At 42.0% G+C, this 121896-nt stretch overlaps 1 protein-coding gene across 1 annotated transcript; it reads left to right on the top strand.

The window, feature by feature from the left end:
* Positions 1-893: 893 nt before the first annotated feature.
* Positions 894-60647, top strand: MCOLN2 (mucolipin TRP cation channel 2; the record flags this gene model as incomplete). The annotated part of the gene is made up of 14 exons (XM_080692103.1): positions 894-970; positions 15607-15766; positions 23352-23525; positions 26371-26524; positions 33433-33517; positions 33622-33718; positions 37611-37710; positions 43444-43556; positions 44703-44852; positions 47493-47594; positions 47705-47827; positions 56102-56308; positions 57883-58004; positions 60611-60647. 14 exons carry the CDS (start codon positions 894-896, stop codon positions 60645-60647), a joined length of 1701 nt encoding a protein of 566 aa, XP_080548229.1.
* Positions 60648-121896: the final 61249 nt, after the last annotated feature.

Here is a 121896-nt window from a genome sequence, read left to right as displayed (position 1 = left end):
AGCTAAAGGTAGTACCAACACCCAGTTTGGTGCTCACTGCTTCCCGATCGCATTAAAATAGGAGCTGGGTGTGGTGGCGCACGCTTGTTATCCCCACGCCTGGGAGGCGGAGACAGGAGGACCGCGCAGGTTCGAAGCCAACCTCGCTCGTTTAAGAGACCCTGTTTCCAAATAAAAATATATTAAAAAATAGGTCTGGGAGTGTAGCCCGAAGTACAAGGGTTTCCAGGAACCCCAGTACCACCACCACCAAAAAAGAAAAAAAGAAAAAAGAAAAAAAAAAGAGAGAAAAAGAGAAACGACCAGCCGGGTGTGGTGGCGCACGCACCCTTGTAATCCCAGCATTTGGGAGGCTGAGGCAGGGGAATTCGGGTTCCCGGACAGCCTCAGCAACTTAGTGAGGTCCTTTGCAACTCAGCGAGACCGACCCTGTTTCAAAATAAAGACTAATTAATAGGGCTAGGGGTGCAGCTCCGAGGTAGAATGTACCTGGGTTCTATCCTCAGTACCGCAAAAAAAAAAAAAAAAAAAAAAAAGAAAAGAAAAGAAAAGAAAAAAAAGGGGGGGGGGGAACGAGTGAATGAATGTAGAAACTGGGAACGAACTCTTGAACCGGCGCAGGAAAGGACGAGCAACCGGGCAGGGGCGCAGAGGCGGCGGCAGAGGCAGGGCGTCGGGGCGCCGGGGCGGGTGCAGGGCGCGTGGGTCTGCGGGCAGCCGCGCTCCGGGGCTGGATCCCTTTATAAGGGCTTTTTCCCAGCCCGACCTCCAGGCGGACACCCGGAGCCGGGGCAGGCGTGGCCGGGCCGCGGCGCTGGGCTCTGGGGACCCGAGCAGGGACCCAGCAGGTGCAGCCGTCCCGCGCACCGAGCCTCTCCTGCGGTCCCGGTGCCATGCCTGGAGGAGCCGAGGCGCTGGACCTGCCAGTGTGGACCGGCGCCCGCGGCCTGTCCTGGGGGCCCCGCCACAGGTCAGCTAGGCCGGGCGCGCCACAGCCCTCTCCATCCCCGCCCCCGGGGCCCCGCCACCTCCCTGCTCCTCCCTGTTCTGCGCGCGCCCATACCTGGGCTCCGCACCTGCTCCGCTCCGCTCAGCCGTCAGGAGCTCAGGACTCCGGCTCGCTGGAGTCCTCCGAGAGCCCGGGCGGGGCTGGGGGTGGCGCGGGCCGGCGGGGGCGCTCTGCCACTGGCCGGGACCTCGGGGCACAGAGGAGCCGCTGTTCAGTCCCGCGAGCGGGGCAGGAGGGTAAGGCGAGCGGCGCATCTGGAAGGGCTCGACCTCGGGGGGCGCGATCCCCGAGAGGGCCAAGTGGGTGTGCTGTGAGTGCTTGTTCCTGCTCTTCCCTATCCAGAGAGCAGTGGAAAGTTTTGAAGGCGCAGGCAGGACCCCGCAGGCTTCGCATTTTCCCAGAAGGAGGATCGGTGAGTTCAGGTTAGCCAGCAGGTGAGGCAGAGGGCTGCGTCTTTCAGGATGCTGGGCGCTGGAGAAATTTGTCGAAGGCTTTACTTTTCTGACAGTAGAGCTTTCTTTCTACCTCGGGCATGTTTACATTAACTGCTTGCAGTTAGTTAAATGAGGCTTGGGCTTTGCCTTCCGGAACAAACAGGCCTTTTCTCAGGTTATAGTGTGGGAGGGTTATAGAGTGGTTAACCCGTCCCTCTGCCTGGTGGCGCGGCCAAGGGCCCCTGCTCGGTGGTCGAAGCTCTGACCACTCAGTAGCACAGCTGAGCTGAAGTGGGGAGGACGAACAGGCCTTGGCGCCGCTTCTCCACCTTCAGAAAACGAGGTGGGCTGCTCAACTTTTCAAAGCAGTACTGAGACTCTCCTGCTGGTGCTCTTAGTGTTATAAATGGATTCCAAGCGAGCAAAGAAATGGGGATTTACTGGACCTGTGGTGGCTGCCTAGATTAAATACTTAATTCATCTCTAGTAAGTGTAACACACACACACACACACACACACATCTTTGAAAGATTAATTTTGAATTAGAAGACATAATGTTGGTACAACTTTATTAACAACTTGATACCTGTGACCAATGTCATGTAATTTATACAAAATGACCAATGTCATATAATTCTCCCCCACCTCCCCTCTGAGGTCTCTATTTTTAATGGGCCAGAAGAGTAGAAGTTATACCCTACTTCTGTCTGTCTTACTCCTAAGTATACTGTCCTATAATATAAGGACCGAATGGACTACGGATTTATCTGCTGTCTTCTTCTTGTGCTCATAGATTCCAGTATTTTTCTCATCAAATTTCTTTCAGGGATGTTTTTACATATCCTGTATCTTCAAAAACATTGTTAGAATAAAAGACACATATTGGGGTGTACATGCAAATAGCTTTTGAAGGCTTTCAGATTTAAACTATAGTGTATGTAGATGTCAGTATTAGTGGAAAGCAGAATAGTGTGTGTCATTATAAATTGGGAATGAAAGAAAGGGTTAGAAATAGGTAGGAGAGGTTGCCTATGGATATCAGGATGCAAAACCGGACATTTTCTTTTTTTTTTTCTTTTTTTGTGGTACTGGGGATTGAACTCAGGGGCACCTTACCTATAGCTATACCCCCAGCCCTATTTCCTTTCTTTCTTTCTTTCTTTCTTTCTTTCTTTCTTTCTTTCTTTCTTTCTTTTTGCAGTACTGGGGACAGAACCCAGGGCCATTCTGACTCTGAGCTATACCCTTAGCCCTCTTTTTTATTCGTTATTTTGAAACAGGGTCTCAATGAGTAGCAAAGGGCCTCACTAAGTAGCTGAGGCTGGGCGTGAACTGCAATCCTCCTGTCTCACCCTCCCAAATGCTGGGATTATAAGCATGTGCCACTACTCCTGGCACCCAGCCCTATTTTTTATTATTTATTTTGAAGCAGGGTCTCACTAAGTTGTGAAGGCCCTCACTAAGTAGCTGAGGCTGGCCACAAACTTGTGATCCTCCCATCTCAGTCTCCCAAGTACTGGTATTACAAAATCCTGACATTTTCTGTAGAAGCGACCAACTACATAGTTCTCCCCAGCAGTGGAGTGTGGACTTCAGTGCCAAGAACTGTCTGCTATGGACTATCAGAACAGCACAAATTTGGGGCCATCTGATGGCTTTTTCCTGTCCAGTTAGAGAACTGAGATTTTAGCACATCTTCCTCAATGAGAGTCAGTCTCCCATTGTGGGAAACTTTTACAGGGCACACCCTTCTTCATTAGAAAAACTTTCATCCAAGAGGGTGTGTTGGTGCACGCTTGTAATCCCAGCATTCGGGAAGCTGAGACTGGAGGATCGCGGTTCACAGACAGCCTCAGCTACTTAGGGTCTCTACAACTTAGTGAGACCCTGTTTCAAAATAAAGAATAAAAATAGGGCAGGGGATGTAACTCGGAGGTCAAATGCCTCTGGGTTCCATCCCCAGACTGAAAAAGAAAGAAAGAAAGAAAGAAAGAAAGAAAGAAAGAAAGAAAGAAAGAAAGAAGAGAAGAAATGTTCCATCGAGCAGTTTCTGTGGCCAGGTCATTTGCAAATCAGGCGTATTTTCTGTGTTTTCTCTGACCATCAGAGACCACTGTGATGATGCCGGTTTTATTTGATCTACCATGCTGAAAAGTTAGTCAATCCTGATAAGGTGTTTGAAGTGGGCACATTGTTTTTGTCCGAGTAGTGTATTAAAATTTTTTTTTCTTACAAATAAAACACCAGATCGCAGAAAATATAAATCAGATGCTTCTCTTAATCAGCAATAACTAGGAGGAAAAGGGCAACAGGAAGAGGTTGAGCTATAGAAAGGGCCCTATAGTGAAGCAACTAATGTGACCAATCAGAGGCTATGTAATACTGGAGGACGGAGCCTCTTTAAAACGCAGGAGGTACATAAACAAATGTATCAAAGTAAATCACCAAAGAAGTGTGGGATGGAGGGAGGGGGAGGGAATGGGACGGGGGCTGGAGGAGGGCTAATTGGATGATGTGTGCTTGTATATCCTCTCAAGTCTTGTACTCCAATGTGATTGATATATGACTACAATGCACCAATTTAAAAAATAAATTAATTAAAAAAAGATTTATAGCATCTTTAGTATAAATAACACATGTCTGTGGTATTACCAGTACTTTCTTACCATGTGGAATGTATCTTTCTCATTTGAGAAGCACATTTTGAAATGGCATATAAAAAATAAGCTGAAAAAAAAACAAATAAAACACCAGATCTAAATATCCTAATGTAGCAAGTAAGAAGAGTTGGGAGGACGAATTTTGAACAGAGTGGTAGAGAATATGGACCTGAAAGCCATGGATGATCATATTTACAAGCTGAATTCTTGACCTAATTGCTCCTTCATTGGTGAAGTGAAACCCAGAGTAAGAACAGTTTTGAAAATTAGTGGAAACCCCCCACACACACACACACACACCCACGTGGCTTCTCGTGTCTGCAGTTTTTGGAATAAAGTCAGCAGCCAAAAAAAAAAAAAAAAAAAAAAAACAAAAAAAAAAACCTGAGGCTATAAAAGTTAAAAATGGACTCTCCTGTAACCGGGCTGTTTTCTTTCACTGAGGCCTAAAGTAAGTTAGTGCCACATGTCAGTTTTGAAGAACTAAATGGCTTTTTTTTTTTCCAGTACTGGGGATGGAACCTAGGAGCATTCTACCGATGTACTACACCACCAGCCCTATTTTTTATTTTTTATTTTAAAACAGGGTCTCACAGGCCGGGCGTGGTGGCACACGCTTGTAATCCCCGCGCTTGGGAGGCAGAGACAGGAGGATCAGGATCGCGCAGGTTCGAAGCCAGCCGTGCTGGCTTAAGAGACCCTGTTTCAAAAATACAAAGTAGGTCTGGGAGTGTAGCCTGGAGATAAAAGGGCTTCCAGGAACCCCAGTACCACCAAATAAATAAATAAATAAATAAAATAAAGCAGTGTCTCACAAAATTGCAGAGGCCTCACTAAGTAGCTGGGGCTGTCAGTGAACCGCGATCCTCCTGTCTCAGCCTCCCAAGTACTGAAATTACAAGCTCCTGCACCACCACGCCCAACTCTAAATGAGTCCTTAGGGACTTCTGGTATCACACATGAAGGGTTCTTTGAGAAAAACAATTGTATTTACGGATTTTTAAAATTAGACTGCAATATACTACTCAGTATCAAATGTTTTAAGTCATGAAGTTGTTTGCTTTGGCAACCATTTGGGGTTTTTCTTCCCATTTTTTCTCAGCCCTATCCTTTCTGATCTGTCTACTCTGTTTTGAGCTTTGGTCTCAGACCCTTTCTCCCTGGAAAGAAGAGACTGTGTCAGGGGCATGCTACCCATTTGACTTTCCCCACAGCTGGGTGAGCTGCTTTCTTTCTTCTCTTTTGAAAGTTGAAGTTTTTTTTCTTCTTCTTCTTCTCCTTGAATACATCTTGGCAGTTCCAGCCCAAAAACATCTGCCAGGCAGTACAACTGCTCAGGGCCTCAGCTAACTGGTAACTTGTCAGGCTGGAAATTCTGAAAATTTGTCCTTGGTGTAAAAATTGTAAAAGACTCACAGTTTAAATGGTGAGTTTTAGCCAGGCGTGGTGGCACACAGCTATAATCCCAGTACTTGGGAGACTGAAACAGAAAGATCACAAGTTCAAGGACAGCCTCAGCAACATAGTGAAACTCTCAGCAACCTAGCAAGACCTTGTTTCAAAACAAAAAATAAAAAGGGCTAGGAGTGTATCTCAGAGGTATAATGCCCCTGGGTTCAATCCCCAACACCACAAAAATAGACAAATAAATAAATGGTGAGTTTTGCTTTAAAAAATCATGTCACCAATGCCAACTAGAGGAATTTTTTAGAGATGAGATGTATCTAGGGAGTCACCCACATGATGTTGAGGTGGGCTTCTTCAAACTTAAGGTAAACTCAATGCCTTGAGGGGGAAAATTATTTATAACTTTTTTTTTTTTTTTTGGTGGTACTGGGGTTCCTGGAAGCCCTTCTACCTCCGGGATACATTCCCACGGGCTACACTCCCAGACCTATTTTTTAGCTTTTTTTATGTGGAAACAGGGTCTCTTAAGCCAGCAAGGCTGGCTCCGAACCAGCGCAATCCTCCTGTCTCCGCCTCCCAAGTGCAGGGTTTACAAGCGTGCGCCACCACGCCCGGCTATAACTTCTTTTACTTTGGGATAATTATCAGCATGACCCTATTAAATCAGGTACTCACTCAAAATGTTAGAGAAACACCAATATTAATTAGGAAATGCCACAACTCCGTGGTCTTCCCTGGCTTCAACTGCATCTGGAACACGGCTGAGGGGAGAAATGACATTTCCCTTGTAAACATCTTCCTTGTATACATCTCTGCCCCCCAAAGAGTGGGTTCTTCATTAAGTCTCAGCGAGGAGTGTGGCTTGTGCAGCTCAAGTTCTGCTTTCCTGGTAGTCTGAGGCAACTAAGTGGTTATCTGAGGGTGATTTTACAGGAACTTGGTGGCCTGGTTGTCTTTTGGGAAATTCCTGAAAATTTATCATGTTCATCTTTTATGGGAGGCTCTACTGGAAAATGAAAAGTCCCTCGGGTTTCCCTTCAGGGTGCATCCTAGTGTTTGTAGGACCTCATAATTTAATTTCTGAGAGCCAGTGTACTTCTTCCTCTCAACTTTCTTAGTTGAGGCCCAACTGCCCAGAGCCTCAACTAACTGGACATTTTTTTTTCTTCCTGTTAGGAGACAAGAAAATCATGAGGAAATTAGTTCATAATGTAAGAACTGGAGTGAAAAAAATCATGTGGGAGTTGTTAGGATTGACTCAGAGTCTTCCCATCTGCTGAGTGATCCCTGATCAGGATCATGGGCCTCACAGGGATGGTGTATAGGAACACTGAACTTAAGGCTCTGCATTTACTCCTCCCCACCTCCATACCACACATAGGAGAAGGAAATATCTGATTGCCTGATACATATTAGACTATTTTAAAATTGCCTAACTCATAATGATAACTCAAGAATCCACATGTTAAGCCGGGCTTGGTGGCGCACGCTTGTAATCCCTGCTCGTTGGAGGCGAAGACAGGAGGATCACAGGTTTGTAGTCAGCCTTGCTGGCTTAAGAGACCCTGTTTCCAAATTTAAAAAAAATATATAAAATAGGTCTGGGAGTGTAGCCTGGAGGTAGAAGGGCTTCCAGGAACCCCAGTACCCCCCCCCCCCAAAAAAAAGAAAGAATCCAAATGTTAATCACCAACAATTGCAGAAAACAAAGGAAACTTGATGAAGAAAATGAATACCATCTACAGAGGTTACCAGGATTTTTTTTTTTACTGGTGTCTGCACTTCTATACATTTAAAAATGTCTATATATAGAATAAATGTTGACATTTTATTGAAAAAATAAAATCTCACTGCATCTATTTTGTACCTTTAGAAATATTTAGTAATAGACATTTTCCAGTCAGTACGTTGTTACAAATAGGGCTGCACTAAGTGTTTTTGTAACCATCTTTTTGACAAGCTATTTTAAAATTTGTAGACTAAATCCAAGTTGATTTTTAGAGCACAGAAACTCTTATAGAATACTGTTCTTTAGCTGGGCATGGTGGCATACCCTTGTAATCCCAGTACTTAAGTGGTTGAGACTGGAGGATTGCAGGTTTGTGGTCAGCCTCAGCTACTTAGTGAGGCCCTCTGCAACTTATTGAGACTCTAAAATAAAGAATAAAAATAACAAATAAATTCAAAATAAAGAATAAAAACTTGAGCCAGGCATGGTGGCACATGCTCTAATCCCAGCATTTGGGAGGCTGAGACAGGAGGATTGCAGTTTGCAGACAGCCTCAGCTACTTAATGAGACCCTTTGCAACTCAGTGAGACCCTGTTTCAAAATAAGGAAGGACCAGGAATAAGCTTAAGAGAGGGTGTGAGAAGGAGTGGGCAGGAGCCTTTTAGGCAATGACTGGAAATGTAGGAGAGTCTATTCTGAGTGTAGGGGAAACTCCTTAAAGTGTTTTAAGCAGGGCAATCATGCAACTTATGAAACTGGTTCATATTACCTTTAAAATTAGTTTTAAAATATCCACTTTAACTGTGATATGGTGCACTGGGAAGCTGTTGCTGTGGCCAGGTTAGTGGTGATGTGCCGGGACATGATGTGGGTTAAAGAAAGACTTGAGAAATTAAATATGAGAATTGATGATAAGAAAGACCTTAGAACCTCAAGGAAGAGGCTGGATGGATGTCTGCTCAAGAGAGGTTGGCTGGAGATGCAAATGTGAAAGTTCTCACCAGGTGGATAGTATTTATAGGATTGGACAAGCCCTTCTGCAGGGGGGAGACTAGAAGAGCCACAGACTGTTCTGGCAGCTAAGGGTCAGATGGAGGAGGAACCAGCGAAGGAGACAGAGAGGCCTGTGAGGTAGGAAGAAGCCAAAGGAGAAGGGTGTTGCAGCAGCGGAGAGAAGTGGGTGTCAGGGAGGTGGTGTCAGCTGTATCAGGTGCTGCTGAGCCACCAGGCCCGAGAAGTGTTCACAGCTTCCACGGCAGGATGGCACCGAGCAGTTTTAGTGGAATAATAAAAGTGAAAATCCAGTGTTTGAAAATTTGAAGCACAAAAATAGCTTAAGGAAGAATGCTGGATTCATCCCATCAGATAGTATTACGTGTGTGTGTGTGTGTGTGTGTGTGTGTGTGTGTGTATTTTACCTTCTCATTTTGATAACAAGACCACATAGGAATCTCCCGAATTTATGGATTAGAATGGCTGTTTACCAAGTGTCATACGCTTTTACGTGAGAGAAATTATATTTGAACCTAACACTTTTTCCACATTCCTGACCATTTTATTGGCCATTACTCCTTAAGAAGTATTAACCCAGAAAGAATTGGCCAAAAGATTAGTCAAATTGGATTCTCACAGTTGCGGGCAGTTGCAAGCCCAGGGTGCCTGAATTGCCTCATTTGTAAAGCGAGGAGACAGCAACAGTAACAGGTAACCACTGAGGTGGAGGTTTTCTTTGTGTGTGTGTGTGTGGCATTGGGGATTGAACCCAGGGGTGTTCTACCTCTGAGCTACACCCTTTGGTTTTTTTATTTTGAAAAGGGGACTCGCTTAGTTGTTGAGGGTCTTGCTAAGTTGATGAGGCTGGTCTCAAACCTGTGAGCCTCCCAAGTATGGAAATTATAGGCATGCACCACCTTGCCTGGCTAAGATGGAGGTTTTCAAACTTGGCTGCGTTTTAGTGTCCTCCGGGGGAGTCCTTATCACTCTTATCAGGTGGGATGAGAATCATGCAAGTGCAAGCTGGAAGCAACAGCCGCCCGGTGGTTAGCCCAGGTCTTGACTGTATCCTCGCTGAAATGAGTGGGTGCTTTTTTCTGGGGCAAAGGTCATTTTGGTCCTGTTCTCATGAGGGTTTATGGTCCCAATAAGGTTAAGAATCACTGGTAACTTGCTTCCTTTGTTTATTCAAAGCTTCAGGCTTCCATTGGTTCTTTAGGTCATTCATTGGCTTGATAAAGCTAAAGTTGTGCTTGGGCGTACGAGAGCCATAAACCTCGCCAACATCAAGTGGTCGGAAGGTTTTCTTAACAACCGACGGTGGCTTTGATTGGCTCCCCTTCTGTCTTCTCTCCACAGTGCCAGTCTCAGGCTTCTTTCTATACCCTGTTTAATCTTCCATCCCGGCATCTCTAGCGTTCATCTAGCTCACTGCAGAAATTCGGATCACACATTTCCTATAGTTTAGTGAAACAAATAATCCGTAAGTGTTATTATTGGTCTATCGGATGCCATGCAGTTTCAGTTGGATAAATGTCAATGGATGGGTCAGTGTAATTTATACTTTCATTCATTTCTGTTCCCTAATGGTCTCTGTTGTAGTCACTTTTGATTCCCCTGACTTGTGATTTTTCTTTTTCTGTACCTGTTGGTGATTTTCTTCCTTCGTGATGGAATTTCTCCTGATGACTCAATTCTTGCTTATGCAGCTTATGTTAAGACAGCCCATACCAAACACCCAGGTAGTGCTCAGCATCCAGGGTGTGGAAATCCACGCGCCAAACAAATAGATGTTTAGATCCTACAGTGTCATCCTGTTTCTCTTCTGCTTTTTTGTTTTTCTGTATCTTCACTCTGTGCTATTATTTTTGCACAAGTTTACTTTTGTTTAGTAACAAGATATCCGTACACGTGTTTGTTTAATGTCATTCATCTTCTAGGGAACTAGGGCAAACCAACAAATCAGAAAGAGAAGGGCAATGAGGTGATCTCAAAAAAGTTTAGAAAATATAACTTACATTTTCCTTGAGATACTGTAGTTTTTTTTTTTGTTGTTGTTTTTTGGTGGTACTGGGGTTCCTGGAAGCCCTTCTACTTCTGGGCTACACTCCCAGACCTATTTTTATATTTTTATTTGGAAACAGGGTCTCCTAAACCAGCGCACGCGGCTGGCTTCAAACCTGCGCGATCCTCCTGTCTCTGCCTCCCAAGCGCGGGGATTACAAGCGTGCACCACCACGCCCGGCGAGATACTGTAGTTTTTAAGCCAAAACATTAATACACTTTCCTCCTCAGTTTAGAAGTCATCTTAAGCATAAGTCAGACATTAAAAACTAGGCATCTCATTTTATACATCTACTATTTATATCAACCAATTTTTTTATTACTAGCCTTATCAGTTGATTACATTCAACTAGTACTATCTTATATTTTTGCCAATTGACTCATATACTCTTAAGAGAACATTTTTTGAGGGGTAACTTTAAAATTCCTTTTTTAATCCTTTGCTGTTAGAAGTGTTGCAGTTGCTTATAAATAACTGAAGATGGGAAATGGGTCAGGGCTAAATGAGTGATGTGTGCATGTGTGCCTATGTTATCGTGTACTCCATTAAGATGTGTGACTACAATAACCAATACAAAATTAAAAACAACCGAAGAAACACTTCCAGGAGGATACAATAGCACAAATAATATAACATAATGAGTAATTTTGACATTCATTATTTGCTACTTTTAAATTTAATTTTAGTGATACTGTAGATTGAACCCAGGGCTTTCTACCTCTGAGCTTTCCCCCCTGCTCTATTTTATTTGTTATTTTGAAGCAGGGTTTCACTAACTAGCCAAGGCTGGCCTCAAACAATCTTCCTGTCTCAAATAATCCCTCCCAGATACTGGGATTGCAGGCATGTACCAGCAAGCCTGGCTTTCTGTTGTTGTTGTTATTTTGAAAATATTTTTGCTGCCTTTTTCTTCTTTGCTTGAATCTTCTTAATAAAGTTTCTTAAGGTAATGCTAACTAACATTAGGTATTGTTTCTTGAATACGGAATGGCTTTTGAAGGAACCCGCAGCTGGAATTATTTGAAGTCTGTTGAAGAAGTTGCATGCCATCAGACACTTTTCCTGTTCTTAGGTCCTCACTGTGTACCCCAACTATAGCTCTTAACACATTTATTACTCTTTATCAATTGACATCTTCCGTTCCCACAGAGCTTCTGGAAGGCAGGACATATGTCCAGCAGAGCCTGGCTTTCCAGCTGTTCACTGTGGATATGACCCCATGCCTGGATTTTCATGACTGCTTGGCAACAATAGCTTCTTCCGTCTGTCCAGTAGCTCTCTCACAGAGGCCAGTGTGCGTGCGTGTGTGTATGTGTGTGATTGTGTATGTGTGTGTACATGTGTGTGGAGGGGGGAGAAGAGGGCTCCACAGCCTTATTGTCAGGGCCCTAAGAATCCAGTAACACTTTTCATTTTGCTGTTTTCCCTTTATTAAATGAAAAGCATATTGTGAATTATCAGAATGAATCCTTTAGCAACACTGACCTACTAGTGTGATGGTGGTTAACTCTAAATTCAGTATTTCTCAAACATGTCCATTAGGCTTCTTACAGGCAGGTTCTTAGGGTCTGAAGCTCCTGTCTGAGGAAGTTGCTCTGGGCAAGGTTAGACGGTATCTTTTTATGGGGAAGGGTTCCTTCAGTGCTTCCAGTCAAGTGCCCCCAGGAGCCTAAGCCTTGTATTCTGATTGTGGTGGGTTTCCTCTTTGAACCCCACTTGCCAGGCATGAGATTTGGTGCCTGCAATACGTTTCCATGCTATGGGACAACCTTTGCTGATCTGTTTGATGATGGTGCATTCACAGTTTGTCTCTCCTGCTGGACACTGAGCATTTGAACTTCAAGGAACCTGCTTAGATCTGTGTCCAGAGCACCCAGCACAGCCCTGCCTCAGCAGAGTGAGCATGCTGTAGGTTGGCCAGATTGAATCAAGCAGGCTCAAGGCAAGCAGCTTGTGGTTTTCTTATTCTTTTGAAATGAGACTCATTGTGGTAATTGATATTAATTTATTGATTGATATTAGGGATTGTAGTCAGGGGCATTCTACCTCAGAGGCACACCCTCAGCTCTAAATTTATTATTTTTATTTCTATTTTATTTTTATTATTGTTTTGGCACATTTTGAGATTTAGCCCAGAGGCATTCTCTTTCCAAGCCATACCCCCAGCCCTATTTTATTTTATTTTGAAACAGGATCTCACTATGTTGCTGAGACTGGCCTTGATTCTACGATCCTCCTGTCTCAGCCTTTCAAGTACTGAGATTATAAGCATGTGCTATCACACCCAGCTTTTTTTTTTTTTTTTTCCTTTTGAAACAAGGTCTCACTAAGTTGCAGAGTCTGGCCTCAAACCTGCAACCTGCTTGTCTCAGCCTCCCAAGTACTGGGACTACAGGAATGTGCCATCACACCTGGCTTGAGTTTTCATTTCTAAAAGCATTTTGCCCAAAGTTTTTCTTGTAGATATTTTTAGCCATATGTTTGGCTTTAAATATTATAAGCATAGTTTTTTTTTCCCATGTATCTGATTCCAATAGACCTGGTTCAGAGGCAGGACCTCTGTTCCTGCCATTTCTAAGGAACAGTTTCATGTTACTTGTTTTTCTTCTGTGCTTGGTTATATATAATTGCACCCTGGTCATTGTATTTAACAAATTATTTGTTAAAGTGTCTCAAGGCCTAGGATCAACCTCTGGAAGGATCTTTATGTGTTTTCTGGGATATGAAGGGTGATTTTAATCTGGGACTACCAGATCTCAGCAGGCTCATAGTTGAAGTTCCCTGGTTCAGCTAGAATTGAGGCCCAAAGGCTGGTCTGTGGCCATTGTGCTGGTGCTGGAGAATTGCTTTGGTATTAATTTCCAAAATGTGAAAAGTAGTCAGAGCTTGGGTGCTGCACAGGCACTCTGGCAGGGAGAGTCATTCTAACTAACCTAGCCACTAATCTGGAAATAAGCAATCTAAGAAGTCAATTTACCTGGGCATGGTGGAACACACTTGTAATCCTCATGCTTGGGAGGCTGAGACAGGAGGATCGCGCAGGTTCGAAGCCAGCCTCAGCTGGCTTAAGAGATCCTGTTTCCAAATAAAATATAAAATAGGTCTGGGAGTGTAGCCCAGAGGTAGAAGGCCCCTGGGTTCCATCCCCAGTACCCCCCCCCCCCACACACACACACAAAAAGCCAATTTAGGAATAGAAAATCCCTAATGACTGAGCATAGGCTTAAAACAGTCATTCCCCTTTGTGGTTTTTCTAAGCTTATTAGTCAAAGTAGATAACATAGATCACAAGCCAATATAAAAATGTTAATTAAACATTTCTAGAAAAAAGATTCCCAAGAATAAGCCCTGAATACAAAAATTTCTCAATAAATGAGTAACTTAAATGATGACCCAGTCTACTATAATTTACCCATTAAACTTAGCATCAGGGCACTTACTGTGGTAGGAAATGAAAATCTAACTCAAACTGGCTTAAGCCCCAAGGGGCATTTATTGGCTTAAATTTAAAGTCTTGGGATGGATAGTGTCAGGCAGAGTTAGATCCAGGAATTCAGATATTGTCATTATATTAGTGTCTATCTGGTTGTCTGATTTTTTGTGCTAGCTACAGTCCCTAGAAAGCCCTCCTATGGCATCAGAAGGGCTTCTAGAAACTTGACTCGCAGACTGTGCTTGAAGTCTGTGGTCTCCAAACTTTGGTTATGTACCTAACAGCAAAGGTGTAGGACGTATTACCAATCATTTCTTTTTAAGTGATTATTTAATACTATTATATAATTTATATGATATATCCTATATATTGCATTATTTTGTTATATGTATATTATAGTAATTGTTATATATATTCATATATATTTGCATATATATAATATATACATACATACATATAAAATATATATACACATACATTAATTTTTAGTAAGAGCTTAGTGTTTTGGTTTTTAAAATAAAAACTATAACGCCGGGCGTGGTGGTGCACGCTTGTAATCCCCGCACTTGGGAGGCGGAGACAGGAGGATCATGCAGGTTTGAAGCCAGCTGTGCTGGCTTAAGAAACTCTGTTTAAAAAAAAAAAATAGGTCTGGGAGTGTAGCCTGGATATAGAAAGGCTTCCAGGAACCCCAGTACCACCAAAAACAAAAACCAAAAAAAACTATAATAGAAGGACTAATATTTTCTTTACTTCCAATGGAGAGAACGGGGAGTACTTAATTGGAAGATCATATTTATCCCATTATTCTAATCACAGTCCTGTGACCACATCTCACTGGTTGTTTTTGGCCTCTCAAATCATGAGTCCAGAATCCTTGATAAAGCATAAACAAGGTTTTACTTATCAGGTGATTAGGCATGGAGAAATGCTATTTTAACTTCTGAAGTTATTTATATTCTGGAACCTTAGAATCACTGATATTTTATTCAAAAGAGGGACATCATGCTTTCTATACACAGTTGCAGAACAAAGTGTCTCTATTTCATAACCATTTAATTCCATTAGCCTATACTAAATTTTTGTAATTTCATACCTGGAGTGTCATGAGTGTGCCACCTGGTTTTTGTTCATTCACACACTCAGACACATTCACACTTTTATACATTTATGCTTTACAGTCACATTCACACATTTCCCTCATACACATAAAATGCATGTGTGCACTTTTTTGTAACACTCCAGTGACAAAACAGGGCGTATGTTAAGATGCAGAAACTGATAACTCTCTTTATCCTTCCCTTCCTTTCCTCCTCCTCCTCCTCCTCCTCCTCCTCCTCCTCCTCCTCCTCCTCCTCCTCCTCCTCCTCCTCCTCCTCCTCCTCCTTCTTCTTCTTCTTCTTCTTCTTCTTCTTCTTCTTCTCTCTCCCTCTTCCCCTCCCTTCCTCTCTCTCTCTCCTTTCTTTCATACTGGGATCAAACTCAGGAGTATTCTACTCCGGAGCTATACCCCAGGCCCACTTATTTATTTACTTTGTTTTGAAACAAGGTCTCACCAGGTTGCTGAGGGCCTCTTTAAGTTGCTGAGGCTGCTGTCAAACCTGTGATCCCCCTGTCTCAGCCTCCCAAGTGCTGGGATTACAGGCATGAGCCACCATACCTGGAGAATGGCCATTTTGGACAGGGTGGGTGGCTCTGTGGAAAGGCAGGGGATAGAAGACCTGGATTCATTTCAGATTTCTAGAGGGAGTTGGCTGGCGGGAAAGCACAGCCTTTGTACACACAGGAAAAGCACATGGAGGGGAAGTGTCCCTCTGGGGGGCTTTCTGAGGGACAGGCAGTCATGAATATTTAAAAGTAAATCTTTTGTGGCAGAAATGCAATGGCACACGTGGATCCTGAGGTACAGGAAGAATGCCTGAGGGAGGACCTGAAGTTTTACTTCATGAACCCCTGCGAAAAATACCGGGTCAGACACCAGATTCCCTGGAAGCTGGGTTTGCAGATCCTGAAGATAGTTATGGTCACCACACAGGTAATTTATACTATGACTTTTTTCCTGGCTGCAAGATGAAATCTTTCTCATATGCTCTGTACTTGACTTTTGTTCTGTAAAGTCCACACTCAAATTCATGACTGTAAAATTTTATTGACTCTGGAGGTAGGTGGCAGGCTATTCAGTTTAGAAGACAGCCTTGTTTTAGTAAGAGAGCATGAGGTTGTTTCTCATAGGTTCTGCAAATATTACATAAATATAGACCTGCATCCAGGGGAATTCCTCTACTGTGTGAGGCCTGTCAGCTGCCAAGGATATCAGTTCAAAGCCATTTGTGGTTTTTTTAACTCCTTCATTTTTATTCAAATATACTTTATTCAAATATACTTTTGAAATCTTTCTTTCTCTCTTTCTTTCTTTCTTTCTTTCTTTCTTTCTTTCTCCTTTCTCTCTTTCTTCTTTCTTTTCTGTACTGGGGATGGAACCCAGGGGCATCTATCTCTGAGCTACACCCAGAGTCCTATTTTTTTTCTTTATTTTGAAACAGGGTCTCACTGAGTTGCAAAGGGCCTAAGTAGCTGAGGCTGGCTTTGAACCTGTGCAATCTTCCTGTCTCAGCCTCCCAAATGCTGGGATTACAAGCGTGCATCACCACGCCCGGCTTGCAATTTTTCTTTTTTTGTCCTCAGACTTACAGAATGCTAAATTTCCCTTTGTGTCAGTAGCAACAGGCTGTCAGTGAACACTAACCTTCAGTGACTATCAAGAGTGCACAAATCTACATTTGAACTTTGGTCTTTTTGTTCATCCTGTTGAAGAGTTTATCACCAGCATCAATATAGCCATCACAATGGCCACCTACCCATGGAGCCTGTGATCCTGAACTAGTCTGGGGGAAGCCTCTCTACAGATTACTACATTTGAAACATGTTCCTTTCTAAAAACAGTCCTTGGGCTATGTGTGTAGCTCAGTGGTAGAGTGTCTGTCTTGTGTGTATTGAGCCCTGGGTTTGATCCCCAGTGTGGAAACAAACAAATAAACAACAAAACAAAACCCAAATAGTACTGATTTCAGATGTTTGGTTTATTTGGCAAATAATCTTTTGGCTTGTCATCAATATAAAAGTACGTAAAGATATTATTTCTGGAACATAAGATAGTATGTCCATATGTCTATAGGAACGACAGGGGTTCCTGCTGAAGCTGAAGTTTCATCTTTATTCTGTGTCTACAAAGCGATCTTTTCATCACGTGATGCACATTTCCAGTTACTCCAGCTTTAGGGAAAGCACATAACTTCAGAAAAAATGAGGCTGCGATGCAGGGATACTGTTAAAAGTATATCCTTATTAGCTTTTTTTCATTCTTGGTTTTGAAGTTTTAAATTTTGGCAACCTATAAAGTAGGTGCACTGTTCATATTTCTTGGAAGGAGATGAAATAACGTTCTCTTCTGTCATTTGGCTAATTTTAATTGTTTCATAATTTCTTATCTTGCCAAACCAGTTTCCATTTTTAATTTCTGATCCAGTATTTTTAATGACAGTTCTACTTCCAAAGGCACAGAATGTCATTGCTGTTTTTGACTTACCTGCTTTGCCCGATACCTACTAAATCTCCTTGGATTTTCCTTCAAAACTGCATCTAGTTATGCTTTCCCATACTTCTTGCAAGCAAAGACTCTTATCCCCAGTATGAAGTTCATATCTTCATATAAAATTTCTCCTTACCTGCTAGACACCGAGCTGGAAAGACAGTGTGACTCTACCGCCAACACTCAGCGTGGGGCTTGCTATGTGCCACACACAGTATACAACCCTGTGAGACAGGTTTAGTGATAACCCACCTTTTATGGACGAGGAATCAGGGGAAAAAGAATTAAGGCATTTGCCCATGGCTGTTCAGTTAGTTGGTAATGGAGCCAGGATTTGAGCCCCAGAAGGTCTTTTTTTTCCCCTCCAGTGCTGAGAATTGACCCAGGGGCATTCTATCTCTGAGCTTCACCCAGGCCTATTTTATTTTTTACTCTAAAACAGGGTCTCACTAAGTTGTTGAGGGTCTCACTAAGTTGCTGAGACTGGCCTTGAACCTGTGATCCAGCTGGCTCAGCCTCCCACATACTGGAATTAACAGGAGTGAACCACCACACCTGGCTTGGAGTCTATAATCTTATTCTCATACGGTGTCTATTCTGGATGTAGATTATGTCCTCAGAGTTCCCAGCGAGGGATCCAGATGAGCACACTAGGCGGCTTCTAGCCTCTGTCTTTCTTCCCCGCACATGTGCAGTCGCTCAACACTGACGCAGCATCGATTTTCCTTTGAAGACACTTTGCTGTGTCACTCTCCTGTTCAAAAGCTTCTGCAGAACTCTTCTTCCAAATGCAGAAGAAATCTTTGTAGATTTAAATGGAAATATCTTCAGAGTCCCCTTCAACTTTCCTTCCCAACAAGTTTCCAGCTACTATTTCTTACCTTAATGCCAGCCCGTCAGACCCAACTGATGATTCCCACACCCTCTCTGTGTCCAGAGTGGTTCCTTCCCCTGCTCGCCTTGCAGGTGCTGGTGGAAGTCCTGTTTCTTCATCAGCCTTTTCTGACCACCAAATATGTGCTCTTTCTCTATACTCGTTGCTGTCTGCATCACTAATTTTACTTTAGTAATAAAGTATTTCTGAGAACAAATAGTACATTTTTTGTGTCAACATGCCTGCCTCCCAGCATAAAATTAGGAGAGATTAAATTTTTGTTCCCCTGAAGGATCATTCTATTAAGTTTTGCTGCTTGAGTATATCTAATTGGAACAGATTTCTTAAATACCTTAGCTTCTGTCAAATCTCACTTTTTCTTTCTCCTCTTTTTCTATCTCTCTCTTTTAGTGCCACCTCTTTCAGTCTGGCATTGCATCAGAGTGGATGGGAAGGAAACTTGTTTAAAACACATTTCTACTCTGTGTCCTGCAGTGATTTATGGTCCTGGGGGAGGCGTCTGCATTCCTTGGCTAGTTCTGCTCTTCCCCTCCCGTATTCCTGGCACGTGGCTAGAGTGGTATCCTGTTTTTACTTGGTACAGAATTCTTTCTCCTATGTTGATTCCAGAAGAAAGGCCTTAATTCACAATCTTGCCCAGGCCACAGTTAGGGAGTAATTATTTTTCTGTCTTGTTTAATATTCTCAGCAAGTCTTAAGACCTAAATAGTAGGATGAGACTGTCTTTTTGCTGTTAAAATAAAGTCATTTGGTCAACACCATCTTCCTGGACACTTGCTTCATAGGGAAGGTTCGGTTCAGCCTTAGCTAGGAAGAGACTTTGCAGTTCACTCCTCAGGGTTTGTCCCCATCCCCTCCCCTGAGAGATGTGGAAAATCTCAGCCCTTTTCTGATGGTGGGCCGTGCGTGAAGATTCTGGCTCGTTCTGTGAACAGTAGAATGGAGGAAGCCGTCTGTTCTTAATGCCAGGTAGGGTGGTTCCAAGCAGAAATCAGAACTCTACATTCTCTTCTTCTCAAAGTTCAGTTGGTGGTTTTAAGTTTAAATAAAGTGGTGGTTTCAAAATATCAGAAATTTGTATGCCATTTTTGGTATCTTTTTCCATCTCCTATTCAGAAATTTGTGTTCCTTCAGTCTTCTTATAGAGGTGGGAGGGATGGGCCTAATATCTCTACATCAAGAGTAAAATTGGCAGCACTTCCATTTATGAGGTAAGGCGGTAGCCAAGAGAAAAAAAGGTGTTAAGCAGATCCAGTTTCTGATCTTCACTTAAACTTTATAGATGTTTCAGCTTTGATAAATTACTTGACTTCAGATTGCATGTGTATAAAATAGGATTGTATTTATCAGCTGATTCTGTGTTGACTTTGACATGGTGAAGAGAACTATTTGATTTTCTGAGCATATGGTAGTAGGGAAAAACAAAAAAACAAACAAACAAAAAACAGAGCCGGGCGTGGTGGCACATGCCTATAATCCCAGTATTTGGGAGGCTGAGACAAGAGGATTACAGGTTGGAGGACAGCCTCAGCAAGTAGTGAGACCTCATATGCCCAGTGAGACCTTGTTTCCAAATAAGAAATAAAATCAGGTTGGGGTTATAATGTTAAAAATAGAATGCTTCTGGTTTCCATCCCCAGTATCACAAAAAAAGAAAAAAAAGAAAAAAAAAGAAAAGTAACAAACAAAAAGCCCCCAAAACCCTGGTGCTTGGAGCTCAGGGAGAAGAGTTGTTCAGCACCATGCCCTGTTGACCTAGCCCACACTGAGCCCGTCTTGCCAGAGAGGAAGCACTCATGTGAAAGCTGATTGAAGAACTTAATTCACTGGTGCTACTGGTAAGGTGGGCAGGATTGGAGGGTGCAGTGTCCTCTTCAGAAGCTTTGAAACAATCCTCTGTGTTGGTTCTCTGATTGACTTTTTTAGCTTTCAAACAGTAATTTGACCTTTTTAGCTATCTGCTATAGGCACCGTTGACAGATGTCGCATGCTTGAACGAACTTTTAACCTTACGTTGCTTGCTTTCAGCACAGGTTGGATGACGGGATGTCTTAGCTGATGCTTTCCTTAGAAGAGCTGGGTTTTTAGCAATTGCTCAATCCTTTGGCGTGGCATTTGAGGAATGTGACACGGTGCGATTGAAATGTTAGAGTATCACCTGTGTACCATCTCAAGCAACAGTTGTCTTTGATGATTCTGAAATGCTGGCACTTAAATTCTTTCTTTTAAGAAATATCTCAAAGACAGGTCTCTTACAGAAGGCAATTGTTTATATAATATAGTAAAGATTACTTCAGGTTTAGACTTAGCTTCTATTCTAGTTAAGTGGCTTGGGGAAATTCAGTGAGGCTAAATATCCACTTCCACTTATGTAAAATGGGGATAATGGCAGTCACATTTTTATAATGTAGTAATGGTGGTAAACAATGCATGTCAAGCAGTGGCTGGCATATAAAAATTGCTATTGTCTTTAATGATTCAGTTGTTACAAATGGATGTAATAAGTAAATGTAAAAGCTATAAAAAGCAAACCACTAATAAAACCCTCTTATGCCAGTTTGAAAATTAACATTCATTTCATCTGAATTGTTCCTGATTAATGTCTTATATGGTATTGGGTAGATGTATCATACTGAATGATGGCATGGCAGCAGGTGACTGAGCTGTCAAGAGCCATCTAATTAAACCTCTTCATTCCACTCATTCTCCAAATGCTTCATTGACTTGGCTGGGAGAGGACTTGGGGAAGCTCTTTGCTTTCTGGAGCAGCTAGGGAGATGGGGAACAGCATGTGGCGATGGCTTGTTGGGAATGGGGGCAAGTACACCTGTAATCCCAGCTACTCAGGATGTTGAGGCAAGAGGATTGCAAGTTTGATACCAACCTGGGCAATTTAGAAAGACCCTGTCTCAACATAAAAATAAAAAGTGCTGGTGATGTAACTCAGTGGTAGGGCACCCCTACCTGGGTTGAATCTCCAGTACTGCATAATAATAATAATAATAATAATAATAATAATAATAAATACAACAGCAATAACAACAACATAATAATAATAAATAAAAATAAGATAAAAAGAAGGCCAGTAGGGTTGTTAGCCGTAAGTATAGTAGTTTGTTCCATTAGTAGGGACAGAAGGAATTTCACCTGTACTGGATGAAAAAAAATTTTTTTGTGGTGCTGGGGATTGTACCCAGGGGCATTCTACCTCCTATCTATACCCCTAGCCCTACTTTTTATTCTTTATTTTGAAACCGGGTCTCTAAGTTGTGGAAGGCCTCACTAAGTAGCTGAGGCTAGCTGCGAACCACCATCCTCCTGTCTAAGTCTCCCAAGTCCTGGGATTCCAAGCGTGCGCCACCATGCCTGGCTTACTCTATGAAGTTTTGATAGTTGCATCAGCTAAAATAAATTGACAAAAGAGCAACAAAAAACACACACACACATTGAGTACATGCTTGGGAGCATCACAAGAGTGAAAAGTGAGTACTCTATAACCCGATGAGATCTGAAAGCTGATGTGCCCTTCTTCACAGGGGAGAAGGAGATGGGGCCGGTAGCGAACTCTGAGCAAGAGGAAGCATGGTGGCTAACTGGTTGTCAGCCTGACTGGATCGAGGAGGCTGAGACAATTGGCAAAACACACTTCTGGGCGTGTGTGAAGGTGTTCCAGAGAGGATTAGTGTGTGGGGCGGCGAGCAGAGTGGGGAAGACCTGTCCAGAATGTGGGCAGCACACCCAATAGGCTGGGGTCTGGATGGAACAAAACCGTGGAAGAAGGAGGGAAGCTCATATTCTGTTCTTGCCATGGTTTTCCTGCCTCTGTTACCCACATACGTCAGCCTCCAGGTTCATCAGCTTTGAATAGGGATTGACGCCAGTGGCTCCCGGGCCGGGGAGCATTCAGGCTTTTGGCCTCAGATGGGGCTGCTTGGCCTCTCTTCTGAGCTTCCCACTTCTTGGACTGAGTCGCTACCCACTTCCCGGGCTCTCCAGCCTGCAGACAGCCACTGTGGGAGTACTCAGCCTCTGATCGTGTGAGCCCATCTAATAAATTCCCTCTTACTCTATTTATTTGGAAAACTCTGACCAATAGAGTAGGTAAATGACTTTTATGGGACGATAAATGGGCATGAAGATCAGACCAAAGCTGGGACAAATTTCCTCTGGGCTCTGTGTGGTATCAATTCTACCCTCTTTGCTGTGAGTTAGCCTTCCCTGTTTGTTAACCTTTTCCTGATAGGGAAAGGGTTCATGGCCATTAGGTTCCTTCTGGAGGGACTTCTCTTTGTTTTTATTACTTATTTATTTATTGTTATTTTTTATTTTATTTTTTGTGGTGTTATGGATTGAACCCAGTGGCATTCTACTCTGAGCTACAACCCCCAGCCTGAATTTTTATATTTATTTATTTATTTATTTATTTGTTTATTTAGTGGTGGTACTGGGGCTCCTGGAATCCTTCTACCTCTGGGCTACACTCCCAGACCTATTTTATACTTTTTTTTTTAATTTGGAAAAAGGGTCTCTTAAGCCAGAGAGGCTGGCTTCGAACCTGCGCGATCCTCCTGTCTCCGCCTCCCAAGCATGGGGGTTACAAGCGATGCCACCACGCCCGGCTGGCTTTACTTTTTATTTTGAAACAGGGTCTCACTAAGTTGTGGAGGGTCTCATTAAGTAGCTGAGGCTGGCCACAAACTCAGAACCTCCTGTCTCAGCCTCCCAAGTACTAGGATTACCAGTATGCACTACCACACGTGGCAGAACTTCTCTTGGTAAGGGAATTTCAGAGCAAGTCCCTACCTGTGCTTCAGGAGAGTCAGAGAGGGGAGCAAAGGTCAGAGATCTTGGCTCTCTGGTGCCGTTGTAGTTTAAGGGACTCAGTGTCAAAGCCCCATGCATTGGGATTTTGTCTTTTTTTTGAACCTCAACACAATTTTATTCTACTTAAAACTTCTGATGTAGCTCAGCAAGGTTCTTTTTTGGGACTTGTATTTTGACATTGTTATTTGAATCAAATAGGGAATTACAGTTTTTCTTCTGCTATTTTGAGGTGAGAGTTGATGTAATAAGAAGGCATTTTCTTTCCCTGGTGAGTGGTATACTTCATATTTCTATTTGATTTTCCTTTTCTAGCTTATTCATTTTGGTTTGGGTAACCAGCTGGTGGTTGCTTTCAAAGAAGATAACACTGTTGCTTTTAAGCACTTATTTTTGAAAGGCTATTCTGGGGTGGATGAAGATGACTACAGTTTCAGTCTATACACTCAAGAGGACACCTACGACAGCATCTTTTTTGCTATTAATCAGGTAAGCACTCTTTTGAAAATGACCTGTACTTTAAGAATATATTGAAGCTGGGCGTGGTGGCGCACGCTTGTAATCCCCATGCTTGGGAGGCGGAGACAGGAGGATCACGCAGGTTCGAAGCCAGCTGCGCGCGCTGGCTTAGGAGACCCTGTTTCCAAATTTTAAAAAAATGTAAAAATAGGTCTGGGAGTATAGCCCGGAGGTAGAGGGCTTCCAGGAACCCCAGTACCATCAAAAAAAAAAAAAAAAAAAAAGAATATATTGAAGCCAGGTATGGTAGCACCGATCTGTAATACTAGTACTTGAAAAGCTGAGACAGGAGGATCGTAAATTCAAGGCCAGCTCAGCAACCTAGGAAGACTATTTCAGGGCTGGAGGTATAGCTTATAGGTAGAATGCCTCTGGGTTTAATCCCTAGTACAAAAAAAGGAATATATTGATATGTGGCCTATTATTTTAGGAAGCAAAAATTTATATATATATATATATACACACATACATATATACATACATATACACACACACACACACACACACACACACACAGAGCGGGGGGGAGGCATATTTTCTCCTAATGCAAATTTTGTATAATCTACTAAAATGTGTATTACAATTTCGGGGACTATATAACAGTTTGCCCATTTTGAACTTTTGCTAAGATTCATCTTTTAATCTATTCCTTCATACCCACTGCTTTTGTGAAATTTTTAATATATTCCCTCATACTCACTACTTTTGTAAAAAGATAAAAATAGAAGGTTTGATAAACTCAATCTAAGATCTCATTATTTTGATAGTACTGGAAATTGAACCCAAGTACACTCTACCTCTGAGCTACACCCTTAGCTCTTTTTAATTTTTTTCTGAACTTTAAAACAGGGTCTTGCTATGTCACCTCGAGCCTATGATTCTTTCAAGTATTGGGATTATAGGCATATGTCATCACACCCCAGTTGGTGATCTCAATTTTGATGCCTTAGCATGAATAATCCTGGCTGAATCTTAAGAACGTGGAACGAACCAGGTGTGGTGGTACACACTTGTAATCCCAGCATTTGGGAGGCTGAGACAGGAGGATTGTGGTTCACCGACAGCCTCAGCTACTTAGTGAGGCCCTCTGCAATTTAGTGAGACCTTGTTTCAAAATAAAGAATAAAAAATAGAGCCAGATATGGTGGTGAACACTTGTAATCCCAGCATTAGGGAGGCTAAAACCAGAGGATGGCGGTTCATGGACAGCCTCAGCTACTTAGTGAGGCCCTCCCCAACTTAGTGAGACCCTTTTTCAAAAATAAGAATAAAAAATAGGGCAGGAGGTATAGCTCAGAGGTCGAATACCCCTGTGTTCCATCCCTAGACAAAAAAAAAAAAAAAAAAAAAGAAAAGAAAAGAAAAAGATTTAAAAAAAATTAAAAATAGGGGTAGAGGTATAGCTTAGAAGTAGAATGCCACTGGGTTCCGTCCCCAATACTGAAAAATAAAAAAATGTGGAGTATAACATAGTTGTATTTAGACAGGCATGAGACAGCAGATTGGTGGGTATAAAGAAAGCATTGAGGCGAGAAACAATTCTCACGTTCTTCTTTCATTCATTTAGTAAACACGTGAGTCCTTAATATGTAGCAAGTACTATTTTAGGCTTTGGAGATGTAGCAGCAAATAAGACAAAAAAATCCCTTCCCATTTTAGAGGGGAGAGCTAGACAATGAAAGAAAGCAAAATTCACAGTACTGAATTCTGGCTCCCTAAAAACACTACTCCCAAATGTGTGGCCAAGCAAAGTGAGTGCCTTGGGGACAGCCATAAAGAAGACACCACCTGGACCAGGCTCATTAGCGCCATGGATAGGTGGAGGGACTTTGATTAGCATTGAGTAAGGATCATGAGGGTCGGATTGGTGGACACAGCCAGGTGGGGATTGGAGGAGCAGTCTCAGAGTCTTGGAGTTGTTAGATTAAATCTTTAAACTGTTACCCACTTATATGAGTTTTTTATATGTTCCTGAAATGAACAATGCAGTAAACTTTATGTTTCTGGGTAAAAATTTCCTAGAGTCATAGAGTCATATTAATGAAGATGAGAACTGGTGAAGCCCCATCAGTACAGAAAGCAAAATAGTAAAGTTGTATTCATGTAAGCCAGTGTTAGTTGTATTACGGTAAGCTGTGGTATGGGGGTGCTTGGGTCCTCAGTGGTACATCTTAAAGTGTTAATTGTTAGAGAAAAAAGCAAGGAAGGAGATGTGGGAGATGTATCTGGACACAGGATAAATGTTTGCCATTTTTCTTATTTTAAAAAATATTTATTTTTAATTCCTAGATATAATTAATTACATGTTTATGGGGTACGGTGTGAGGTTTTGACCTATGTCTGCAATTTTTGCTGGCTTGGTGAGGAAGTGCCTCACTGAAGTGAAGACATTTGAATGAAGCTCTGTAGGAGTGTAAGAGTGGACTGTGCAGGTCCATAGCTAAGGTTCCAGGAGGTGGGGGACAGCCACAGCCAGAGCAGAAGTGTGTCTGGCCAGTCCAGGAACTGCTGAAGGCCAGCGTGGCTTTGGAGGTGGAGCTCAGGGGCCAGGATGGGTGATGAGGTCTGAGAGGTCAGGTAGGACCTTTGCCCTGGCTCTGGGGTAGGTAGAAGCATCCTCACCTTGGTCCACATGTTTACTTGAGTTTAGAGTTCTGGGAGGCAGTGTGTATTCTTCTGCAACAATCTAAGAAAATGACTTTGAGAGATTTTAAACTGGAAAGTGCTACCAGGGGCATGATATAAACAGTAGACCCAACTTTTTAAAAGCTCATATGTGTTTTTAACTGTCATTTAACTATTGTTTTAAAAACAGTATCATCACCTAAAGGACATTTCCCTGGCGACCCTTGATTATGGAGAGAATGAGGACAACAGAGTTGGCTTAAAAATCTGCAAGCAGCATTACAAGAGAGGGCCCATGTTTTCTTCTAACGAGACCCTGAATATTGACAGCGACATCGAGATGGGTAATGCAGTGATAATCTCATGCCTTTGTATGCCTTTGTGAGAGCAAAGAGGTCCCACGTGTGAGCAGCTCACAAGGAGCAGCCTTGCCTTTGCCAGAGCAGACCTATGCCAGGCTGCCATGTTCACATTTGCCTACAAAGGGCTTTGGCTCTGGAAGCTGTGGCCCTGGTGATGAGACAGGATGGCATTTGTAGCTGTCTTTGATGTTACTCAGAATTGGTTTTGGGATAAGTGCATGGGTGTTCTTATATATTTAGTTTTTTTCTCCTATGAAGGTGTTATTAGACTTTAAAAATGGGTCGGTCTGAAATAATGTATATAAAAATGCTTCATGCACTTGTTTTTATTTTTTGTAAAATAAATTATCTTCAAAGGCAAATTGAGATTAGTAACTAGTTTTCCCCCGTTAGGAGATCATGTGGCAAAAAGTTAACAACCAATCACATAGAATTGTCGAGAGCCATTTATGTTAAGAATGTAGAACACCATGAGTGAATGCAAAGTGTTTAGCACGTTGTGGGTTTTGTCTCCATTCAACCAACCCCTGGGGGATGGCTGCCATGCCCAAGGCACTCTTTGTGGCCTGTACAGGGTTGGAAGGATTAATCCAGTATGGCTCTCTGTGGGCAAACTTTTCTAGGGTCGCGGTCCTACAGACAGCTTAAATTTGCAATGGTTTTTTTTTTTTTATTAAATGTGAGAGTTCTTCTGTGCTTTTATCCATATTTCCCACAATCTGATTATAAGACACCTTGGTAATATAAGAGGAAAACACTCCCACAACACAGTGGTTTTACTTCTGTTCCTCAGGCTACCTGTTGAAATCTCATGTAAGTGTGTCTGCTCCAAAAGAAGCAGTGGCTGCCGCATCCTCCAGCTACAGGTGCTGTCTGGCTCCCAGGCTGCTGTTGGAGACCTTCTGGAGGAGGGTTGCTCAGCTCTGTAGCCGGCAACATTGAAATGTTAGTGGTCGTCTTGCCTCAGAAGTGCCTGCTTACCTGAGACCTATTTGGTAGTCCACCAACAGAGGCTAATCTTGTTCACTCGTAATCTTTTCCCTGGGCGCTCAGCCACGTCCCTCCCTGTAGATGATTTCTGTAACTGAGATGGGAGAACTAGACAGGTGGGACTGAAAGCTTGTCCTCTCATCCTCTGCTTCAAGTAAGCCACTTGTCACTGGCCCAGTTCTAAACATGAAATTAGCTTTATATACATCTTATACATATAGCCAGAAGGCAATTTTATATAGTATTTTCAGTGCATCTGCATTTTGACTGTTACTTGTAACATGAGGTCAAGTGTGTGTATTTTCTACTTGTAGCATCAAGTTGGTGCTCAGAAAGTTTCAGAATTTGTTTTCTTTTTTTCTTTCCCCATGTTTTCAAACTGAGTCATGATGACTAACTCATCATTTTCCCTTCAGTTTGAAGAACATCCAATCTTTGCTTCTTTCCAAGAAGATTCTTATTTCATTGGCCAGAGTGTTGTACTCTGTGAGATTCATTTGTGAGATGAGGCTTTTATTCTAGATAGTTTCTTCATTTGGTTCTTTGATATTTTATGTCGTGTATTTGCCATTCTTTAAAAATAAATCTCAGTTGGGCGTGGTGGCACAGGCTTGTAATCCCAGTACCTGGGAGGTTGAGACAGGAGGATCACAGATTCACAGCTATCCTCAGCTACTTAATAAGGCCCTCCACAACTTAGTGAGACCCTGTCTCAAAATAAAGAATAAAACATAGGTCGGGGTGGTATAGCTCAGAGGTATAATGCCCTGGTTCAATCTCCAGTACCAAGATCATCATCACCATCATCATCATAATCACCATCATCATCACCATCATCAGCATCTCAGTTTTGCTCTCATCCAGTGCTTAACTGCAGTGAAAGTTAGCCAGATTTCAGAGAGCTCTGAATTTGTATTGAGATAATATGTAGCTCTATATTAGTCACAGAGTGATATAAAATCTGAACAACCAGACTTTTATAAGGCAATTTTTACAAAGGGTGTACAATTAACTGAAAGTTCTGCTCTATTTTTCTAAATCTAAGAGGCCATCAATTTAAAGGGAAAAAAAACTATTTTAGAGATGTTTAAAGCAAAACAATATACATCTTAGAGCAAATAAAATACAGGAGAAAAAGACCTAGGACCAAGCCTGGCACATAGATCTTGAACATGTTATTTCTTTTAAAATGTAGTCATTCAGCTTAATTAATGAACTAACATTACTGCATCTTAGGCTAGGAATGTTAAGAAGTAGAAGGACCTTAAATGTCATCAGGTTTGCCTTCTTTTTACTGTTGAGAAAACTGCTGTTTATTCACTTGAAGCAGCTAAGCCAAGGTCCTGTAATGATTTAGTGGCAATAGGTCCTCACTATGCAGATACCAGCAGTGTGGAAAACCCTGCACTGGTGAGAAATGCTGCATCTCAGGTCCCTGCCCTGAGCTACTCAATCCAAATGAGGATCTTGACAAGATGCCAGCAACTCTTGCACACTACTCTCTTTCCTCCCCCCGCCCCCTCTCTCTCTCGTACTGGAGATTGAACCCAGGGGCATTCTACATCCAAGTTATTATCCCCCAGCCCTTTTTATTTTTTGAAACAGGGTCTTGCTAAGTTGCTGAGGCTATCCTTGAACCTGCGATCCTTCTGTCTCAGCCTCCCAAGTACTAGGATTACAGGAGAGTGCCACCACGCCCTGCCACATTTTGTGTTTGAAGTGCTGGTTCAGGGCTCCAACTAAAGATTTTTATGTCACACACAGACCTCCTTCTCTACCAACTTCCCCACACTTCCCACTGTCCATCACAACCTCTTGCTTTCGATGGTGACTTCCCTACACAGCGTAGAGACCTTTGAACACCGGCATCATTCCCTCACTAGAGCTGCCAAGGCACCGCCCTCACCTTTCCTGCCTGGATTCTGTTATCCATCATTCATCCCTAGCCTCCTCCATCCTGTGCCTTCCGCCCAGGGGCTAGCGCTTCCTGGAGAGGGTTGCCGGGGCAGCACACCCTCATCTTCTGGCTGCCACATCTCTGAAGTTTCCCTCCACTCCCCTCTTCTTCTCATAAAGGAGCCTAGAGGGGCGGCCACAGTTTAATGCATTACCTAATGCCGGAGCCAGCCGGCAAGAGTACGGGTTCTGAAGTGAGGCGTGAGGATGGAGAATTTTAAATTCTAACATGGGGGAGCTGCCAGCCTACTATCTCTACTGGTCAACCCCTGTTTGTGGGTCAATATTTCCTATGGGTCGATGACTATGCCTGGGTCAGTATTCTCTATTGCGCCAACACTCCTGGCCAACCCAACTTCTGGGTCAATCTCATCTTTATTGTGTCGACTCTGGGTTTGTTTTTCCAGAGGTATTTATACACAGCTACAGGTCAATCAACATTCTCGTGCTATCACCACCAGAATACAATAAAGACCAATACAAAACACACACATTACAGATAGGCCTACCAGTACCCTCGTGTCATCACCACCCGATCCTCTCTCAGACCTCTTTGAACTTTCCATAACCCCAAACCTTGTTGTCTCTGGGCGAAGGACAATCAGCTGAGTCAGAGACACCAATCTAGGGGAAGGCCTTAATGGCTCCCAACAACCTAACTCTCCTCTCAGCCTCTGAGAAGTCATGTCCTTTCTCCCAGGCTCCCAGACTTCTACCTCTCACCTGCGCTTTCCCTGAGATGACTGCTTCTGTATTCAGTGGGCTTCCTGACAACTCCACTGAGGTGTCTGGTAGAGATTTCAAACCTGTATTCAAAACAGAGTATTTCAGACCTCCCCATCTCCCCACACACCCCTGGCCCAATCTGTTTTCAAGGCTACCCTGTTCTTAGAAAGAAATAGCAACATTGTCCTATAATATTCCAAGTTGCTCAAGTCCCATACTTGAAGCTGTGGATTTCTCAGTTCCCACTGCCACACTGCACTAAACCTTTTGCATACACTAGTCTCTGCTTCTGGTCTTACCTCTACTGTCCCCTGCACAGCTCCCACAGAAACTAGATTTCTATTTTATTTTATTATTTATTTATTTATTTGCTGTACTCAGAATTGAGCCCAGGGACATTCTACTTCTGAGCTACACTCTCTGCCCTATTTTTTATTTTTCATTTTGAAATAGGGTCTCATTAATTTGTAGAAGGTCTTGCTAACTAGCTGAGGCTGGCTATAAACCTGTGTTTGTTTTTCCTGTCTTAGCTTCCCAAGAACTAGGATTACAAGCATACGCTATCATGCCTGGCCTCAAAGTACTATTTTAAAAAATGTTAATTGACTCCTGTCATTATCTGGCTCTGAAATTATGCATGCTTCTCTTTCCATTGAGAGCAAAATCTCCAAGTGCCTATGGGAAATGGCCACCTACCTGTCCTCCAAGCTCCTCAGAGCCCTGGCCCTTGGTCTCTGTCCTCATATCCTTTCTGTTCATGGAACAAGCCAGGCTCTTCCTTGCCTGGACCCCTTTCTGCTTGCTTTTTTCTTTTTTATATGCAGAGCCCTTCCCCTGAAGCTATGCATAGGTGGGTGTTTTTCTTTCAGTAAAAGGGTTTCAGTTTAAACACCTTTAGCACCTTGAGATCACCTTCCCTTGACCAGGGCTGTCCCACCTAGTTATTTTCAATCACTCTTCACTGTCTTCTCTCTTTTTAAAATTTTTATTGGTACATTGTAGTCATACATCTTAATGGGGTACAAGATGGTGAAGGCATACCTGCGCATATCACCCAATTAGCCCTAACCCAATTCCCGCCCCATTCCCTCCATGTCTTTACTTCTGACACTGTGGAATTATCCTGCAGTCTTCTAAAATACAAGCTCAGAGATCAGCCTCAGTGGAGTTTAAGACCTGGAACCAAGAGCAGATGAATTTAAATTTTGGACAGTGATACTGACTAGTTGTGTGACCTTCGGGAAGTTTCTTTCTTCCTTTCTTCCTTTTTCTCTGGTATTAGATGTTGAACCCAGGGGAATTATACTTCCAAGTTACACTCCCAGTCCTATTTTATTTTTATTTGGAAACAGGGTCTCGCTAAGTTGCTGAGGTTGGGTCTCAACCTGTGATATTCCTGTCTTGGTCTTCCAAGTATTGGAATTATAGGCATGTGCCACCACATCTAGTCTTAAGGAAGTTCCTTGACCTCTCTGTACCTTGGCTTCTTCATCTGTAAAATGGCAGCAACGGTGCCTATGTACCAAGGTTGTTTTGAGTATTAAAGGATTCATTAAGCGAGAGCGCATAGAAAGCCCCAGCAGCACAGGGCCTATACTGTGCTATGTTATGTTGTCTGTTCAGCTCTGTGTCCCTGTTTTTGTTCTAGAGCCTAATTTTTATTAAGTGTGTTTACCATACAGGAACATATTTTGAGTGTCAGTGATGGGTTGGGCGGTGAGTGCAATGTGGGTCTGCTCTTGCTCTCAAAGAACTTGCCCTCCGGTTGAAGGGTTAATTACGCAAATGAGAGCCGGGCGTGGTGGCGCAGGCTTGTGATCACAGCATTTGGGAGGCTGAGACAGGAGGATCGCGGTCGCAGACAGCCTCAGCTACTTAGTGAGGCCCTTTGCAACTCAGTGAGACCCTGTTTCAAAATAAGAATAAAAAATAGGGCTGGGGGTGTAGCTCGGAGGTAGAATGCCCCTGGGTTCCATCCCCAGCATGACCAAACAAAACTAAAAAAAAAAAAAAAAAAAAAAAAAGAGGAACTCAGATTATGGGATGACAATCTGAAAGAATGAGCCAGTGAGTATATCTAGACCTCAGAGGATCTACTGGGTGCCAGTCACCTCACTAGGCCGTGACTCTCCATGTCGAAGACATAGCCTGGGGGAGCTGGCTGGCAGGTGGCTTTCAATGCAGTTCTGTTACGTGGTCTCTGTGACCGTGGCAGGTGGTCATGTCTACACTGCTGGTTTTCCTGCCCAGCAAAGCAGGCTTTTGGACTACACAGTAATGAGACTAATTTTTAGGGGAGGCTCTTTTTTATGACTCATAATTGTTTTTACTTGCATGCAACCCGAATTCCTTACATTTCTTTGTTTTTTCTTTCAAAAAAGTGTCAGATTTTACAGAGAAGTCACAAAGCAGCACAGGTATATACTATACACTCTTCATCTAGATTTTCCAAACTAATGTTTTAATGGGATAAAACATTTATCATTCTTCCTGTACATAACTATTTTTAACCTCTAAATACTTGCGTGTGCATTCCCCCCAAACAAGAACTTTCTCCTATATAAGTATCATACAGCATTCAAAGCGATGGATTAGCTACTGATGCCGTACTGTCATCTCATCAGTTGTCCTAATATTAATTTTGTCTTTCTCCTTCTTTCTTTTTCTTGTACTGGGGAAATTTTTTTTTTTTTTTTTTGGTGGTACTGGGGTTCCTGGATGCCCCTCTACCTCCGGGCTACACTCCCAGACCTATTTTTTTTATACATTTTTATTTGGAAACAGGGTCTCTTAAGCCAGAGCAAGCGGCTGGCTTCGAACCTGCGCGATCCTCCTGTCTCCGCCTCCCAAGCGCGGGGATTACAAGCGTGCGCCACCACGCCCGGCTGTACTGGGGAATTTTATCGAGAGGCACCTGAGCTACACCTTCAGCCCTTTTTATTTTTTAAATTCTGAAACAGGGTCTCGCTAAGTCATCATCTGCTGCCTGCTATTCTGTGATCCTCCTGTTTGAGCCTCCCAGATACTGGGGTGTTAACTTGGTCACTGGGTTAGTTGGTGTCTCCCAGGTTTTCCGCGCAAAGTTTACCTTTTTACCAGTGCTGCCTGTTGACATTAGTAAATATTTTCTGGGGAGATATTTTGAAGCTTTCTGAGTATCCTGCTCCTCACCACAGTTTGACCACTGGTTTGAGCGTCTGATTCTTCCATTTCTGCAGACTGTGTTTACCTAGACCTGCAGGCACTCTCCAAGAACTCTGAGGACTGGAAGGAGTCCTCTTTCTTCAGGCTGGAGTTTTATCGGTAAGTATGCTTTGGAGTCTCGTTTCCCAGGAGATGAATGTGGGGGAAGGAGAGTGGGATAGTATGACTGTGGCAATTTATACCTTTTAATGTATTTGACTTAGGCTCTTACAAGTTGAAATCTCCTTTCGCCTTAAAGGCATTGACCTACAGACAATTCATTCCCGTGAATTACCAGACTGCTACGTCTTTCAGAATACAGTAAGTATCTTTCTTTTATGGAACCACTTTCTGTTTTTCTCCTACTCTTTTGGTACATGCAAAGTAAAAATCACACCAGCTTAGAGATGTTAGATGCAGTTGTGTTTAAAATGGTGTCAGCGGGAGTTTCTGGTGTCATTGTTCCTGAAGCTTTTACTTCTGAAAAAGCTGCTAGCCCTTTCCAACATATTCAAACCAGATTTCTGAGTTAAAAGGAGGAGTTTGAAAAATGGACTCCTATTCTCCTAATAAGTGTTTCTGACAAGTATTTTAAGTATCTGTAGTTTATTTTTTTGTTCTTTTTTTTTTTTTTTTTGCGGTCTGGGGATGGAACCCGGGGCATTTGACCTCCGAGCTACACCCCCTGCCCTATTTTTTATTCTTTATTTTGAAACAGGGTCTCACTAAGTTACAGAGGGCCTCACTAAGTAGCTGAGGCTGTCAGCGAACCATGATTCTCTGGTCTCAGCCTCCCAAATGCTGGGATTACAAGCATGTGGCACCAGGCCTGGCCTGTAGTGGTTTTTTTTTTGTTGTTGTTGTTTTAATCATCAAGCGTCCAAGGAAGGTCTTTGCAAATGTAGAAGCAAATTTTTCAAATTTTGGAGCAGAAGCTGCCGCCTTGACCTGAAGACTGGTCTACAGAGGAGCAGCTGTAGCCCCTATGTTTTGGGAGCAGCTGTCCCAGCTTCTGTGAAGTGTGCTCACCTTTGTGGAAAGAGTAAGCTGCCTTCTTGAGATTTCTCTTTCTTCTCTCTTATTTTCCTTTCCTTTTCTGTTTTCTTTTTCTTTCCATTTGGGTTTATTAAGGGATCAAACTGAAGGCTTAGTTGAAAGTTACATACACAATCTTTTAGCAATTCAGAAGTGTTTTATTTAAGGTGATTAATAAATACTTATGATTAATAAAGTATTAATAAATACTTAACACATCAAGCATTATGCTATGCCCTAGAGGCACAACGGTCCTTAGGAAGCTTACAGTCTAATGGAAGAAATGGATCCCTCCCCCCAAAAATCAGTAAAAAAAGCAATTATGCATTGTGTCTAATTCCATTTTCTGCTGCTATAACAGAATACTGCAGATTAGGTAACTTGTAAGCACTAGAAGATAATTGGGCTGACAGTTCAGGAGACTGAGAAGTCAGGGTTTCCGGGGCTGTGTCTAATGAGGGCTTCCTGCTGTGTAACCTGGTGGGAGGCATCACCCTGTGAGAGAGCAGGTGATCTCTTTCTCTCTCAAGATCACTCTGGAGATGGCTCAGCACTCCTGAGGTAATCACATCCATCTGTTCATCGGGACAGGACCCTCTTGATCTAACTGTAAAGTTGAAATTGAGTTGGGGTTCGCAAAGGAGGCAAAAATCCAGCTAAAAATTGTGAAGCCAGGCCCCTTTAATTAATTGTTGTTCCTAGATGAGGTTTGCAGACCAATATTGGCGCGGGTGGGGGGGGCTATTGGTCAGCAGAGTCGCACCCAAGAGAGGAAGTGAGGGTATTTATGTAGCCAGGGTTTGGGGGCGGGGGTTGCAAGGTGGGAGAATGCCGGTCCTCTTGCCATATCTGGAGTCTGCCCCACCTCTGCTTTTGGCTTCCGGGGCTCCACCTCCCTTACCAGCTGCAGGGTCCCTTAATGGGAGGGGAAAGGGACCCGCCCTATCATCCCAGCCTTTTGGTGATATTTGTCAATGACTGAGTCAATAACTATATTCTGCTGTCAGAGGGGACATCTCCTTGGCCAGGAGAGGTTAGGTCATTTGGAAGTGGGCAGGTGGGAGTATGGTAGCAGTGGGAGCTGATTGAAAGTTATCCTGGACAGCTCGGTAATGCCCGTCTGAATGAACTTTAGCAGACAAGGGGCTTGTGGTCAGTCCAACATTTTGTGGAGGGGGGCAAATAGGTCTCCTGCACAATGAATTTCCAGACATAAACAGATGGGGCTGCTGAAATAAAAGCATTAAAGAGAATTGTGTCAAGAAAAATGGAGTTGAGTGGGCCCTAACACTGCACAGGAGCATTTGTCATGAGGCTGTTGTAACGGAGCCCTTTTTAGCCAAGAAAGGTGGTGCCAGTTGGGGTCCCCCAGCAGTTTGGCTGCAGTAGGTGTGGTGAGGATCCCTATGAAAGCGTTCAGTCCACTGTGGTTGGAGATGTTTTGGCTGAAGCAACTTGAGGAAGACTTGGTCTCCCAGCTTAAGGGCCATGGCTGCCAGATGTGAAGCTGCTTCTTTGGTCTCAGGTTGGGGAAGATACCGGTCAGCATGTTCCCAGAGGAGGTGCCTGAGAAAAGACAAGTAATGGAGATAGGAAGCCAAGGGGGGGGGGATCCGAAGGGCCCCGACCTATCACTAACCACCTCCTCTTGGCCCCTGGTCCCCATCACTGTTGCTCTGGGGAGGGATCACATGTCTAACACCCGAACTATTCAAGTCACAGCATGTGATAAGGAAAGATGTCCAAGAAGGTCACAGCTAACCTCCCAGGAGCCTGTGGAGGCAGAAGGGGATTAGTGAGGAGTGAGGCCCACGAGACAAGATCCCTGATGGCTTTGCGCTGATTTGGGCAGCAATGTGAGGGAAACCAACTGTACTTTCATTTCTGGTTTGTTGTGGATTTCTATCTACTCAAGATTCCCAGGGCACCAGGGAAGTATATTAGAGGCTCCTCTAGGGAAGTGGAGGCTCTGTGACAGTGTGTGTGGAGGCTTCTCATAGCTGCTGGGTAGAGAGACGGGCTGGTGTGTTGAGCTCCAGAGTGCCTGGCTTGGTCGGGGTGATGCTCTTGAGTCACACAGAGTCACACAGAGCTCGGCTTATGTTCAGGACAGTCGGTGCCTGTGGATTTGATCGCCTACACCAGCTCTCCAAGCCCTTGGCTTGTAAAGTCTTTAGATTTCTTTCTTTCTTTCCTTTTTCATTACTGAGGATGGAACCCAGGGGCATTCTACCTCTGAGCTATACCCTCAGCCCTATGTTTTTATTCTTTATTTTGAAACAGGGTCTCATTGAGTTGCAAAGGGCCTCACTAAGTAGCTGAGGCTGTTTGAGAACCATGATCCTCCCGTCTCAGCCTCCAAATGCTGGGATTACAAGTGTGTGTCACCATGCCTAGCTTTAGATTTCTTAATGTGTTTACCCTAAGAACTTCTCAGTCCTTTTCAGAACTTCTCAGCAGAAGATTATTATGCATAAAATTTAAATTATTTCAGTGACTTAAGTGTTATAATGTAGAAGAAGAAGTACACTAGGCTATCTTAAGATCAGCTTGCAGCCCTAGAATAATTACGTTGTTTCTTTAAGCAAAAAGAAAAAAAAAATCCAGCCTCCTGAGGCCTAGAATTTTATACCCAAAGGACCAAATCCAAGCAAGTGCTTTTAAATGCTCTTACAGTATGTTAATTAAGGTCATTGTGTTTTCTTGTCAAAGATTGGTGACCTCATTTCAGTTCCTGGGGTTAGTTGGCCATTTTGCTGTAGGATTTCTCTGAATCAGAGTGAAAACCTTAGATTTAATAGGGCTTTAGACTGTAGTTTTTTTTTTTTTTTTTTGTGGTACTGGGGTTCCTGGAAGCCCTTCTACCTCTGGGCTACACTCCCAGACCTATTTTTACATTTTTATTTGGAAACAGGGTCTCCTAAGCCAGCGCGCGCGGCTGGCTTCGAACCTGCGCGATCCTCCTTGTCTCTGCCTCCCAAGCGCAGGGATTACAAGCGTGCGCCACCTCGCCCGGCCTATGTAGTTTTTAATTAATAGAAAGTTGTGAAGAAATCACGTGATGAGGACATTTCGGTTCTCTTCAGATCAGCACACTGGACGCCACTGGTTTTCTAAAGCAGAATTGACCTAACAAGTTACAGCTGGGCTGTAACCTCTCACTTCCTTGTGTCTGCAGATCACTTTTGACAATAAAGCGCACAGCGGCAAAATCAAAGTCTATTTTGATAGCGACGCCAACATTGAAGAGTGTAAAGGCTTGCACATCTCCGGGTCTGGTAAGTATACTACTTGCCTACTCCTCATGGGTTATGGGGTGATTTTTGACACCTTATTTTGGGATTTGGCATATGTCAATGGTTGATTTGGATGGTGATAGGAAGAAAGGGTTCCAGAAAAACATACTTTGAACATTAGAGTCTGTAAAGTCTGTCTCACAGCTTTGCACTTTTGTTCAATTCAGCAAATGTTTATCACACACCTGTTAGAAGAAGTGGTCAGGATCTAGGCGCTGGAGCCGGCAAATTTCTTAACTGCTCTGCCTCAGTATCTCTCTCTGCAAAATGAGACAAATGACAATACCTTCTAGGATGCTGACTGTTAATGAGTTGGTGTGTAAAGCAAAGCACTGAGAACAGGAGTTTGCGCCTCTGAATTTCTGGGCCCCGTAAGAAAAAATAAAAAATAAAAAGAATGCTGTAGTGAGGGAGACTGCCAGATAAAATCTCTAATGTGTTAAAGAATGAGGATATATGGTAGCTGTACAACAGATATGATGAGAAAGAAAGCAAAGGATACATTTGATTGGGGCAGAGGGGGAAATAAAGCCTATAAATGATTCTTGGAGATGTATGTTTTGATCTGAGCCTTGGATAGTAAAGAAGGATCAAGACCTTGGATCCCATCCTGTCCTCCGAGCCCCTTACAAACATGTGGCCATCTACTCAGCCATTCCATGGAAATGACCTCTTCTTCCGTGGGTCTGAAGTGGGCTGTTTGAACCCTGGTCTGTTTGCTTGGGTGGTGGTGGTGGGGGGGGGTATGATGTCATCGATGTCTGATCAGCATCTTTTGAATGGCAAGCTTTGTTTAATTGAACTTCCCCTTTCATTAAATTACCAGAATGAAGGAGAATGTGAAATACCCATGGTTTCTATTTTAGTTTTGTTTTAAACAGTTTGATCTGTGGCTTGCTTTTTTTGGTTGTATAATATAGCCCATTTTTTTTTTTTAAGTTTTGGTTTCAGCTGGGCGTGGTGGTGCATGCTTGCAGTCCCAGCATTTGGGAGGCTGAGAGCGGAGGATCGAGGTTCGCAGCCAGCCTCAGCTACTTAGTGTGAGGCCCTTTGCAACTCAGTGAGACCCTGTTTCAAAATAAAGAATAAAAAACAGGGCTGGGGGTGTAGCTCAGAGGTAGAATCCCCCTGGTTTCCATCCCCAGTACAGCCAAAAAAAAAAAAAAAAAAAAAAAAGTTTTGGTTTAAATAGTTCCTGTGATCAGAATGGAGTTTGTTTTTTTCTGGCTTTCTTTTAAAAAGTGGTTCCCATCACTAGCAGATGCCGCTTTTACTTATAGACTCAGATCAGATGCATATATTTAATATATAAAATGTGATTTGGAATAGTCAGTCTGAATATATAAAATGAAGGAATGAGCTGGTTGGTCAATTGTGTTGGCAAAACAATGATTCCCGCTTAGAACCCCGTGTTTCCACGCCTGTGCTCAGGGGTGGAGCTCTGGCTCCCTCTGGTGGTGAATAAGAGAAGCACACACCTCAGACCTCTCAGTAAGAATGCAAAAATATTACAAGGGTTTTTCCTCTCGCTGTGTCTGAAGAAACCATTCCTCTTCACCAAGAGAATACAAATTTAAAGTAAAATGAGAGGTGTGGATAGCCTTAAAAAGCTGAAGTTTAGAGAGCAGTTCAAGAAGTGGATTTTCTTCTTTTTATATGAAACTGGCTATTGGAATTGCTAGGGGTGGGGTGGGGTGGGGGAGCCGAACCAGGCAAGGGCGACATCTGGTGGGTTCCTCTTGCTATTTCCAAAATGTCCAGAGGTCCCTTATCCTGAGCTTCTCTCCCTAAGACCATCAACCTCATTATCTCAAAGCAAAGTGTGAGGACATGCCCCTTTCAGCATGCCTTTTATGATTTCGATACCCATCTCCACGTGTGCTGCTAATAGTCATCTAACTTGATTTTTATACCTAGAGCAATTTGGAGATGAGGGGCTTGGGGAGAGATTAGTGGGCAGCTTCTCCATTGATGGAGGATGTACGTGGTATTACAGGGAAGGGCATGATAGGTTATCACAAGGGTAGGTGGCCCTGGATCCGAGGACCATAGGCAGACCACGGTAGGATATGGGGCTTCTCAGTTCTATAGAAGGTGGTGTTAGTGTGGGGCATCCCTGGTCAGGTTGGCAGGCCATCTTTCTGGACTAGCATTTTTCCAGGCCTAGATTTGGAAAATGTCCCTGTAGGGCAAGATGAAAGCATCTACTATGTTTATAAAATACCATTCTTAGCACGACAAGCTAGTCTTTTGAATTATTCAAGGAAAAACAGAAAACTGTACTGGATTATCGATAGAGGGGCTGGTTTGTCTTTCTATGTCTGTTTCCCTATCTGTAGATGAACCTCAATACAAGCAGTCTTTGGGACTTTTGTTGTAGGTATAAGACAGAAAGGACGACACTAGATGCTTCCCTCGCATTTTGTAAGATCTTCCAGTCCCATCTTCCTAAGAACAGCCCCGTTTCCTCTGTCCCATTTCATCAGCCTCTGGGTGGGGCAGGTCTTGTATTTTGGTGGAGCTACCTTATCTACCCATTAGATGGTGTTTCAAGATAACTCAAATTTCCTGAGAACAAAATGGCCAAAGGCCAAAGAAAGGACTCGGTGTGAGGCAGGACCCTACCAGGCACTTGGCACAGGCTGGTGGGTGCAGCGGGTACAGCTGTCCTGCTCTGTAGCAGAGACATCTGGAGCTCAGCAGGGTTCCCTTGTTTGCTGTGTGAGTTGCATTTACCAGCAGTCTTACCCCGTGCTGCAGGAGCCGTGTGTGTCCAGACACCTGTCAGTGTCTCACACACCCTGTGCCACTAAACCTGAGGACACTCTGCTCCTCTCTTAAATACCTTCTCTGCTGAGGTGTCGCTGTGCAACCCTCCAACCTAGACTCTGAAGGTCACCTGTACCCAGTACCCTTCTACCCTGTTCTTTCTTTTCTGTTTAGTTCCTGAGCTCATCTGCTCTTCAAATCCTCACACATGGCTGTTCCCTGCCCAGCCTTCCTAGTCTTCTAGGTCTCTCAGAGTGGCTGTCCACACCCATGGCTTTAGCTGCCACCAAATTGTCCTCCCCTGGCTCAATTGTCTGGAAGGAACTCAGTTTTTTTTAAAACTAGGGATTTAACCCAGGGACATTCAGCCTCCAAGCTACATCCTTAGCACTTTTTTTTTTTTAAATAGTGTCTCATTAATTTTCTGAGGGTCTTGTTAAATTGCTGAGACTGGCCATAAACTTGCAGTCCTCCTAACTTAGCCTCCCAAGTACTGGGATTAGAGGTGTGGGCCACTACAGCCAGCTCCAAGCTCAGGTTTTCCAAGTCAGAAAGCTAGGGACCCTTTCTGGGTGTCCTTATTCCGGAGGTCCAGCTGGAGACCAGCTTTGACTCTCCTCCACCTCCCGCCACTCTCTGCCTTCTCTTCTCCCTCAGCCACTGTCCCAGCTCAGACCTTTGTAGGTTCTGATTTAAATGATTTGGTGTCTTCTCCTGCTCTGCTTAAAGGCCTTCGCCTCTCTGTGAGCCCCCCAAAGCATGCTAAGCATTCTACCTCTGAGCTATACCCCTAGCCCTATTTTTTTAATTTTTATTTTGAAACAGTCTCACTAAGTTGATGAGAGTCTCATTACTTGCTGAGGCTGTCCTCAAACCTGGGATACTCCTGTCTTCAACTCCCGAAGACTTTGAAGCATAAGATAGTGAGCACTGTGAGCATCTTCTGGATGAACTTGTGTGATCCTCACAATACCCTGTAAGGTAGGCACTATGGTGATGATGATTATACCCACTTCTCAGATGCGGAAACTGAGGCTCAGGGGTTAGGCTACTTCCCTGAGCCTCCACAGCTCCTGAGCGCAGGGCCAAGAGCGCTCCAGAGAACATGTCTTTCCATTTTTGTTCTGTCTCTGCTCAGTGCTTTGCTCTCTGTGAGCATGGCTGTCATGTCTCAAAACGTAAAAGGAGCTGTGTGTTCTATGTGTGCGCTATGTCTACCATATTGCTAGATGGGGCGAGGAGGGTGGCTGATAGAGATGAGAATTTAGAGGATTTTTTTTTTCCTGAGATGGGGAATTTTTTATCTGACCCTGTGTGGGAAGCCATTAAGGTTTTCCCCTAAAAGAATATTTCTGACTCAGCTGACTGTCCTTCGCCCAGAGTCAATAAGGTTTGGGGTCATAGAAGGTTCAAAGTAAAAGGTCTGAGAGAAGATCAGGTGGTGATGGCACGAGGGTACTGATTAGCCTACCTGTAATGTATGTGTTTTGGATTGGTCTCTATTGTATTCCGGTGGTGATAGCACGGGGATGTTGATTGACCTGAAACTCTATAAATACCCCAGGAGTGGAGAGGCAGAGAGAGAGAGAGAGAGAGAGAGAGAGAGAGAGAGAGAGAGAGAGAGAGAGAGAGAGAGAGAGAGAGAGAGAGAGAGAGAGAGAGAAAGAGAAAGAAGAAGAAGAAGAGAGAGAAGAGAGAGAAGAGAAGAGGAGAGAGAGAGAGAGAGGATATTGACCCAGAAGTAGGCGTCGACCAGTAGAGATATGGACCCAGAAGCAGGGGTCGGCCAGTAGAGATAGTAGGCTGGTGGCCCCCCCACGGTAGAATTAAAAAAAATTCTTGGAATCAAATTCTTAAGAGTTTAATTCTTTATCCTCAAACCTCTCTTTGGAACCCGTACTTTTGCCAGCTGGCTCCGGCAACCCTGAGAGAGAGAGAGAGAGAGAGAGAGAGAGAGAGAGAGAGAGAGAGAGTGTGTGTGTGTGTGTGTGTATGGTCATGTGTGTATGGGCATGTGTGTGGGGGGGCTGTTCCAGGCAAAGGAGCAGTGTGTGCTTAGTCCTGAGCTGAGAGCAGGGAGAGAGGAAGGCCAGAGTGGCTGTGGGGTGGGGAGGCAGGAGCTGTGTGGCAGGGCCATGGTTGGAGTGTGGAGCGCTCTTGTGAAGTCCGAGAGAAGCTGAGGTTACAGTTTTATCTTCCCTGGAACATTCTTCCAGCCCCTTTGTACTCCATAGCAAAAACCTGGTCACTACTCTTCCTTATTTCCAATAAGTTTTTTTTCTCTACATGCAGAAAAAAATGATCAAGTTGGCACTCTCCTGTGGGAAACAACAGGGGGATGGAGAAGCAGAAATGAGGCCTCTAGGTGGAGGCATTTTAATTGTTCTCTCATTTATAGCAACCAGATGTGTGTGCTTTTATGTGAAATAGGCCAGCGTGTCTCTAGTTTCATCTGTTCCAAATGGTGCCTACATGGATCACCTTCTGTTGAATTCTCTTCTACAGTAAATATTTATAAATAAGCCAGGTGTGGTGGCGCACGCTTGTAATCCCCGCACTTGGGAGGCTGAGACAGGATGATTGCACAGGTTCGAAGCCAGCTTCAGCTCCTCAGTGAGGTTCTCAGCAACTTAGTGAGACCCTGTTTCCAAATAAAATATAAAATAGGTCTAGGAGTATAGCCTGGAGGTATAAAGCCCCTGGGTTCCACCCCCAGTACCACCCCAAAAATTATAAATACATTTTAATGCATTTATCAATGGTTCATATATTTTTAAATGTGCCACTCCACATTAGGGGGTGTTTTACCTGGTTTATTGACTTCTGAATGAATGTAGTCTGATATTTACCATACTGTGTCAACAGCAGACTGTCAGACTTCCATTTTGTAGGACATTATTCTCCAGTAAGATGCGTTGAACGTTTGTGTTCTCTTTCGTTCTTCAGTTCAGAAAACCACTCACTACGTCCTGGTGTTTGATGTGTTTGTCATTGTGACTTGCCTGGCATCTCTGATCCTGTGCACGAGATCCATCGTTCTTGCTCTGAGGTTACGGAAGGTAAGCGTGTGTGGGTGCTTTCTCTCTCCCCTTTCGTCTGTCTGCACTCTCGGTTTGCCCAAACTGTGGACACTGATGTGGGGTTATCCTGTGCTTTCTGGGCCTCCTGACTCAACGAGATCCCTTCCAGTGATGGCCACCATGAGGTGCTAGTCAGCCTGAGGTGGGCGAGTGTGGAGAGGCTCTGAATGTATGTGAGAGGGGGAATAATTATCCTGCTTAAACCTGAGCTATGGAGTACACAGTGGTGAGCTCTCTGGTTTGGGATGTTTCCAGAATAAATGAGATCCTTTTAATTTCAGGCGTGATCTTACGAATGGAGTAATAGCCTGTGTGTGTTTCATCTTTTGTCTTCAAACCCAAGTTCATTTTGACAGGAAGGCGTGCTAAATGGGTTATAATGAAATATAAAATACTTTCTTCTATTTTTTAAACAGTTTAAAAATTCTCCCCTGAGTTTCATTTTACCTTTGTACCCTCGGGCTCTTCTGAATCTCTACTCCAGCACCCACCAGTCTTATTCTGGCTTGTGGCAGGTGTGTAAGTTCCTCCTGGGGCCAGAGGAAATAGGATGTCATTGGAACACCATTGGTGGAGTGGGGAAACCGTCTCTGTTCTATTTCCCTTGATCTCAACTTTTATCATCTTGCTTTGTAAACATCCCCCTCCCTGGTCTGCCCTCTTAATATCCTGAGTCCAAGGTCCAGGCCCGCCTCTGCCTGGGTGAGGGGGCCCACACTGGGGCCATGTACTCTGCAGCTGGCCTTCCTAGGCTCAGGTTCCGGGTTAGGTTCCCTCTGAATGACAGAGTTAATAGTACTTAGTCCAGAAGGCTGTTACAGCTTAAATGAACTCATAAGATGCAAAGTATTTGGAGCATACTGTGTGTTAGCTCTTTCGATGAGCATCTATTAGAATCAGAGCCCATGTATATAATGTTTGAGCTAACTTAGCAGGCACTTAGGTGCTTCCTCAGTGCTGGGGCAGACGATGGGCAAGGTGTGTGCCATCCCCCCTCCCGGAAATGGCTCTCTCAAGCTGGAGTACTGCCACGCTATCATCCAGGCAATGTGCTGTATGATCCATCCTCCTCTTCCAGAGGACAATGTGCTTTGTAAGAAATACTCTTTAAAATGTTTGCTGCAGAGATTTCTAAACTTCTTCCTGGAGAAGTACAAGCGGCATGTGTGTGACTCTGATCTGTGGAAGTTCATCAACAGATGGTATGTCCTGGTGATTATCAGCGACCTCATGACGATAATCGGATCCATCTTAAAAATGGAAATCAAAGCAAAGGTGAATGCGACCCCTTTAAATTCTTGTGTTCTTTATATTCCTCTAGATGACCTCGGGCATTTTAAGATAAAGTCTTTACAGAGACTATTTTGAGTCTCCCTTCGCTCACACCCATACCAGAAAGGCCTCCTCTCCTTTCTCCTGACTCCTGATGACTCCACTCCAAAAACAGTTGGCAGGATTTTCAGAATCATAACTGAAGTTGGAGAAGACTTTTCTCTTTTTTAAAGGAGCAGCTGATCCATCAACCAATCACTTCCCTTTCATGTGCATCGAGAGCTGGCGGTGCCAGTTGATCCCTGACCACCAGCAGTGGTGGGGGGCAGCAGTACTGAGGGTCTGCTAAGGCCTGGTTGGCGCAGACATAGTTGATTTAATCTCGTCACTCAGTCCTGACTCCCCTCCACTCATCTCTTCTGCCCTGACGCTCTGTCATGGTCAGTCTTGCCGGCCTGACCGCCTCTCTCCCTCCTGGCTGCTGCTGGCTCCTTGGGCTGTTCTCCTCCTCTGGCCTGGGCTCTCACAGTGGACTCCTTTCTGGCTTTGGGTTTTTAGCATTATATCCCCCAGATCCACCCACTCAGCCGTCAGAGTAATTTTCCCCAAAGCATCGTCTCACAGTCACCATCCTTTCTGCTGCCCAGGATCTATTTCAGGATGAGGAGGCCTCCCCTCAGCGTGGTCCTAGGGTCTTCCTCTCCAGCTCTGGCTCTGCCTCCTGCTGCACCCTGGATCTCCTACGTCCAGGCCAACTTACCGGCTCTCAGCCTAGTGCTTCTTCTCAGCCTCCGTCCATTTGCCTGCGGAGCTTCCTCCATCCTGTTCTGTGGGTGCAGCTCTGCTGGCTTTGTGCCCAAGGACTGTCTCGTCTTTCCTGGCACTCAGCAGAGTGTATTAGAACTGTGAAATCTAGACCTGGAGTTCCTTAAGAGCAGGAAATGCGTGAGAGAATCATACTGGAGCTTGCTTTCACAAGCCACTGGATTGCATTTTATTTTATTATTATTTTTTTGTGTATGTTACTGGGGATTGAACCCAGGGGCATTCTATCTCCACGTTATACCCCCAGGCCTAATTTTACTTTTTATTTGGAAACAGAGTCTTGCTAATTCTTTGAGAGCCTCACTAAATTATTGAGGCTGGCTTCCAACCTGGGATCCTCCTGTCTCAGCTTCCAAACAACTGGGATTACAGGCATGCGCCACCGCATATTTTTTGGTATTTAACAAATACCATTAATGTCTAAGCCAGCCGGGCGTGGTGGCGCACGCTTGTAATCCCAGCATTCGGGAGGCTGAGACCGGAGGATCGTGGTTCGCGGACAGCCTCAGCTACTTAGTGAGGCCTCTGAAACTCAGTGAGACCCGGTTTCAAAATAAAGAATAAAAAATAGGGCAGGGGGTGTAGCTCGGAGGTCAAATGTCCCTGGGTTCCATCCCCAGACCTGAAAAAAAAAAAAATTTGTCTAAGCCAGTGGTAAGTGAGATTTCCACTTTAGGATATTATCTGGGAAAAATCAGTTCTAGAAGGAAATAAGAAACATTTGGAACTTTGTTCTCTATTTTTCTTTTCAAAAACTGGTAGTAGAGCCAGGTGTGGTGGCGCACACTTGTAATCCCTGCACTTGGGAGGCTGAGAGAGGAGGATCCCACAGGTTCGAAGCCAGCCTCAGCTACTTAGTGAGGCTTTCAGGAACTTAGTGAGACCCTGTTTCCAAATAAAATATAAAAAATAGGTATGGGAGTATAGCCCAGAGGTAGAAAAGCCCCTGGGTTCCATCCCCAGTACCACAAAAAAAAAAAAAAAAAAAAAAAGAAAAATTCCACAGGCCATTTTTTGCCGGGCGTGGTGGCACATGCTTGTAATCCCTGCGCTTGGGAGGCTGAGACAGGAGGATCACACAGGTTTGAAGCCAGCCTCACCTACTTAGTGAGGCTCTCAGAAACTTAGTGAGACCTTATTTCCAAATAAAGTATAAAATAGTTCTGGGAGGCCGGGTGTGTTGGCACACGCTTGTAATCCCTGCGTTTGGGAGGTGGAGACAGGAGGATAGTGCATGTTCAAAGCCAGCCACTCTGGCTTAAGAGACCCTGTTTCCAAATAAAAATATAAAATAGGTCTGGGAGTGTAGCCTGGAAGTAGAAGGGCTTCCAGGAACCCCAGTACCACACACACACACACACAAAAAAAAAAAGTTCTGGGAGTATAGCCTGGAGGTAGAAAAGCCCCTGGGTTCCACCTCCACCCCCCCCACCCCCCCCACCCCCCCACCCCCGCCTCCTCCACACACACACACAAGAAAGCTGGGTGTGGTGGCGCACGCTTGTAATCCCAGCATTTGGGAGGCTGTGATAGGAGGATCACGGTTCGCGGACAGTCTCAGCTACTACTTAGTGAGGCCCTTTGCAACTCAGTGAGACCCTGTTTCAAAATAAAGAGTAAAACGTAGTGCTGGGTGTGTAGCTCAGAGGTTGAATGCCCCTGGGTTCCATCCCCAGTACTGCAAAACAAAACAAAAGAAAACTGGTAGCAGCACCTATAGGGAGACAGTCCATTCTTTCCAATTCATTTAAAGTAAGGTCAGTAAGCCAGGTGAAGTCGAATATTTTACTCATCTGACTTTTTTTTCTTATTCCTTAGAATCTCACAAATTATGACCTGTGCAGCATTTTGCTTGGAATGTCTACACTCTTTGTCTGGGTTGGAGTCATCAGATACCTGGGTTATTTCCAAGCATATAACGTAAGCATTTGGCCCTGGGAAGACCTCTGCAATGAAGACTCATTACTGTTTTGGTTTCTAGGAGCTGCTCTTCATTTCTCCTGTCCTATTAAAGTCTTTCTTTTTTCCAGGTACTTATTTTAACGATGCAAGCCTCACTGCCAAAAGTCCTCCGGTTCTGTGCTTGTGCTGGCATGATTTACCTGGGTTACACCTTCTGTGGCTGGATCGTCTTAGGACCGTATCACGAGAAGGTGCGTAGCGCTAATTCTTCCTTCTGCACTTGGGGCCCTATATAATGGGTTCCCAGCACTTACCTTCTTCCCACTCATGCGCGTGTCCTTCATGCCAGTAAACATATCTTTGTCTTGTTTTTTGTTTGTTTGTTTGTTTGTTTGCTTTTCAGGATATTGAAGTGACTTTAGAGTATTGAAACCAGAACTGCCAGAGACCACAAAGCACAGAGTTGTCTGGCACTGGCTTTAGGAGTCACATTGTCGCCTAGTTTGTCGTCAAATGAGAATAGTCTGGTCACAAGATCATTATAATAAAAATAAAAATTAAGTGAGGAAGATTATTACAAACTCTTTCTAACTTAAAGCATAGGGGTTTCATGTACCTTAATCAAGGAGAATGGAGGTTGGCGAAGTCCTGCCTGGAGTGGCCGTTTCGTTTCTTATCAAAATGGAAACACATCTTGTCTTCGCAGGTGCCTTTGATCACAGCACCGTCTCTGTGTTTTATTAAAGATCATAATCTGAGTTTCACACTAGTACTAAGTTTCAGTCTGTATCATAATCTAAGGCACGCTAAAGTTATGCTGAGATGTTCTTGTTTTAAAATGACAAATTTGATTGGTAGGTACAGCAGGAAATGGGTTAGGGTTTGTTTTCAAATCACAAAATTAAAAGGAGTTTTTGCATTGGAAATGTTTCTTCCATGGGTATGTGATTATTGAAACAACAGAAATAATAAAAATAACAGATGCTAACGCTTGCTGCTTGCCTGTTAGACACTATATGGAGATCGCTTGCTGTGTTCTCTAAGAAAAATAAGGTAAAGAAAAAATGCCAAAAATGCAAGGCTTTTTTTGGGGGGGGGTCTGGGGATGGAACCCAGGGGCATTCGACCTCTGAGCTACACCCCCTGCCCTATTTTTTATTCTTTATTTTGAAACAGGGTCTCACTGAGTTCCAGAGGGCCTCACTAAGTAGCTGAGGTTGTCGGCGAACCGCGATCCTCCGGTCTCAGTTTCCTGAATGCTGGGATTACAAGCGTGTGTCACCACACCCGGTGAAAATGCAAGCTAAAAAAAAAAAAAATCCAAGTTTTTTTTAACAGTTCAACCTTGAGTTTTGACCTTGATTGTCATACTAACCAAATTATCTAGTGATCAATCTGGCTTGCAAACTGTTCACAAAGACTAGGTTATCCAAGAAGCTCAAATCTTCATGTTCCACCAAAATGAAACCTACTAACTTGACACACTTAGGTTTTCTTCACTAAATGTCATGCCTTGTTTTCTTGAGACACTATATAATAGAGTTACAACCCCGAGGTTAGTAGTAAATATTGATAATGTTATTGTTTTTCCAATTACATGACACTGCTTTGAAGGTGACTAATAAGTAAAAACTCTTCTTTGATATATCTCTGATCTGCACAACTCACTGTCTTCTTGCCCAGGAAAATTTACATTTTTTTTTCTTATTTTTCTCAAACTCTGAAAGCGTTTCCTTCTCTTTGTCACTAGAGGGCAGTGTTGCACTGTGTGGAATAGACTGAGCCCAAGGACTTGGCTTAATTTATTGGCGGCAGGATCTCTGGACAAGTGGTCCTATCTCCTTTGCTACCTTCCTCCTGTTCTCTCCACCTCATCCTTATTCTGAAGGTGCTCAGTAAATGTTTGTATTTTACTAAGTGGCTACCATTCTCAAGTGCTGTTTGGTTTGGTATTCAAGTTCTTTATTTCCCTTACTGTTAACCCTCCTGGATCAGTCAGCTTTTTGTTGCTATGATAAAATGCCTGAGATAATAACTTTTGAGGAGTAAAGGATTTTTTTTTTTTGGTTCATGGTTTCGAGGTTTCATTTCTTGGTCTCACCACAGTGGGGCCCAGGGCCTCAGCGTATTCATGGCAGGACTGAACAGCAGAGGGGCCTATTCACCTCATCAAGGAAGAAGAGGGAGGAAGGGGAAAAAAGAGGGAGGAGGGGCTAGGGTCTAACCTACTTCCTCCCTGAGGCTCCACACTCCAACGCACTACAGGCTGGAGACCAAGCTTTTGAGCACGTAGGTCTTTAAGTCCCTTCCCTGTGAGAAAGTATCAGTATACTTTTTCCGAAAATAGAAACCTTAATAAGTTTTTCTGAGGTTACCCAAAGAATAAATGGCAGAGCTGGGACTTAAACCCTGCGTTGTCTGACTTTAACATGCATGCTTTGAACCAATACCCTATAGGGTTTTTCTTGGTATTATCCAAAATAGGCCACTGCCAAAGAGCATTTAGTGTGACCTAGAGAACAAGATAGTACTTTTAGGTCAACTGTGAGAGAAACGCCACATAATCCGTCTCTCTTCTGATGAGAAAATGGGGTCACTTACTTTGTGTGCCTGACTACATTTCCACATGTCCAATTTTGTCCTTTCATAGGACCTAGGGGAAACATTTTATAAGCCAGCACTGTCCAATAAAAATGAAATGTAAATGACAAATCAGAGCCTTGTGTATACTTTAAACATTTTAGTAGCCACATTAAAAAATAAACAGATGAAATTGATTTTAATTATAATTCACTGAACGAGGATAGCCTAAATATCATTTCAGCATATAAGCCATGTAAAATAATGACATATTTTCGTGCTAAGTTTTTGAAATCTGGGATCTCGTATATTTTCACTGAGCATCTCAATTAAGATTAACTACATATTGGGTACTCAAGAATTCTGAGTGGCGGGTGGCTATCATTTGGACCTTGCACCTCTTTACATAGCTCTCACGTAATGTCAGTTTCTCTTTATCCACCTGGGAAGACAGAGGGATCAGGGATATCACAAAGGTTTCCTAGCAGGTCTGTTTATGGAATTGCTGTCCTAATGCTAGCGAGGCTGATGACTGGGGGAAATACATAGTCCAGTTAATTCAATGAATGCGCAAAGCAGCAAAGTAAAAGTATTCCAGTCTGTTCTGGAATTCTGTGCTTTTCTCCTCTATACTGCTGCTGCTTTGAATCTTAAGTTAAAAATTTTTACCATCCTTCCATTATCACCACTTCCAAATTAATCCAAGCTATCAGAATTTTTAGGTTCTTCCATTGTCTGTTGAATCAGACAACCTCAGTGTGACCCGAAAATCTGAGCATTACAGAAGCATTTTCTAGTATTTTAAGAATCACAGCAACTGAGAGTGTAAAAGCTAATTCTGTCTTTAAAACAAACAAGCAAGCAGACAAACAACAACTCTAGAGAGGAAGTGTCAGGAAAATTATAATCTGAGGCTACGGTTTGATTGGTAGCTGGAGTCCTGTGACACTTGAGCTCCCTTCTTCCTGTCAGACATCTAATTTCAGTGGTTCAACTGAGAGGGAGCAAAGGTACAAAAAGTGTCCTGCTGATGTTCGCTTCTAGCACTAATGGACTTTGGCCCCGTGCCTTTTCAAGTCGTCTGGGCACAGAGGGCTAGAGACTGTTGATGTTCTTCCAGACCTCATCGTGAATTATTAAACATTACTCTAATGTGGCTTTTACATTTCAAGAGGACTTGCCCCCCTTACTGTGAGGGATAAATAATAGTCTTACATTGTTCCTAATTTTCAAATGAGAAGACCAAATTATTGAAAAATTGTTGGACATTGCTGATGCCATGAATGACCTGTGCAGACCCTCTGTCACATCTTCGTGCCCCCAAAGCCTCTGATTTTAGCCAAGCACCTCTTTTATTCCAAAGAACTGTTAGCCAGATAAAATGTATCATCTAAATGTTGCATGAGATTCTCACCACCAGCTCTTGGAGAAAATTATATATTATTCTCTGACATATGCTATTGCAGGTTATGTTTGCATCCAAATGAAAGTTGTTTTTGGCTCAATCTCAATGTTATTTTTTGTGAAATGAATGTTGAAGTTCTCACCATGGCCCATAGAACCTAAGGGGACTTTGTATGGAAAACCCATTTAATATTTAATTGAATGTCAACTGTGCACTGAACATTGTCAGGTTCTTCTAGATTGAGTTCTTGGAAGGCGGGGATGATGGCTAACTCCTTTTTACATTCCCAGTGTCCAGCCTGCTCATAGAATGTGGTAGGCGCTTAACAAATTTGTTCAAGAGAGATAGCAACACTTGTTTTCCAGAGTCTTACAATCTCTCAAGGACCAAAGTGGTGCTCCATAAATGTGACCCTTTTAATTTCAAACACATTAGGACTTATCTTGGGTATGTTTTAAGCTTATTTCTATGGAATTGGACTCTGGCTCATAGTCAGTTTTTATAGTACAAAAGGTGGTGCACCAATCTCTTAATCTATTGGGTCTCTGTTTTAAATTTTTGTATGTTAAAATAATTTTTATGTATATACTGGAGGAAAAGGTTTAATAGTTATGAATAATATTAATTTGAGACAGATATTGTGTCATGCTGAAAATGACTTACTACATAGGAAACCAAAAGAATGAATTTGGGGGGATGTCTGTGCTCTGGAGTTCCATCCCCAAATTCTAGCTATTTTCTCATCAAATTCTAGTTATTTTCAGTTCTGAAGCCTGATGTGCACACTTAATATTAAAGGTTCATGAAACTTAAGGAACTGACCAGTTTTTAAAAGAAACTCTGAGAAATCTGATTGATGTCAGAGTTGTAGTGACATCCATAGAAACCAGCTTTAACGCCATTGTCTGAAGGCTGGTGAAGAAGAGAAAGATTTTATGCTGGGAACTGCAGTACTGTTAAATAATCTGCATATTGTCTCAGCTGGAGGCTCCCTCCAGGTCTATGGAGAGTGACTTCAGCCCAGCTCAGCAGAGTTGTGTGGCTTAGCAAAGCCTGGGTGTGATCCTTGTTTGGGGTGTGTTTGTGTGCCCTCTTTTTTGGCTGCAAACTTCCAAGTCTAACCATGCAACAAAAAGTATAAGACATGCTGTTTGCTGTCTAACTGGAGTATAGAGAAATGTGCATAAAAGCAGAGAATTCTCTTCATGGCTTACTCTGTAGTTATTGCTGATACAGAGAAGAGAGAAGGGTCCAGGGCAGATTGTCTTAAAGTAGACTTCAAATTAGCCCCTGGATGTTGATTCAACTGGATATAGCAGAGGAAGAAAAACATACAGAATGGAGAGAATAATCCCCTGAGGGAAAGACATAGAAAAGGGCCTGGTGCTGTGGGCACAGGTGGCACAGGCTATTAAAAGTGGTGACAAGGAGAAGCAGTGAAGGTATATGAAATGACTTTATCCTAATTTTCTATGTTGGGTTTTCACCTTGCCTTCAGACTTTGTATACTCTTAAACAGAAGCGACCTGATAGCCACCTTCTGTGAAGTTTAAGTTTCGTTGCAGCTTAGACTGGAGAGTGAAGAAGCTGGAGTGAAAGAGACATCCCTGGAACTTTCTGTAATAATCCAGATGTAAGCTGGGCATGGTCACACATGCTTGTAATCACAGCATTTGGGAGGCTGAGACAGGAGGTTTGCTGTTCGAAGACAGCCTCAGCTAATACTTAGTGAGGCCCTTTGCAACTCAGTGAGTCCCTGTTTCAAAATAAAGAATACGGAAAAAATAGGGTTGGAGGTATAGCTCAGAGGTAGAATGCCCCTGGGTTCCATCCCAAGTACAGCAAAAACAAAACCCAAAACAGATGTAAACAATGTAAGAATGGAGCAGAAAGGGTGAATCAGAGAAACATGTCAGGGAACAGATAGGTGTCTTAGAAGATTGCGGGGAGGGGAGAATCTATCAACTCAACACATAGTTATAAGTAGCTGCTGCTGCTGATGATGATGATTATTTTGCGGTACTGGGGATGGAACCCCGGGGCATTCTATCTCTGAGCTACATCCCCAGCCCTATTTTTTAGTTTGTTTTTTTTTTTTTTTTTTTTTAAACAGGGTTTCACTGAGTTGTAAAGGGCCTAAGTAGCTGAGGCTGTCCGCGAACCTGGTTCAGCTGATTTTTTTTGTGTGTGTGTGTGGGTCTGGGGATGGAACCCAGAGACATTCGACCTCTGAGCTACACCCCCTGCCCTATTTTTTATTCTTTATTTTTTATTTTTATTTTTTGGTGGTACTGGGGTTCCTGGAAACCCTTCTACCTCTGGGCTACACTCCCAGACCTATTTTACATATTTTTTTTTTATTTGGAAACAGGGCCTCTTAAACCAGCACAGCTGGCTTCGAACCTGCGCAATCCTCCTGTCTCCTCCTCCCAAGGGTGGGGATTACAAACGTGCACCACCACGCCCGGCTTATTCTTTATTTTGAAAACCAGGTCTCACTGAGTTGCAAAGGGGCCTCACTAAGTAGCTGAGGCTGTCCGTGAACTGCGATCCTCCGGTCTCAGCCTCCCAAATCCTGGGATTACAAGCGTGCACCACCACGCCCGGCTTTAGCTGATTATTATTATTATTATTATTTTTGGTGGTTCTGGGGTTCCTGGAAGCCCTTCTACCTCAGGGCTACACTCCCAGACCTATTTTTATATTTTCATTTTTGGAAACAGGGTCTCCTAAACCAGCGCGCGCGGCTGGCTTCGAACCTGCGCGATCCTCCTGTCTCCGCCTCCCAAGCGCGGGGATTACAAGCGTGCACCACCACGCCCGGCTTAGCTGATTATTTTTAATCAAACATTTCTTTGGTAGGAAAAATGTAACCAATGATAGAAATAGGGAGGTTTGGGAGGAACATCCCTTTTCCTAGATAGGGTGTTGGGAGATGATTTTGTTGAATGTGAAGTAAGAGCACAACTCCAGAACACAAACATCCCCAACATTCATCAAGCACCTGAGTACTCCAAAGCCACTCTGACCTAATGGACATTCAGGCTCCCAGACCTGAGGACAGAATTTGGCTCAAAACTCTTACCAGAACTTGTTTCATCTGTTTCTGAAAACTATATTGCCTTTTGCCTGTGAGGTCATGATTACTCGTTAGATACAGGTTTTTCACAGTCATCTAATATTTAACCCTCTGGCTCTAAGACATAAGTTCATTGAGCACTGCTGTTTGCTATTAAGTAGGGCTGGCAGTGGTTTGTCAGTTACTTAGAGTCAGGACAGCTGACTGTATTCCTTGGCATTCCCTATTAGCCTTGGATTGGCTCCTGAGCTCCGAGTGTACACCTTCAACGAAACCACCCGCTGTCAGCATTGCTGCCCGGCACCTCAGACTCCCCTTATCTGAAACTGAGCCCACTGCGGTCCCTTCCTTTAGTCCTGTGCCAGACCTGTCTTTGCCCTGATCTCGCCCCTGATCTTGGTCAGGGCTCTCCTGTCTTGCTTGGATTGCTGCTGCCTCTGACTGGCATCCTGCAAGGGACACTTCACATTCTAGATCTTTTGAGTAGTGCTGTTGGTTATTTTGAGAAATGCAGATGTGATCATGTCAGTCCTGTGATTATAATTTCCTTTGCACGTTTCTAAGCTGAATTGAGCCTGAAGGATGTAGAAGGTGCAATGGGCCCAGTATAGTGTGACACAGCCTCCACTGCTGAGGCTCGGCACCGCCCTTCCCACCCTCTCAAGGGAACTACTCAGACTTTGCTCCAGTTCCAAGGGCTGCTCACTTTGAATGGCCCACCCCAGCTCTGCCATAGGGCCTTGCTATGTATCTTGGCTTTGGCCCATCTGCTTGGTAGGGTGGCATTGGCCATGATCATTCTTCCTTCAACACTTCCTGTCTCTGACAGCTTTCAGTTTTTAATATGCTAAATTTACCTGGATCCATGGTAGGAAAGGCTGTGGGGAAACCATTCACTTACCATAAGCTTTTGATCCTTTGTAGTGTTCCAGCTACTTCCACTTGCTGCTGGTTTTACAATACAACTACCATAGTTCTTTCAGAAAGCAGTTGAGCAGATTATGTAGCCTTAATATGAATAGCTTAGGTCCACTAACAGGAAAAAGTATTATGCATAGAAACATTTATTTTTCATAATAGAATACATGAACTATCCTGTAGCAGGGAAATAGTAAAATTTGGCATGTTAAAAAAAAAAAAAACTGGCCTGTCAGACAACATAAGAAGATGTTTATTTTAGGTAGAAAAAAATCAGAGTCCAAATGTATGAAATGATATGACGACAGATATCTAAAAAATGCATGGGAAAAAGCTGATGGAAATGTCAAGAGATTACTCTTTGAGCATGCCAAGGGGGCTTGGAATAATATTTTCCTATTTCTTGTGATATTCTGGCTGTCTTAAAATGAGTAAGCTACTTCTACTAATGACAAAAACAACTTTAAGAAAACAAGCTAATGACACATGTTTTCTCTGTAGGATACTTTGTCTCCAAAGGTAATTTCTGTTTTCCACCCACAGTTTGAAAATCTGAATATAGTTGCTGAGTGCCTGTTTTCTCTGGTCAACGGTGATGACATGTTTGCAACCTTTGCTCAAATCCAGCAGAAGAGCATCTTAGTGTGGCTGTTCAGCCGTCTATACTTATATTCCTTTATTAGCCTTTTCATATATATGATCCTCAGCCTTTTTATTGCACTTATTACAGATTCTTATGACACCATTAAGGTAAGTAATCACCAATACTCATTGCCAAAAAAAAATCCACTGCAAATTTTGTATAAATTGGAACATAGGAAAATATTGTATTTTTTACTTAAAAAATACTAGAATTGTTTGATTTTGAGGTTCTATAGAAAATAAATCTTTTAGATGCTGGGACCTGATTTTAATATGCATTTAGGACACTGCCACTGTTGTCCAGATTGGGTGGGTGGGTTTGGAGGTGTGACAGGGAAGAGGAGATGGAGAAGGGGAGTCCCGTAGCTGGGCTGCTGCTCTCACACTGCTCATGCACCTGCTGGTGTGTGACCTGAAATTTCCATTTGGTTGGTAAATCTCAGAAATGAGAGGTGTCTGTTACCTTGATGACTGTCCAGATATGGCACACCTTGCACTGGGTGATATGGCCATTTGCTTTGTTCAGGCTTCCTTTAAATTATGAAAGCAGGCCGGGCGTGGTGGCACACGCTTATAATCCTCGTGCTTGGGAGGCGGAGATAGGAAGATCATGCAGGTTCAAAGCCAGGCTCACTGACTGTTTCCAAATAAAACCCTGTTTCCAAATAAAAATATAAAAATAGGTCTGGGAGTATAGCCCGGAGGTGGAAGGGTTTCCAGGAACGATACCACCAAAAAAAAAAAAAAAAGCAAAAATTATTTGGCCTAAATCACCTGATGTGTTCTAGATCCATTCAAAGTGGACCATTTAATTGGTTTGTAACTTGAAGGAAGTTTGCTTGCTCAGATGCTGGTACCTCCACAACAAATGGTTGTGCTTGGAAAACCTTACTCTGCGGCTGGTGCCTGAGCAACAGAACCTTTGGGTACTGTCCTCTACTCATCTCCTTCCCGAACTGAGAAGGAAGCCAGGCCACTGTCTCAGTGGGGAGATGAGTGTCCAGGTGGGAATGATGGTTGACCTGTAGCAGCAGGATGTGGGCCTTACCATGAAGGAGGTTCACGTCTTTGACGTGGCACTGTCCCTGTGTGTGTGCAAGCCTCTTGAGGCAGGTGACTTCACTAAGTGTGAGGGGAGGGCTTCTAGTGTCTGCTTGAAAAAAATCTACTGCCTTCTGTCCCACTCAGCAATCAAGTTCCATGCAAGCAGACTCCTTTCCAGGCACATTCTACATTGGCTCTGTGTGTGTGTGTGTGTGTGTGTGTGTGTGTGTGTGTGTGTGTGTGTGTGTGAGAGAGAGAGAGAGAGAGAGAGAGAGAGAGAGAGAGAGAGAGAGAAAGACTTGTTCTTGCCTTTAGTAGTCCAGCTTTAGACTTTTGACTATTTCCTTCATTTCCTTTTGCAACACACTCCTCCCCCACTCCTCTGGCTTTCTCTCTTCTCTTTCTGGAGTTTTCCTTTTGGATTATTCTTTGTTCCCACAGTAGCCCTGCCTTGGCTGTTCTAGCACTGACAGATTAATTCATCATTGTTAATATCACTTCTTACATCTGAGCTATCACGGTGGGAGGCTTGTATTTTAGCAGAGGGGAGCTTGGTTTGTTGACCAAGGATTAATTTCTCATGCTCTATACAGAAGGTAACCACATTGTGTGCTTTTTTAAAAAAAAAAAAAAAAAAGAAATACCAGCAGAATGGGTTTCCTGAAACGGACCTGCAGGAGTTCCTGAAGAAAAGTAGACGCAAAGAGGAATACCAGAAAGAGCCCCCCACCTTCCTGTCCTGTGCATGCTGTCTGAGAAGGTCAGTGTTGTGATCAGCCTCCGTGTTCTCAAGATGAGCTGCTCCATTGACCTAAGAGTTAAGAGTCATTCCAAGGCTGACACTTCTCTGAAATCAGCTTTCTGTGGGAAATAATTCATCTTTCTTTTTTTCCTCCTACCAAGACTGGCTTTCAAAATGAATTCTTTCTTATAAAACAGGATTATGTAGAAAGCTATGTGATATGACAGCAATCTCTTGGAGATGTCATGAGACTCTTATGAGAAGTGTGACTATGTCCCTAAAGTCAAGGGGATGAACTCTCAAGTGGTTAAAACAAGGAGTCTGAACTCCTTTATAAAAAGTAATTCCGTGTGTGTGTGTGTATGTTTGTGTGTTATTGAGAACTGAATCCACTGAGCTACCCCCTGGGCCCTTTTTAGCTTTTATTTTGAAACGGGGTCTCACTGAGTTGCTAAGGTGCTCACTAAGTTGCTGGGGCTGGCCCTGAACCTGTGATCCTCTTGTCTCAGTCTCCCAACTGCTGGGTTTACAGGTATGTGCCACCATGCCCAGCTAAGAGGTCCAAACTCTTACTTTTGGAGGTGAAACTCTGGAAATCTTAAAGGCTATTTCCCTCCCCACAGTGTGTAGTACAATAACCTTCTTGAGCAGAGCAGAAAGCCTGCTTGGGCCAAAGCCACCCCCAGCCTTGGTTGGAAATGGATACCAGTAGCTCGTCTTTGGCTGTCTGTACTTTGCTTTCTGTTTGGACATTTAGGAAGACAGCACAGAGCTCAGTGATGAAAGGTACCACACAATGGTCTGGGGTCTAGACTGTGGTGCCAGACAAAGACAGTTTTCTTAGATGTGACAGTGGGTGCTTTCATCAGAAGCCAGGGGTGGGAGCCTACCCTACCCATGTTTTTTTTTTTTCTTTTTTTTCTTTCGTTTTTTTTTTTTTTTGAGAAGGAGTTTCTAAATCAAATTCCTAAGAAAGATGGGAAAACATAATTGCTACTTAAAACTACAGGATGTATTTTCCTGTTAATCAATTCATACTGCATCTTGGGATTTGAAATGATATGATTGAGCATATCCAAAGAATGTCTGGTAAATATGAAATGAGGTCTTCTGAGAAGAGTTAAGTCTTCAAAATCACATTTCATCCTCTCAGAGCATTAACTTGTTGCTGCGAAAGATGGGATAAAGGGGAACTGATTTTCTTAATAGGCAGCTGCCTCTTAAGAGTCACCCTGGGTACAAAAAGCAACTCTCAGAGTTGCTTTACTATTATGTAATTAAATGTAAGGGGGACAAGTTAGCTGAAAACTAGTTGTGAATTCTGGAAAGCAACTGATGGGTCATTGAGGCTCAAAGTTTGGACTTTGGTTTGTACCACAGAGAACCTGGGAGGCTGTTCAAGTTTTCCCCCTTAAGGAATAATGAAGGGTTTAAGGGGTGGACCAGAAGCCTCGTTGGTAAGATTGGGTCCTGAGTAATGAGAAGAACAACACAGTTTCCCTGAGGTATGCTAAAGGATTTTTGGAAGATGCATGCATGGCGCACAGGAGGATATGCCCATCATAGGAATGAAGGAGTTAAAGGAAACAAGAGGCTCCACCATGGAAACCAACAGCAGAACGAGGGTGATAAGAGTTTTGATAAAAGAGGATATCAAACCTAAAAACAGAAGTGGTTGTTACCATTTTTGGCCAAAAAACAGCCATGAGTGAATTTACCAGGACCTTCAGACCAGAGCCTGGATCCCAGGGGGTTGAGTGGACCCTGCAGAGAATACAGAATGTGGAGGTCACAGGGCCTTATGGGAGGAAATGCATTTAAGGATGGCAGTGAGAACAATCGAAAGCGTCTACTGGGTCAGAAACTATACCTTCATGTGCCTAAAGGCCAGAAACAAGAAAGGAATAAAATTGAGTCAGGCTATGGATGGAGAGTAAATATGGAGAAGAACCTCAGTGATACCATGTAGGGGGCGATGGCACTGCCAAGGTTGGTGTCTGGTCTCCCTGTCTGGTGAGTATGACAGACAACATCCATCTGTCACAGCTCTGCCTCCCGCAGGACATGGATGTGGTCACTCTTTTTCAACAAAGCGCTTCGGCACCCCCTACCCATGGATCCTCGTCTGAGTGGTTGACAGAGCCCCTAGTCCAATCACCAGAACACTCGGGGTCTTGCTTTGGACCCTGCCGTGAATCAAGTGGGTCCTGTGACCTCTCCTGAGCTTCGGGATTCCTCTGCTCATCAGGGTGAACCAGATGGCCTCTGAAACCTCTCCTGACTAATGTGATGTGGTTCTTTGGAGGAAGACATTGTTCAGGCAGATGTGAATTCAACTTTCCTCTTCTCAACTGCAAGGCAGGAAGGAAACTGACCCTTCGAGCCATCGATAAGGCTTTGTTAGAAGAGAGGAAGGAGGATACTGAGATGGGCAGCTGCTTGGTTTGTTTCAAAAGCACTACTTAAAATTCAAGTCATATAAATTGCCCTTCTTGGGTTTTTCCCCCTTACATGCTCCACTCGCATAACCTATGTGGGTCTAGAATGTAGGGTTTTCCTATTTCTTTGTACAGATTTTTAAATCATTGCTCTCTTTTCTCTTCCTCCTCCCCTTTCTGTCACAGGAAAGAAAGTGATGACCACATGATACTTATTAACTAAAGTCTTGCTGCTAAAGACAACTGAGTTTTAGACCTTATGCAGCAGTAATGCAGAGGGACCCCAAATGGCTTGGACCAGAAGTTCCAAAAGGATTGTCTTATTTAATTGTGGATTGAGAAAGAGGACTGACCATCAGCTGGCTGACCATGACTGAAGTTTCAAAGTTTGCTTTTGATAAATTTCGAGGATGAAGAATAGACTTCAGGCCACTACTTGGGCATCAATGCAATTGAGCAGTGATAATAAAATTCTCTCTTAGTCTGTTAATTTATGACATGATGATGTTTGGATGCCGCAGGTTTTAGAGTATATAAAACAATGATATTGAAAGCCATGTATTTAAAAATTTATGTTTATTGTCAGATAAGAGTTTGTTTTAAAAGTGATTCTTGGGTTGAGAGACTTGATAATTCGTGGTCTGCACAGTACTGTAGTTAGTTGCAATACCAACTAACCTTCCAATAAGCAATATCAACTAATACCTTCCAAGCAAGGAAAATATAGTATATTTTTCCTTAAATAAATTTATTTTTATCACACCATATTGCACTGTTACTATTTATTACATACTGTATCAACACCTAACTTGTAAAAAATTTAGATCATATCTTGACTTATTCAAATATAAGTTAGCTTTTGTGCCAGTGTGACCAAAATACTTGATGGGGAACAACTCAGAGGAGGAAAGGTTTATTTGGCTCACAGTTCCAGAGGTTCAGTCCATGGTTGGCTGACTCCAAGGCAGGAATATCATGGTGACCAGGTCTGATGAAGAACAGCTGCTCAGAGGGAAGCAGGGATGGAGCGGGGAGAGTGAGCCAGTGAGCAAGTAACAGAGAAAGAAGTGGTCTTTAAGGCCATGCCCCCAGGGGCCTCCTCCAGCCATGCTCCACCTCCCTGCAACTGCCACCCAATAAATTCATTGAAGTTGTCAACCCATCAGTGGATGAATCCACCGAGGAGGTGAGAGCCCTCAGGGTTCAGTGATCTCACCTCTGTATATTTCTGCATTGCCAATGTGTGAGTTTTTCTGGGTGACTTTTCCATAGCCAAACCATAACCTAACCATACCTGGTCTACAAAAGGGCTTTCTCACTTGATGAAAAGCAGCAAAAGGGCTAATATATAGATGAGATTCAATAAATATTTATGATGATGACTTGAGAGATTAAGATCTCTTCATGCATAGATTTATTTCATACTTGAGTTATCTCAGGGGTTAACTATGAAGCTTCTTGGTGAAGTGTATAATTTGAATTAAACAGGATGCTCGTCCTCCGGCTGTCCCTGCTTTTCCCTGTCCTCTACCAGGACCTCTTCTACAAGCCACTCCCTGATTTTCCTTTTGTCCCCCTCCTCTCTCCTTTCCCCCATGTGTCCCTCCTCTTTCCTTTCTTTATCATGTGTCCACAAAATCTAGGCAGGGAGAATGATGCAGTTAATACCACTAATGTTTGTAAGGGAGTAAGTGACTCACGTCTGCACACAGAATACTTTGCTAAAGTTATTGTTTTATTTAATTTTTTGATGAAAATGTCAAGGGTTTTGTTTGATTTTTCAAGACCATTAAACTGGTGGTTCTCAGCTCATTTGCCTGACTCCATAATCAGGTATGTGATTAGAACACTTCTTAACTTCTGAGACTGTCCCCATGTATTTGGCTTTGTCTCTGAACAGAATGGCCTCTCCCTTGGTTTGCAACTGGGACTGCCATTTGAATAGAAGATTAATGATGGTGCTCCCTGCTCATGTTAGTCTTTTGTTGGCTTTCATGTTTCCTTTTATTTCTTTTCCCTCCATCTGGACAAAGTACTTTCAGGATGACAAATCTCTTTCAAGGTTACCCTGCATCCATGGAAACATTGTTATCTCTCTTTTTAGCAATATTAAACAATTGTGGCTTTACTGGACTATATTATCTGATTTTGCTGAACAATGATTTCTCATACCTCTGCTTCTTCTGGGCCTCCACTTGGGAGTTCACTGTAAAAGTTGGGAGACATTTCTTTTCTGCCTCCTGGTTTCATTCTGTAATCTCCATCCCTTGTAGACTTTACCTCCTTGGCTTGCAGTGATACAGTCAGGGCCAGGTACAACATCTAGCTCACTGACTTGGGTGTTAGAAAAGAACATGGGCCTGGGAGCTAACAAGACAGATTTGAGTTGAAATTCCAGCTTAGCCTACAGCTTTGGGACCCTGGAAAAGTCACGTTATGCCTCTAAGTGGTGCTGATAAATCTCAACAAACTGAGGTTGGCATTTAAGTCACATAAGTCATGCAAAACCTGCCATTTGATGTAAAACCTAAGCTATTCTTCTCTGACTCTCTGCTGTGTTTGTTAAGTAGGTTCCCATGATCCGTGGAATAATGCAGACATTAAGAAAACTGCATCTGTAACTCATCAAACTGGGCTCTCCCCCTCCTTTTCCCAACTGAGTCTCTTGAACAGATCACTCCGTGCCTCAATTTCCCCATCTATAATAAAATTATGAGAATTACCTGAGTTAAATGTAAAGGGCACAAAACAGGGCATGGCTCTTAAGTGCTCAATGACTAATAACACACTCTCTCTCTCTCTCTCTCTCTCTCTCTATATATATATATATATATATATATATATAATTTTTTTTTTGGTGGTACTGAGGGTGGAACGCAGGGGCTCTCTACCTCTGTGCTATACTCCCAGACCTATTTTTATATTTATTTGGAAACAGGGTCTCACTAAGTTGCTGAGAGCCTCACTAAGTAGCTGAGGCTGGCTTCGAACCTGTGCAATTCTCCTGTCTCCACCTCCCAAGCACGGGGATTACAAGTGTGCACCACCATGCCTGGTGACTAATAACTCTTAAAAATACATTTCTTACATGGGTGTGATGGAATTTGCCTGTAATCCCAATACTTGGGAGGCTGAGACAGAAGGATCATGGGTTCCAGGGCAGCCTCAGCAACTCAGTGAGGCCCTCCACAACTTAGTGAGAATTTGTTTCAAAACAAATAAATAAAATAGGGTGGGGGATATATCTCAGAGATAAAATACCCCCGTGTTCAATCCCTCATACCGTAAAACAAAACAAAACAAAACAAAAAATAAAAAAGATTTTTCTTTCATGGTCTACTAATGTACAAATCTATTCTTTTAGATCATCCAAGATCTTTACTTTTGTAATGAGCTCAGCACATATGTTTAGTGTACTTTGTTTGGGTTAGAACTTTAAGTGTGCTATTCCAGCTTGGTCCTGGAGGCAATTATCAGTTCAGTCCTAAAGAGCTCACACTTAGCTGAGGAGGAGCAGCCTAAATGTCCCACTACTAAGGGCACCGCTGTCCTGTTGGAAGGGTAAAGGTCCTGGAGGTTACCTGTTGTCACAAAGAGACAGGGGAGCCTACTGCTTTCGCCAGACTTGCCAGAACATGGGAAAAACAGGTCAGCTTGCTTCTCAGCCTGCCTTGAATCAAGGTGCTGAGTGCAAAGGTCAGGGTTGGTATTTAGGAAAAGCTCTTCATAGGATGCCAGTCACTGCTCCTGCCGAGGGCCTGCCTAGCAATGGTAGAGGGGTGCATGGACCAGTGGAAGCCCAGGCTCAGAATCCTGGGTTTATGAGCACCGCAGTAGCCTCGTCTTTTGATCTAGAGGCAAATAGCCAGTCGCCCTCTACTGCTTGAGGACCTTCATATCAGAACAGCCTGTCACTGGCACTGATGTTCAGGGGCTTCAATAAATTGTGACCATGGTCTTGGCCACAGAGTTCTTTGCTGATAATATACAGTGCTCTGATGCTTGCAGATACAATTCCGTGCAGCCTTGCAATTCACCTGTAGCAGCTGCACATTGTGCTAACATTGGATGAACAGACTTCATTTCACTGTGAATCAGTTCCATCTTTAGTTTCATATGACCCTGGCCAAATTTTGGTTTGCTTCAGCTGGCTTTATATTTGAACATTTCAACTCTATATTCTAATGACACTGAGTCTTTTTTTAAGCACAAAGGATTATTTTTTTAATTGGCGTATTGTAGTCATACATCTTAATGGAGTACAAGATGGTAGGGGCATATGTGCACACATCACTCATTTAGCCCTTCCCCAATTCTCCTCTCATCCCCCCCCTTCCTCCTTCTCATGTTTGGTCTAGTGATTGATATGTTTGTGAATGTACATCATGTTCATTAGGGAACTTCCCTCTTCTCCCTTCCCATCACCCCAAGTGAGCCTCCTTATTTGGTCATCTATGGTTTCTCCTCCTTTAGCTAGAGTTCCTCCTATGACCTTTTTCCTCCCTAGATTCTACATATTAGAAATAGCATTCAAATTTTTACTTCTTTGTGACTGACTAATCTCATTTAGCATGATATCCTCCAGTTCCATCCATTTCGTTGTAAATGATATAATTTTGTTTTTTATGGCTGAGATAAATTCCATTGTATACATATCCCATAGTTTTATAATCCATTCATCTGTTGATGGACATCTTTGCTAGTTCCATAGTTTGGCAATTGTGAATTGTGTGGCTATGAACAGGTAGGAGGAGGCATCACAATACCTGACTTCAAACTATACTGCAAAGCCATAGTAATAAAAACAGTATGGTGCTGGCACAAAAACAGATACACAGACCAGTGAAGCAGAATGGAAGACTCAGAAACAAATTCACACACATTATGGGCCAATTGATTTTTGACAAAGGGGCTAAAAACATACACTTGAAAAAAGATAGCCTCTTCAACAAGTGATGTTGGCAAAACGGGTTAATCATATGCAGAGAAATAGAAATAAACCCCACTTTCTCACCTTGCACAAGAGTCAATTCAAGATGGATCAAAGACTTGGAAATTAGACTAGAGACCTTGAGGCTCCTTGAAGAGGGCATAGGTCCAACACTGCAACACATAGGCACAGATAAACACTTTCTCAACAAGACCCCAAAGGCACAAGAAACTAAAAGGTGGAGCAATACATGGGATTGCATTAAACTGAAGAGCTTCTGTGAAGCCAAGAAAACTATCAAGAACCTCAACAGAGAGCCAACAGAATGGGAGAAAAATTTTGCCAACTATTCCTCCGATAGAGGACTAATATCTAGAATATACAGAGAAATTAAGAAACTCAGCAGTAGGAAAACAATTAACCAAATCAAAAATGGGCACATGAACTAAACAGAAACTTCACAAAAGAAGAAATTCAAATAGCCAGTAAGTGTATGAAAAAATACTCAACATCATTAGCAACCTGAGAGATACAAATCGAAACTACCCTGAGATTTCACCTAACTTCAACTAGAATGGCAATCATTCAAAACACAGACAACAACAAATACTCGTGAGGACATGGAGAAGTGGAACTCTAATAACATTTTCTTTACCAAATATCTAGAATCTCTTGCTATTTGCAAAGCATGCATGAAGTAGCTTTCTCCTGGCTGGCTGAAGAGACCTCACAGCTCAGTCCTACACAAGGCATTCTGATTGAAGGCAATTTGGAAAGGACAGTGTGCCATCGGTGCGGGAGCAGGGAGCTGGTGGTGTGATGCGTCTGAGCATGTGCAGGGCAGTGTTGCTTTCCCTTTCCCCACTTCATTTCCAGGCTTTCATTACTGATGACAGGCAGGGCTGGTGTTGTGACTACATGACCTGTGCATTCTCATAAGAGCCTCACTTGTTGCCACAGTCCTGAAATTCTTGGTGTTTTGGAAAAAGTACTACTCGCATCCTTTCTTTGTGGGCCCCACAATTCATGAAGCTAATTATGAAGATGTAACTGTGTATCTTTGGGATGAAGACATGACCTGTTAAGGAAAGGCTAGGAATTCAGTCTTGCATTCTTTAATTTAATAAAAAGGGAAGAGTGACCTTGAGTTGAAATTGCTGTTTTTTTTTAAAATAGACTTTATTTTTTTCTCAGAGCAGTTTTAGGTTTATAGCAAATTGAGAGAAAAGTACAGAGTTCCCATATCTCCCTTACCCCACATGTGGACAGCCTTTCCTTTATCAACATCCTTCACCAGAATGATACAGTTGTTACGACTCCATCAACACACCTTCAGTGACATATCATCACCCAAAGTCCATAGTTTCCCTCAGAGGTCACTTATGGTGCTGTATAAGCTAAAGGTTTGGACAAATGTATAAAACCATGTATTCACCTATAGTATAATACAGAATAGTTTTATTGCCCTAAAAATCCCCTGCTCTTTCTGTTTATTTCCTCCTTTCTTCTTGCCCCAACTCATGGAAACCACTCATCTTTTTACTGTTTTTATAGTTTTCCTTTTTCTGAGCACCATAGAATTGGAATCTTGCTGTATATTGCCCTGTAAGATTTGCTTCTTTCACTTACTCATATACATTTAAATTTCCTCCATGGGTTGTTATGGAGTTGCTTGTCCACAGGCACTTGGGTACAGTTTGGGTACCATTTCATGACTTCACAAATATGTGGCTGAGTTGCTGTTTCTTATCTCACCAAGATGTAGATTAAACTTCAGCAGTTGTTGATGTTGGTCAATTTCCACATCGTCAATTTCCGCACAGGACAGCTGCTGTGATGCTTTGCCCCATCCCTACCTTCCTTCATCGAAGATCTTCATTTTCTGGACCTCTGCTTAATATGTCCCCCTTGTCAATCAGCTGAGGGTGGTTTGGCTCCTAATCTCAAGCATGTTTGCCTGATTGCCACATGACCTCAGTCCTTGCACATGAAGTCCTCTGAGACCCATCTACACACTGGACCTAAGAACATTCTTTCCAAGCTCTTTTCAGTCATCTGCTTTCAGAACAAAGGGCCTATCTGTGACTTGGAACCAGTAGGATGGTTAAACATGCTGTGTCTTGGAGAAAAGAGCATAACAAGTGCTGGGAAGACTTAAACCCATACTCAGATGTTCAGTTTGTTAAGGAAAATAATACAACTTGTAGCTGTTCCACTAAGGGCTCATTTACAGAAAATGCTGCTACAAACCAATGCATGAAGCTGATAGCAAATGTTTGTTTCTCTTGCCATCTGTCTCTGCCAGAGAAACAGGGAATGAATGAGAGTATACGAATGTTCCACCCACCTTACATAACAAGGACAGCAGAACTCTGACTTCTCAAAGACCCCTGGGAGCTATTGGCAGTGGTGAATGGAGGAGACAATTTATTAGCATGATGTATGTTTCTTAGTTTCTAATGATACATAAATTATCCCATGAGCCATGATACATATGGTTTAAAGAGAATTTTAAATGAAAGCAATTTTTTTTTCTAGCAACACTAATTGCCTAGCAGCAGTAAATGACTAATCCCCCGCTGCCTCTGGGCTGTGGTCATTACTCTCTCCTTGAGGTTGAGCAGATGTCCCCCAAGAGGAATGTTGGCTCTGACAAAGTGAATTTATAGCCTCACTTGTGAGTCCACCATGCCAGGTCTACAGAGGGAAGGTATTGCTGGTACCGTTCAGACCCAGAAGCCTGCGTCTGTGCCATTCTGCATGCATCATCTGCGATGACAGAACAGTGAATTTTGTCTTAGCTCTTCTTTGCCTTTGGGGAGAAATCAGAGTGCTGCTATCAATACTTAGTCTTCTGCAGCTGTGGGGTTTAAAGGTGGCCTTAACTAAGAAGCATGGCAGTTTCCTAGGTGCCACACAGGTGAAGAGATCAGCATCATCAGTTTTGGAAAACATTAGCTAACTACATGATAAAAGCTCTTCGTAGCCATTAATTCAATACATATTTGTTAATTTCTAGGACTGTGCTAGATACTAAGGATGCCAGGAATGAGTGACAAGATCCCTGCCGTAAATAAGTTGGTGTCTAGTGAGAGACTCAACTGTATAAAAAGCAAGGATAATACAAGGTCAGCCCAAGGTGCTCTATGAGTGCAGCAATCCAGGGGTTGCTCCTGGATTCCTGAAATATAAGCCGAGGCCCCTTAAGGAGACTAGATAAGGTTAGAACTGAGACTTGGATGTCTTGTATTTAACCAGATGGCTATGGTGTTGCATGATTGAAGGTCTTATGGATAAAGAGAGACTAATGGCAAAGGTTTTGACATCTGGGAGAGAACGTGGCCATTTAGGAAAACCAGGCTTTGGAATGGTCAGAATATAGCTTAGATATTGGGAAAGTGTCAGAAGATAGGAAAGGCTGGGGAAGTGGTAAGGTAAGCTGTAAGGGCTGTGTATTCCCTGGCAGGGCTTCAGACCTGGGAGCTAGGTGACCAGAAGAGACAGGACTGTGGAGGATGGACTGGGGTGGAATGAGATCAGCAGGGAAATTAGTTACAATGCGAGAGAGAGAGAGAGAGAGAGAGAGAGAGAGAGAGAGAGAGATTGACTATTACCCCATCATTAAATACAATAACAAACACAATTTGACCAAAAATTATCTCTAAAGATTGCATTTATACATTTTATCCATTGCTATACCTTGTTTTCTTTCTTAAAAGACGTTTATGCCAAATACCCTGCCGTTTTCTTGAGGCTTCATGCTTTTAGATTATACACTGGGAGGGGAGTCTTCTCTCATAAATTCTATTATTGTGAAATATATGTGATAGGATGAGTGGATTGAATTCCCACTTCTATCACATGGATATTACCATAGATTTAGGCACAGAAGCTTATCTAAGACTTTTGTTTCTGCATCTCTCCTCCCCACCCATCTTGACCCTTACTCATACATTCTAAAGTCCTATGACCTCAGCCAGCAGTGGCTTTGTGTCTATACAGGTAACAGGACTTGTTGATGTAATCATTAACAGGGTCAGCCTGACCTCCACAGTCTGAAGCTTAAAATGACACAGGACTTTATGAAGACCCCTGCCTGCCCCAGCTCTTAACAGTGGTTACCATCAAGATTTGGGCGAGGTACCACCAAGTACAAGAACTCAGTGTGGCTGCCTAGGAGAGGGTGTTTTGAGCAAATGCTAGTAAGTGCTTTCCTTTAGCCTTCCCTATGTGAGGCATGTGTGAGGGATGTGGGTAAAGGAGAGAGAAAAGGAGAGCTGGTGGAGGGACTCTCAGAAAGAATTGCTTTGTGTTTGCCCCATGATTGCCTTGAATTGCAAGGTGGGGATCAATACAGTCATATCAGAGGAATGTTCCTGGGCTAATGTAGCCTGAGCCTGAGGGGACAGGGCAGAGAGGGCAACTTGACCCGAAACTCAGAAATGAGGCAAAGACAGAGTTGCACAAATACCTGGGTGCACCTGGTGCTAATCTGCCTGCTGCTATCAGCCCTCTGCAGAAATGGTGTAATGGCTTGGAATGCCCCCAAGACCTTATGGAGAGCAGGCAGCCATGTTGTAGGCTTTGTTGCTGAGAAGGGGTTCCTGGTGATATGGCCTTGGGGATTATGTATGGTTCCACTTCTCTTGCTCTCTCTAGCTTCTGGACTCCATAATGTGATAACAGATCCTCCTTCTCTCCCTCTCTCAGCTTCCCATCACCATGCCCTGAGCTCCGCAGATCCAACCTGTCATGAACTGAACCTCTGAAATCTCCAGAACTGTGAGCAGATAAATTTTTCTTCCTCTAAGTTGTATGGTCAGTTGCTTTGAATTACAGCAGAGACAATGCTAACTAAAACAGATGGATAGCAGTGTGTGTCCAGACCAACCCCAGAGATACTTCCTTCCAGCTCAACTAGCCTCCAAGTAACACACCCTATGAGGACCAGAGGTGGCAAAGGCCTAAGCTCCCTTAGTATGTGGAAAACATGGAGGGCAAGGAGTGAGAAAAATTCCATGAGGACTTTCCTTATCTCTCCATGTAGGAGACCCAGGGACAGGCAGGGTGTTGGTGGTTAGAGAGAACTCTTACAACCTTGCAAGGTGACCTTAGAGCAAGGAACCATCGTTTCCCTGGGTAATAATGAGCCTGGAACAGACTGCTGGAGGTTCAGCCACTGCAGAATGCTCATGGGGCAAAGCTATGGCCTTAAGGCAATTTACACTAGAGCACTGACCCTGGACAGCCAGCAAGACACAAGGAGAGGAAGCTATCTCTGTCTGTAATCAGTCCTGAAGAATAAGACCTCTTTGTCCTGGTCTGAACTAGGGAGACTGCTTCCCATATATTTTCTCTTATAGGTAAAGTTCCTGGAACAGCTTTTAAGGAATCAGAGTAAAGATTGAGGGAAGGCTTTGGTAGATCCATGATGATTCCTCTCCTAGATTTTTTTTTTTTCGGGTCTGGGGATGGAACCCAGAGGCATTCGACCACCGAGCCACAATCCTTGCCATATTTTTTATTCTTTATTTTGAAACAGGATCTCACTAAGTTGCAGAGAGCCTCATTAAGTAGCTGAGGGTGAAAAAGTGGGATTAACATCCAATTTTATGCATATGGTTAACCACTTTTGCCAACACCATTTGTTGAAGAGGCTATCTTTTTTCCAGTGTATGTTTTTGGCCCCTTTGTCAAAAATCAATTGGCTGAAAGTGTGTGGGCTTGTTTCTGGGTCTTCTATTCTGCTCCATTGGTCTATATATCTGTTCTTTTGCCAGTACCATGCTGTTTTTATTACAATGGCTTTGTAGTATAGTTTAAAGTCAGGTATTGTGATTCCTCCTGCGTGGTTTTTGTTACTGAGAACTACCTTGGCTATTCTGGGCTTTTTGTTATTCCAGATGAATTTAAGGACTGATTTTTCTATGTCTGTGAGGAATGATCTTGGTAGTTTAATGGGCATTGCATTAAATCTGATGGATCAAAGACTTGGAAATTAAACCAGAGACTTTGAAGCTCCTTGAAGAGGGCATAGGTCCAACACTACAACACATAGGCACAGACAAACATTTCCTCAATAAGACCCCAAAGGCACAACAAATTAAAAGGAGAATCAATACATGGGATTGCATGAAACTGAAGAGCTTCTGTTCAGCAAAGGAAACTATCAAGAACCTCAATCGAGAGCCAACAGAATGGGAGAAGATTTTTGCCACCTACCCCTCCGATAGAGGACTAATATCTAGAATATACAGAGAACTCAAGAAACTCAACACTAAGAAAACAAAGCATCCAATAACAAAATGGGCAAATGAACTAAATAGACACTTCACAAAAGAAGAAATTCAAATGGCCAATAAATGCATGAAAAAATGCTCAACATCACTGGCAATCAGAGAGATGCAAATCAAAACTACCCTGAGATTTCACCTAACTCCAACTAGAATGGCAATCATTCAAAACACAAACAACAACAGATGCTGGCGAGGATGTGGAGAAGTGGGAACTCTAAGACATTGTTGATGGGATTGCAAATTAGTGCAACCACTTTGGAAAACAGTATGGAGAATCCTCAGAAGAATGGGAACACACCTACCATTTGATCCAGCAATACCACTGTTGGGTATCTACCCAAAAGAAAAGAAACCAAACTACCAAACTAATGCATGTGTATCTATGTTCATAGCTGCACAATTCACCATAGCCAAACTATGGAACCAGCCAAGATGTCCATCAACAGATGAATGGATTACAAAACTGTGGGATATGTACACAATGGAATTTTACTCAGCCATTAAAAAAAACTCAATTACGTCATTTCCAGGGAAATGGATGGAACTGGAGGGCATTATGCTAAGTGAGATTAGTCAGTCACAAAAAATAAGAAATCAGATGCTTTCCCTAATATGTGAGAGTTAGGGAGAAAAGAGGAGCAAACAAGATAACCTAAAGGAAGAGGAAGGAGGGGGAAGAGAAAAATCTCTAAAGCACACAATGTACTTAAACATATCGAAGTCAATCACTAAGCCAAGCAAGGAAGGGAGGGACGGGGAGGGAATGGGGTGGTATTTGGGTAGGGGTTAAATCAGCGATGAGTACATGTTTGTACACACAAGTTTTTTACCCCAATAAGTTGTATGAATATAATGCACCAAAAAAAAAAAAAAAGTAGCTGAGGGTGTCCATGAACCATGATCCTCCAGTCTCGGCCTCTTGAATGCTGGGATTATAAGCATGCGCCACTATGCCTGGCTTCTCTCCTAGATTTTATTTCCCTTGCATAAGTGGTTTCCCAGTCCCTCTAAAAAAGATGAGCATAAGGAGAAGAGATGTCAAGCAATGAAGGAGGTTTGGGGGCGGGATGGCTAGTTGAGTGATGGCAGGACAGGGTTTTCTCCAGCCTAGGGAGGCCCTGACCTTTAGCCTTCATGCAAAATATGTTGCCAAAGTTGCCACATTTTATATAATTTAGTCAAAAGGATTGGCATTTGTTTTCTGCATTAAAAACGAATCAACTGAATGGGATAAAACCTACAGAAATATATATATTCTTGTACTGACCTTTTCAAAGAACAATCCATATTCCATAGGCAGCTTAGAAGATAAGACATTGAGAGAGAGATGGGTATAAGACAAATGAGCCAGCGTCATTGACCAGGATCACCAGTAACGTGTCTTAAAAATGATCACTACTCAGTCACGTAGCCAAATAAATGCCAGCTAGATTGTAGTTTTAAGTAAAAATTAAGCCTATCAAAGAACTAGGGAAAATATAGATGAATATTGATCTGGCCCAGAAGTCAAGAAGAGAGTTCTGAGTCTAAAGCTACAAAAAGAATATTTTATAAAATAGATTTCACTATGTAAAACAAAAATAATTCAGAAAATTAAAAGTGTAAACAGAAATTTAAAAGTCCACTGGGGACTTCCGGGAAGATGGCGACCAAGAAAAGTGGGGCTTAAGAGCCCCGCTAACAACCAATCTCCATTACCACAAAATCAGCGCCTTTCATAGCCAGAAAACACCATCACCAGAGAAACAAAAAAATCACCAGGCTCCAGAGAGAAAGCGGACTGAGAACAGAGCTCAGAGCCACAGAGGAGATACACCGGCTTCACGCCCAAGGCCGCGGCAGCAGCGCCATACTGCTGGCGGCAGCGGCGACTTCACCGGACGGCTACAGCAAGCCGAGGTGAGCCGCTGCGGAACAGCCAGGCGGGATTTCTCGCTGCAGGTAAAATCTAAAGCTCCCAGTGGCTGAGCTCAGCACACGCTGCAGGGATTCAGAGTGGAAATCAAAACCAAGAAGAAATACGCCAGCCTCACGGCCGAGGGCGTAGCAGTGGCGCCATATTGCCACCGGCGGCAGCAGCAGAGAATTCACTGAATCCAGTACAGCTACATCTGCGTACTCAAGAACAGTGAGTCAAATTGTGGGCCACAGAGGAGAAATCCCAGTACTGTACTCCCTGGGACTTGACCCAGTGGGGGAGGGGTGGTGGCAGAGATATCACACCATAGGAGAACGTGCAACCTGGCACCCCCCACAGTCTAAAGCAGCCTCTATCGACTCTCTGGGTCGGAGACTCTGTGATACAACCCAGTAAAGGAGTAGTGGGGTCTGAGATACTACTGACTCGAGATCCAGAACACCTTAAGTGAAGAAATAGTGACCCAAGGGAAGAACCCAGAGAAGGCACAAACTTCCGAAATCATGGGAAAGAGGAATAATACTGGAGCAATGAATGCCCACAACCCCACAACATCAGAACCCGATAAAACAGAAAATCAGAGATTTCTAGAAGATCAAATCAGGAAAATAACTGTAGAAATAATAGAGGTGCTTCGAAAAGAACTCAGAGAGAGCCAAAAAGAGATAAAGGATGCAATTAATGAATTAAAGGCCTCAATTCAAAGCACAAACAACCGATTAGACCACATGGAGAACAGAATCTCGCTCTTAGAAGACGATAATTCCAAAAATGAACGCATAGTTTCTAATCTAGGAAAAAATATCCGACAGCAGGAATCTGATATTGAAGAAATATGGGCCCATCTTAAGAGAGCTAACCTAAGAATAATTGGAATAGAGGAGGGAAAAGAAAGTGAAACCAAAGGGATCAACAATCTCTTCAAGGAAGTAATAGCAGAAAATTTTCCAAACATAGAGCAAGAGGTTGATACACAGGTCCAGGAAACTTATAGAACTCCCTTTAGACAGGATCAGAGTAGAGGATCCCCACGCCACATAATTGTCAAAATGACCAGTGTGGAAGCCAAGCAGAGAATCTTAAAGGCAACAAAAACAAAGGGCCAAGTGACATTCAGAGGCAAACCAATTAGAATCACTCCAGACTTCCCAAACCAAGTCATGAGAGCCAGAAGAGCTTGGAGTAACATATTCCAAACTCTGAAAGAAAACAACTTCCAGCCAAAAATTTCCTACCCAGCAAAGCTTTCTATCAAATTAGATGGAGAAATAAGAAGCTTCCATGACAAGCAGAAACTGAAGGAATTTATGTCTTCAAAACCAGCGCTAGAGAAAATACTCAAAGAGATTAACTACAAAGAAGAAATAGGTAACACACACCAGAACCAGAGAAACAAGAGTTTCCATACAACAGACAACTAAGACTGGTTATCTGTGGAGATTCATTATTTATGTTAGTCTTTTACCTATCTCTAAATGGTATTGTTTGCCTTTATTGTTGTTAATTTTTAGGATTTCTAGTTGGAATATTAATATACCTTCAGATATAGCATTTGGAAATATTTTATCCTATTCTATTAGTAACTGTTAACTCTGTTTACATTGTCTTTGGATATACAATATATTTTTTTATTTTTTTAGGGAGTTTGTATACTCTTCTGTTGCCTGTGCCATTGAAATCATATCCAAGAAATCACTGCCAACTTCAATGTTGTAAGGTTTTATGACCCAGATTTTCTCCTAAAAGTTTATAGTCTTAAGATTTATATCTAGGTCTTTTATCTATTTTGAGTTAATATTTGTATATGGGATTAGGTAAGGGTCCAACTTTATTCTTTTCCATGTAATTATTATGTTTCAACAATATTTAGTTAAAAGATTATTATTTCCACCACCAAATGTTCATGGAAACCTTGTCAAAAATAACTTGACAATATAGGGAAGAATTTAGCTCTAGGCTTTTATTTAACTCCAATGGTTTATATATCTGCCTTTAGAATAGTACTACACTGTTTCAATTATTGTAGCTTTATATGGTTTGAAATCAGAAAATATATATATCTTCTAGCTTTGTTCTTTTTCAAGATCGTTTTGGGTATCTAGAGTCCATTTTCCATATTAGGATAGATTTTTTTTTCTGAAAAATAAATATATAAATATATGATAGTTTCACCTAAAAAATAGAAAAAATATATTCTCTGGCAAGACAGAAAGCAAAAAGAAATATTGAAATGTTATCTTTAAGTCATCAAAAGCTTGGTATCAGACAAATGAAACTGTTATGTGAGATTATCATTTTTAATTTTGGATAAATTGCTATAATACTAGATGTCAACCACTAAGCCAAGCATGGGAGGGAGGGATGGGGAGAGAATGGGGTGGGGTTCGGGTGGGGGCTGACTGGGCAATGTGTGCATGTATGTCTACAAAAGTTTGTATCCCACTAATCCCACTATGATGTATGAATACAGTGCACCAATAAAAAAAAAGTCCACTGGGGAAAATAGCATGCATGACTGGCTTGGTATCCTTACTCTACAGGGAACTTTACTAATTCCTAGAACCTGCAAGCACTGTGCTTTCTGTTTCACGTGCCTACCAAGTGTCCTGGTGAGTAGCATAGGTAGTCAACAAACTTTCTCTCTCTCTCTCTCTCTCTCTCTCTCTCTCTCTCTCTCTCTCTCTCTCTCTCTCTCCTCTCTCTCTCTCCCTCCCTCCCCCCATCTCTATCTCTCTCTTCTCCTCCTCCTCCTCCTTTTTGGTGATACTGGGATTTGGAACCAGGAGCATCCTACAACTGAACTATACACCTAGTCCTATTTTACTTTTTATTTTGATCAGGGTCTTGCTAAGTTGCGGAGGAGCTTGCTTAGTTGCTGAGGCTGCCCTAAACCTGTGATCTCCTGTCTCAGCCTCCCAAGTACTGCGCCACCATGCCTGGCTAAATAATATGTTTTTAAAAACCTATATTTGGTTGAGTGGTTGAATGCTTTCCATCCACACATGTTATTACAACTCATCTATACAAACTGACAAGTTATGTGTCGGGATTTTCATTTTACCATAGAGAAAACTGAGCACAGAGTAGGTAAAAAGACTAGCTTCAACCCCAGGGCCTCTGACTTCAAAGCCTTCTCCCTTCTCTTTTTGCTGCCTGCCTTTAACTAAATACATGCTTATTTATTGGAACCGAACAGAGGAAAGCATGTTTATCTTACTTAATGAGAAATAATACCTCTATTTTCAAATAACACTTTGTTAAGAAACATGCTTTAAACTCAAATAGTGCTAGTACTAATGAAAAATAGTTTTTACCTTTATGGGGGAGTTGAAGTGCCCAGAAAAGCATCCAGTTCTGACGCTAAATTGTTCAGTGATATATACATTTTTAAGCTGCTCCAGGTCTTAGAATCTTTATCTGTAATACACAGATAATAAAGTCAAGAGTACAGAGAAACTGAGTAATTTGTCCAAGGTTACACAGTGGTAACTGCTAGTGGGGAAGCAGACCCACACAGCCCATCTTAGAGCTGTGTGGTTCACAGATTGATGTAATGACTATGAGAAAGGAGATGTAAGCCAGCTTTGGAAAAGACCAACTGGACATATTGGGTGAATGGAGATAAAACTCTAAAATACCAAGAAGTCTGGTGTGTGTGTGTGTGTGTGTGTGTGTGTGTGTGTGTGTGTGTGTTTGTGTGTGTGTGTGTGTGTGAGAGAGAGAGAGAGAGAGAGAGAGAGAAGAGAGAGAGAGAGAAAGAATTTGAAGTTGGGTGTGTTTGATCACACCTGTAACCTGAATACTTGGGAGGCTGAGACAGAGGATCATAGGTTCAAGGTCACCCTTGGGAACTTAGTGAGACCTTATTTCAAAATAGTAAATAAAATAGGGCTTGAGGTGTAGTTCAGAGATAAAATACCCCTGAGTTTAATCCCCAGCACCAAAACAAAACAAAAAAACACAAACAAAAGTAGAGTTTGAAAGAGACATCTCAAATATTTAGGTATGTTTTTCTTAACCTAGTGTCTATTTTTAAATTTCTGTATCTTAAAATGTATGCTGGTAGATAGAGCGTCTTCTCCCTCCCACCCTCTACAGTAAACCAAAGTGGCAGTACTGATTAATGGATCAGAGTCAGTATGCCCATAATTAGGATCTTATCTAATTAGCTCCTTAAAATAATTTGCCTTCACTGGGGTGGAGTTTCTGGCATGTACCATAATGAATCATCATATAGTTAAGATGGAAAAAAGATAGCCACCCCATAAAACCTGGACTCAGCAACTCTTTCATCTCAGTGGCGGGAAGCCAGGAGAGGTGATGTTAATAACATGTTTTAATATTTCTCATGTTCATTTTTTTTCTTTGCAGTATCTGGGATTGGAACTTGGGGCATTCTACCTCTGAGCTCACCCCCAGCCCTATTTTATTCTTTATTTTGAAACAGGATCTCACTACGTTGGGCTAGGCCTCACTAAGTAGTTGAGGCTGGCCACAGACTTGTGATCTTCCTATCTCAGCATCCCAAGCCCTGGGATTACAAGCATGTGCCACCACACCAGGCTCTCTCTCAGATTCTTTTCATGTCTTGGTCCTTGATCACTGGCGAAGTCAGCTGTTGGACATGCATCTGTTATGTACATTTTTAAAGATTCTTCACATCTTTCTCTATTTTCGGAACCCTTATATGTTAGGAAAGGGGCATACGTTTCATCAGGCATAAAGGGGGTGACTTAATAATGCAACATGTATTCCTTGAGCTCAGGAGTAATTGCTTGTCTAGTCATCACACAATGGTCAAATTCAAGAACTTTCACATTGCTACATGCTTTCATCAGATCTGCAGTCTGTAGTCCCATTCCATCGATGTCCCAGGTGTTCTCTTTGTAGCCTTCTTTGACCCTTCAAGAGAGGATCCAATCCAGGATGACTATCGAATTCAGCTGTCATAGCTACTTAGTCTCTTTTATTTGGGATGATTTTTTACTCCTCCCCTTTATCTTTCATGACACTGAGATTTTTGAATAACTGGTCATTATTTTGTTTATAACTCCTTAATCTGGATTTGTTGATGTTTCCTTATTAGATTCAGGTTATGCATTTCTGGTAGGAAAACACAGAAACACAGTGGTGAGCATACCCTTCTCAGGTACAGGAGATTAGTTTGCCCCTGACTGGTGATATTTATTTTCATCACTTGGTTAACGTGCTGTCAGGTTGCTTCCCTGGTGTGGTGGTCATAAAACTCCGCAGCACAGATCTCCTGTTGCGAGGGGAGTAATTGATGGATTGCCCTGGCTGCTGTGCTCAGAAGCTATCTTCGTGGGGACCAGCTTCCCGCTGGCTCCTTCCAGTCAATCAGCCACTGACTGTATTAGGATTGCAATTCATGTCTTTTTAAATTAATTAATTTTTGTTTATTTTTCCCAGACTCATGATCTCGACCTCAAGAATGCAGTTACCAAAATAAGAGTGCGGGATAAAATGTGTGGGGTCTGACAAGAGACTCCAGTCTTGCTTACCAGAGCTACCAAGCCCAATTCAAAGGAAAAGACATTTCTTTACATTAAGCATAGGAAATAATTCTTCTTATTTTTGGATATTCTTGAGTCACTAATTGTATACATGTCCAGTGACAGGTAAATTATGAGAAATGTTTTACTGGGCCGTGATTTGCTTATATTTGTGTACTTATGGAAATGTCAAGAGTTTTACATGTAAAGGTTAGACAAAGCACACAGTAAAACATGATTGAGACTTTATGGGCAGAAGAAGAAATGGTAAGCAAAGTTTTTTATACTAACAATCCATCATAGGAGTGTAATTCACAATAATAATAATATCTTCCATTTGTGTACCAGCAGACTGTTCGCAAAGGGCTTTCACATATATTATTTAGTTTTACCCTCACAATAACCCCGTGCTAGGTAAAGCTTGAGTTAGTGTCCCTATTTTATATGTGGGGAAATTATATTCTTTCACATACAGAAAAATGAATATTTGAAATGTCCATGGATTGTAAGAAGCGTTAGCTGGGACCTGGCATGAGGCATTCTGTTTCTGAAACTACCTACTGTTATGCCTGGAAAATTTCATTTCTTTTGTATTATTTAATATTTAATATAATTGCTAATACACTGGAGTCAGTGTTCCCAACCTGCAGAGATCCCTCACCTAAATCTATAATTCCTTTTGCTGCTTTTTGCAATCAAGTTTTAATAAATAAAGTAAGTACTGCATATGAATTCTTTTCTTTTGACATTGCTGAAAATTTTAAGCAGCTTTAAACCTTTTAGATTACCATGGGGTTAATTTAAGAAGAGAGAGAAAGAAACTGAACTTAGCAATTTTAGATATGATTTATATTGGAGATGGGATGGAAATGGGTTTCCTCCCCACTAGGAATACTTCTTCTAAAGGATGGATTGGAGGTTGTGAGATAATGGTTTTATAGACAAAAATCTTGTTTTTCATCAGAGTAACTTCTTGGAGAATCACTTTCTTATGTATTGAGTGAGTTATTTTATCCCCAATATCACCTTTTGCCTTACGGTCACTTTTTGATAGTGATAGAGTTACACAGGCTTTGTTTGGTTATATTTGCTTATCTACATTTCTTATCATAATTGGAATATATCTTATTCAAGCAGCATGCAACTGGATTTGTTGGTTTAACTGAAGCATCTTTATTTTATCCCTGTGTTGTATCTTGTGTACATTTATTGTGATTACTGATCAATTTCGACTTATTTCTATAACCCTAATTTGTATTTTCTGAAAACCATGCTTCCCCTCCCTCTTGTTTATCCTCTCTCTTTTGCGTTAGCTAAATTAATGGAGTTTTTCTTTATCTTCTTCGACTTCCTTTCTTTTAGCATTTACCAAACATTTTGACATTTTTGACGTTGACTTAGAAAAAACTGAAGTTAATCAAAATCTCTGTACTCTTTACTTATATAATAACCTTAGACTTTTTGCCTCATTCTTCATTTACTTTTTTATATTTTATCTTGTCCAGTATTTTATTTCTCCTTCCCTCTCATCAATTGTTATTTTATCGTATTGTCTGGTACAGATGATGCTTATTCAAATATACTAATTTTTGTCGGGCGTGGTGGCACATACATGTAATCCCAGCTTTTGGGAAGTTGAAACAGGAGGATTGTGGTTCATGGCCAGCCTCAGCTACTTAGTGAGGTAGAATGCCCCTGGGTTCCATCCCCAGTACCGCAAATATATGTATATATATGTATATATATGTATCTGTATGTATACATACAGATACATACATACACTTCGAATTTAGTATGCACACACACATACACTCATTTTCTACTACTTATTGCAGAAAAAATTCTTTTTGCAGAACACTTCTTTCTGGGTTCAATTTCCCTCTTTCATTAGTAGCTCTTTTATTGAGTTTTAGTCTTCATCTAACAAAAATCTTTAACCCACAGTTTTCAATAATTCTTTAGCTGGAAATCAAATTCTAGATGATTGCCCAATAGTTTTTGTGAATGTCTTGGAGATGCTATTCCATTTTCGACTGGACTCAACTGTTAAGAAGTCTGTATCAGCCTAGGTAATTTGTCTTTTCTCACTGGTTGCTGATTTTAAGGTTTGTTCATTTTTAATACTTCAGTTTGTGAGTGTGTTTACTAAATTAGATTGTTTGAAGTAGTTGTACTTCTTGAGTCTGAAAATTCATGTCTTTCCTTATTTCTAAAAATACTTAATCTTAGTTTTTGAAAAATATTATTTTCTTCCTCCCTTTCTCTGTTGTCTTGTTTTCTGGGATGACTAGAAACATGTTGGACCTTCTGGTTCCCTTTCCCGCATCTCATCTCTTTGTCATGTTTTCTACTTTCCTTTCTCTTTCTTCTACATTCTAATGACTTTCTTTAACGTAGCTTTTAGTTCCTTAACTCTGTCTTCAGTTATTATTATTATTATTATTATTATTATTATTATTATTATTTTGGTGGTACTGGGGGTGGAACCCAGAGGCTTTCTACCTCCAGGCTATACTCCAGACATTTTTATATTTTATTTAGAAACAGGGTCTCACTAAGTTGCTGAGAGCCTCACTAAGTAGCTGAGGCTGGCTTCAAAACCTATGTGATCCTCCTGTCTCAGCCTCCCAAGCGCGGGGATTACAAGCGTGCGCCACCACGCCCGGCTTTGTCTTCAGTTATTTTTAAACTTTTAAGGGGTTCATTGAGTATTTTTTTATTTCAATGACTCAAGTTTTTTACTTCTACAAGTTAGTTTTGGTTCTTTTTTTAATATTGACCTCTTTTCTTTTTAAAGTGTCTTGCTAAAATTTTAATTTCTTAAACAAGCTGAACTCAAAAAGATGCAAACAGAAGATAAATTTAATCTTTAATTGCCCATTCAAACTTCACATAGCTGGCCTTTTGCTGCCTTTTTGGGTGAAATCTTGAACAGATCTTGTAAACGTTCTACTTATTAATAGGTAATTAGACATTTTGTGATTGTTTCTATACAAGAACAGTCTTGTTTCAGTAATTATAATGGTATACCTGGTATAAAATTAAATTTCTGAATTTCATTCAAAGTTAAAATTTTTCTTTTTCCAAGGTTCGAATTTTTCCATCTGGGAAATAAAGTAGGAGAAGGGAGTCTGGTTGCTTTTGGTTTTGCTTTTCTTGTCTGTGACCTTGTAATCAGTTGTCTTAGTCTTGGTACTGTCTTGATCTGACTTTGGGACCATTTGGTTCCAAATATCAGTTGCTGTCCTTTTCTCTTAGTATGTTTTTTTTTTCTAGGCTTCTCAGAGATAATATCATTCCCCAACCCCATCCTAAGCATTTCCAAGCTACAGTCCATCAGTGAAAACATCTCACTTCTAGACAATTGCTGACCTCTCCAGTCTTCACCATGGGCTTCTCCTAGTGCTCCCACATGGTCCATTTGCTTCTGCAGCAGTTTCCTTCAAACTAGCCTGACAGGTCTTGTTTGGTTTATGGAAATGGACAATTTTTATGTTGCCACAGGGACAAATGTCAAGTGCTCCCCATGTAGCTTTTTTAACCCCCTCTACTCTTCCTCTTGGGGCATCTTAGACACAGCTCCTTGTTCCATTTCTACCTGAACCCAGTAACAGTGCATCTCAGACTTAATGCATATACCAGTCCCCTGGGGCATACTGTTAAAATGCAGATTCGGGTTCAGTGAGATTGGCTGGGGACTGAGATGATGCATTTCTAACAAGCTGCCAGGTGATGTCTATGCCACTGGTCCATAGACCACACTGAGTAGAAAGGCTCCAGGGCACATAAGTCAGGCTTATTGGATGGTGCTCTCATTTGGTTGAGATCCAGGGGAGCATCCTTCTCTTCTATCTAAAGGTGAGACGATAAAACATCCCAGTATTTCAGGAGCATTTTCCAAAGCAATCCTCTTTCTTGACCTCTGCCACTTTGTTTCCTTTTATAGGCCAGAGAGGGAAGATTGGCAAAGCTGGAAGAAAGAAGTTAATAACCATTGTATTTGCACAAGTGGGATCTAGCAGGTCACAGAATACAAGATCCTTGTACCCGTTTTATTTTAGACCTATGGGACTTTATCCCAAACATGAAAAGAAGGAAAAGTCATTAAAACAGTGCATTATAATCATTTTTATTTTTCATTAAGTAAAAATGTTTTTATAAAAATGAAACAATAAACCCAAAGTAGAATAATATTAATTTTCAATGTTATAGATTAATAATTTCTGAAAAGTCATATTTATATCACCCCCAGAAGTTGTCACATGCTTATTTCTAATGAGCCTATGGCACTCTGATTTTTATCACTATACCTTAGTTTTCTTCATACCAGAACTTCCTATTAATGAAATGGAATCATACACTCTTTCATGTCTGGCCTCTTTTACTCAACTTAATTCATTCTCTCTCTCTCTCTCTCTCTCTCTCTCTCTCTCTCTCTCTCTCTCTCTCTCTCTCTCTTTCTCTCTCTCTCTTTCTTTCTCTCTCCTCTCTCTCCCTGTCTCTCTCCCTCCCTCCCTGTCTCCCTCCCTCCCTCTTTCTTTCTTTTTCTCTAGCATTTCATTCTTTCTCTTTCTTACATTTCTTACTCCATTGCTCAGATATAGAAGAATTTATTTGCCCATTCATCTGTTGATGGACATAATGTGTTGTTTCCAGTTTTTAGCTATTTAAGATAAAACTGTCATGAATACTGCCATGCAAGCCTATTTGTAGACATGTATTTTCACTTCTCTTGAGTAAATAACTACAAGTGCTTTTCCTGAGACATACAGAAGGCATAGATATAAATTTTTAAGAATCTGCCAAGTAGTTTTTCAAAATGGTAGTGCCCTTTTATACCCTCACTAGCAATGTTTGAGCCTCCCAGTAGCTTACTTTGTGCCAACACTTGGGATTGGTAGCCTTTTTGTTTCAGTCATCATAGTATGTGTGAAGTGGTATCTTCTGGCAGTTTCAATTTCAATTTGTATTTCCCAGGTGACTTTTAATCATCTTTTTATGTGCCTATCAGTCATGTGCCTTTTTTTTGTGACGTGCTCAAGTATTTTGCTCCTTTTAAAATTGGATTTTAAAATTATTTGTAAAAGAAATTTTGTATTAGTGATACAAGTCCTTGATTAAATGCATGGATGACAACATTTTTTCCTCAGTGTGTGGACTATATTTTCATTTTATTAATTTAAAGAGTAGAATATTTATTTATTTATTTATTATTATTATTATTATTATTATTATTATTATTATTATTAGTGTGAAAGATTGAGCCCAAGGTTGTTCTTCCTCTGAGCTACACCTCTGGCCCTATTTTACTTTTTATTTGGAAACAGTATCTCGTTAAGTTGCTGAGGGCCTCATAAAGTTTCTGATACTGGCCTCAAAAGTACTCCCAAGTACTGGGATTATAGGTATGCACTCAACTTTATTAGTTTGAAGTCCAATTTGTTAATTATTTCCTGTGAACATTCTTTGTTTCTTGCCTAACAAATGTTTGACTATCTTGTTGTAGCCTCCTATATTTTCTTCTAGAAGTGTTATGATCTCAGCTTCTGTGCATAGGTTTATCTCAAAACAATTTTTGGCATGAGGTTGAGATGGAGGATCCCTGGCTCCCAAATAGATATCTAGTATTCTGCCACAATTGGTTGAAAGACTGTATTAAATAACTTTGGTCTCTTTGTTGAAAATCAATTGATATTTATGCAGCCTGTTTCTGAACTCTATTCGGTCCCATTGTCTAACCCTGTATTAATAGCACACTGCTTTGACTACTGTAATTTTTAGCTTTGAAATGCAATTGTAAAAATTCTCCAACTTTGATCTTTTTCAAAATTGTTTCAACCATTTTTTTGCTCCTTTGCTTTCTCATTTAAATTTGGAATTAGCTTATCACTTTTTATGAAAAAGCCCTGATGGATCATGATTAGTATAGCATTGATTCTAGAAACTGAATTAAGATATTACAATTTTAATAACACACTTTCTTCCTATATATTTTCAACCTGGATGGCTTTTTCTATCATTGAATTGCCTTTTTGCATAGCTAAAATTTCTAGTGAAATGTCAAATAGAAGTGGTGAAAGTGACTATTCTTGCTTTGTTCCTGATTTCAATGGTAAAATGTTAAAAATTTTGCTGATAATTATGATGTTAGCAATAGGCTTTTCATGATGCCCTTTTTCAGATTGAAGAGATTCCCTTCTATGTTTAGTTTTCTAAGAGCTTTCAACATAAATGACTATTAGCTTTTGTCAAGTGCATTTTCTGCATTAAAATGATCATACTAGTTTCTTCTTATTCTGTTAATATTATGAATTACTTTGATTTTTTAAAATATTGAACTAACTTTGCATTCAAAAGACAAATCTCACTTGGTCATGCTGTACCATTTGAGTATATGTTGCTAGATTTTATTTGCTATTTATATTTGAGGACTACTTATGTATTCATGAATGACATTGGTCTTTAGTTTACTTTAATCATAAATTTCTCATCAGAATTTGCTCTGAAAGCTTTGTGAGCTTTACAAAATAAGTAGAGAATGTTTCTCTCTTTTATTATCTCAGAAAGTTTCTGTATGATGAATTTATTTCTTCCTTAAATATTTAGTAGAGCTAGATATGGTGGTGTATACCTGTAATCCCAGCTATTCTGGTGGGTGGCTAAGGCAGAAAGATTGCTTGAGCCTAGGAGATCAAGGCCAGTCTGGACAATATAATGAGACTGTTACAAAACAAAACAAAAAATGTGACATTTGATAGAATTAACCAATGAAGACATTTAGACCTGGAGTTTTGTTTGTAAAAAGATTTTGAATGACATATCCAATTTCTTTGATAGGCAGGGTGCTAGTCAGAAATCCTGTTGCTGCTCCTGTGAGTTTTGATGAGTCATATTTTTAAAGAAATTTATCCTTTAGTCTAAATTGTCATATTTATTAGCACAAACTTGTTCTAATATTGTTATTTTTTGTTTTGTTTTTGTGGTATTTTCTGTTTTGTTTTGGGTAGGGATTGAACCCAGGGCATTCTACCTCTGAGCTGCATCCCCAGTCCAATTTTATTTTATTTTATTTTTGAATCAGGTCTTGCGAAATTATGCCCCTCTAGTCTCAGACCTTCCATCCTCCTGTCTCAGTCTCCCAGATTCTGGGATTGCAGATGCATCATCACTACTGGCTATTTTATTATTATTTTTTATGTGTATGGGATCCACAGTGATGTCCTTCTTTCATTTTTGATATTAGAAATTGGTGATTTTTCTTTCCTATCTTGATTGATCTACTAAAGGCACATAAGTTTAATTATCTTCTCAACCAATCAGCTTTTGATTTCTCTGTTGGTTTTTATTTTTCATATTGTTTATTTTTTATTTTATTTCCTCTTATTTTTGTCTTTATAATTTCCTGTTGCTATTTATTTTGGGTATATCTTTCTTTTTTCTAACTTTTTAAAATAGAAGTTTTTGATAATCAATTTTAAACTTTATTTTTAATGTAAATATTTTAAACTATAAACATTTCCTTCCTTCCTTCCTTCCTTCCTTCCTTCCTTCCTTCCTTCCTTCTTCCCTCCCTTCTTTCCTTCCTCCTTCCTTCCTGAATTATACTCAGGGCCTGTGCATGCTAGGCAGCACTTTTTTATTCTTTTGGTGGTACTGGGGTTCCTGGAAGCCCTTCTACCTCCGGGCTACACTCCTAGACCTATTTTTACATTTTTATTTGGAAACAGGGTCTCCTAAGCCAGCACGCGTGGCTGGCTTCGAACTTGAGCGATCCTCCTGTCTCTGCCTCCCAAGTGCAGGGATTACAAGCGTGCGCCACCACGCCCGGCAGCAGCACTTTAATTATATCCTCATGAATTTAAAATTTTTATCTTGAGGTAGGGTCTTGCTAATTTGCCCAGACTTGACACCTACTGTGATCCTCCTGCCTCAGTCTTCCTACTAGCTTATAAATATCCTTTTAACTACTCCTTTGGCGATATGTAATGCTTTCATTATTATTCAGTTCAAAATATTTTCTAAATTCTTCTGTGATTGCTTTGTTGATCTATGGGTCATTTATATGTGTGTTGCTTAATTTCCAAATATTTGGAGATTTTCTAGATTTTCTTTTTTTATTGTTGTTATTGGCTTCTATTTTACTACCATTTTGGCCAGAGGACAATTTCAAGATTTCAAGTCTCTTAGGTTTATTGAAAATTGTTTTGTGATTGAGGATATGGCCTATATTGGTGATTTTTGTGTGAACACTTAAAAACCAATACTTTATAGTTGAAGGGTATAATGTTTCATTAATGTTAATTAGGTTAAATTAGTTAATAGCATTGTTAAAATATTCTATAACCTTATTTTTTTTCCTACCTGTCCTCAATTACTAAGAAATGTTAAAATCTTCAATCATTAGTGTAGATTTGTTTATTTTTCCTTTTACTTAAGTTACTTTTTTGTGGTAGTGAGGATTGAACCCAGGGTCATTCTACCTCTGACTCCTGACCTACAGCCCCAGCCCTGTGTTATTTTATTTTGAAACAGGGTCTCATTAAGTGTCTGAGGGCCTCCCTAAGTAGGATAGTTGTGAACTTGTGGTCCTCCTGTCTCATTCTTTCAAGTACTAGGATTATAGGTGTGTGCCATGCTAATTTTTATTTTATGTATTATGAAGGTCTGTTATTTGGTGGGCTGGTCCTTTTATCATGGTGAAATAATACTTTTTTTCTAATAACAAGCTTATTTAAAAATTATTATAGTATGCCATCTATTTTCAATTGTTACTTCATCTGAAGGTAGGTGCTATTATTTTATTTATCATTGTAGAGTCATAGTGAAATTGGCTAAAGTTGTTTAACTAGTAAATATGGCAGAGGGTACTGAAGCTTTTTAAAGCTTGACTGAGTTTTAAAAGTCATGGATACTTTAACTAATATAATCATCTTTGTTAAAGTTCTACAATGTGTCTTATTTTTGTCTTCTTGTTTCGCAACTTTTTATTTATATGTTTATCCCTATACACATGGGTCATTATTGTCCCTACTAATTTTTGAACTTTTCTCTTCATTGTTATTTTGCTTCATTGTTATTTCTGGCACCATCTCAATACAACATAATTAAAGTAACCACATCCAAGTAATTAAAATGAAACTAAGATTTGAGCCTCCTAGAAAATCCTCTATTAAAGCAAGATCATTTATAATGGCATGCATTTTTGTTATGGTTAGTAAGTACAATGTTAATGACTACAAAGCCAAGCATAAAATCATGTGATGAAATTATTACAATGTGCTTCCTTAATAAAACTCAGAATCTTATTTTATTTTATATTATTATCATCTATTTCAAACTTTATTACATTAAAGAGAACAGTGAACACTGCTTAGTTCTTGATCTCCCATTTTAAATGAATCAATCCTCTATTTTAAATGGACTGAAGATTAACAGCTTAGATTGTTTTTATAGTGCATTCATGTCTTAGTCTACTGTGTTATTATTCAAATTATACAAAAACATTAAATATTAATCTAGCCAGTAACCATCAAATCCAAATGAAAAAAAAAATCAATCCCGGAGATGAGAATGTTAGTGTCACATTTCAGCTTTCTTTTGCAAAACATGGAAAAAAGTTTAGTGCATAGGAGGCAGAAAATTCTAGCAGGATTTGATTTATTTACAACTCTTCTCTTTTTCAAGTTTACCAGAACAAATATTTGTGCAGCTGAAAATGTTGCTGGTCACAGGTTCTTGTTGGCTGCCTCAGGCAAGGCAAATAATCCAGTCATAGCTTGAACATTGGGGTTGGGAGAAGTTATCCTATTACATAAGATGTTATCATTGTCCACACATGGCTTTATCTTTGCCGGAGTGGACTGTCAGCACCACACAATTGTTGCATTTCAGCAAGCTTGATGGTGCTTTCTTAAAGTATTTGTGGTGTAATATATACACTGACTGCCAACTTAGGTGGGCAAACATAGCTAGTTTTCTTTTTTATAAAAGTGAATCTCACATCTATCTCGAGTCCCCTATTTCAGTCACTGACAGAGAATCTCATCTTGCCATTTCCTAGGTGAACTCAGTAGTCTCCATGACTAAGTTATGTTCAGGCTTTCATTGTCTTGTTTTCTCCCTCCGGGAACACTTAAGTTCTGAAGGGACTTGGTCCTGTCCAGGTGTTTGGGTAGAGCAGGTGATTTCCTAAATACCTGGTTCTCTATGTTCTTTTGAGATGATCTTTCCTCCTAATCCTTGCTGTACCCACTGCTGATGTTTTCCCTTAGGACTTTATCAGCAAAGAACTGACTTCAATGTGGTTCTCTAGCACTCCAGGGCTCACAGAAAACTCAGACAGTGAATTCAGCCCCTCCTGTGTCTAGCAATGCTCTGTTACCACTTCAGAGTTGCTGTTTTCATAGTGCCATAATTTCAGTGGCTTAGAAGTTTGAAGCTTATTGTGTTGGTGGCACACACCTATAATGCTAGTGCTTGGGAAGCTGAGACAGGAGAACTGTAGGTTGAAGGTTAGCATTAGCAACTTAGCAAGACCCTGATTAAAAATAAAACAAATAAAAAGGGGTAGGATGTAGCTTACAGGTAGAATGACCCTGAGTTCAATTTCTAGCAGCAGCAGCAGCAGCAGCAGAAGAAGAAGAAGAAGAAGAAGAAGAAGAAGAAGAAGGAGGAGGAGGAGGAGGAGGAGGGAAGGGAGGAAGGAGGAGGAGGAGGAGGGAGGAGGAGGAGGAGAAGGAGGAGGAGGAGGAGGAGGAGGGAAGGGAGGAAGGAGGAGGAGGGAAGGGAGGAAGGAGGAGGGAAGGGAGGAAGGAGGAGGAGGAGGGAGGAGGAGGAGGAGAAGGAGGAGGAGGAGGAGGAGGGAAGGGAGGAAGGAGGAGGAGGGAAGGGAGGAAGGAGGAGGAGGAGGAGGGAGGAGGAGGAGGAGAAGGAGGAGGAGGAGGAGGATGAGAAGGAGGAGGGAGGAGGAGGGAGGAGGAGGAAGGAGGAGGAAGGAGGAGGAGGAAGAGGAAGGAGGAGGAAGAAGGAGTAGGAAGAAGGAGGAGGAAGGAGGAGGAGGAAGGAGGAGGAGGAGGAGGAAGGAGGAGGAGGAAGGAGGAGGAGGAGGAGGGAGGAGGAGGAGGAAGGAGGAGGAAGAAGGAGGAGGAAGGAGGAGGAGGGAGGAGGAGGAGGAGGAAGAAGAAGAAGAAGAAGAAGAAGTAGTAGTAGTAGTAGTAGTAGTAGTAGTGGTGGTGGTGGAAGAGGAAGAAGTGGAAGAAGAAAAAGATTATTGAAGTTTTATTTCTCACTTGCCTGGCCTTCTTGGGTGCTATGCCATGCACCCTCATTCTTGGATCCAGGCTGGCTGATGGAGCTGATATTGCCGAAACTGAATTGTAGAAGGAGAAGGGAATAAAGTGAACCTTGGCTGGTTAGTAAAGCTCACCCATTATTGTCCAAAACAAGTCAGATGGATAAACTTGATAACTGTGCATAGATCAATTTAATTCTCTCCTAGGAAAGCACAGCTTATATGTTAAAATGTAGCCCACCACATTATTTTAGTATTCCTAAGCCAAAGGGAGGATCTGAGTTTCTCTAATAACTTACTCTGAGGAGTGCGAGGTGTCAGAAACCCCACACCTGTGGCTTTTACTGTTGTTTCTTCTCCAAACCAAATTTTCCTCCCTGGGTCAGGAAACCCTATCTAGTTTGCAGGGAGGGTGGTCTGGTTCTTTGTCTGTTCCCATCTCAAGGATTGTTTGTGGACAGAAAGTTCATGTTCAGCCTTTTCTCTGTTTTTAGCTCTTTGAAGCTCCAAGAACCCATCTATTGAAAATCACAAACCTCGCTGTTTAAAATTCTTATTTTTGCTACGAGTTTAAGAAATACTGTTCAGGAACCTAGCAGTTAAGAATTGACTTCGTTCTTTCTGTTTTCTCTTTCTTTTAAAGATATGTTGCTTGCTTATTTGTTTTGTGCCTTCCTTGATAAATGCTCCTAGAAATAACAAATGCTCTTGGCTCAGTGGGCTGAGTCACGGGGGTGACAAAGGAAGGTCATCAAAGACAACCTCAGTTACTACCTCCAGATGCAAGTTCATCACAAATGGAGAGTTGTGAAGTGGCCGAGCTGAAGCCTGCTGGGTGAGATCTTTGTGATGTTGTCCTGAGTGAATTTATCTTTCTTTCTTTCTTTCTTTCTTTCTTTCTTTCTTTCTTTCTTTCTTTCTTTCTTTCTTTCTTTTTTTCTTTCTTTTTTTGGTGGTACTGGGGTTCCTGGAAGTCCTTCTACCTCTGGGCTACACTCCCAGACCTATTTTATATTTTTGAGACAGGGTCTCTTAAACCAGTGCAGCTGGCTATGAACCTGCGCGATCCTCCTGTCTCCGCCTCCCAAGCGCGGGGATTACAGGCGTGCACCACCTCGCCCGGCTTGTCCTGAGTGAATTTCTAAAGCATGCTGATCCTGGTGGAAGATATTTATGGTGGTTATTTTCTATCCCACAACCTCTGCAGCTCATTGTGAAGGGTATGTAAAGGTGTTTATAATGCCAGCTTTCTATACCCCACTCGGGATCTTTCCTTCGAGAGCTATGGTAGAGGACTAGCACAGCTCACAGGTGTGAGCTCACATGAATGAGTGAAACAGGAAAAAATGGGTGAAACAGGAAACTTGCCCTAGAGTCTGGTGTCTGGCCATGTAACCTTAACAAACCTTGGTAACTTCACTAAGTTGCATACATTTTCTTTTAGCTATAACTATGTTTTTTTTTAATTCATTTTTTGGGTCTGGGGATGGAACCCAGGGGCATTCGACCTCCAAGCTACACCCCCTGCCCCTTTTTTATTCTTTATTTTGAAACTGGATCCCACTGAGTTGCAGAGGGCCTCACTAAGTAGCTGAGGCTGTCCGCGAACCGCGATCCTCCGGTCTCAGCCTCCCAAACTCTGGGATTGCAAGCGTGAGCCACCATGCCCAGCATAACTATTTGTGTTTTAAAAAGCATGACTATATGTATTAGAGTTCATTATTTTAAATATCATTTAAAAATTTGGGCTATACATGTTATATGTGTTCATTGTAAAACATTTTGAAATATATGAGCACATGAAAATAAATTGTACATTTTCTAACTTCCCCCAAATAACAACACTAAACACACAGTAGTATTTATTTGTTGTGTTTTTCTTTCACACAAATAATCACATGCTTTAAAAAAGTAAACATTTGGTTATGTAGTTTTGTATTCTGTTTTTATTTAAGGAATATAGAGGGATGACTATGTTCCTATCTTTATATGTTCTTTGAAACATGATTGATATGGCTGCATAATTATCTACCCTGTGGATGTTTGATGATTTATCTGATCAATTTTTATAAGACTTGTAGGTTAGACTTTTATGTTGTTTTTCCACATTTCAATTATCTAAATCATACTGAAAATTTAACATTTGTATTAAGATCTTTGGTGCCTTCAGTTGTATCTTTATGATAACTTCCTAAATGTGAAATTACAGAGTCAAATGGTATGAATATTGTCGATGATGACGACTCTTCCTCCTCCTGCTCCTCTTCTTCCTCCTCTTCTTCTTCTTCTTCTTCTTCTTCTTCTTCTTCTTCTTCTTCTTCTTCTCCTTATTCCTTCACTTTCTTTGGTGTTTTTAATTGCTGCTTCTTTCTTTCTTTCTTTTTTTTTTTTGTGGCACTGGGGCATTCTACCTCCCAGCTACACCCCTGGACCTATTTTTTAGTCTTTTTTATTTTTTTATTTTTTATTTTAATTTTAATTTTTTGGTGGTACTGGGGGTGGAACCCAGAGGCTTTCTACCTCCAGGCTATACTCCCAGACATTTTTTATATTTTATTTGGAAATAGGGTCTTCTCACTAAGTTGCTGGAAGCCTCACTGAGTAGCTGAGGCTGGCTTCGAACCCGTTTCAGCCTCCTAAGTGCGGGGATTACAAGCGTGCACCACCATGCCCGGCCTTTTTTATTTTTTGAAACAGGATCTCACCTAGTTGCAAAGGGCCTCACTAAATAGCTGAGGCGGTTTGCGAACCCTGATCCTTCGGTCTTGGCCTCCTGAATGCTGGGATTATAAGCATGTGCCACCAAGCCTGGCTTTTAAAAAAAATTTTATTTGAGATTGAACAACACTTCCCAGCCCTTTTTATTTTTTCTTTTGAAATAGGGTCTCCCTAAGTTGCTGAGGTGGGCTTGGAACCTGTCACAGCCTCACAAGGCCCAAGGCCTCATAAATTATAAGATGCATCATTATTGCTTATGTGTTTTACATATTATTTTAGGTATGTATTTTATGTATACAAAAAAAATGGATGACTTCCGGGAAGATGGCGACCAAGAAAAGCGGGGCTTAAGAGCCCTGCTAACAACCAATCTCCATTACCACAAAATCAGCGCCTTTCATAGCCAGAAAACACCATCACCAGAGAAACAAAAAAATCACCAGGCTCCAGAGAGAAAGCGGACTGAGAACAGAGCTCAGAGCCACAGAGGAGATACACTGGCCTCATGCCTGAGGCCGCGGCAGCAGCGCCATACTGCCGGCGGCAGCGGCGACTTCACTGGACGGCTACAACAAGCCGAGGTGAGCCGCTGCGGAACAGCCAGGCGGGATTTCTCGCCGCAGGTAAAATCTAAAGCTCCCAGTGGCTGAGCTCAGCACACGCTGCAGGGATTCAGAGTGGAAATCAAAACCAAGAAGAAATACGCCAGCCTCACGGCCGAGGAAACAAGAGTTTCCATCCAACAGTCAACTAAGATTGGTTATCTGTGGAGATTTCATTACTTATGTTAGTCTTTTACCTATCTCTAAATGGTATTGTTTGCCTTTATTGTTGTTAATTTTTAGGATTTCTAGTTGGAATATTAATATACCTTCAGATATAACATTTGGAAATATTTTATCCCATTCTATTAGTAACTGTTAACTCTGTTTACATTGTCTTTGGATATACAATATTTTTTTTATTTTTTAGGGAGTTTGTATACTCTTCTGTTGCCTGTGCCATTGAAATCATATCCAAGAAATCACTGCCAATTTCAGTGTTGTGAGGTTTTATGACCCAGATTTTCTCCTAAAAGTTTATAGTCTTAAGATTTATATTTAGGTCTTTTATCTATTTTGAGTTAATATTTGTATATGGGATTAGGTAAGGGTCCAACTTTATTCTTTTCCATGTAATTATTATGTTTCAACAATATTTAGTTAAAAGATTATTATTTCCACCACCAAATGTTCGTGGAAACCTTGTCAAAAATAACTTGACAATATATGGAAGAATTTAGCTCTAGGCTTTTATTTAACTCCAATGGTTTATATATCTGCCTTTAGAACAGTACTACACTGTTTCAATTATTGTAGCTTTATATGGTTTGAAATCAGAAAATATATATCTTCTAGCTTTGTTCTATTTCAAGATCGTTTTGGGTATCTAGAGTCCATATTCCATATTAGGATAGAGTTTTTTTCTGAAAAATAAATATATAAATATATGATAGTTTCACCTAAAAAAATAGAAAAAAAATATTCTCTGGTAAGAAAGAAAGCAAAAAGAAATATTGAAATGTTATCTTTAAGTCATCAAAAGCTTGGTATCAGACAAATGAAACTGTTATGTGAGATTATCATTTTTAATTTTGGATAAATTGCTATAATACTAGATGTCAACCACTAAGCCAAGCATGGGAGAGAGGGATGGGGAAAGAATGGGGTGGGGATCGGGTGGGGGCTGACTGGGCGATGTGTGCATGTATGTCTACAAAAGTTTGTATCCCACTATGATGTATGAATACAGTGCACCAATAAAAAAATTTTAAAAAAATTAAAAAAATAAAATAAATCCAGATTCCATGAAAAAAAAAATGATGTCAAGTGGACATCATTCTTGCCATTTTTAACATTTATTCTATAATGATTGAGTTTTCTGGACTTACTTAGTTTACATTTAATTCCCATGAATCTATAAAGGAGAATCAAAAACTCTGATAAAGATAGTCACTTCTAAACTTCGTACATCTTTGGAGTCACTTTAAACAACATGTGGTCCTTGGTTGGAGTGTTGTCAGATGCCCAGTGATGCAGAATTAAAAAAAAAAAAAATAGTGCAGGTGGGTGTGGTTGTTCACACCTGTTACCCCGGTGCTTGGGGGGATGAGACAAGAGGGTCGCAGGTTTGAAGACAGCCTCAGCAGCTCAGCGAGACCCTTAGCAACTTAGTGAGATCCTGTCTCAAAAGACAAAATAGGCCAGTCGTGATGGCGCACTCTTGTAACCCCAGCACTTGGGAGACATGGAGGATCACACAGGTTCAAAGCCAGCCTCAGCTACTTAGTGAGGCTCTCAGCAACTTAGTGAGACCCTGTTTCCAATAAAGTATAAAATAGTGCTGGGAGGATAGCCCGAAGGTAGAAAAGCCCCTGGGTTCCACCTTCAGTACTACAAAAAAAATATGTTATATGGAAAATATCCCATTACAAAAGTTTTACCAGAGCTAATTGTAGTGGCACACACTTGTAGTCCTAGTACTTGGTAGGCCAAGGCAGGAGGATGGCAGGCTCATAGCCAGCCTCAGAAATTTAGTGAGGCTCTCTGCAACTTAGTGAGAACCTATTTCAAAATTAAAACAAGATGCTGGGCTTGGTGGCACATGCTTGTAATCCCCGCGCTTGGGAGGCAGAGACAGGAGGATCGCGCAGGTTCGAAGCCAGCTGCGCGCGCTGGCTTAGGAGACCCTGTTTCCAAATAAAAAAATGTAAAAATAGGTCTGGGAGTGTAGCCCAGAGGTAGAAGGGCTTCCAGGAACCCCAGTACCACCAAAAAAAAAAAAAAAAAAAAATTAAAACAAGATAAAACAGGGCTGCGGGAATAGTTCAGAGGCAGAATGCCCTTGGGTTCCACCCCTGAGTACCATACACATACAAAAAGAAAAGAAAGAAAAGAATGACAGAACAAAAGAAATAAAGAAAAAGAATTTTTTTTAACCAGTTTGAAACTCACTAACAATACATGTATTACCCATGTCCTTTAAATCTTAGTCAATATAGGAAATCTTTACAAGAAAAAACCTTTGCCAACTTAACAGGTGATTAAATGATATCTCATTTTTATTTATGTTTCTTTTCATGTTAGATCAGTTGGAACTTATTTTCACATATTTCTAGTCATTTGTATTTTCTTCTACCAAATATTCATTTATTAGGCTGTTTTTCTGTTTTGATGTTAATATTTGAACTCTAAAAGTTTTCTCTGGTTCTCAATAAATAATGTAGGAAGGATGTTAAATCTTCCATCTATCACACATTGTAAATAGTTTTCTCCCTTAGTTTTTAGTTTGACTTTTATTTAAATTTATGGTTATTACTTTATTTTGTACAGATGTATCTATTTGTATGTAGGTAATATTTTCCTTTGTGATTTCTTCCCTTGCTTTAATATTTAAAAGCTTCCCCAACTAAAAATCAAATAAATATTAATTTTCATTTTCTTATAATTATTTTCTGGTCATTTCTCTCTTTTTTATAAATTGTGTGTGTGTGTGTGTGTGTGTGTGTGTGTGTGTGTGTGTATTGAACTGGGAATTAAATCCATGGACTTTCTACCTCTGAGCTATACCCCCAGCCCTATTTCATTTAATTTTGAAACAGGGTCAAAATTTAATTTTGAAGCCACACACTGGCCTTGAATCTGCAATCTGCCTGTCTCAGCCTCCCAAGTACTGGGATTATAGGCATATGCCATCATGCTCAGTTGACTAATTCTTTAATGCATATGAAAATTACTTTGGTAGTATCTAACATTTTTTTCCTGTAAAAGTCAATGACTTTTACTAGTGCCACTGGCTAAACCTTACTGCGTTCATTATTTAAGATGCCATTTTCTTCAGATACAAACATTTTATGTTTCCTAGGATCCGTTTGTGACATAGCTTTTCTGGTCCAATGTTTTATTTTTGTAGTCTTTCTCCAATGCCACATATAAGTATTAAGGTAACTATCTATGTAATTTAGTAACCAAATAGATACTTTGCATATTAGTTATGCTTGGATGACAGGTACAAACGTGGATTATCCTGACCACACCCGCACAGAGAACAGCCGAACCTTATTGCTTTATAATGGATTTTCATAATTACCCTCATGACTTTATTATTTTTTTTCCAGGAGCTGAGCAGAAAATGTTTATTGAAAATGTTTTGACTTTCTAGCCAGTGACCTCCATGCAAAGTAGAAATCTGCAGGTTTCATGCCTGCCATTTTTTAATGTTAATTTTAATTTGGTCTTACTAATAAGACATTTTGCTAGAGAAGTGAGACATTGCAGGCCCAAAGAAGATTGAAAAAAAGTTTTGGTGGATAATTCCTGAGCTTTGCTCTGAAAGTTAGGTTTTTTTGGGGGGGACATCTTTGCTTTTTATCCTCCCCCCCCGTCCCTGTCCCCGAAGTCTATATTTCTGCTCGATTTATTTATTTATTTATTATTATTATTATTTTTTTTTGTGTGTGGGTCTGGGGATGAAACCCAGGGGCATTAAACCTTTGAGCTACACCCCCTGCCCTGTTTTTTTTTTTTTCCCTTTATTTTGAAACAGGGTCTCACTAAGTTACGGAGGGCCTCACTAAGTAGCTGAGGCTGTCTGTGAACCGTGGTCCTCCAATCTCAGCCTCCCGAATGCTGGGATTACAAGCGTGCGCCACCATGCCCGGCTTATATTTCTGCTCTTGTTATCCTATGTCACTCCTTGCCTCCCCCTCACACCTGACCTACATTTGTTAAAAACCAGGTTTTTAATTTTTTTTTGCAGGGGAATGCACCTTGTGGCATTCTTCCTCTGAGCTATACCCCCAGACCATTTTTAAATTAATTAATTAGCTAATTTATTTATTTATTATGGTACTGGGGATGGAACCCAGGGGCATTCTACCTCTGAGCTACACCCCCAGCCCAATTTTTTTTAATTCTTTATTTTGAAACAGGGTCTCACTGAGTTGCAGAGGCCTCACTAAGTAGTAGCCAAGGCTGTCCGTGAACCATGATCCTTCTGTCTCAGCCTCCTGAATGCTGGGATTACAAGCGTGCTCCACCACGCCTGGCTTTTATTTACTTATTTTTTATTTTGAAATAGGGTTTTGCTAAGTTGCTGAGGCTGGCCTTGAACCTGCGATTTTCCTATCTCAGCTTCCCAAGGACCAGGATTACAGGCATGTGCCATTGGAGGTGTAGCTCAGTGGTAGAACAATTGTCTTGTATGTACAGGGCCCTCGGTTTACACACACACACACAACCATGTACTAGCTAGAATGTTTTTTCCTCTTGTACCACAGCACACCAGACCTCTTCTCCTTTTTGCTTCCTATGTTAAAGACGGTCACTCTTGGTCCTGGAGGACCCCTCCTTTCTTTGCACTGTTTAATTGAGACGTTTCCAAGTTACAACATAACCTGTTTCCAAAATGCCTTTGTGAATGAGTTGTTTGTAATTTGGAGCAGATTTTCCCAGCAAAGAAGGCTCTTGAGTGGTGTTTATAGTTCCCAGTCCAGTTTATGACGACATACTCTACAGGCTACACATGTGATGAGTCAAGTATTCGCTAAGTGCTGGCAGCTGAGGATTTCTGTGTTCCCCTGGTTGCCCTTCAGCGCTGTGATGTCGGAGTTCAGCCGTGGACTCACCCTCTCCTGTGCTCACACATCATATTCAAGGTTTCTGCGTGTCCTCGTAAACATATGCTCTTTCTTGAGTATGAGTTCTACAAATTGTACCTCTCTCCACACAACTCATCTGCAAGACACACAGTAATATAGAATATTCAGAGAACCTCCAGATGAAGCAACATATATTTGCACATGCTGATCAAAATTTAGCCATAGCCAGGCGTGGTGGTGCACTCTTGTAATACCAGCATTCGGGAGGCTGAGACCTGAGGATCATGGTTCGCAGACAGCCTCAGCTACTTAGTGAGGCCCTCTGCAACTTAGTGAGACCCTGTCTCATAATAAGAAATAAAAAAAAAAATAGGGCAGGGGGTGTAGCTCAGAGCTCGAATGCCCTTGGTGTCCATCCCCAGCCCCCTCCCCCCCCAAAAAAATTAGCCATACCCTTGTAAAGGTTTACAGCACACTAGACCACATGGTCTGCCAGATGAGAGCCACTGGGTAAGGAATATAACTTTATTAGAACTTTGTCTTCAGAGATGGAAAAATCTTCTTGATCATAGGGGCATTGTCTAGTAGATTGTTTCCTAGGATGTGGTTTTTTAGTGGGGGACACAGAAGGGCCCAGTATCACTGTTGAATGTACTACAAATGAGTGAGTGAACGAATGAACGAAAAAGCTATAGAAAGAAGTCTGGGAACACACTCTAGCAAACATTTTACTAGAGAAGGGAGACACTGCAGACCCAATGAAAACGGAAAGTGTTGATGGATAATTCCCTCGCTTCACTCTGAGAGTTCGCTCTGAAATTCTATCGGTATTTCCTGAGTTTGAGGTATGCCTAAGAGGGATTTTACCTCACAATATTTCTTTCTTGTGAGGTCACCAAGAGAATCCAGCTTTGAACTTCCCTGGACCTAGAATTTGTTTTGCAGAGTCCAGAGAGAACAAAGTCTTCATGACATCTGATTTAGTTTGCATCTTTCGTCTTTACCAAAGGTGGGATCACTGGAGGCTTTATATATGCCAGCTTTGGAAAAATGTGTTTAGTATTATTTACTCCTGGAATCCAAGAAGCCTATTAGAAGAAGCGTAACTACGTTTTGTTTCCTTTTGTAATAAAAAGGCCCGGAGCCAGAAGTGTGTGCTCACATCGTTGGCCCCCTGGGGGTTGCCTGTACCCAAGGGTAGCTTTGGGGTTCCTGTTTTGGTGCCTTAGGTCTGGGCCTGGCGGTGAGCCTGCCTCCTACAGGTGGAGGGTGTGGGCTGCGCTTCTCTGCAGCCACTTCAAGCAAGTTAGGAGAGAGTGGCGGAGGCGGAAATCTCCAGGAGATATGGCTCTTTAGAGCCCGTGGGGACTCCCTCCTCTCCTGGGAGCCTGCCATCCTCCTGGGACCGAATCCGGGAGGGGCGCCAGCGCACCCCTTGGGCTCGCTCAGCCCCGCCGCGCGCCGGCCGGTCGCGGCCTCGCCGGTGGGGGGCGCCCTCCCGTGGGAACATTCAGGCGCACCCTGCAGGGCGGGGCGGGGCCGGGCCGGACGCGGCCCCCTGCATCCCTCCTTCGCTCTGCAAAACTTTCCTCGGGCTCCGGGCGTCTCAGCCGCCGCTGGAGAGAAGGCGCTCGGTCGCCCGCCCCGCGCGTCCTCCGCTGCTCCCAGGCCGGAGCCAGGCGCCCGGCCGCCCGGTCCGCTCTGCCCCGAGGGCATGCGGCAGGCGCAGGGGCCCCGCTCCCGGGCTCGGCGCGGGCGGGCGTGAGCGGTGAGTGCGGGGCGGGACGCGGGGAGGGTGCCCGGAGCCGGACGCGGAGCGCGGGGTCCTCCGCATGCCCCAGCTCGTGGCTTTTCGGGGTTCCTTCACTTGCAGCCTGGGCCCCAAACGCACTCCCAACTCTTGAGACAGAACTCTTCAGCCGGTTGTGTGGTGCACTCTCCCTGCCCTCCAGAGCACAAAGCGATCGAGATGCAAAATCGGGTGCGTCCTCCTCCGCTGAGGGATGGTTGGCTTGGGCGCAGGGGCGCAGAGGCGCCGGGAGCGCTGTGCAGGCTGAGCTTGGCTTGGGGTGCTGCTTTCCAAACTGCTTGACTGCTGTCGACGGTGATTAAGACACAGAGATTCTCCCGTGCAATCCAGGGAGATAACATTCCCAGCTTCCAGTAACACTCGGCACCATGGGGTGCCCTTTGAGAAAGCCTGAACAGAGCGCAGGCAGCTGAGGAGCTGGGGAATAGTTATTAAATAACTTGTAAGGCTATCAGAGCTGAGCTTGGTAAAGAGAGCGTCCGCGCTGTCCCCCCCTCACCGCTGGCAGACAAGCGCGCTTTGTTTTGTAGCAATGTTACTTTATTACTTTCCTTCAGCAAGTTGTAACTATCCCAAATCGCTTAGAAATTTCTCAGGCATGTAATTTGAGAAGTGACTGTGAATACTGGAAACAATTCAGCCTTATTAAGGTAACCATTACATCGGTCCTGCAAAGCATTTGTAGGTCAATTTTTGAACTGAGCAATTTCCATGAAATGTTTACCTCCCTGATTGGTTGTTATCATTGCAATACTTTTCTCCTTTCTCATGACCTGATCTCGCCATGTCACTTTAGAAGTAAAGGACCGTTCAACTTTTCAGGGTTCCAACTTGGGCTTTATAAATGGGAGAGTACAGTGATTCCCAGCCACAGTCTCCCCCTTCTTTGTAAGCAGGTGACCATGCCATGCACGTGTTGCATTTCATCAGTATGAATTTTTGTATTCTTAGGGGAGTGGTTATGTTTTTCCGGTGAACTGTCAGCAGTGTCCAGCCCTGCTTCCCATCAGACCTTGGATCCCACTTTGTGTGATGGTCAGAGTTCAGTGAATAGAAAATCTCTCTCTCTCTCTCTCTCTCTCTCTCTCTCTCTCTCTCTCTCTCTCTCTCTCTCTCTCTCTCTCTCTCTCTTTGTCCAGAAGAGACATGGTTAAAAACAAATAGGCGATCTTGGCTTGTTAACACCATGCTTGTCTAAACAAACTGGGCCATTCTAGAAAGTGCAGTAGCTTGCTGGTGAGGGTTGTGTACTTGAGATAAACTTCCAGGATGCTTTGTCATTGAAAATGAATGGATCTGCCATTATATAAGGAACTGGACATCTAAACATCTGGATAACATTTGTATTGATTGTTACTACCATGGAACTAGTAAAATGGATCATTTGGGCAATTTTTTTTTCTTCTTTCTCTTTTTGTCTTAAAAATTTAGTGACAAGTGACACTCTCTTAAATCTGGCCAATGCATTAATCGATGGATGACAAGACTCTTTATATTAGGTCATATCTATTTGAGGTCCTGTGTTATAAGATGTTTTCTAGAAAAGGTCTGCATGTGTGTTTTCTAAGAATGAAGACTGGAAGGAAAACATTAGAACTTGAGTCTGGTTTTTTTTTTTTTTTTGGTGGTACTGGGGTTCCTGGAAGCCCTTCTACCTCCGGGCTACACTCCCAGACCTATTTTTATATTTTTATTTGGAAACAGGGTCTCTTAAGCCAGAGCAAGCAGCTGGCTTTGAACCTGCGCGATCCTCCTGTCTCCCTCTCCTAAGCGCGGGGATTACAAGCGTGCGCCACCACGACCGGCTTGAGTCTGATTTTTATGTAAATTTATCAGAACCTAGTTGAGATGCTACAACATGTTAAGTCGCATCTTATTTCTCAAGAACATATGCACAGAGGAACAAATACACAGCATTGTAGCCAGGCAGCAGCCAAGGCACACACTCTCAAAGTCGGTTGAACACACATGCCTCAGACTGGCTGCTGCTTCTTCAAGTTTCCCAGCTCTATACTGAAGATAACTTAAGCCCAGCCTCTTATTTCTTTGGGCTGGGGCACGGGGAATCACTATAACTCAAGTGGGAATTACTATAACTCAAATTACCCATTAGCTCTTCTCCTTGGAGTATACATTATTTCAAATGCTTTCTGGCCTGTGATTATACCCAGCAGAGTGGTTAAGTCTGATTGCAAGCTTCTAAATGGCTGAGACTCAGCCCAAGGCATTATTAATGTGAAATAAAGGGAAGAGTAAAGCTGCCGTCAGCCTGGCCTTTCTTTGTTCCAGTAGGGCTTAGTGACCTTGGCTACATTGTTTCACTCCCTTACACCCTAGGGGAGTGAGACATCTGTAAAAATGAAAATTATATCCACCTTCCATTAAAAGAGAATGCACTTACCAGGGCCTCTGATATACCCCAGGTAGTTCTTAAATGGTGTTGCCCCCCTTTCCTCCTAGATAAGCATTAACATATTGGAATTTGTCTAAACATGTTGCAAATGCACATTGTACTAGTGATGAGCATGTAAAGAGAGATTCCCAGGCTGTAGGTGACCTAGAGATGCCAGGCACACTTTTTCCACAGGCTGTCCCCTTTTCTGACCTCCTCCCTCCATCATTCCCCTGCAGGTACCTCCTCTTCCTTTTTATTTTTTATTTTTTGATATTTCTTTGTCCCTTGTCCTGGGTTTTGTGTGGAGGTGGAGGAGTCCCTTAGAACTTAATACTACCATGGAGAGGAGAGGTGGGGTGGGAGTAGGGAACTGTCTGCATAAGCACTGAGAGTTGGTTCTTTTACAAATGATGGACTATACAGCCCGGTGTGGTGGCACACACCTGTAATCCCAGTACTTGGGAGGCTGAGACAGGAGGATCACAGGTTTAAGACCAGCTTCAGTGACTCAGCAAGATCGATCCTCTGCACCTTAGTGAGAACCTGTCTCAAAATATCAAATAAGTAAATACATGAAAAAAATAGGGCTGGGGGTGTGGCTCTGGGGTAGAGTGTTTCTGGATTCAATCCTCAGTACCAAATAAGAAACAAAACCAAACAAATGAAGGGCTATAGGGGCATTTGGAGAACAGGAGTCTGTGTTCTGATCCCAACCTCATTTTTGTGAGCTCTTGTGATCTTGCATATATTATTTGCCATCCTTGAACCCATTTGTCATTTATACAATAGGAATAATACTTCCTTTTCTACCTAGCTGCATGGGTTAGTGGTAGGGTCACTGAATTGTGTGAGTGGCAGCGCTTTCTACCCCGTGAAGGGCCATATGAATATTGGGATTAGAGAGGTGGGATATCCCAACAGGGTCCCTGGGCACTGGCTGCACAGAGGTGGCGGGATCTCTATGTGGGTGTCTTGCGTAAAGAGGGCACCCCTGTAGTTCATTCAATCCCTCTCTCCTGTCCTCTGAAGTCACTGGATTTAAAGAAGAGGCTAAGAAACTGCTGTGTGGGGAATTCAAGAGGAGGATTAATTTCAGGACTGAGACTCCCTAACACTATATGATGAAAGGCACAGGGCAAAATTCCAGAGAAGCTTAAATTCTTTCTTATAATTGCCTGCACAGTCTGTCACTTCAGTTCTTAGTGGACACAAAGAGCCAGCTGCCCACTCAGGGCCAGGCAGGGAGTGGTAATGGCACCATGGGACCCTGAACTGAGGGCCACCTAGCCATCACCACTCCCCTATGCTGCCTTGCTAACCTGGATCTCTGCAGCTCAGAATGTCGGTGCTTTGACAATTTAATGATTCCACTCACTCTGAAAGATGCATGTTGCTCTCAGCATGACCATGAACCAGGAGAGCAGTCCCTACAGGGAGAAAGGTTCAGACATCCCGAGCTGTGCCGGGCCCCCTCTTCACCACGCCCCAGGCCCGTGTCCTCCCCTTTATTTCTCTTCCCTCTTCTCCTCCTGGCCTGGCCTCTGCAGCATCTGATCTACTCCTAACCCCCGTCCTGTCTGCCTGGAGCCTTGCTCTCACGTGACCCCTGACACTGCCCCGCCCCAGGAACCTCGTCTCCCGTGGTTGTGAATCATTCATACACCTCATGTTGGGCCAGACGACACGTCACTCTGGAAAGCAACCCACTCAGCACAGCTGGCCTCAACCCTTCCTAAGAGCATTAATTAATTAACCTTTAATTACTTATCAGCTAGTCCTAAGTCTTCGCTGGTCCCTGGGACACAGGGTGGAGGTTCTGTTAGCCCTTTGGAGTTATCAATGGATAGCTTGGCAGGTGGCAAGGCAGGGTTGGAGGCACATTCACCTCTCCACAAGTGCACCAGCTGACCCAAAGGCTTTGCAAGCAGTCTGAGTAAAAGCAGTGTACTTGCTTTGCAAATGAAAATTTAAGGCAAGCCCCTTATCTTTCCTTTAAGCCAAGTTGCTGTAAATCCCGTCCTCTGTAAAAATTCTGGAGGCCATCACCAGACTCACATTGTGTCCACCAAAGGTGCACAAAGGTGGGGTCATTCAGAGGCAGTCACTCTCCAAGGTGAGCTAGAAATCCAAAGTTAAGGCTCGTAGCCACTACTTAGTTATTGAAGGCTAAAAGGCACGGATGTAGAATCTATTGTAAGAATGTCAATGAATCATTTACTACCTGCTCTGCTTGACGGTTAACATACTAAGTGCCAACTTTCAGTGCTGTGAACGTTTCAATGAATTGGCATGGGTGTACTAAAACAGGTTGAAAATCATGATCTAGAGATTGTGTATCCTTCATTATCACGAAGTACAAAAATATAGACTGTCCCCTTAAACAGAACACGGAGTAGTGTAGTATCTGATAGTTGGAAATACAGTGCACTGTCTTGAAATGACAATCTACTTCTAGAAAATACTCTTATGAATGCATTTCTTGCATCACAGTTATGTACATAATATTTTGTTCAGTGGAACATTTATTTAGAAGTATCATTTACAGCAAATTTATGACATCTTAACAGTAAATTAAAAATATATTTTTTTTTTGTGGTGCTGGGGATGGAACCCAGGGGCTTTCTACCTCCGAGCTATACCCCCATACCCCCATCCCTATTTTTTATTCTTTTTATTTTTGGTGGTACTGGGGTTCCTGGAAGCCCTTCTACCTTCGGGCTACATTCCCAGACCTATTTTATTTTTGGAAATAGGGTCTCTTAAGACAGAGCAGCTGGCTTTGAACCTGCACGATCCTCCTGTCTCAGCCTCCCAAGCGTGGGGATTACAAGCGTGCACCACCATGCCCGGCTTATTCTTTATTTTGAAACAGGGTCTCACTGAGTTGCAAAGGGCCTCACTAGGTAGCTGAGGCTGTCCACGAACTGTGATCCTTCTCTCTCAGCCTCCCAAATGCTGGGATTACAACTGTGTACCACCATGCCTGGCTTAAAAACATTTTTAAATGTGCCAATCATTCATGTATTACTTTTCTCAAAAGAAGAAACCTCTAAAAACGTGATTATTTCAAAGGTACTTTATGTGGTATATTTGTTGCTCAATTTAAGTTTATGTAGGTGTTCCATATCTGGGATGATGGGACAGAATAATAGTTCTTTGACTGGACCCTGCTCTGAACAAAAATTATCATATGGCTCTGACAAAAAGAAAATAAATACAGTTACCCTCTCTATCCAGGGATGCCATATTTCCAGATTCAACCAATAATGGATTGAAAATATTTGGGAAAAAGATTGTGCTTGTACTGAAGATATACATTCTTTTTTCTCTGCCATCGTTCCTTAAACAACACATTATAATTATTTATATGACATTTATATTTTATTAAGCATTATAAGGAATACAGAGATGATTTAAAGAATACAGGAGACTGTGCATCGGTTATGTGCAGCTACTATATCATTTTACATAAAGGACTTGAGTCTCCATGGATTTTTCTAAAATCCTCAGAGGTCCCAGAATTAACCCCCTGAAAATACCCAAGGACAACCGTATAATCTTTTTCTGTCCTAATGCTGTCTCTATAGCATTATTTCAATCTTTGTCTATGGAATATTGATGTCTTCCAGATCTCCTCACCTTAAGTCCATCATTTACTGGCAGTTGTAGGAAAGTATTCCAAGGTTATGTTGATGTTCTGTTCTTCATTAATCCTCCACTTACAGATTGCCCTTCCTGGATGACTTCTGCCCAAACCAGCCACCTCTGAGGGTTTCTGGAAGGTGGTTCTTTATTTCCCAGCTCCTTCTGTGTATACAAGCTAGCATTCTACTATAGGAAAGAACTTGCTTTCTCGTGTTTTCATTCATCTACATATTCCTGGGTTTCTTTGTATTCAATAAATTGAAATCTTTTACTATTACTATTTATTTTCATATTCAAATTATCCTGTTTGCCCAGAGGAAACCCTGTGAGGCTAATGTCTGTCCCTTTTGACACATGTCTGTCATTCAGAATTCCTTCTTTTTCTTCTTTATTCTGTAGCACCACAGATGTTCCAGGCTCAGCCTGGCATTTCCCTGACTTAGTTCTCCCTTTCAGTAAAGAATAGGGTTTTTTTTTCTTTTTTTAATAGTATGTATTTAAAGATTATAACATTTTGTGTGTGTGTGTGTGTGTGTGTGTGTGTGTGTGTGTGTGTGTGTTACTGGGGATAGAACCCAGGGGCATTCTACCTCTGAGCTACACCTCCAGCTCTAGTTTTCATTCTTTATTTTGAAACAAGGTCTCACTGAGTTGCAAAGGTCCTAAGTAGCTGAGGCTGTCTGAGAACCATGATCCTCCTGTCTCAGCCTCCCAAATGCTGGGATTACAAGCATGCGCCACCATGCCTGGCTATAACATGATATTTGGATATGCTAATTTTGACCTACATCTACAGAGTGAAATGGATATGATAGTCAAGCAGATTGACATACTATGATCTTATACAGTTACCTGTTGTTGTTTGTGGTAAGACTATCTAAAATCTATTTTCTCTGCCAATGACCACTTAACAATATAATATTATTAACAATGTTATCTTGTTACACATTGCAGGAGAGGGGGTTGGGACAATGGGAAGATGCAAATCAAAAGGTACAAAGTTGCGGCCGGGTGTGGTTTGAAGCCAGCCTCACTGGCTTAAGAGACCCTGTTTCCAAATAAAAATATAAAATAGGTCTGGGAGTGTAGCCCAGAGGTAGAAGGGTTTCCAAGAACCCCCGTACCACCAAAAAAAAAAAAAAAAAAAAAAAAAAAAAGTACAAAGTTGCACTTACGTAAGATGACTAAGTCTTGAGAGCCAATGTTCAGCATGAATGGGAGTGGGACCAGAAGGAAGGTTCCACAATATGGAAGGTTGATATAAACATTGTTACTGGGGTGTCCTTGCCTGTATATATCTCAGAGAACAGAGTTAGAAAACACATACACACATATAAATTTTTCTATATATTAGGCCATGCATTTAAAAAATCGTACCTTCATTCTAATCCTTCCCAATTTAATCCAACACCCAGGCACTTTTCTAATCTTCCTCCTTTATATATCTTTACATAGCTTCTCTGGCAGTTAGAAGCCTGACTTCTGTTATCTTCAGTACTTTTACTTATTTTCTCAGAGTGACCAGTCTCCAGCCATGAAGGCCATCCTGCCTCCTCTGTGTCCACCTCCTTTCCCAGGGCCACTTGTCCTTGTCTGCCAGGCCAGCTTCGTCTGCAGCCTCTGGTCCCTTTAGTTCACTGCCCTGTGTGGTTCCCAGCCCCAGCCTGTGCCTCGATGCACCTGTCCACTCTCCTCGTCATTGTATGACACTCTCAGCCCATGCTGACTGCTCTGTTCTGGGGAGAAAAGAGAAGGGAAAAGAAGAGAGAAGTTAGGAATGGAAGGAAGGCAAAGGTAAGAATAGCATGTACATTTTGCCATCTTTTGATATACATTGCTGAATTACCCTCCCCTCCCCAGAAGTCCTGGGCATTCCTGGTATCTACCTAATAGTTGCCAATAGCACCTGTAGTTGTGACTAGTGTAATGTCTCTAGATATTTCCAGGTATCCTCAGGAGGAAGAGAAGTTTAGTCCTGGCTGGGGATTCACTACTCTAGATTATGAGTCTCCTGAGGACATTTTATATTTTTATAAATGTCTTGGTACATCTCTGTCTTTTTCTTGCTTATTTATTATGAATAACGAGCAAGTGTTAACTGGACAAGGATGAGAAGAATCAATGATTGGGTACCATTTACTTTAATAGGACCGGTGGAAATTGATTATTACATGCAGGTAATTCTACACATAACTGAGTTCCAATAACATCTGATGGAAGAAAATGAAAAAAAAATGCCAGGGAAGATAAGTTTCCTTGGCTTGCTACTGTGTCATTACTATGTTTCTCAGCTTATTTTCACCCTAATTTTTTTTATAGACAGATAACTAAAGTCTATAGCCTTGTGCACCTAGTAGACTCTTGTTGATGGAAAAGTAAAATGCTGCCGGGCGTGGTGGCGCACGCTGGTAATCCCTGCGTTTGGGAGGCTGAGACAGGAGGATCACAGGTTCGAAGCCAGCCTCAGCTACTGAGTGAGGTTCTCAGCAACTTAGTGAGACCCTGTTTCCAAATAAAATATAAAAAAGGTCTGGGAGTATAGCCCGGAGGTAGAAAGCCTCTGGGTTCCACCCCCAGGACCACCAAAAAAAAAAAAAAAAAAAGAAAAGAAAAGAAAGTAAAATACTTTAGAAAAAGGTGTAAAGTTCCTTGTTCATTGTGCTAGGTAGAAACCAGATTGCTTCTCTTACAGAGCTTCCTCTGAAACAGGCAAATTGAATAAACCTTGCTGTTTTCTACCATGTGTTTAGAGTTTTATTTTGATACTTTCATTTGATTACATAGACTTTTATCTATAAACTTTTGCCAAAAATCCTAAGGAGAAGCCAGACATGGTAGCACACACCTATAGTCCTAATACTTGGGAGGCTGAGACAGGAGGATAGCAAGTTCAAGGACAGCCTCGGCAATGTATTGAGACTCTCAACTTAGCAAGACCCTGTTTTGAAAAAAAAGGGGGGGGGGGATGTGTGTTTAGCTTGGAGTTAGAATGCCCACGAGTTCAATTCCTAGTACCACAAACACACACACATACATACAAAAAATTCTAAGGAGAGATGCTATTATAAATTTTTATTGACATTTTCCACCATCAGATTATATTTTTCTAGAATCAGTAAATATTTGTGAAAGGCATTCTTGGCACTATGGGAACTAAATCTGCATATTTTATTTCTCATGGGAGCAGAGAATTGGCTACCCACAAGGTGGTCCTTCAAGTTCAGTGTGGAGTGTGGGAGAAAGAGTCCAGGCCAAAGAAGGAGAGCGGGTAGAGTCTCAGTTATGGTGTTCTTCTCTGTGAATGGAAGGGGCTGTGTTGCCCATCTCACCATGAGATCCAAGCTAGGAAGAGACATCAACTTGCTTTGAAAGCTATTGGTGGTATATCAGTGAATGCATTTTAGCAAGTTACACTAAGATCCCAGTTGAAGTGTGGTCATTGTTCAGACGCTCCTTGACTTATGAGGGGTTTCTCTTCTTTTTCTCTTCTTTTAACCCAGTGTACATATAAATGTTGGAGGTATAAAATGCACTTAATACACCTCATCTACTGAACACCCCGACTCAGCCACACAGCACCCTGCAAAGGAGAGGTTTCTCTCCGCCTGCTCACATGGCTGGCAGGGACTTGTTGCTGGCTGTCACTGCCCAGCATCCAGAGAGAATCCTACCCCCTGCTGCAGGCCCAGGGAGAGATCAAGACTCAAAATTCAAGGTACAGTTTCTACTGAATGCATTTCACTTTTGCACCATTGCAAATAAAAAAAAGTTGATAATGCACCAATAAAAACAAATCCTGATTAAGAGAATCCTAAATTGAGCCACTGCAAGTTGGGAACCATCTGTATTTAGAATGTGAAACATCAGATTTTCAGCCCAGCTGGATAACCCTCTCTATCCTGCTTATACATACTCATTTGGGACTCAATGTTTTTTTATGGTGGTGACAAAACACCAGCTAGTGACTGAACAGGCGGAGAGAGGAGGGAAGGCCTTGGCTTTTCAGTTGTTATTCTAGTGACTCACCCCTTGTGAGTCCTTTGGTCTCCGCTCCCCAGTCATCTCTGTTGGGGCCCCTTCCCCCTACCTCTTGGGAATAGGCTCACCCTGGACTCACTGGACATTCTGACTCCTCTCGATTCAGGGTGGACTGGGCTAGACACTTGCTATGCCATACATCGCGATAGCCTCTCAGATATTGTCTCCCATTTACAACAAAAGATAACGGTCTCTAGGAGGTTAAGTAACTTCACCCAGGCCCTATCGATAACAACAGCAATTATTAGCACTATATGTCAAAAGCTATTCTAAACCTAGCTTATTTAAATCTCCCAAGAGCCTGCGGAAGAAGGTACTCAGATTATCCCCATTTTGTAAATGAGGAATGTAAAGTACAGAGAGGTTAAATAATTTGATTTCAGACTCAGATTGGCTAGCTCCAGAGGCAATGCTCATTTGCTTGTGAATAGCCAGGTTTTTCAGAACCATTTGTTGAAGAAACTGCCTTTACTGCATTATATATTCTTGGCACCCAGGTTGAAAATCAGTTGATTGGTAATTCATGGGTTTATTTCTAGGATTACTATTTTGTACTAGTGGTCTGTACATTCATATTTATGCCAGAACTACACTATTTTTAATTACTTTAGCTTTGTAATATGGCTTGAAATCAGGAAGCGTAAGGACCCTAGCTTGGTTCTTTTTTTTTTTTTTTTTGAGATGGTTTTGGTTATTCAGGGTTTGTATGTTTCTATATTAATTTTAGGATTTTTAAAAATCTCTGCAATAAATACCATTGGGATTTTGATAGGGATTGTTTTCAATTTGTAGATCCTTTTAGGTACCATGGAACATTATAACAATATTAAGTTTTCAATACATGAACATATTTTTAGTTACGTTTATTTTTCAGTGTTTTATTTTTATTTTTTTGATGTTCATGTAAATGTATATTCTTTATTTGTTTTGGACTGTTCATTGTTAGTCTACAAAAATTCAACTGACTTTTGTATGCTTAATTTGTATTTTGTGACTTCGCTCAATTAGTTTATTAGTTCTCAGATTTTTTTTAAAGTCTGTATTGTTTCCTACATATATGATCACATCATCTGTGAGTGGACATAATTTTACTTCTTCCTTTCCAATGCCCTTGCTTTCTTTCTCTTGCCTAATCCCTCTGGCTAGAATGTTGAATGGAAGCGGTAAGAGTGGATATCCTTGCCTTGTTCTTGATCCTGGAGGAGGAGCTTTCTGTTCTTCACCTTTGAGCAGGATGTTTGCTCCGGGGACTGTGTCCTTTAGCTGCTCAGCTCACCAGCTTATCTGCTAGTATTTGAACCTGGAGTTCATGTCCTGGGCTCTTCGACCTCCGTGCCCTGCCTCCTCTCTCCCTCCTCATCTCTTTTGGCTCCTGCCCCTTTTTGTGTTGAGTGGCAGGTCTGAAGATTGGTCACTCTGGCCCCATGTCTGTACTCAGGCAAGAGAAAGGCTTTCCTGGACTATCATTATTTTAATATAGTTGTGAGATGACTTTGTCATCATTCTTTCTTAGATTGAAGTATCAGAGCATGGCCAATTAAGCTACCAGAATGCTGGTTATATATTTCACTGAACTTTTAGAAATTTGGAGTCATCTAACCTTGTTGGGAAGAACTATCAACCACTTACTGAGTGCTTTCTGTGCTGTGGGCTAGAAGCATTGCTTTACACATAATCCTTTCAACAGTCCTCTCCAGTTTTTGGAGTGGTCATGCCAATTTTAAAGAGGGAAGATGTCCTGGCTACGTCAGTGGGCAGAGGGTTAGAGGTACTGCTCCAGGTGACAGTCCTCCATCTGACTCAAGTCCATTCAATGTCCCCTCACCATCCTGCGCCTCCTGTGTGTCACAGCCTGCTGAGCTTCCTCTGAAGGATACAGGCCAACCCAGAACTCCACAGCTCTGCCTTTTCCTTCTCCAGACACTGTTAGAAATACCCGTGCTAAAATGTTCTTTCTTTGCATCACCTGATCAACTTCCACTATACTGTGGCGGAGCAAACACAAGAAATCCACAACGCCAACTTCCATTTAGAAGAATCAGAAACAGATAGCAATCAGGGGCATCCACAAATGATGCAGCATGTTGGGCAGGAATCATGGAGACCTCCCTGTCCTGGCAGCGGGCTGAGTTCTGTAGCTGGACCCCGTTTCTGATCTCTCCAGAGGCCTAGATTTTGTCCCCCGTGAAGTTCTTCTTCCTATTTGACCCTCTGTGGCCCTTTCTGAAGTGAGTTTTAGGGAGCGTGTGCTCAGCAGGGCGTGGTGGCGCACACGTGTAATCCCAGCATTTGGGAAGCTGAGACAGGAGGATTGCGTTTCGAGGATGGCCTCAGTCACTTAGTGAGGCCCTCTGCAACTTAGTTAGACCCTGTTTCAAAATAAAGAATAAAAAATAGGGCAGGGGGTGTAGCTCAGAAGTTGAATGCTCCTGGATTCCACCCCCAGACCCACAAAATAAAAGAAAAAAAAAGAAAAAGAAAAAAAAGAAAGTATGTGCTCCTTGACAGAAGAACATGGGCCTTTCCAGGTCAAGCTGTATTTTTCCTGGCAATTCCTTACAAACATCACAGGCTGCTGGTCTGTTTGCTTCTAGTCAGTTCCACATGCCAGTCACCACATCTACAAATTCCACTCTGGATCAAGTTCTAAAGAATGCCTACTGCCCAGCTTTGGGGCTTGCCCAGATGTTATCTGTCTCTTCCTCTTTGCTATCTCTTTTGAGGACCTCTAACACGTGGGTATGGATGAGAAGATGCACCCTGGTTCCAATCTTTTCCACTGCTTCCCTTCCTTTGTCTCACTGCAGATCCTGTTGAGGTGCCCCTGGAGAAGGCATGGCTAGTAGTGCTGTCTTCTGTCTTCTTTCTTCTTTATAGAAGTAGTGCAATTTCCTGAGCCTCTAAGGCTGTTCATTTCGGGGCACTATCCATCCTTTCCACTGTTGCTTATAGACTGAGAGACAAGTCTTGCCTTAGCTCATCTCCTTCTGGCAACACCTTGCTAAAAGCCGCAAGGAGAAGCCGGCGCTTGTCCATGTTCCAGTTCTTTTCAGTCTTTCACAGGCGTCTTGGGCAAAGGGCCCCAAATACAGTGACTTGGAGAAAACAAAAGCATATTTCTCTCTCATGTTGAGTCCTGCACCAAGTGGTCCAGGATCAGAGGGCTCCTTTCACCTTGCTTCTCTGCCATGCACTGTGACGCTGCTTCTCAAACTCTCTGTGGCCAAAGATGGGTTTGATTCTAATAAAACACTTTTTTATTTCTCCCAAAGAACAGCACTTTGGGTTTATATCTGTTCAGCTGGACATCCAGGTGCTAAGCTATAAGTGTTACTCTGTAAGAAAAGAAAAACACAAGGTAACTGTCTGTGCTACAAAACATAAAGCTAAAACATAATACACGGAAGTAATTGCAAGAGAAGTCACAGGGCACTCTATAGTTATGGGCAAATGACTTAGAAGAATGACTGTGAGTTGGTGTCACACCGTGAAGAACAGGGCTTTTTAGAATGCAGCCTGGGGTCCTTTAATGCAGCCTAAGAGCATTACAGAGACCAGCTGTGGGGTGAGGTCAATAACAGGAAGTTCAAGTGAGAAGAAGTGGAGATCCATTCCCCAGGAAGTCCAGAAACCAAATACCTAAGTTTGGAGCTGAGTCAGAATCCACCAAGCTATGACCAGAGTACAGATCCAGAGGCAGAGAGCCTAGCCACAGCCAGCTGGAGGAGAAGAAGCAGGAATCACCATCTCAGCCACAGCCGCCGCTTCCTTCGCGTCTCTTGCTCTTCCTTTCATTGGAAGGAGCTATAAAGCGAGGAAGCCTCTTGATGCCATCCTAAGTAGCAGCCCTGCAGGATGCAGAGCAAACACAGGGTCAGGGAGCAGAGCTGGAAGGAGTGACTGATAAGCAGAGCTGGAAGGGGTGACCAGCAGTCAAGTGCCTTTCATGTTCCTGTCCACGGCCTGGCTACCTTCACTACCAGACTGGCAGGGGTGGGAGAGAGAGGCAGACAGGATGAGGACGCTGTGAGCCTCCCCTTTGGTGATGACTCCTGCTTTCTGATCTTGCAGGAGGCCCCTCGCACTTGTTCACTTAGCAGTGTTCTCCTTTAGGGTCTCTGAAGTGCTGACTTGCAAGGCCCTTTTTCAAAATAGACAGTAGGGCTGGGGGTGTAGCTCAGAGGTAGAAGAGCCCCAGGCTCAACCCCCAGTATCCAAAATTAATAAATATATAATCAATAAAAATATTATTTTCCTGTCTATGGCAATTTAAGGATTTCGTCAGGCTCTGACCTGGCAGAAAAGATCCTCAAAAGGAAGAAAGAATTGCTGTAGATCACTACTGACTCGTGACTGGGAATTGGGAGAGAGAATTTGTACAAGCCCTATGTGTCTCCTGCACATCCTTCCCAGGCCTGGAGGCAGGAGACAGGTCATTCAACAGAGCGAGCAAGAGAATGCAGCACCAGGGATGGGTTAGGACAGTTTGGACAACAGATGTGTGTGTGGCACTGGGGATTGAGCCCAAGGCATTCAACCTCCAATCTACACCCCTATTTTATTTTTATTTTGAAACAGGGTCTTGCTAGGTTGATGAGAATATTACTTCTTGCAGAGGCTGTCCTCAAACCTGTGATCCTGTCTCAGCCTTCACGCATTGGGATTACAGGTGGCCACCACACCCTGCTGGACCACCATTTTATATGTGGTAAAATATACAGTATAAAGAAATTCATGTTTCTTCTCACGGAAAGTCATTTGTGAAAAGAAAGTTGATTGAAATTTTTAAAAATATAAGCTTACAGATGGCAAAGTTCTTTGGGCTGGAAGACTGTTTCTTTCAGCTCTGACTGTCCACACTTTAAATTTTGACATTTTTTGGTTCCTTTGAACAGTTACGCTATTGAAAGAAGATTATGCAACGACCTAAGGACAATTTTCTATCATAGCACGTATGGAGTATGTAAATAAAATTAATTGTAAGCATTTTATATAGCATCTTTACTTCCATGAGCGTCAAAGGACAAAATGCATGCCATCTTTCTAGCCTAATAAGTTAAAGATTAAAATTTTATAATAGGTAAACACAGTTAAAGGTTTATCTTACCTTTGGATGAACTAAGTCAGGGAATCTGCTGTGCACATAAAATCCGTGTGTCACTTCTGTTATTTAGTCCTTGTCTGCCTTCCTGTTTAATCAAGAGGCTTAAGGCAGTCTTCAGTCATCAGGAACATACAGGAAACAATACCTTTGATTCTACTTGTTTATTAAACAAGTACTAGGGCTGAAGTTGTGTGTATATACCACCGACTGTAAATCCTCCCACTCGGTGGGGAGAGCTGCGGTAGGTGAGCCAGCTGACATGTCCCAGGCTGTCCATGCCCCCTGCCCAGAGGCCTCAGAAACACGCTCTGACACAGGACGCTGTTGGTTTTGCCATGTTCAGGCTGTAGCTTCCCAGTGTGCCACATCTCTGAGCTGAAGGTGACTTGAGACAGATGTTTCCCATTCACAGTGGGTATTTTCCCAGGCACACGGGAAGCTGGCCTCTCTGTGTGGCCACTCCTCTTGGGACCTTTACTGAGCAGTATAGAACATTGGAGGTTTTTTTCCTTTCTTTTTTTTCTTTTTGGAAGAATAGAAGCTGTGGATCAGAAAAGTTTTAAGTGCCTGAGTTTCTGAGTTTATGATTGGCTCTTAATAAAAAGGATAACCAAACTTTATCGAAGTTGAGGGGTTAGCTTTCTCAAGAGAAATGATGTGGTAAGTTAAGGAAGCAGATTTGCAACAGCTTTACCCTTAGCAAGCACCCCTAAAGTAAACATATTACTTAGAGCTGTTGAACTTGACCATTTGGCTTAAGTACCGTTTGTCAAATTTCTCCACTTAACGGTCATAGCCTTCTCCATCCCCCTTTCCATACTGTAGTCTATAGATACAGTCTATAGTAAGTCTATAGATACAGCCCCATTTAAGGAATAGGGAGTTATTATCCCCTCCTTCAGGGTAGAATACCTATATATTTAACTAGGACTTCTTTGACCCAGTAGTTTGTGTCTTTGTTTTCACTACTTTTTATTCATTTATTTATATAAGTGCGAACTTGTGGATATTTATTTTATGCTTTGGATTACAATCCCATTCTTCTTTGTTTATGTGGTTGCTTCAATTGTTCTGGCTTTCACCATTGGGTCCCACTCTCTTTTGAAGTTTTGTTCAAAGAGGAATCCTAGTTTCTGATGTTGTGCTCACAGGGGAGTGCCTCTGTTGTGGGGCAGCCTCTCAGGCCACCCAGACTCATCTGCTCTGGTTTAGCCACCGCCAAGGACAGCAAACACCAGTCCTCACACCTCTCAGCCAGAGGCACGGAGGCCAAACCTATCCAGGGAAATGAAAGCATTGTGAGGTCCAAATTACAGAGCACATACACAGAAGGAGAAGAAAGTAATAACGGCCAGTTTGGGTAAGAGGTCAGAAGCATGTGGGCATGGGTGCACAAAAATATGTCATTTATGTCTACATCTTACAAGTATTTACTGAGAACCTAATGTGTCATATCAATACAAGATCCCTACCTTCCTAAGCATACCTTCTAGTCGGAGAGATAGACCATGACCCCATCTGGATAGTGTCAGGCAGTGAAAAATACTGTAAAGAAAAAGGAAGCAAGGTAAATATGGCTTCAGTGCAGCAGGGTGGGGATTTCTGATAAAGTGATGTTTGTTCAGTACTGTGGTAGAGAAATGAGCACTGTGGGGGTGTAGGGGAAGAGAGTCTGACTAGACAGAATGGCAAATGCAAAGGCCTTGAAGATAATGGCTTAAATTAACCTTGGGGATTACAGGTGGATTTAAATCTTTGGCACTATCCTGATTTTGCCATTAACATGAATTATTAAAAACAATTCAGTGCACAAACAAGATCATTTATGCAGGTTTGGCTGCTAAAAAGCTAACTAACCTCCCATCTAATTCCCCTCTTGAGGGATTTTTTAGAGAGTATAGAAAGAAAATATGCACAGGATCAACTGACCTTGTCTTTGGTGCATCGTGGTTTTTTGGTTTTTTTTTTTTTTTTTTTTTTTAGGAAGAGGGGAGAATTGTTGGAAGCCAACTAAAAATCCAGGCAGCAACTTGTGAGATGTAGCTTTAAATAAAAGCAGCTTGAGTGGTTTTCAAATGTCTTAATTTTCATAATTGTTTCCACATTCTGGGCTGGCTGGACATTTTTTTTTCAGAGAATCAAGTTTGGGAGAGTCTAAATGAAAGCTTTGCTCATGAAGTTTTCATTTGGATTCTACATATAGACTTTCTAAACCATCATTTTATGAAGTCTTAAATTACTAAAGTCTGAAGTTGTGGCAATCTCTCCAGTTTAGCATCTTTTGTTTCTAGATTAGGACCATTAAGCCTTCTAAACTTTTAGTTTAGAGAGACATAAACAAACAAACAAACAAACAAACAGCTTAGAATTTGGCGGAAGAAAGGTTTAGCAATGTTAACATGATCCTATAATTTAACATATGGTGTCCTACTTACCATAGAAGTTGAAAAATCTATTTTCAGAAGTGTTTCTCTCCTTCTCAGAGATGTTAAAAAATAAAAACAAAAACCTAACAGCTATTTAGAATGCCCATCTATTTCTTATAGTATGGAAGAGTCTTTGAATGTGACTTGCTAAGATCATTCTATCTTAGTACTGCAGTAGTTAATGTGGGTATAGCTGTAGCGCTTGGTTCTCTTGGTATTTTATTCACCTCAGAAGAGAGAACATAGTTTTGTAGATAAATATGCAGGTTTATGAAACAAGGCTGCCTGAATAGAATTTTTTGCCTCTTCAGTTTTCTCATCTGCAAAATGAAAATGATAATAATTGTATCATCATCCTTGAGATTAAATGAAATGATCCATATAAAATATTTAGTCTAATATCTGGCACACAGTAAACACTCAAATATTAGTAATTTAAAAATAGGAAGAATAGAATAGAGATATTAAGTAACTCACCTGAGAACACATAGCTAATAGATGATGAAGCTGTTTGTCATATTTCTTGGTTGATGTATGAGTCAGCAAAGGCACTTAACTGAAACTTTTCATTCTAAGTGGGGGGGATAGTGTAGGACAGAGATCCATCCATCCATCCATCCATCCATCTATCCATCCATCCATCCAACACAGATCTTTTTGAGAGAAGCAAAAAGGTAAGGTTCCTGCCTTGATTTTGCAGAACAGTTTAGCAGTGGGAACTGGAAAATAAATGCATAAACACAAAAGAATATTCCAGGCAAAGAATGAGCTATGGGTCAGCTGGGCTGAAGCTAACATAGGGAGCTCAGATAGAGTGAGGGGCCCACCTTGAATTGGTCAGAGAAGGTATCTTGTAGAGAGAACTTTTAGGCAAGGATTAAACTAACATTAATTGACTCAAAATCACAGAATTTTGTTTAACGTTTGAGAGCAGTCAAGGGATCATGAATCCATCATTTGTTATAAGCTTGCTAAAATTTGTGTTAATTTCCAGCTAAGGAAATATGATAATATGTACTAGAGACTGTCAACAATTCTGGTAGTATATGGTCCAGGAGGGAAAAAAGTAGTACTCATTGAAAAACTTCCAATTGCTCATTTTTAGAGATCAGGAGTGATGGCATTAGGAAATGTTTTATAGGAGAATTGATGGGACTTCCGGGAAGATGGCGACCGAGAAAAGCGGGGCTTAAGAGCCCTGCTAACAACCAATCTCCATTACCACAAAACCAGCGCCTTTCATAGCCAGAAAACACCATCACCAGAAAAACAAAAAAACCACCAGGCTCCAGAGAGAAAGCGGACTGAGAACAGAGCTCAGGGCCACAGAGGAGACACACGCGCCCAAGGACGCGGCAGCAGCGCCATACTGCCGGCGGCAGCGGCGAACTCATTGGACGGCTACAGCAAGCCAAGGTGAGCCGCTGCGGAACAGCCAGGCAGGATCTTTTGGCGCAGAGAGGATTTAAAGCTCCCAGTGGCTGAGCTCAGCACACGCTAGAGGGATTCAGAGTGGAAATCAAAACCAGAGAAGAAAAAATACGCCAGCCTCATGGCCGAGGGCGTGGCTGCAGCGCCATATTGCCACCGGCGGCGGCAGCAGCAGTGAATTCGCCGAATCCAGTACAGCTACATCTGCGTACTCAAGAACAGTGAGTCAAATTGCGGGCCACAGAGGAGAAATCCCAGTACTGTACCTCACTGTACCCAGTGAGGGAGTGGTGGTGGCAGAGATATCACACCATAGGAGAACGTGCAACCTGGCACCCCCCATAGTTTAAAGCAGCCTCTATCGACTCCCTGGGTCGGAGACTCTGTGATAAAACCCAGTAAAGGAGTAGTGGGGTCTGAGATACTACTGACTCGAGATCCAGAACACCTTAAGTGAGGTCATAGTGACCCAAGGGAAGAACCCAGAGAAGGCACAAACTTCCGAAATCATGGGAAAGAGGAATAATACTGGAGCAATGAATACCGCCCACAACCCCACAACATCAGAACCCGATAAAACAGAAAATCAGAGATTTCTAGAAGATCAAATCAGGAAAATAACTGTAGAAATAATAGAGGTGCTTCGAAAAGAACTCAGAGAGAGCCAAAAAGAGATAAAGGACGCAATTAATGAAGTAAAGGCCTCAATTCAAAGCACAAACAACCGATTAGAACACATGGAGAACAGAATCTCGCTCTTAGAAGATGAGCAATCCAAAAATGAACGCATAGTTTCTAATCTAGAAAAAAATATCCAACAGCAGGAATCTGACATTGAAGAAATATGGGCCCATCTTAAGAGAGCTAACCTAAGAATAATTGGAATAGAGGAGGGAAAAGAAAGTGAAACCAAAGGGATCAACAATCTCTTCAAGGAAGTAATAGCAGAAAATTTTCCAAACATAGAGCAAGAGGTTGATACACAGGTCCAGGAAACTTATAGAACTCCCTTTAGACAGGATCGGAGAAGAGGATCCCCACGCCACATAATTGTCAAAATGACCAATGTGGAAGCCAAGCAGAGAATCTTAAAGGCAACAAAAACAAAGGGCCAAGTGACATTCAGAGGCAAACCAATTAGAATCACTGCAGACTTCCCAAACCAAGTCATGAGAGCCAGAAGGGCTTGGAGTAACATATTCCAAACTCTGAAAGAAAACAACTTCCAGCCAAAAATTTCCTATCCAGCAAAACTTTCTATCAAATTAGATGGAGAAATAAGAAGGTTCCATGACAAACAGAAACTGAAGGAATTTATGTCTTCAAAACCAGCACTAGAGAAAATACTCAAAGAGATTAACTACAAAGAAGAAATAGGTAACACTCACTAGAACCAGAGAAACAAGATTTTCCATCCAACAGACAACTAAGATTGGTTATCTGTGGAGATTCATTATTTATGTTAGTCTGTTACCTATCCCTAAATTGTATTGTTTGCCTTTATTGTTGTTAATTTTTAGGATTTCTAGTTGGGATATTAATATACCTTCAGATATAGCATTTGGAAATATTTTATCCAATTCTATTAGTAACTTTTAACTCTGTTTACATTGTCTTTGGATATACAATATTTTTTTTTATTTTTTAGGGAGTTTGTATATTCTTCTGTTGCCTGTGCCATTGAAATCATATCCAAGAAATCACTGCCAATTTCAATGTTGTGAGGTTTTATGACCCGGATTTTCTCCTAAAAGTTTATAGTCTTAAGATTTATATTTAGGTCTTTTATCTATTTTGAGTTAATACTTGTATGTGGGATTAGGTAAGGGTCCAATTTTATTCTTTTCCATGTAATTATTATTTTTCAACAATATTTAGTTAAAAGAATATTATTTCCACCACCAAATGTTCGTGGAAACCTTGTCAAAAATAACTTGACAATATAGGGAAGAATTTAGCTCTAGGCTTGTATTTAACTCCAATGGTTTATATATCTGCCTTTAGAACAGTACTACACTGTTTCAATTATTGTAGCTTTATATGGTTTGAAATCAGAAAATATATATCTGCTAGCTTTGTTCTTCTTCAAGATCGTTTTGGGTATCTAGAATTCATATTCCATATTAGGATAGATTTTTTTGAAAAATAAATATATAAATATATGATAGTTTCACCAAAAAAACAGAAAAAATATGCTCTGGTAAGAAAGAAAGCAAAAAGAAATATTGAAATGTTATCTTTAAATCATCAAAAGCTTGGCATCAGACAAATGAAACTGTTATGTGAGATTATCATTTTTAATTTTGGATATTGCTATAAT

Source organism: Muscardinus avellanarius (assembly GCF_963383645.1).
Source record: "Muscardinus avellanarius genome assembly, chromosome: 3".
Lineage (NCBI taxonomy): Eukaryota > Metazoa > Chordata > Mammalia > Rodentia > Gliridae > Muscardinus > Muscardinus avellanarius.
Note: the sequence above shows the minus strand (reverse complement) of the source record. Positions and strands in the feature narration are given on the sequence as shown.